The sequence below is a fragment of the Anolis sagrei genome, chromosome 2, assembly GCF_037176765.1.
Source record: "Anolis sagrei isolate rAnoSag1 chromosome 2, rAnoSag1.mat, whole genome shotgun sequence".
NCBI classification, from domain to species: domain Eukaryota; kingdom Metazoa; phylum Chordata; class Lepidosauria; order Squamata; family Dactyloidae; genus Anolis; species Anolis sagrei.
Window position 1 is genome coordinate 225,768,358 of NC_090022.1, and position 144,179 is coordinate 225,912,536.

The 144,179-nt window shown below is 39.4% G+C and overlaps 1 protein-coding gene across 2 annotated transcripts; it reads right to left on the reverse strand.

The window, feature by feature from the left end:
* Positions 1-4,909: 4,909 nt before the first annotated feature.
* LOC132767334 (guanine nucleotide-binding protein G(q) subunit alpha) lies at positions 4,910-118,069 on the reverse strand. Of its 2 annotated transcripts, XM_060762165.2 has the most exons (8): positions 117,462-118,069; positions 116,937-117,158; positions 74,139-74,323; positions 42,745-42,899; positions 27,291-27,419; positions 24,896-25,025; positions 8,908-9,061; positions 4,910-7,707 (listed from the first exon to the last, which is right to left on the reverse strand). In XM_060762165.2, the coding sequence occupies exons 2-8, from the start codon at positions 117,070-117,072 to the stop codon at positions 7,517-7,519; spliced, it is 1,080 nt and encodes a 359-aa protein (XP_060618148.1). In that variant the 5' UTR covers positions 117,073-117,158; positions 117,462-118,069; the 3' UTR covers positions 4,910-7,516. The 2 variants fall into 2 exon arrangements, with proteins under 2 accessions (XP_060618148.1, XP_067320539.1); XM_067464438.1 differs by having other exon boundaries at positions 116,937-118,069.
* Positions 118,070-144,179: the final 26,110 nt, after the last annotated feature.

A 144,179-nucleotide genomic window follows, 5' to 3' on the forward strand; every position in this document is an offset into this window, starting at 1 on the left:
CATTTTCCCCCCATGATAACTCTTTCTGGAGTGAATTTCCCTTCGTAGGGATAGACTTTTCTCACTTCCTCTTGTCACCCCAGTTCTTTACTAAGTCAGGTGTTTATAACTCAGGGACTGGCTGTATATACAGTAATAAGCTAGTAGTAATGGCTAAAATAAGCAAATAGTTTTGAAAACACAAACCTGTCACTGTTCAGTGCAAACCTTACAATCTATTAACTCCAATAAAGAAAATGTATTCCAATTTTACATTCAAATTGTCAACAGTTTCACTCCACCCTCTGTTAACACAACTAAGGTTGCAATCCTAGACACACTTTCCCGGTTGTAGTTTTCATCGAACTCAGTGGGATCAGCCTGAGTACATATGTATATGATCATCTTTTGAGCACAAAAATACCCCCAAGCCAGGAGGAATAGAGCCCTTCAGGTGTTTTAGACATATTCAGGAAGATTTTGCTCTTTACAGTTGAGTTTATCTAGTTAAGATAAAGCACTGAAAATTGATCATTGGAATAAAAGAATTTATTCCATTATTATAATAAAAAGGCATTTAAGGAGAACAATAAGCCATAAGTACTTCAAGATATGCAAATGTAAAGAAATGAGGATACTGGTGTACAAAATTTTGCCCAATTATGTTATAATTTTAACTAGCACGGTCATTGGGGGAAGTATTTATACAATAGTTCTAGTCAAAAACTATTAATCCCCAAACTATACACAATACATGCATTTGAAGAACATTAAGAACAAGTGCAATTTATAAAATACTGTTAAAAGTCCAGTTTCTCCTGTGAAATGAACACATCCAGTTAAGGTCAACTCCCAAAGTGATGATAAAATGAAATCATGGACAAAATTGCAACATAGCGTATCCTTTGGAGAGAAAATGTTCCTGTACAGCTACATCTTTCCTGCCTAGCACTTACAATATTTTGCAATCTGTGTTAAGATGTCCTTCTTTCTTTGGAGAAGTTCTTACAGACCATGGATGGTGTCTGTCACATTTCAAAAATTGCATTCAAAAGTCTTCAAAACAAACCCACAATATAAGTAGAATCGTTCACTTGCATGAATACGGGCACACTGAACATGGGACTACATGGTGACGTGGCCACTAGGTGACCCACATATAATACTAGTTAAAAAGGAACAATGACTTAGGAGACAGAAGAAAATACTGTTTTTTTGAATATATGACCTAGTAATTACCTTCAGTCATGCATTCATGACCTATATGCAGTGTTTGGGGTCATTGAATGAAGGAGGCAAAATTGAAAAAAAAATCCTCTGGTCCACACCAGTGGAGACAGCGCTCTGGATTTGGATCTATTCACTTTGGTGAAGATTGCAGAAAGCAATCTCTGAATCAACATAAGGCTACACGAAGAAAAGAAGGTATATATTTAATGCAGATTCAGAAGTACGAATGTCTGTTGAAAGGACCATTATTTACAAAAGCCAGTATATGAATGCCCATAATAGAGTAGCTAGCCATATGCAACACATTTCATTATGTCATTGTGATGATGGGATGAAATCTGAAAGATGCAAGTGGATTGCATGATTATATTTCAACTAAGGCAAGGCTTTGGTGGGTTATTTTGTCACCCCAAGCGCACACCATTATTTTTTGTGATAGTACTGTTCAAGTACCTGGCATGGAAAGGTACTTTTGGGAATAAAAGTTTCAAGAAGAGCAGCACATCATTATAATTTAATTGGGTATATTTTATTACTTTTCAGGTGTGTTAACAATTTGGATGTTCTGTCATTTCAGTCTTTTGTGAGAAATGCAAAACAAATGGGAAGGGTCAGTGAGTAAAGATCATTTGCATCTTACAACCAAAGGCTGGAAGACCCTAGCAATCTCTTACTATGCAGCCCTTCTTCCCACAATTTTAACTTGTTTTTTTCAAATCTTATAGTCATTTCTGAATTATTATTCTTGAGGTTTAAAAAGTCTGCTTGTTGTTTAAACCTTGAGATGGAACCCCTCCCCCTCAAATGATGAAATAACTAAGATAAATTTGTGCACATACTTTGACAAAACTCCAACTAGTTCTGAAAATTGACTCTGCTCATAAGTTTACCCTTCTGAACTGTACCAGTTAACTTCTAAGAAAGGCAAGTTTTAAAAATAATGAAAAAACACCGCAATTCATATAGGTCCTAACAAAAAAGTCCTCCAAAACCTCCAACACAACTCCCTTTGAATTAAATGAATTTGTAATATTCCCAGTAATGAGAACACTGACTCAGTACAACTTTTTAGAGAAACATACTCCTAAAAACACCAAGGAGACACAATTCTTTTTTGTTTGTTTGTCCATTTAGGATATTCACTGTTGGCAAAGATACAAGATCTTTTGGTTTTGTTATGTCTTCTCTTGCTCTGTTAAGAGGCACTCATGTCTTGACTCACTTCTGTAAGGCATAGCAGAAAATAACCATCTATCAAGCAAAAAATGAATCACAAAGTAAGGAGAAGAGTATTTTTTTTCTTTAAGAAAAAAAGGCTTGTGGTGCACTGATACATGGCAATGTTGTGCCGGCAATTCAAAGGATGCTTGTGTTGGCCCATCCAAGTAGCTCTATTCAAACACAAATCTTGATCCAATGGCCTACATTCCTCTCATGTGTCTACCTTTCCGAGAATACTCCAGTGGTATGGAACATTTCTGTAGTACATGTAGAAAACATAAATGAACTTTTGAGTCCTTGCTAATGAGTTTTAAACTCTTATAATATCCTCCTCAAAGCTATAGTAAATAAAGACTGCCTGTTCCTAATCATTTTTAGACCTTTGTTCTCTTTTCAAAGAGAAATAATATTCTTAAACTGAGGAGGAGAGTTAATAATCCATTTAAAGAGTCATTATCAAGCAACCTGAATTTAGTAGGTAGTAAAACCCAGGACTAAACCAAAGTCACCACAACTTTAATTCTAAGAGCCACAATATAGTACACATGGCTTCAAACGTATCTCAAGGCAGCTTAAGACAGCCATTCCAAATAGACGTAATCAGAATTTTGTAATGAGACTTTTTCATTGCATCCAATAAGCAAGCCTGTCTAGGAAGAATATCACGGAGTTGTAGAGTGGGTTTGTCACCTCCCGTACTATTTGGAGATTTAGGCTTAAATTCAAGTGTTAGTCCCAGCTAGAACAGCCACACTGAATCAGCTGAAGTTATGTACTGTATATGCTCATGTGTGGAAATTTTAGTCCAAATTGACCAAATAAACCTGGGTTACTTATTCATATCACAATGTAAGTACTTTACTCATTTATCCCCTTATTTGAGTAGAGTGGAGAATGCAAGAGCTTAGATCAGTGGTTCTCAACATGTAGGTCTCTCAGAAATCCCAGTCAGTTTACCAGCTGTTAGGATTTCTAGGAGTTGAAGGCCAAAACATCTGGGGACCCACAGGTTGAGAAGCACTGGCTTCAACCATTTCGGGAGAACCTAAAAGGAGCACTGACACTTGCTGCTGCTATGCCATTTCTGGTTATTTTGAAGGTCTGAGTGGGAAAGTGGCAGTGGCCAGGAACAACTAGCCTCTAAAGCAGCATCAGGACATTCTGGAATGACCCTCAACTTATCTGTATCATATCAAAATCCAAAGTTTTGGCCCCAAGGCGCAGCTTCAATTATTACATGAAGTCAACCTTCACACAATTATATACAGTGCTGTTTTACTATACAACAATGTATTTAATGATTCTACTGTAGATGGCACTAGCAGTTGGATTCAGGCAATATATTGCACTGAATTGGTCTGAGGAGAATTAGGATATAACTGGAAATAAAATACTATATCCTGTAGCAGAGGCCTTACCTGAGCTCAGCTGAACCAAATGGTCTCTCTTCAACTCTATTAGTCTATGGTTATAAGAAAATAGCAGTTGCATAAACAACAATATAAGTGTATATCAAAATCAGGACACCTTTCATAAAGTAAAATTTAAGTTCCCTTTCATCTTACATTGTCCATTTTAGCATAACTTCTGACAGTCTATGGCATACATTTTATGCTAGCAGTGCAACATAAAATATCTCAACACTCTTGTATCGGAGACAGTGTTGTAATATTTAAAGGAAGGAACATCCTGTCAAATATTACTGGGTTGGACCTGGCAAATTTAATTTTGGAGTATGTCACAGTTAAACAAAGTGCAATGTCTACACAATAAATGCCATTGCATAATGGAAACCTTGCATAATGTTGTGACCAATCTCAACAAGGACCCTCCAATAATGAACAACTTCTGAATCTTAACTTTCCATCATGTATACACATATTTATAAGTTATGTGACAGAATTAGTGGTGTGTTCATTTTATCATAAATTTAAATAAAACCCATGTAGTTAAAATTTGGCAAGAGAGAAATGGCAAAAGGTGGATCCATTTCCAATCCAAGGCATACTACCTCCCACTGTCTCCAATCACATTGTTTTATCTATGTGGCTTCCTACTGTAATTTAGGTCTGTGCACATACTGCATGTATTTATTTCGGTGACTTCAACTCACCTATCAAATTATGGCAACCCCATGCATTTTATAGGGTTTCCTCAGGCAACATACGCTCAAGAGATGGCTTAGCCAGTTCCTTCCTCTGAAATATAGCCTACAATACCTGGTATTGCTTGGCAACCTCTCAGCAAAGGACTAACCAGGAAAGACCTTCCTTATCTTCCAAGATCAGATAGAATCTGTTGCCTTAGGATATTCTGGTTGAGAAACATTCCTCCTTACCACACTTAAATAGGCATGGCTTAAAAAAATAAGATGTATGCCAGTTACATAGTTTCTGACAATCCAGAAATGTACTGAACTCATTCTCAAGATCAAGGACCACACAGAACACAAGTATTAAGGCAACAGCAGAGAATCATCTGGTGGTAAAAACATCATAATAGTTTATGAAAGAAACAGAGTGGGTACCCTAGCCCTTCTTTTCATCAGCCAAAATAATAAAAGCAACCCAGCAGTTTACAACAAAGCTGTGTCCTCCCTCTGAAGTTGAACTGAAAAGTCAGTTCAAGCTCAGAACGTTTATTTTCAGTCCACTTTTCATTAGGGTTTGTGCGTGTGTGTGTCTGTGTGTATGAAGGTGTATTTTCAGCCCATTACTAATTCAGGGTTGTTCCAATGATTTTACACAGCATGATACCAGTACTGCTCTCCATTATAATAACTGTTTTTGTAAATAAAACAAAATTAAACACCTAGTCAGAAAAAAGACCAAAAAATTACATTCTCTCTTGAAAAAGTAAATAAAATAACATTATTTAAAATGTGAATTATCTATAAGACATACATTACAATTACATAGATACATATTGATACAGCACATTCAATCTGCCAAAAAGTTAATGATTACAAAGCCAGTATGGATGCTGCCATATATATATATATAATATTTATATTTATATATATATATAGATGTATGTACAATGACTATAGCATTCATAATTGCACTATACCTACAACCATTTTAAAATTACAAGATGTCTCGTGATGAGCAAAGGAGAAAAAAAGCAGTCCAACTCTTCATTATTAATGGAGAATATTAAGAGTGAGGGGCACCTCAATAGTAGTTACTGAGGATGATCCATCCAGCTTTGCTGCTGTATCATCCATGCTCATGAAAACGGGAAACCCGTGTCAGGGCCACCCAAATTGATGCTCAGTAGGCTGTACCCACTATTAAACTTTGGTGACAAATTTAATAAGTCATTCTCATTATCCCACCTTTACCAAAAATTGCCATAGAGCAATGTTTTGAATTTAAGTGCTGGAACCGTGGAAATCAGAAAAAAAATTGCCCAATGTTGTGCCTGACCCTTCCGACCCACATATACAAGTCTGCAATTCAATGTCAATCGTATTTACAACAAAACCTGAAAAATTATCTCAACCCCAGATGCAAAAAAGAGATGCTCATCAAGGCCTGTGCAGTGTTTTTCGAGAAGTTTATTGTTAAAATGTTGTATATTTAACAGTGCAATCCTATGCATGTCTACTCAGAAGGAATTCTGACTGAGATCAATAGAACTTGCTCCCAGGTAAATGTGCATAGGACTGCAGCTTTCGCCTTCCAATATGGTTTGTTCAGCCATTTCATAAATAATATAAGCTCTCAAGAAATTGTCTCATTTAGAAATCTCCCAATCCATTGATTAGGGAATCACATTAGGTGTATGTTATTTCAATTTTTTTCAGTACAAGGTGCCTTAAGAAAGGTGAGCCATCCCACTGTGCAATCCTATGCCATCTTGAATCAATCGACTGTATGAATGTGTGTATATATAGCACCAAATAACATTTTCACTCACACGGCTGTTACTTTTGTTTTGGAGAAAGGTGGCACTGAAAATGAGGGAACTGAAATCTGCTTGCTGAAACATTTGGCAGTCATCGGAAACAAATTCTCAATCAATCCTCTTGGCATTTAAAATCGGTTATCTTGCACTTCAAAGTGAATGCTTTCATAAAAGAAAAGCCCCATTTGGCAACATGAAACTTTGCAGACAATAAAATAGGTCTGAAATTGCAGTGAGAAAACTAGCCAGTCTGATTAATAAAAATGATAATACTAATACTCATAATAATTCCAGGCTATTGTAGTGTCCATGACATTTGTTTGGCATCTGTGATTACGGGAACAAAAAAATGAAAATGAAAAAGAGAATACAAGAAGAGAGAAAAAAATGTAATGGCACATGGCAACTGAAAAAAACAAAACCTCAAAAGCTATTCTACTTATTGAATTGCCTTTATGTCTTAGTAGTTTGTTGCTGTGTTCTCGCAATCTGCGGAGCTTCCATGATACAATTAAAGGTAAAATCCATTTAACACTGCTACAATTAATATTCTCACTGAACAACACTCCCAGCCTTCAGTGCAAAGACAGTACCAAAAAGCAAATGTATTTTGACATCTCTGTCAAAATTTAAAAATAGAATTAGAGTATCAATATGTTTAATCCTTTTAAAAAAAGAGTAGTTACTGAAAAATCAGAACAATTGATGGCTTTAATTCTAAGTGACAATTTTTTTTTCTGACCATAATACTATAGATGAAACCAAGGAACATAATGTGGGGGAAAAGGCCATTGTACCTTAAAAAAACCCATAAAAGAGACAGAGACAACAAGAGGAACAACTCGGTTCCAATAACTGAGAAAAAACAAAACAAAACAAACCCAAGCCTACTGTTTGTGAGTGCACAACTGAGGATTTAAAACACATTAAGTCACAAGGTTTTGACTAAAAAAATGAGGAAATGTGCTGTGAATGTAGTTCAGCATTGTTTCTTTTTCCTCCTGTAAAGTTTAAATAAAATCATAATATTTACTATAAACTCTGTGAACATTAACAGAGTCCAGGCCAGCAATAAATTAGTATTATGTGGATCATTTTCACAGATAATACAGTCCCTCTTGAATATCTTCAATTGCCCAAATTGGGGTACAGGTGGGTGGAAACCTAAGAGGCACAGTTAGACCAAGTTGTACTCCTTCAGGTTTAACTGTAGGATAGTGTCCTTGACAGCAGCAAAGACAAAACGGATATTCTCCGTATCTGTGGCACACGTGAAGTGGGAGTAGATGATTTTTTCACTCTCTGGATTCAGGTCAACAAACATCTTCAAGATGAATTCCCTTGCTGCCTGGGCATCTCGCTGAGGTCCTGTTACACCACGGAAAACAAAACAAAACAAAACAATTTCACTATTTTGAACAGATGCGATCTAAAATTTAGAGTATATTGCTCTCCATGTAAGACATATGAAAATTAATGGTTTTTAATAATAAAAAAAACAGTAACTGTAGTAGTAGTACCAGCACAGCTCAGTTTCATAATCTATTAGATGTTCCTCATTGTTCAAATTCTATTCAAGAATCTAGGAATCAGTAAAATATTTTTAGATAATGTGGCATGATGTTCCAAGTAGTGCCGACATTTGTAACTGTGCTAATGTGATCCAATCAATTATTATTTTAATTGTTATTTCCTCTAATATTACTTTACACTGTTGTTGTATTGTACTACTACTTCTATTATTTTTAGAAGTAGTAATATGTTAAAGTTAAACTATTTTTGTTACGTTTTTGTAAAAAAAAAAAACCAAACAAACCCTCAAACATTTATAAACCAAAATGCCTTCTACCTTGTCAAATTGAACAAATGTTGTTACACTAAAAACAATCCCAGTTCTTATTTTTTCAAAACAACAACAACATTGTAATGTGTTATTAACCCTAAAAACAACATTACCTGAAAGCTCTAATCTCTTCTCATTTATACAACATGCATAAGCAAAGCTTCCAAACCAAGCCTACAATGTTCTTCAGACACACAAATTGTTATTGTGAGACTCCTCTATCCTCAACCTTATTCAGGTTAATGAAAAAAAATGCAATGGGAATGTTTCAGCTATCGTATACCCAGGACCAAAGATTGGAGACCTCGGTACACTCCTTCTATACCAGGAACATCGTCCATTTCCACCAAGTATGTAGCTACAGGAGGGACACGCATGGAGCAGTGAGGGAGGAAGGGGACACCCACCTAGCCAGTCAGATCAACCGAATCAACCCTGGTGATCAATGGGGTGACAGATGTCAGAGACAGATCACCCTCACATCCATTGGGAATGTTTCAGGGGGTGTTTCCCTTGTTATGAAACCACTATCTAATATTAAAGACAAATTCATAACAATACAAAAGTATCATTTCACTGGAATCCTTGTTGTATAAGATGCATGCAAATACTTGGGCTGATAGACCTGAAATGTGTGTGTGTGTGTGAGAGAGAGAGAGAGTGAGAGAGACAGAGACAAAGACAGAGAGAGAAGGACGAAAACTTAATGAAAGGATGTTTCTTACCATCATACTCAGGGAAATAATCAACTAGATGGGAATACATTATTTTTTCCTCTAGAAGATCTTTCTTATTTAAGAACAGAATGACTGAAGAATTCTGGAACCAGGGATATGTAATAATTGTCCTAAATAGTGCTTTGCTTTCCTCCATTCGATTCTGGAAGGGAAAAATGTATACAATTATTATAAATAATACATATATTACATAGCTGTAATAAATGTTTCAGAGATGTAATCTGTAAATAAAATGTGTTATTCACATGTATATTAGTTCTCTTATTTCTTAAGACTCAGTTCAGACAGTTAACTAGAAAGCAGCTGGGAACTGGCATGTTGATGCCAACTAAAGTTCCAAAATGGGCATGTTATGTAATTACATCAGCTGTATTTTTTTAAGTCGACTCTCCATATATTCTGAATGTTCTTGCAATGTTCTATCACCTGGTCCTCTATAAATCACCTGAGCTTTACCATATCATGAGAGGAATCCATGCCTCACAAGCTTATGGGTCCAGGCAGAGGCGGCCCTAGTTAATTTTCAACGGTAAGCAAACAGTATTTTGCCCCCCCCGCCCCAAATCAATCACTGATATATATTTTCTGTTCGTCGTGGGAGTTCTGTGTGCCATATTTGGTTCAATTCCATGATTGGTGGAGTTTAGAATGCTCTTTGATTGTAGGTGAACTATACATCCTAGTAACTACAACTCGCATATGTCAAGGTCTATTTTCCCCTAAGAGTGCCTCAAGAGCGCCCCTGGGCAAAATCAACTCTACCGCGAATGCTTACTTTGCGTAATGGGTTGAGCCGCCCCTGGGTCCAGGAGATCTCTTCATATTTTCATGGTGGCACAATAAAGACATGGCTTTTGTGAGTTATTACCAAAGAATTAATGAAATGACAATTTTTGTTCCTTATTTTATATTTGAAACTCCAACATGAGTAATGAGAGAAAATATTTATGCTGCGATTTCTGACAGAAAGCATGCTACAAAACATACACCATGTTTTTGGAAACGAACAGGGGTGCAAATGAACCCCTGTTCGTTTCCAAAAACACCACACGTTTTGTAGTATGCTTTCTGCCAGAAATCTCAGCATAAATATTTTTTGCATCTAATTTCTTATGAAATAGACCAATTATCAAACTTTACATAAACTGTAAATACTTGTGACTTGAGTGAGAAGTGGAAAAAGTTTACATACGAATAGAAGCATACATCGTATTGTCGAAGGCTTTTAACAACCCAGAAACATACATCAATCAGCTTCCAATTCATGATACTAGTGTATCTCCCTACCACTTTCAGAGTGTCAAGACACAATTTTCCCTTTGCAATATTGAGTTTGACCCTTTTTATTACTGGAAACATCATCAATCTAGTGATGCTAGAAAATAGCTAAAAGTACCACACCATCATTGTCATTGTCACCAGTGCTATTCTCAGAGGAGAGGTACATCTCCCACTGTTTATCCCATCTTGCCAGTTAAAGACATAAATAATGAACAGCCACTGGCAGACTCACAGGTGAATTTCTCTAGTGATAAAGGATTGAAACTGCCAGACAATAAAGGTCCAAAGAAGGGCCAGCATAGCGTAATGGTGTGAGTGTTGGACTATGGCTCTGGAGACCAGTGTTTGGTTTCCACTTGCCCATGGAAAAGCTCTGGGTGACCTTTGGTTAGCTACACAATCTCAGTCTGAGAATATTTATTTATTTTATTTATTAGATGCACTTATTGACCGCCATTCTCAGCCCTTACGGGCGACTCATGGCGGTGTACAGTACACATAAAAAGACAGTTACAGAGGCCAGTATCAACAACATATGACTATACAACAAATACAAACTACATAAAAATCCGCTTCGTCTCTTAGTAGAATCATAGCCAGTCTCATTTTCCTTATACCATTCCAGTTCTCATTACCGTAATGTTGTTGCTTAGCACTTAATTAAATGCCCTCTCGAACAGCCAGGTCTTAAGGCTTTTTCGAAAGGACATGAGGGAGGGCGCCTGTCTGATGTGTGCCGGGAGAGTGTTCCACAGCCGGGGGGCCACCACCGAGAAGGCCCTCTCCCTCGTCCCCGCCAGCCGTGCTGTGATGCAGGCGGGATCGAGAGAAGGGCCTCCCCAGACGATCTCAAGGTCCTCGTGGGCTCGTAGGCCAAGATGCGGTCAGAAAGGTATTTTGGGCCGGAACCGTTTAGGGCTTTGTAGGCCAAGACCAGCACCTTGAATTGGGTCCGGTAGCAAATCGGCAGCCAGTGGAGCTGGGACAACAAGGGCGTTGTGTGCTCCCTGCTACCCGCTCCAGTTAGTAACATGGCTGCCGCACGCTGGACCAGCTGAAGCTTCCGGGCCGTCTTCAAGGGCAGCCCCACGTAGAGAGCGTTGCAGTAATCCAGGCGGGATGTGACAAGAGCGTGTACCACCGTGGCCAAGTCAGACTTCCCGAGATACGGGCGCAGCTGGCGCACGAGCCTAAGCTGTGCAAATGCTCCCCTGGTCACCGCTGAAACCTGGGGATCCAGGCTCAACGATGAGTCCAGGGTCACACCCAGGCTGCGAACCTGCGCCTTCAAGGGGAGTGCGACCCCATCCAGCACAGGCTGTAACCCTATATCCCGTTCGGCCTTGCGACTGACCAGGAGTACCTCTGTCTTGTCTGGATTTAGTTTCAGTTTGTTCGCCCTCATCCAGACCGTTACAGCGGCCAGGCACCGCTTCAGGACCTCGACAGCCTCCTTAGTAGCAGGTGGGAAGGAGTGACAGAGTTGGACATCATCTGCGTACAGATGACACCGCACCCCGAAACTCCGGATGATCTCACCCAGCGGCTTCATGTAGATGTTAAACAGCATGGGGGACAGTATGGAACCCTGTGGCACCCCACAAGTCAAAGGTTGTGGTGCGGAACAGGAGTCCCCCAATGACACCTTCTGGGTGCGACCCTCCAGAAATGACCGGAGCCACCGCAAAGCAATGCCTCCAAGACCCATTTCCGCAAGACGCCCCAGAAGGATACCGTGGTCGACGGTATCGAAGGCCGCTGAGAGGTCCAGGAGCACCAACAGGGACACACTCCCCCTGTCTAGCTCCCGGCGCAGATCATCCACTAAGGCGACCAAGACCGTCTCGGTACCATGCCCCGGTCTGAAACCAGACTGTGCCGGATCCAGATAATCCGTGTCTCTCAAGAATACCTGGAGTTGTGAGGCCACCACGCTTTCCATGACTTTGCCCAAAAAGGGGAGATTGGAAACAGGCCGAAAGTTGTCCAATTTAGTGGGGTCCAGTGATGGCTTCTTCAACAGCGGCTTTATAATAGCCTGTTTTAGGCTCGCTGGAATCTTGCCTTCCCGAAGGGAGGCATTCACCACCACTGTTACCCACTCGGCCAATCCCCCTCTGGCCTCTCTCAGAAGCCAGGATGGGCAGGGGTCTAGGATGGACGTGGTGGGCCTCATTCCTCCAAGTATCTTGTCCACATCCTCGGGTTTCACAAACTGAAAAGAATCCAACAAAATAGGACAAGCAGGTGCTCTCGTTACATCCACAGAGTCTGCATCTAACGCGGCGTCCAGCCCAGAACGGATCAAGGCGACTTTGTCTGCGAAGAACCGAGCAAATGCTTCACAGCACGCGACCGAATTGTCAGGGCTCCCACCTGCAGAGGCGGGAGTTAAAAGACCTCTGACAATCCGAAACAGCTCCGCCAGACGGTTCTTTGCAGACGCAATAGTGGCCGCAAAGAAAGTTTTCTTTGCGGTCTTTATTGCCGCGGCATATGCCCTAAGAAAGGACACAAACCGTGCTCGGTTTGACTCGCTCGGTTCCGAACGCCACACGCTCTCTAGTTCCCTCTTCCTTCGCTTCATAGCTGCCAGCTCCTCAGTAAACCAAGGGGCTGGTTTAGCTCGGCTACTTGAGAGGGGACGTTCTGGAGCAATCATGTCAATAGCCCTGGTCATCTCCCCATTCCAGAGAGCCACCAAGGCTTCGACATGGTCACCTACCGAGGTGGCGGGAAAATCCCCAAGAGCCGTCAGGAAGCCATTCGGATCCATCAGTCTCCTGGGGCGGACCATCTTAATGGGTCCTCCACCTTTGCAGAGGTTAGGGGGCGCAGTGAGCCTAAATCTGATCAGGAAGTGGTCGGTCCATGGCAACGGAGAGATGGACAACTCCTCCACACCGCCACCCTGTTCCCATCCCTGACAGAAAACCAAATCCAATGTGTGTCCAGCACAGTGGGTGGGGCCAGATATTTGTTGGGACAGCCCCATGGTTGCCATGGCAGACATGAAGTCCTGAGCCGCGCCTGTGAGGGTCGTCTCGGCATGGACGTTGAAGTCTCCCAGCACAAGAAGCCATTGAGACTTCAATGCCAGGCTCGAGACCACCCCCGCTAGCTCAGGTAGGGAGACTGTAGTGCAGCGAGGTGGACGGTACACTACTAGAATCCCTATACTGTCCCGGTCACCCACCCTCAGGTAGACGCTTTCGAAATTTGCGGTCTGCGGGATGGGGCACCTGGTCAGATGGATGGAGTCCCTATAGACCACTGCGACCCCGCCTCCCTGCCCTCCGGATCTAGGTTGGTGCTGCACGGAGAAACCCGGAGGACAAAGCTGGGTCAGATTTACTCCTCCAGCTTCATCCAACCAGGTCTCCGTGATGCACGCCAGATCTGCCCGTTCGTCCAGGATTAAGTCCTGGATCCAGGTCGTTTTTCCGTTGACAGATCTGGCGTTCAACAGCACCACCTTCAGACCGGAGGGTCCGCTCACCTGGTTACACCAATTTACCTTAGGAGACCGATTTGGAATTTTGATTATAGATAAGTGGTCCGAATTTGGCCGAATTTGAGGTCTCCTTTTCCCGCATCTCCTCCTTCCAACCACGACCTCTATGGGGGCCCCTCGGCTAGTGGAACACCTCCCCTCCTCCATGCCGCTATTTCTGGCTAGGGTCTTAATCACACTTTCACCAGCTGTTTGGGATGTTGGCGTTTTATCTTGCCAGTTGTGCTGGCCTTCTTCATCCCCCCTCCTCCCCGCATTGTTTCCCACAGGTTCCCGCCCACTACCTCCCCTGCCCCTTCCACCAGATAATAGTGACAGAGACAGTAAGCATAGGAGGGTGGGGGACCACATGGATGGAAATGGACACTTCGGTAGATGAAGGGTACCGGAGGCGAGCGTTAGCCGCAGAATAGGATGGTCCTTGAATACTAGAGTCTTAAAGTGCAAAGTGCAAGGTAAATTCCGCGGCTACCGAGTAATTCTTAAGGTGCAAGGTTTTTAAAGTGCAACAAGATATTAAAGTGCAACAGCCTCAACAGAAAATATTTGGCCCTCTATACTACTAAAGTGCGGCAGGAGGAGTTGGGAGGGGTAAAGTGCCACAGTTGGTAAAGTGCAAACAGTTGGCTACGGAACAGGCGCCACTAAGCGCTATATTATGGTCTTATTATCTTGTGATAAGTTTGCCTAAGGGTAACCATAAGAATACCTTGTGATAAGTTTGCCTAAGGGTAACCATAAGTCAGAAACAACCTGAAGATGCACAACAACAACAGCAGTTGTCCACAGAATACACAAATAGTAAAACAAAAAGAAAGAAAGTAGGTAGGCCTGGCTCACCAGCTATCTATTGCGTGTCCATAAACACATTAACCTGTACTATGATGTTTCATATGCCTGCATAATTATACATGGGGTTGAGGACAGGGAAAATTCTCTATGCCACACAATATTTTAACTTCCCACTGTTTTAATATACTGGCTCAGACAAAGAATGTGAAGATGAACCAGCCTTGCTATGTTACAACCTCCACTGAGAGTCCAAATAGGCAGGCAACTGTGTTGCTCTCAAACAATATCTAGTAGTTTTAATCTCTACCAAGAAGGGCTGTTTTGTGAGACACGCCCAAATACTTTGGATAGCAACAAGTATTGCTCAAACAATACAACATTGCTGGGAAAACACACCATTCTTCTAGCTAATGCAGGGGTTACGGTCAAATTCAAGAGGGAAAAGAAGTGTTCAAGCAGTTGGTGGTGGCAGCAGGTGATGAAAGAGTTTCTGTAATCAGAAAACTTAGCACGATATCATTTGGCATGCACTTTTGTGCCTGTTGATATACCTGTGTACACACATGCACACAAAACTTTTGAAGGCACCATCTGATCTCTTCAAACAATAAAACATGATTGAGAAACCCTCATTTACTAAAACCTTTTGCATCCAAAGATGGCAAACATGTCCAATGATCATACCGTAAGCCAGGTCAGCTCACTCATCCATTCCAGTCAAATTCCACAAAAGATCAACAGCTCTACAACACACAATGTACAATGTATCTGTGGTCAGCCCAGAGTCCTAAAATACCATTTAATTCCCATCCCTTCACTCCCATAGTGAGGCACAGTCCAGTGACAGATTCTGTGAAAAAGACAGGGTTCTTGCAGGTCAGCATGGCCAATTGTCCAAGAGATGTTGGATGTGAATGTAGAAGGTTTAAAAAATCCCAAAATAGTTTAGATATTTTCTATTTCTTGCATAATAATCACATCCCTTGCTCATGTGCAGGTGCACAGGTGGGTCAAGGAGTGAGATGTAGGAAGCATCCCTCAGCTGCCACCAGCTGAGACAAGCCAACTAGCTCTGTCCAGCAGGCACATGTGAATAACACTGCTATTCATTTTGAGCTGGTCTAGATGTCTGCTGACCGAACCTCAACTTTACTGAAAAATGAGAGATTTTGTTCACTAACCAAATCGAGATTTGAGTTTAACTAGACAGTAATTTTTTTAACACTGCTATACTGTATAAGTATTTACAATAAGAAATAGAAAGTACAGTAACAAATGAATAAACCTCCTACAAAACTTTTTAAAATAACTGCATTACATTGTGTTCAATAATTACATTGCCCATTCGCACTTCATGGTTCTCAGAATCACATATTTTGGAACTTGTCCACAAAGTACAAGTCACGCCATTTGCCTGCCCTAATAATTATACAGACAAAGGATGTATTCAACAGACTCAAAAGTGTCTATTCCATGGGGTGTTCCCCCTTCATAAAATTTCTTCTGAAATGCTATGATTTTTGTCTTGATAAATAACAGCAATTCATGGGGAACGTGAGGACCAAGAACTTTTAGTTTTAAAAGAGTTATGGGAGGGGGGAGAGAAAGAAGAAAAGAAGTATCACTAAGATTGCTACAAACTAAAACTGGTTTCTCAGGAGCATGGAGAGAAAAGAAATTTGAACAATTTTGATTGGCATTAGCATACTACTTCTCTGCTTCACCTTAGCATAAATCATACATACATCCACATCAGTAATATTACAAGAATGAATATCCTACTTAAAGTATATTATACTGGAATGTAATATGAAATAAATTTTCTGTTTTCATATTTGACAGACAATTACTGAGAGATGGATCTCTCAGTAATTGTAGTTCACACATGCTATTGTTCCCAAGCCCAGCTTGTGTCCAATAGGTACATGGAGCTACAGGAAGATGAACAGTTGGGCTGTATTCACATTACAGTAGGCACCTTAATGTTTTGCATGTGAACCAGTCCACATTAACACGGACTTCCTATGGAACACTGCAGTGACAACAATGGCTCGGAAACAAATTCTAGTCATCAAAACCAGAGAAATCATCTCTGCACTATACATATAAAACCACCAGTCTACATAGGTGGGTGCTAAGCCACATGTAATCATAGTAGGGAATGTGGGAAGTATGTGTGTCTGTGTACCTAACTGTGTATGTAATTGTGAAAGGCACACATACCCTTCTTTTCATATTACCTGCTATAGTCTCATTTAGTTTAGTGCTCCCTGTCTAAACTGGTGGTTCTCTGTGCATGCTGTATAGATACTCTGAGATTGCTGGTGGCAGTGCAGTGGTTGCTGTGGTGGTCCCAATGTGCCCTTGGCCAAAGGACTCTGGGGACACTCCAGAGTTGTGTTGAAACAGCTTCAGAACACTTTAACACAGATTAATCTGATAAACGTAGGTGTGGCCTAAGTCTGTAGGTTGCTAGCAAAGGTAGATTTACAGTCTAGATCAGGCCTGCACAACTTGCAGCCCTCCAGCTGTTTTGGCCTCCAACTCCCAGAATATTGGCCATTGAGGGACTTCTGGGAGTTTGAAGCTAAATTAGCTGGAAAGCTGCAGATTGTGCAGACTTGGTCTAGACTGTCTATGGAAAGACATACGCTGAGACAAGGGTGACTGCTTTCCACTTCAACTGCCTTCAACTTGTGTTCAGACTTTCAGTGGCTCACTGCCTGAGTCCTCTAGTACAAGTTTTGGAAAACTTAATCAACACTTAAGAGTGCTACAGTAGCTGCTTTGTGTTAAAAAAGAAAAAAAAGGCAAGGTAGATATCCCTGTAATTTGTAAGATGCCTTCAAGTGTTCTGCAGAAGATTCACACTTAATTTTTTTATTTTAAAATTTGCACAGTTTAGTGATATTGTTTGTTTGACATTCAAAATGAAAATAGTTCAGGTTCTAATTGTACTTTTCATTTTAAAAAGTGTTGTTTGTAAGAATTCCAAGAATTCCCTTACTTTTTTACAAGACCAGCACATGTGGTAAAATTCTGTACAATATTCAAATAGTTTTTGTTTACTTTGCAAAGCTTATCCAACTTGACTGCCTTTTAAAAATATATGTACATTGTTAGTTTTCAATACTAAACTTCCTACATCATACACATTTTCTCAACTCCATCATTTTAATACACCTATATTGTTACTTCTGCTTCATACAGTTCTTTCCATGTTACTTCTGCTTCTGTCAGCAAATTTTCTGTTAAAGAAGTAATGTTTGGGAATGCATCTACTTTTTTTTAAACTCAGGGATATTCATACAGTGAAAGTAGCAGCATCACTTCAGTTATTTCCAGGTCAGAAAACAGAGCATATTACTATCCAATAAAAGGAATCCATAGATAATATGTTGCTCTTAAGCTTACTTTTTCATTCTGGCCATTAGACAGACATTATTCTAGTAGTTCTGTAAAAACAATTGCCTTTGGGGATGGGTCAACATAACATTTTCTTGGAGCTCTTTGCTTTTGAAATTGTCCATTATCATAGCTTGTTAGGACTCGCAGAAGCATGGAACAGAATGCTAAACAATGCTTGAAGACTGTGAAAAAATGACTCTGATGGAAAAGGTTACAATTTTAGACAGAAAAGTCAGTGGCTGTGGTTTAGGTGGAAGCAGGACTGCACACAATTACTGGGATTTTTTTTTCAATTTAGAGAAATTGAATGTGCAGACTAGATGTAGATGCTGTTACTAGAGCCACAAGTAACACATGTTGACTTATATCATTTGATTTGCAGACAAGGGCTGTCCAGAAGTAAGGATCTCCAGATGTCATCAATGCTTTGGTACATCTTCAGGAATAGTTATTCAAGTGCTATCAAATTCTAAGGCCACCATTGAAAATAATTTGCCAACAATTGCAATGGCAGAATAGCACTCCTCACTTTGTGATATAAACTGGTGGAGAAGATTTGTGCAACCTTTCACCTGGGAGCTGGCACTATGTTTGATCTAGGAAAAATAGCCGTACCCCAAAAAACAGCACATCAGTTAAGACTATCAGATGTTTATGTGTGCGTGCATGAAATCTCATGTGAAAATCAAAGGCATGTTTGGAGGTAAAAAAAATTGGAATTTTGATATGATGCATGGATAAATTGGTGGCCATTCACAGAGAAGGGAAAGTGCTAATGCCACCTCAGGAGACAACTATCCCTCACCACCAAAGTGGTCATTTTGCTGCACAGGTATTCAAAAAGGCCAGAAGCTGTAGTATAATGGAGGAGTCGAGGGGCTTAGTAATTCTTTTAGGTTCTCCCATGATACGCTACCTTTTGCCATTCTAGTCAGAGATAGTTCTTTTTTTTTAAAAGAAAAATAGGATTTAATATACTTATAGTACTTACACTGACCCATGGAAAAGATGACCCAAGTTTTTTCTACACTTATACATGAGTATATACAATGATAATAAAATGAAAATTACAGGCTTAGTCTTACTTACCTAAACGCTTTGGACAAGAAGTGTCTTAGATTTCCTTTTATATTTGGAATATTTGATTATACATAATGAGATATCATGGGTAACCATGTACCCCAGCATTTCCCAGATCTCTCTCCAGCGTTACATCTTATTCATTCACTACTTGTGTTGTGTGTGAGATGTGAGGCCAGAGAGAAACTGATAATTTATTATTTATTTATTTACCTTATTTATATCCTGCCTTTCTCTATTCCAAAGGATAGAGCGGCTTACATATCGCACCTCTGTGGTGCCTTAAAACATACAATGTTGACTTAAAATAAACAGAATTAAAATTAATACATAACAATATAATTAAAATACATTCCAATGTAATCAAGCAATCAGAGTCAGAGTCTAGACCATTCCATAGTCAAATTGCGCATTTTCCACATTTACATCTGTGAAATGGTGAGAATTCAGGCATTATCCCTGGTGCAAATCCATGCCTCCTACCATTTTACAGATATTTGCATCTCAGTCTTGTGTTTCAACCAGTACCTTAAAGGCAAGGTGGCTCACAACGTTTTTTGTTTGTTTGTTTTTCATTTTAGAGTATTTTGGATTTCTGGACAAGACATACTAACCTATACTATAATGACTAGATAAACATTGTAATGTTACTTCTACCACTAGTTATTAAGACATCAAGCATGTTTCTGCAGGCAACCAAGGAAATCGCAACAAAAACAATATATTGTATTATTTCTAAGATGTAAGAGGCAAAATGTTTCCTATAAGCAATCAAAGAAAGCCAGCACTGCTCTAATATCATTCTAGAGAAAGGAGGAGTTACTAATAGTTTTCTCATCACAATGGAAGCATGTGGTTTGTCTACACTGGTGGAATTGTATTGAATCACGATGACGTCACCATGCTTGTATATTGCTTGCTTGTTTTTTTCTGATATGAAAGTCATGTTTTCAACAGATACTTGGAACTAATGAAACGATTCCACGAATAAAGGCTTTCAGTGTATTTCTTCCTATGCCAGCTACCAGAAACAGAGGCATTACAGGCTTCAGCCTAAAGGCTGCTAGACAATTTTTTTAAAAATGGGGAAGGCAAGGTTGTTGCTGAACTTGTTCCTAATCTAGGCAGAAGAGACTGCATCTGTTGCCTATGATGGCAGGAAGCTCTGTACAATAAAGAGGATTGCTGAACCAAATTCACATTGAATTGTCCAAGAAAATCCCAAATGTCAAGAAATCTCTACTCTCTTTTCCTCTGTGTAAAGAAGAAAGGGAAATATTGAGGAAAATATAACACAGGCACAGTTTTGGTTGAATAAAAAAATTTCCCAATATGAGAATGTTTTGGGATTTGCTACAAGAACAATAAGAAGAAAAGGGCTGGGGGTTTCTGCAGTTGATTCTGTGAAAGCATAAAATATTTAATCCTTAAAATGTAGCAGCCCAATAACACCTAAAACAGCAATGGGCAAAGCGCAGTCCAGGGCTATTTTTGTGACCCCGCACACCAAAGTTAAACAAGTGACCCCCATGTCACTGCCTGCCATTTAAAAGGCATTTCTTGGACCTATAATGGCCTAGAGGCCCCTAAAGTGTGGCAAAAACGACCCCCACATCCCCTTGAACACATGTGCTATTTAAAAAATTATGGGGAAATTTCCCCAGCCTCCAACAGTTACCCACTGACATGAACAAAGTTTATTAAACTGTGGGTCCCAACCCCAGCTCAATCTTGGGGATCGCAAAAATTTGGTAACAAGTCAGTTAGCAACCATGTGCAGTGTTTACAGTGGACTCTACAGAAAACACTTCAGTTGTACTTCATAAAAGGGAAAACCAGCCTGTTTAGCAAGCCTTTCAGATGCTGATCAATGCATGTTTGATTTTTATACCTATGTTTTATGCCTATATATTTGGAGCCACATACAAATTTCTCAGGTGAAAAGGGGTCAATTTTTTTTCAGGCAGATTTATTTTGTGTCAAAAGGCTTTAGTCCAGTCTAGACATAAAGGGTCTACCCAGTGTTCTGAAGCTATTTTGACATAGGCTTCAGTACCTTGGATGACGCCTGTAAAGTCTGGAATTTATTTCGTGTCAAAAGCATAGCATGGATAAATTAGTATAAAATTGTTAAATACAGGGAACACAAGTGGCTAAATAATTTTAGACCAAAAACAGGCAACAGCGACCGCACTGTCTGTAGCTTTAAACAATTCTTCCTCTGTGCATGAGGCAGGGAACTGTGGGAGAGCATACAGATGCTGAGTTGTATGTTCTGCTTCACAGTTGCACAAAGTAGAGGATTATTCTAGGTAGCATTTAGCCATGTTGTATTTTGATCTGCCAACTCCACTTCTGAGTCCGTTCAGGGACTTCCAAGTTGCCCATTCTGGGTTTTCTCCTGGAGGAAGTCCCTAGTGGGGGGAGGGGGGGGGGAGAAGATGACGACGACATCCAGTTGGCATTCCTGGTTCAGCTACCCAGAGGGATACTCTTGCTGTTGGAACATTAAGAGGAGTGGTGGTTCTCATAAAACTTTTCCTTGATTTGATTCTACTGGGAGAAGGCTGATAGCTATGCAGTGGATGGTTTCCACAGTGTTCAACCTTATTTCTCTCACAGTTGACAGCAACTTCCCATCGCACATCAGGGGGGACAATGCCAGCTAGCTTATGGAGTCTATCAACAAGTGTAGGTTTGAGACACCCTGTGATTATTCTGCATTGCTTTACAACATTTTTTTCAGGCAGAAAAGGGTTCTAGATACTTTGATCTAGAAGATATTAAGTGCATCTCTACTCAAAGATCTAGATTGCTATTTATTTTCTCAGGTTTTAAATACCATTTTATTAATATTCTATTAGAACAGTAACATCTGGTAGTTTTTTTATATTTAGTTTTCCTTCCCAAGAGTGTAACTTAATCCAGTGGGCTCTCATCCAATTTGCATTGAACTACTGTAAAGGATGAAATTTTTGCCTATAGTTCTGAGTAAAACTGTCAAGGAACATAAGCACATGAACACAGAAAATAGGGGAAAAGAAGTGGAATGAGGTGGAAGCAGCTGCTGTTCCACTGATCTCTGCAGTCATGATTACTAACATTAATAGGATTAATTTATTTAGTCACATTAAACTATGAGTCTGAAAAGAGACAAACTCGCTAATTTCTATCCAGACAAAGGATTATAGTACCATCTAGTGTTCAATAATATAAACTAAATATACACTCTGATTTGTTATCTATTCCCAGATGAATGGCAGAAACATTGATGTACTTTAATGATGTGGTAGTATAACATGAGAAGCAAAATATATACTAAATATGCTTGTCACCTCATGTTATGCTGACCTATCAAGAAAAACCATCAATGTTTCTCCTAACTACATTGAAGACTGGGAATCAGAACTAGGCAGGCTTGGTAGAGCGATTTGAATGTTATAAATATTTTTATCACAATGCTTCTATTGATGTTTTATGATTTACCAACAAATAGTCACATTCATATTTGGAGTATACTAACAAAACTATATTCTTTGCAACCTGAATCAATGCAAATATGTGGGAAGTCATATCAAGTTGCCGTATCTACAACAGCCTTTAGCTGTTAGTATTTTTCTTTACTATGTTCACATCTGAAATTTTTCAAGTCACATTTTTTCAATTTCTGTGCTCATCCACCAAAATACCATACACTTATACACAAAAATCTGAAGCATATAGCTTTTCTTATGTTGTTTCTCATGATGCCTTTGCTGACCTATCTCTCTTAAAGTGATAGACTTTATGTACTATATGAAAATGATTCAGGTTGTCTTAAATAAGGTAAAGATAGTCCCCTGACATTAAGTCCAGTCATGTCTGACTCTGGGGTGTGGTGCTCATCTCCATTTCTAAGCCGAAGAGCCAGTGTTGTCCGTAGACACCTCCAAGGTCATGTGGCCAGAATGACTGCATGGAGCGCCGTTATCTTCCCGCTGGAGCGGTACCTATTGATCTACTCACATTTGCATGTTTTTGAACTGCTAGGTTGGCAGAAGCTAGGGCTGACAGCGGAAGCTCACGCTGCTCCCCGGAATCGAACCTGCGACCCCTCGATCAACAAGCTCAGCAGCTCAGTGCTTTAACCCACTGCGCCACCGGGGGCTCCTTAAATAGTTAATACCAAAGTCTTAGGGAAAATATCCCACTAAAGGATGTTATTTAGTATATGTTTTCCAAAGAAATATCTCAGTGTGAACCAACTAGCAATTTACTATTGCATCTTAGATGGAATGTGTCTGACATTCTGCCTATGAAAAATCATTCAGTTGCTCAAAAGATGACTATGACCCAGTAAAAGATTTATCTCTTATAATTTTTGAAACAGTCACTTTCTTTGTGTATCTACGTTACATGGTCTGTCACATTAATATCAGTGGCCAATACACCAAAGTAAGTCAACAGAAAAGAATAAAATACTCCGATAGAATATTTATTATACGGACAGGAAGACTTGAGGTGCATTAAAAAGTAAATGGTGCTAGGAACACTGCAGGGTAAAGTCCTGACGCAATTTTACTTTTGATCCAGAAGGTACAGTGGGTAAGTATAACCTCAGCCAAGCCACAATGCTGCCTATGGGTTCCCATTATTAGAAATGCTGGATTCACAGCTGTAATCTTAGTTTTGGGCAACAAATGCTTTATTATTTACTGTATTTGTACCCCGCCCTTTTCACCCCGAAGGGGACTCAGAGGGGTCTTACAATAGGCAACAATTTGATGCCTTATCAAGCAACAAATAATAAAGTAAGCATATACATTAAAAATATAAAATTAAAAACAATATAAGCATTAAAACCAGTTATTAAAACCACACAATCAAGCTCCTTAGCTTGATTGGGCTAGAGCTTGGGAAATTTGGGTTGAAATTCTCATCCAGCCATGAAGCTGAATGAGTGGTCTCAGCCTAAATTACAACACTATCTGTAGACTTTTTGTGAGGAAAATAATATAATCTACTTTGAGCTCTGTGGAAGAAAGACACAATACAAATCAAATAATTTTATTTCTCTTTTTAAAAAATTCAACTAGAAAATCATATTTTTCTATAGACAAAAGCCATGGGTCTCCCATATTTTAGACCAACACTCAAACACTGCACCACACCGACTCAAACATCTATCCTACCTAAAGTAGATACTGGGATTAGATTTAGGACCTTACAAAAACCCCTACTGTTGAATGATGCCTTCCTCCCAGATAATATAAAAGATAAAGGCCTATAAAAATTCTCACATCAGCTTCCTATTGATATAGGAGGCAGCATAAACTGAAATAAATCAATTATGCTGTCATTAACATCAGGAAAACAATTACTCACACTTCAACGAACTTCCAAACCGGAGTCAGAAAGAAATTTTTGCGGACACATACACACAGAGAGATTGGCAAGGCAATTTCCTTGTTGTTTTAAACAAAGCTCGGATTTCCTCTTCCCATAATATTTATTCAGTCAAATACTGAAGAAGGAACAAAGTAGTGTATTGTTCAATCAAATCTCTTAATTAAGAGATTAGAAGATCAAACAGATGCACAACAGGATTATACTATACCACAAGCTTGTGTAAGTGATACTAAGGGATGAAGTTTGATGCTTAAGTTTGTTTTCAGATTTCCTTCTGTTGAGAGACTTTTTAAAACTCAAAATGTTATTTTTTGCTAATGTGAAAGAAGTGTATGCAAAGGACCCAAGCATGAAAAAAATCAATTTAATTTTGTTTTGAAATCCCAGTATTTTTGCATTAGACATTCCCAAACCTGATGGCTGTTTAATACCTATTAAATCATATCATGTAATGGGAGCAGAACTTGTTTACATATATGCATGCTTAAGAGTACATTTCTAATCTTTACTTACCTCATTGTCTGACTCCACAAGTACTTGATCGTATTCACTAAGGGCTACTAGAAACATAATGGAGGTGACATTTTCAAAGCAGTGTATCCATTTTCTTCGTTCTGATCGCTGTCCCCCCACATCCACCATTCTGCAATAGCAGCAAAATGATTACAGGTCAAAAAACAAACATGTATTAAATAGTGCTTATATACTGAATACTACATCATATTTCTATCATAGTGCATTCCTGACATTAATGTGATCCAATCACCTATTCTTTCATATTTAAATAGGCAACACGTATAAATCCTACTATCCATTCTGTTTTATGAGCAAGTGAAAAAGAGGGACCAGATTAACTAGGCAGGCAGTCTATCAATTAAAAATGTAATAGCCATTTTAGGCTAGCAGTCAGAAGACTGCACTGGGATTTGGAATGGCATGGAATTCATTCTTTCTCTGCTTGATCTACCTCTCAGGGTTATAGAAAAATAAAGAGAGGTGTCATATGTCTTTCCTTAAACTCAGTGGGGAAAGGTCAGGATATACATATGTATATAAAAAATAAATAATGTTCTTAATTAGAAATTCAGAAATAGTATATTGATTGTGTGGTGCTGCCTTATGGCTTTAAGAACTGGTAGGCAAAAAAGGTGTGGTGTGGGCATCTCTTCTACCATGAATAATGCTTATGGAAAATATCTGAACTATTAGGTATATTTCACACCAGAAATTGACAACTGTTTTGGATGCTTTTCATATCTTCTATAAAATGAAATCTGGGAGATAAAGATGTTAATATACAAAAGACAGAAAATCAGTGTGTCATGGCACCCACATATTTAATTTGTGGCTGTATTTGCAAATGACACTTAAAAAGCACAGGCCTGAGTAAGCTATAGAAACTCACACTTTCCTCTGAATCAGCTATAAGAGGTATCAGTTTCTTTTGATTAACCATAATTGAAGGGACTTCTGAAGCCTAAACTCTGGTTAATTTTAATTTCAGTTGAATAAAAAAGTCAGTGTCATTTATTAGTTTGAGGTTAATCTTAACTCTTAACTAGAGTTAAGATTAACAACAGTCTGTCTGGTGTGGACATTACACCAAGTTATGGTCAGTCTAAAACATAAGATCATGCTTCTGGACACACTGTAGTTGCAGTAGAGCAGCGTTTCTCAAACTGTGCTCCTCTAGGTGTTTTGGACTTCAGCTTCCAGAAATCCAAGGAACTGTGGAAGCTTAGGCCCAAAACATCTAGTGGAGTACAGATTGAGAAACTCTGTACTAGATGAATAATGAGACCAAGGCCCCATCTACAGTGCCATATAATCTAGTTTCAGAACTTAGATTAACAGCATTGAACTTGATTATATGACACTGCAGACTCAATCTGGATTATCTGAGTCTATGATGACCATTATAATGTAGTTTATAGAACCACATGAGCTGGAGCATGGTTTAATGTTACCTGTGAACACTGCAACAGTGATGAATTAATATGTTATGTCAAGCATACCATTAAAATAGTTATTAACTAACATGCCTGATTTTACCCATTCTATTTAAAAACACTCTAAATGAGCAAGAAATAAATATTGAGATAGAGTTAGTGGAAGATCATTATGAACAAATGTCACAGTTCCCGAACTTGAATTCATAAAACAAACCCTGAGTATGTCTACAGTAGGTTATTAGAATGACTGCTGCATTCAATGAAATGTCAATTTTAATGAGAAATATTAGAGTACCACATATAAATGAGGAAGAAATATGCCCATGGCTCGCACAGGGCCATATCCGTTACTTTTAATTCAAGTAAAAAGGGCTTGTAGAAGATCCTATAAACACATTATAGCTAATTATAACTGAAGTTAAAAAGATTCAATGATGAAATCTTCTTGACATGATAAACAGTCTGTTCCTTTTCAAACTGATTATGATAATTTTTGAAATATGTTAAACAGGCTAAGTTAATGACAGCATAATAAGGCAGTAAAATGCATAAAATACATTGATTTCTATTCAACAAAAAGTTATCTGTAGATAGTTTTTAGCTCCTGGTTAGTGAATGCAATCCATTGAATGAATTCAAAATTACATATGAGAAGAAGTGACTTTACATTTTAAAAAAGGTGTTTGTAGTTTAGTTCTGCATAAATGCAAATCACTCTCCTCTCCATTCTATAACTTTGAATAACATGCAGCCAGTTCATCGAGTTCAAAGTAGGTAATTATGTTGATGTGAAAACACTTTACTTAAATTTACAACTTTTCTCTTTAAAAAGAAAAAGAAAACAAAAAGAAGGGAGAAAATATCAAATACAAATTTACATTAATTGCCTCAGGTTAATAGCAAGAAACTAGACTTGTTTCCCTTATGATCAAAATTAGAAAAAATCTTTTGTCTACCTGAAAATGACACTTTGTAAGTCAAATGGATATTCAATGATTCCTGTAGTCGGAACTCGAACTCTAAGCACATCTTGTTGGGTTGGCAGGTAGCCAGAACCAGCTATGCGGTCCAAGTCATTAAGGTAACTATAAGCAGGAAATAAACAACAAGAATGAATGATATCATAATCCCATTGAAGACATGAATAATGGAAGAACAAAATTCAGGTGGTACAGGATAAAAAAGTATCAAACTGTCTGTCATAACAGTGAATTGAATCTGCAAGAACTATTGTAAATATAGCAATTTTGACATAAAGATCAACAAAACCTTTACAACATTTTTAGTTTTAATTATTTGTGATTAAAAATAACCATGATTCCTACAAATGTCAAAGTCTCATAGAAGACAACAAAGCTGACATTAATTTGTTACACTGAATGCCAACTCTTACTATGGTCATGGTAAGTTATTTGAATAGACTATATTTAATGTGCAACAAGCAATTGTGGGTACATTAAATACATTGTAAGCTGCAGTTCTGCATCTAGTATATGATTTAAGAGATAATGAAATACTGAAAGGGAACTGTTGCTTACCTGTAACTGTGTTTCTTCGAGAGGTCATCCATGAATTCACACAACTGGGTTATACTGCACCTCCGCAGCACCCTTATGGAATTTCCAAAAGCTTTAGTAGTTTGGATTTTGGCTGAAACCCCACCCCATCTCTCCTGGGGCATAAACACAAGTAAGGGGTACCAAGCAACTGAATGCTGTGTCCTTAGATCAGTGGTTCCCAACCTTTGGTCCTCCAGTTGTTTTGGATTTCAATTCCCAGAAATCCCAGCCATCTTACCATCTTAGGAATTGTGGGAGCTTAAATCCAAAACACCTGGAGGACCAAAGGTTGGGAACCACTGCCTTAGATGACTGAGCATAAAATCTACAATTGGGATACAAAGGTTAAAAGAGGTTTGCCCAAATGGCAACTGAACATATACAATCCAAAGGAACGCCTTTAAGAAAGATAGTAGAAGCTGCAACTGCCCTGGTGGAATGGGGACATACGGCTGACCCTTTTGACAAGGTTGTAACAGAGTTCGATAGTGGAGGCTATCCGCTTTGACAGTCTCTGAGATGATACAATTGCCATGAGACTGAGGGCAGCATACCAGAGAAAGTCTATTAGGTTGTCTAAAGCAATGTTTCTCAAACTGTGCTCCTCCAGGTGTTTTGGACTTCAGCTCCCAGAAATCCCAGCCAGCTTACCAGCTGTTAAGAATTGTGGGAGCTGAAGTCCAAAACATCTTGAGAAGCACAGTTTGAGAAACTCTGGTCTAAAGGTTTTGGTGTGATATTGGTAGCAAAGCAGGACCCTGCGAATGTCTCAGGAGTGTAATCTGTGATCGAGAAAATTATCAGGTTTCTGGGGCAATACCAGAAGAACAATGTCTTGGGGTTTAAATGGAATGATAAAACCACATTAGGCAAAAACGTTATGTCTCTGTCCGAGTGGAAGATCAGGTAAGGGATACACCAAAGGGCAGAAAGTTCTGAAGCTCTTCTCTCCGATGTGAAAGAAGAGCTCCAGGAAAATGGCCTTCTGTGGATTTAAATGGTGGCCTTGATTGTTGTGACAGAAGAAATCCCAGGCTCCAACCTGGGGTTGGTGGTGCTGTGTGTGTGTGTGAAGCTTTTTAAAATCTTGTAGAAAAGTTTTGACCCAGGGATGAGCAAAACAAAATTGACTCCTTTATTGTGCTTGGAATAGTTGGTAATGGCACGATGTGAATGCTGCCTCTAGTGTTGCAGTGATAGGGTCCAGGGCCTTACCTTCTAAAAGTTTGATGTGTAGAGGTGGCAAGGGAGATGGCTGTGTCATTGACGGAGATATACTAGCCCTGGAAACAGAGAGGAGGCAACAGACAGTGGAGGGGGGAAGATTCATCATTAGAAGATAACGGAGGTGGTTGAGGGGTATCCTCCTTTTCACTTCCTCCCTTTTCTTTAATTCTGCCTCATACCCCTTTCCTGGGTTAGGGGGAACGAGTAAAGGGGAGTATCCGATGCTCATCAATGATGATGATGGCAGTATCTCCAACATGGATGGTGTTGAGGATGGAGTTCATAGCACTGAAGGAGGAAACTGAGAGGGTCAGTTTCAACTTTGACAAGATGGCTTTTAACTTTGCCTTCAACACTGATGAAGGAACTCTCAAAGTGGAAGGCTGTACCGAAGGCTCCAATGCTGACTGGTATAGAAGGGAGCACAGTTTTGTCTCCCTGTTCTTTCTTATCTGAGATGCAAAAGTCTGCGGCAATGGGAGCAAGAAACTACTATGTTGACATTTAGAATATCCACCTGAGTCTGGCATCTTGTTATTGCACTGATTGCACCGCTTAAACCTTATGGTTGACTTGTTGAAGAGAGACATCAGCATGATTGTAGAGAACTGCGAAAAACATGCAGTGGAGGTGAAAGCTATTTGATCCGAAGAGCTACTAATTGCAGCGGCGGACAAAAAGGAACTGAGGAGCCTGCTGGTGAGTGAGCACTTTTACGCTCAGGAGTGAGGGGTCAAAGTTACCACCAAAATTCAAACTGGTAAAGCTTTTGGAAATTCTGTTAAGGCACTGCGCAGGTACAGGATAACCCAATTGTGTGATTCATGGAGACTACTAAGAAGAAGCACCATTCTCTAAGATTCTCAACATTCCCTGTTACAAACTGATCAAGCCTTTCATGTAATGTAAGTAGCATTAATATTCCCTCATACAAATGTAGATAGCTGTAAATTCTAATTTTAAGATATATTTTGATGATATATAATTTATTAGAAGAACCACACATAGCTTCTACTGTAAAGTAGCTATTCCATGTAACGAAGTTTCTCATGTATCGAAAAAATATGCATTCCTTCCCATCAGGAGGATTGACAAAAATATTTTAACTTTCAAAAGGGATCATAATATCCACAGGAAAACTTTTAGTGGGGTGAGGAGGTGATCTGGGCAAGTGGTTAGTGCATGACATTTATTTCAGAATTATCGTCCTTAAGAGTGTAATTGTTATTATTCACTGTCAAGCTGGCTTCAAATTATGGCCCTATGAATGAGAGATCTTAAAGAGACCCTATGATTAATAGCCTTACTAAGATCTTACAAACTCAGAGTTGTGACTCCTTGATTGAGTCTATCCACCTTTAATGCAGCATAATACTATCACATAAATATCACAAAGGTATAGCTGAGCTGGCACTAGACCGGATGAAGCTATCATGAATCCAAATCTTTTCAGCCTACAGATGTGAAAAACATTAATCTTTAATGTTTTGCTGCTGACCTAAGATTTGGGTAATTCCATATTGCTTGAATCAGTTCTGCTTGAATCTGTCCTTTCCCCCACCTACTATATACTTTATTTTATGTAAATCATTTCTTCCTTCAAAGATGACAGTGCACCAACATGTAATATAAAACAGTAAAAATGAAGAAAAATAAACAAATACAAATACAATAAAACATAAACATTAATTGAAAATGCTTTCCATGTGGATGCACTAGTCAAATACACTGGATTAAATGGCAGTGTAGTTAGGGCATAGGAAAACCCTTCATGGTGTTGCAGTGAGTTGACAGGTAACTTGAAAGTGCACACATACATATGAGTATGTAGAACTGCAGTCATTCTGTTTTTCAGCTACATTCATATTATACAGTTGCTAAAGTGGTGGTATGTCAACCACAGTTTTATAGCATATGTACACATTAACAGAGGTCAGTTGTGGAATTCACTACAACAAGTGATAGCTGCTAACTTGGACAGGGTCAGAATGGACTAGAAAAATGTGGGCACCTGCTATGGAGACCATGCAGTCATTTCCAAATTTCTATTCACTTATTTTTTTTTTACCAAAAATAAAAAACTTCTATTTCTGACTATGATTATGATAAATATCTATTTCTGTTTTTTAAATTTTTATTTTAAGAAAAACCCAGAACACCGGGAACTGGAAGATGACTGTCAGAGATCTCTATCTTCCTAAACTTTACACTGTTGGTATGGTATAAACAAAGTATCCTACATACTCATGGATAAGTCTGGAAATCTTAGTCAAAAAATCAACCCAAAAAACCCTGGTTCAACTTATCCATGGATCAATATGACTACTATAGCTTAACTCTTCTTTTAAAGGGTGGTGGTGGTGGTGGTGAGGGCTCCCCTTCTTTGAGTAAAGGGGTGATAGGCAAGAGCGTAGTCTGTCCTAAAAGAAACCTAAAGAGGCCTCTCTACCATCTCCATTGCCGTGATGCCATTTCTGGCCTTTTTGAATGGATGGGTGGAGAAATAGTGGTGGTGATGGTCAGGGGCACCTTCATGGAATGATCCATGGATCCTATAAAATCCACAATTCAGGCCCCAAAACCTGCCCTCGTCTTATACACAAAGCTGACTAAATATGAGTATATATGGTACTTAAATATTGAGTATGCTGAAGCAGAAAGAGGATGCCAGACTCGGTCTTGCTGTTCAAGAGTGCACAATTTTTGCCTTGCTTATGGTTCCCAGTGTTAAAATACAGGATTTTGAGGATGTCCCTTAGAGGGGCTGATGATGTTGCCATTGCTTGAAAACACTGTACAAGGCCAATCAGCCAGCCACTCAACTATAGTAGATTAATTGTGGATTTCAAAATCAAGCACTCCTTCTGACAAACATTTAAACAGATTGACTAAAGAGCGTGAACAGGTCTAGAAGCTTTACATATGTATGACTATAGCAGTATAAGATGTAGCTCACAAATGCTACTACTTGAGAGAGTTTGGGATGACAAATATGTGCACCTTGGTATTATAAGTTTAGTCCGTAAAGAAATCAATTTGGATAGGAAACATCTGAAATGGTTAGCCCAAGTAAATAGCATGCATACCTCTAATTATGTTTTTTCGTCCACACTGCCAATATGAGAACTCCCTGGAGAACAAGCCCTCCCCTTTGGAAACCCTATGAGCTATGTAGCCCTGTCTGCAGGTTCACATTCCTTTTCTATGTTCTACAGCACCTTGTCTGGACTGATCAGAAATGTTCATACAAGATCAAAGACTAGTTAGCAAAGGCCTAAGAAGGGGGTCACGCACCAAGGAGGAGAAATAATGAATGCTGACTTGTTTTTGGGTTAGCTTCAAGTTTCATTTTGACAGCAATGCATGCAAAAATCAGGCATGACATATTTCTCCTATCTTTGAATTCCCCATGAAAAGTTAGACATGGAAACCAGCACATAATCTGGCATCCTGAAAAAATATCATCTTTCATACTAGCTTTCACTCTTGCCAAAGGGAAAAAGAAAAAAGAAAAGCACACTGATTGTGGAAGCTGGCAACACAGAAAAGAAAATTTCCCTCGGTTGAATCGGGATCCATCTCCAATACAGCTTCTTATTGCATCCTTCTCCAAAGCTAGACAAATGAATCTTTGTTTTAGGATTTAAAAGAGCTCTGTTTTTGATAAGATTTTTTTCTTTATGAAAGAGGATCAAAGGATCCAGTGGCACTGAGCATTTGCAGTGAGCCTCTTCTCTCGGGAAGCTATTTGGAAGCCAGCAACAGCTCTTCCAGACCAATAGCTTATCTCCACTACACATTACCTGACTTTTACCTGACCCATTTATCTTATAATGTGTGAAAGTGTGTGTGTGAGAGAGAATGAAGAAACAAAGCACTCAATCATGCACTTACTTTGTTCTTTCTTTCAATAACTGAGCTAGATTGGAAAGATGTACATTGGAGCAGGAAAACATTGGTGAAAAGTTCATTTGCAAGCTATTGGAGCTTAGCTCTTCTCCACAATCTAAGGAAGTGTCTACACTGTAGAATTAATGAAGTTTGACACCACTTTAACTTTTGTCATGTCAGGAGCAACTTGAGAAACTGCAAGTCGCTTCTGGTGTGAGACAATTGGCCATCTGAAAGGATGTTGCTCAGGGGACGCCCGGATGGTTTGATGTTTTACCACCCTTGTGGGAGGATTCTCTCATGTTCCTGCATGGAGAGCTGGAACTGACAGAGGGAGCTCATCCGCGCTCTCCCTGCTTGGGAATTTATATTTTGACCCCATTTGACATGAAATACTGACAGACCAGTATAATATTTTGAATAATATCATATCTTTTCCTTTTTTTCACCTGCTCCCTGTTAACTACACAGCCCTTCTAAAACTATTCTAAATCATTTGGGTGCCTTAGGCCACAATCTTACATTTGTCTATTATTATTATTATTATTAACTTTATTTGTACCCCGCTAGCATCTCCCGAGGGACTCGATGCGGCTTACATAGGCCGAAGCCTCAGAACACAATACAGTAAAAACATAACACAACAATAAACAAAGCAAATCAAAATAGTTAAGCAGAATAACAACAACAGTGACAATACATCAGGACACTTTAAAACTGGGTCAGCCAGAGCAGTGGGGTACAGGGTTAAAAGTGCTGAAATGGCAGGAGGCACATAGGATTAAAATAGTGCGGTGTGCAGCAATATTAATTGTACTAAAGTGCTTTTAGGACTTGGGATGGGGAATTCCTAATCTGAGAAGGCACATCGGAACAGCCAAGTTTTTAGGTTCTTTCTGAAAGCTGCTAAAGTAGGGGCCTGTCGAAGCTCTTTTGGAAGGGCGTTCCAAAGTCTATACAGGAATGCATCCTGTCGACTTTATTTCAATGCTGGAGACAGATATCTCCATCATTTACTTATGAGTTTTGCATTCAGAAACATGTAAATGAATATAATTACTACACATCTGTAACAGGATCTGAAAAATTTGGTTTGAAGAAGATCCACAACTGCTTAAATCCTAATCCTGAGTTTTGAGGTGAGTAAAGATTGCAGGCTCAAAAGACAACTAAGGAATGCATGAGACCAGACCTTTCCAAACTATGTGTCATGTCAGTGTGCCGGCTGCATTTTGTGTGTCAAACGTAATAAGAAACCTCTGAATCTATGTGAAATAAGCAATAAATCATATAATTAAAAATATAAATGAAATGTTTTCATTAGATATGTTTCGTCCTCATATATTTCGTTATTACAATTTATATGTATGTCCGCATCTCTTACAAGGGCTTGATTAACCTTCAGTTTGCTAGGAAAACTGAATTACTGTGTTGCAAAATGATACATGTCTAAACAGTGTGTCACCAGCATGAAATGTTTGCATTAGATAAATATCTAATAAATCAATTATAATTACTTAACTGATAAGGTTCTTGCAGTCGGAAATATTGCCTAAGTACTGCCAAAACTCAATTCAGTCATTACAATCAACATTTTTTGCACATCATTTTCTATAATTTCTTTTTATCTTTCTCTGTTACTTTCCCAGTAATTAGTTTTCTTAAACCTACCTATAACTTCTCTAATCCCGTTGATTCTTTCTTTTCATGAAAGTTCACACAAGTGTTAGTAAAATATACTACATATCATCCCTCTGTACTCATTTGACTATTAATAGACTATTTTTGAACTACCAGGGTCCACCTACATTTTAGTATTAATGCACTTACAGCATTTTAATAGTCATGGCTCAATGCTATGGCATCATGGGAGTTGAAATTTTACAAGCCTTCTCTGCCAAAGAGTGCTGGTGCTTCATCAAGCTTTACAACACTGAGCCATGGCAGCTTAAAGTGTTGTCAAACTGCACTAATTCTACAGTGTGGATTTTTTTCCTTGTCAGGAGCAACTTAAGAAACTGCAAATCGCTTCTGGTGTGAGAGAATTGGCTGTCTGCAAGGATGTTGCCCAGGGGACGCCTGGATGTTTTGATGTTTGATCCTTGTGGGAGGCTTCTCTCATGTTCCCACATGGTGAGTTGGAGCTGACAGAGGGAGCTCATCTGCGCTCTCCCTGGATTCAAACCTATGATCTGTCAGTTTTCAGTCCTGCCGGCACAAGAGTTTAACCCGTTGCACCACGGGGGGGGGGGGGGGGGGGGTCCTTACAGTGTAGATGCACTCTTGGAGATACTATATAGGCACCGAGAGATGCTTCTGACAAAGGGATCCTGACATAAAATGCAAATTTCCCCTCTATACTGTGAATTGCATGCTCTGAAATTGCTATTTCTTTCCTTAAGCAAATGCAGAGGGGTCCACTGTACTATTCTCTGAATTTGGATCACCATGAAATTGTTATCTAAATAGCAACTGCGACTGATAGCCTCATCTTCCAAGCTAGTATTGCACATTATACAAACCTTCTGGAGCTGCGTCACAAAACAGTGAACGCATTATGGCCAACGGCTTGTTCCACACATATTACCTTGGTAATGCACCTCAGGCCTGTATCACTATGGCAACCCAACAGAATTGCCTCAGCAGCCACTCGAAATCATTTTTACAGAATGAACTACAGCTATAATTAACATTTAAAACGTGAACTGTACTACAAATGCATTAAAATGTGCAATATTTTGCTTTTTTTAAAAAAATGGAGGCCTTCTTTAAAAAACCCCTGTTCAAATGAACACATGAAGCAGAAGATCAGATCTGCAAGATATTCTATCTAAATATAAAAAGTCTATGACTAAAATATCCTTTGAGTCAGTGTCCATGAGATTGAGAGAACCTATATGTATGTGTGCTCTGCACATCTTGTAAAAGTGCCTAGAATCTTCCTGCCTAGTGCGATCTAATGAGAATTTCCAGGAAAAACATTAGAGAGCATTACTGCAATTATAAATAATGCAAACACTCAGAACATTAGCTCTGAACCGCAACAGTCAATAAAATTTCTGCCCCTGGACTTGCAGCTCATGACTTTAGACTGAAGTGTCTTTTAACGCTGCATCCAAATACGATTATTAGCATACAGCAAGCAGCTAACTGAAGCAATAATCTTATTATTTATCTCACAGAGTGTGCAATGCTTATTAGCTGGCATGTTTAACAACTTCCTGAGTTGCACTAACTGAGAAAAGAAAGTGATTACCTAAAGTTTGGACTTTCAGATTGCATTCTATGGGTGCTTACCTGGGGCCTCATCAGTAATTTAAAAAATACCTGAACTGGCTACCCTCCACAACTTAAAATATTCAGTAACAGGATGATACAAGGGAATAGTGGGGCCCATTCTGGAACGCCATCTCGGATCATAACGTAAAAGGGACTCTGAATTGTTTTGACTTGTGTCCCCTGTAAATGGCGCATATGCCCTGGACAGTACATCAAGTGGTTTGCATTTTCTACTTAAGGACCAGTGTGTAATAGACCCTAATCTGTCACAGAAACAGCTCTGCTAGATGACTCCTTGTAGGAGCATTGCCACAGAATAGGCCTTCAAATACATTCTGACCATGTTTTGTCTGATTCGCCCTGAGTTTTCCACTAATACTGCTCTATTCTACAAGTGTACCTATACTATTGAATTAATGCTATATGACACCACTTTATTTATGTGGCTCAATACTATTGATTCATTGGGGTTGTAGTTTTACAAGATTTCAGCCTCCTCTAACAAAGAGTGCTGGTGCCTCACCAAACTACAATTCCCAAGATTCCACAGGACTGAACCACTACTAACCACAGCAGCTCCAACACCAACTCTGAGGCTAAACTGATTAGATCAAGAAGGAAGAATGCTGAGCAGTGGGGTGGGAGGTACACCAAGATCATTAATATTCTGTTCTGGATACCCCAAACATTATGACACCGGATCAGAGGGAGAGAATCACAATAGATCATTACAACTTCATTTTCCTGCCCCCGGGGTCCAGGTCTTGCCTGCTGTTGAACAGAAAAACCTGGTGGGCAAAGACGAGTGAAGGTAACAACTCCCTGTGTCATTCAGCTGTACTTGTTATCAAAGAATCATAGAACTAGAAAGGACCACAAAGGCCATTCAATCCTTTCTATGCAAGAGACAGGGTCCAATGAGAGATTATTTCCCGTGAAAGCAATGGGTAAGAACTAGATTTCAACTCTGTGTGTGGACAAATGGCACCAACACTGAATTTCTTTGCTGGCCTAGTTGCAGTGATGTTGAGCAGAAAAAAGGCACAGAAAGGAAGAAAAAAATGGAAACATTTGGAGGAAGGCTATTGGCTTCCAGCCACTGATTTCATCAGAGCCAAGGTATTAGAGCAGGCATGGACAAATGTTTTTGCCTTGGGGCTGCATTGTGGGCCTGACTAAGAGAGCCAGGCCAGGAGGGAGGGCAGACAGGCACACGCTGGGTGGGATGGGCCCGAAAGGGACACGGCCTGTGAGAGGGTGGGGCTGGGAGGGGGCGGGGCAGGGCAGGGCCTGGGTCATCCTGAGGCTGTCCTCCTGGCATAAGGATGGGACTACTCACCCCATCCTTTTGCCAGGAAGAAAATGAGACATGCAGCAACTGCCCTGATTCTTTATCCCAATCCTTCTTCCCCAATCTTCAGGCTGTCCTCTCAGCATTATGCCAGGAGGAAGGGAAGACAGGCAAATGCCGAGAGCGCTCTGGAGGGCTCTCAGCTGCTACATGCCTTCCTTGGGCCATCCTTTCAGCATTTATGCTAGTATTGTCCTTACATCAGGAGGAGGACGAGACGTGGTGGCTGAGAGTGCTCCAGAGGGCTCTCAGCTGCTGTGTGCCTTCCTCATCTGTCCTTTCTGCATAAGGATATGGTGGGCCACCATGTCCTTATGCCGCGAGGACAGGGAAAATTAGAAGGGTCTGAGATAAGCACCCGGGGGGGGGGGGGGCACATCTGGCCCCCAGGCCTTAGTTTGCCCATGCCTGTATTAGAGGAAGGATGGTTTGGATCATGTCCTGTAATATCCCCCCCACAGTTCTTTGGCTTCATCAACCTACCAGAAGTCACTGTTTGAGAAATAAGTGGGTCAGAGACAGCAGACTTCTCCTCTCACCAAACTGGACTAGAATCCATTTCATCAGTTGCATCTGATAAGAGTAGACTTTAATCCAGGGGTCCCCAAACTTTTTGAACAGAGGGCCGGGTCACAGTCGCTCAAACTGTTGGAGGGCCGGATTATAATTTGAAAAAAAAAATGAATGAATTCCTATCCACACCACACATATCTTATTTGTAGTGCAAAAAACACTTGAAATAATAAAAGAAATAAAATGAAGAACTATTTAAACAAATATAAACTTAGCAGTTTAGAATAAATATAAACCTAGCAGTTTGAAAACATGCAAATGTGAGTAGATCAATAGATACTGCTCTGGTAGGAAGGTAACGGCGCTCCATGCAGTCATGCCGGACACACGACCTTGGAGGTGTCTATGGGCAACACTGGCTCTTCGGCTTAGAAATGGAGATGAGCAGCAGAGTTTCAGAGTCGGACATGACTGGATTTAAGGCCCCCCCCTCTCCTGCCTCCGGGATGCGGCGAGGCGGCATCCCGAAGGGAGGAGAGGCTGGGCCCACGGAGGCAGTGAGCCAAGCAAGCCCAAGCCGCTTGGCCTGCTGCCTCCCCCCCCCCCCCTTCCTCTGGGATGCATCCAGAATGCATCCCGAAGAGAGGGGAGGCTGGGCCCACGGAGGCAGCGAGCCAAGCCGGCCCAAGCCGCTTGGCCCGCTTCCTCCCCCCTCCCCCTCCTCCGGGATGCATCCAGAATGCATCCCGAAGGGAGGGGAGGCTGGGCCCACGGACCTAACAATATGTACCGGTATGTGTGACAACCATTCTTGTAGTGAGACTGCACAAACAGAAATACTCAAACAGCCCATTATGGGTTTGCTCAGAAGTTATGCTCAGTATAGGGATGCATATAATAGTTGTGATTTGCTACCAGTTACTATGTTTATGTTTTCATTATAAAACCACATCTAAAAATCTGAATTCATCAATGTCTGCTTGGATATAAACCTCAAGAAGCCACTACCACATAAATCTAGAACATAAATCTAATTTATATCTTTTCTATGTCTCCTTGGTATGCCAATATTTGGCCATTTCAATGTCTACAGAAAATTTGATTATGTCAATGAATAGCTTGCGTATTACTAGGACAATCTTTTTTTTTTTTTACACTCAGCAATCAGGCAGATCAAACAGTCTGACAAAATTACACAGTTTTACCCGTATTAGTCACAACAGTGATGCACACTGAAGTTATATAATTACAGGCTAAAACAGGCACATCATTTGACTACAACACATTGCTTAGAGAATCTAATTGGGGTGTGGGAGGACATTCTCCTTTTCCGGTCATTTTCAACCCTGCAAGTTCCATGTATGCCATTTCTCCCATACTGACATGAGGATTTTCTGATGCACTGCTTTGGCAGTACAGCCCAAAAGATCTAAACAAACCTTGGAGAAGAAATTAATAAACTGTCTGTCAGGCTATTATTTTACCAGTTCTATTTTTTAAAAAATACCATTAAAAAGAACACTGTGCTACAGTGCTATCCTCAGAAGTAAATGCTCCTGGAGGCCTCTGCAACTGGTTTTTGTACTATTATTCAGGTCTCTTAGGGCTAGGAAGTGGGGGAAGCTGTCAGGACTGGAGGATTGATACTTTCTCCTCTTGTGCTATTTACAGTGGTAAGATGGGCGACTTTTGGGAAGTCACATTCTCTCAGTATCAGGGGAAGACAAGGGCAACCTTTCATTGAACAAATTATACCAAGAAAACCTTATGATTAGTTCATTTTTAGGGTTGCCATAGGTTATAAATGATTTGAAGACACACCAAAGCAGTACCCCTTCCAGGTACAGTGGGGCTGTTGTATCCGTAAGCTCAGAATCCACAGATTCATCAATTCAAGGCAGCAGCAGAAAGCCCTGGCTGTCAGGCACACATTCTTCTGACTGTCCTGATTCTGGGGAACACACCAGCAGCCCCTTTTTGCCTTGCGGCCAAAGAAACAGAAGCACCATGGCAATTGCCTCAAAGGGATAAGTAGATAACTCGTACACTCCCCGGTGGCAGGGGAGCCCAAAGAATGCATGCCTGGAGAGCTTGTTACTCCACTGCTACTCTATTAATAGGGGCTCCAGCATCTGTGTTTTTTTTTGGGGGGGGGGGTTGTTATCTGTGCAGGTCTTAGAACCAATCTCCCACAGATAATGAGGGAACCATTGCAATTTCACCCCTTCAGGACATTTATTTAAACCTACCAAGGATGTAACCAGTTCTGTTTTTTTTTTCCTTCTTTAATGTTCCAACTATCAAACCAAGTTTCTATATAATAATCACAGAACTAATTAAAAGACTAAAATTTCTGGCTTCCTTGGACTTTTCCTTCTTTGTATGCTCCATTGCTTCAATATTTTGCAAGTAGTTTCAGAGGTTTATTTGTTATTGTTTTTCTTATTGTTTTTAACCCCCTTTTTTGATTCATGATCTCTACATTCCTATGGACTTAGCTGCCTGCTATGTATATAGAATGTACTTGGGTGGTCTTGTTTCATGTATAATGTATAACCTGAGTTTGCTATCAGAGGAATGATTACTCCTGGGCAAGGAATTGTTTTAGTTCACATGTCTGAAGTATATTCCTTGCATTAAGGCAACAAACAATGGAGGAAAAAATCTGCATCCCTTCTACCCATTACATTTACTTAAGAGATCTCAATTTCAGGAGAATTTGTTGCTGTATGCCTTCATTTCCCACTTAGGCAGACCATGAAGGGAATTTATCATGGGGGTTTGTTGGCAAGATTTGCTTAGAAGAGGTTTGCCTTTGCCTTCTTCTAAGGCTGTGAGAGACTGATCTGCCCAAGGTCAGTCAGTGGGCTTTCATGGCTGAGTGAGATATGGTCTCCAGAGTTGTAGTTCTATGCTCAAACCACTGCACCATGCTGCGAAGGGTTATGGTGACCCTATAGAACTATTTCCTGCTGTTTAATAGCTATACACAACTCTGGTTTGAAATGGCAACCCTACAGTGGTAAATAGCACAAGAATTCAAGGAGGTGCCATAAACCGACAGGTGAATTAAGGTGCCTTGCTAAATGTTTCAAATATTTATATCCAGATACCTTGCCTCCAATACAAAGATAGATATCTATATATAGAAGAGAACTTTGTTTTACTTTCACCTCTGTCTGCAGTAGGTTCTATTGAGAAACAGATTGTTTATTGTGAGACTTAAATTTTCAAACAGTTATAATGAATAGACCCCAAACAGTGATTTCTGTTACATTTTACTGTTCCCACAATTTAAGTTCTCCAGCATGTGAAAAGAGTTTCAAAGAAAAGTATTGGCTCCTTGTAGAATCATTCTCAACTCAGATAGCTAAACAAACTCAAGTGTCAACCAGGATGTGTGAAGAATCTACAACGGAAGTAACCCTGCTTACTTCAGCTTCCAGGGATTGTGCTTTATACTGTATATTTACAATCAAGAGCCCCATTTTAAAAACCCATTTTCTTTAAAAAAAACAACTTTATTTTTGAAAATATTATAAATACACTGCATGCAACACATAGAATACAATCATAAAAATTAGTCATTTTCCAAAGAGTAAGTTTCCAAAAGACACTTTTCAAAAAGACAATTAGAACAAACCATAGCAAGAATGAAGTGAACTTAAAAGGTATGGAAAACAACCCAACTGTCTCTAGTTTTTAACTTGTCTGTCATCCGCAAACACGTGTGCTCATTTCTCAACCCAAATTGCCACACCTTATGAATAAATGTACACATGAGGAAACCCAACATACCAAAGCCAGTTCCAAATACCTAAGATTGCAAACTGCATTATGAAATAAGCTATGCGATTGTTTAATTCCTTTTTATTTTTAGATTCTTATACATCAATTTTGACATCTTTAATCAGTTGAGCTTAACCTTTTCTTGGCTACACTTAAACAGATTGAGAAGACGTTCTCAAGATCATTCATGATTATTTATTTATTTATATTCCACCTTTCTCCCCATGGGGATTTAGGATGGCTAACATCTATCCACACTAAATAGTTAAAAAAGAACAATATAAAAGCTTAAAAACAATTAAGCAATAACAGTACAGTAAAAACATTATTAAAAAACAGTGAATACATTAAAATGGCCTTTAATACTAATATTCACCCCCCAATCCCACCCACCCTCCCCAGAGCCTCCCTTACTCTTCCACAAAAGCCTGTAGGCAGAGGAAGGTCTTGACTTGCTTGCAGAAGGCCAATAGGGCTGAGGCCATTCTGGTTTCTCTTGGGAGGGAGTTCCACAGCCTGGGAGCAGTCACTGAAAAGGACCTCTCATCCCACCAAGTGTGCTTGAATGGGTGGTGGGCTGAGAGAAGGCCCTTCCCAGTAGATCATAGATGTTTCCCAGGTTAATAGAAAGAGATGCAGTCTTTCAGATAACCTGGACCGGAGCCATATAGGGCTTTCTAGGTCAAAATCAGCACTTTGAAATGTGCTCGGAAACATGTTGGCAGCTAGGAAATACTTCATAGGTTACATATTTTGGGAAGTTCTAGAAAAGCGATTTCACATTTTCACTTTTATACTTACTATTTAGTGGAATCTGACAACTGATATTCCCGTCGTCTGTCATAGCATTCTTGTATTCCAGGGTCATTCCATAAACTCTTGATTGCATCTACGTAAGGGTTCTCAAAGGAATTGACTTTTTCTATATCAACATCTCGAACTAAATGTGCATTACCCTACAAATAAAAAAATCCACAAATATCTAATTAGGTGCACATTCATCATCAGCACACACACACAGAGATAGAAGCAGCATAAATATCTTCACTTTAAAATTAGCTGTGTGAGGATGTTAGCGGATGTCCTTCTAGAGATATACACTAATGCCTTTCTTCCATAATTTATTGACATCAATATGAAAACTGGCAAATTTCCTGAGGTTTAGAGGAAGAAAATATTTTAAGAAAAGCACAGTGGGAGGTGTGGCATCAGTCAGAAGAATGTTGGGACAAGAAAACCAAAAATTAAAGTGGAACAGAAAAAATAGAAGGGACTGGTGGTTGAGGGTCAGTAGAAATAGAGGCCATCTATACTGCAGAATTATAGCCGTTTGGCACCACTTTAACTGCTATGGATTCATCCTATGGAATCCTGGGATTTGTAGTTTGTTGTGGCATCAGAGCCCTCTGACAGAAGGGTAAAATCCCACAAAACTTAAAATCCCAGAATTCCATAGCATTGTGCTATAGTAGTTAATGTGGTGGTGTCGAAGTGTTTTGATTCTGCAGTATGAATACAACCATAGAGAGATGAGTATCTATGACGTATGGGCACTTAGGCTACATGAATGCTTAGCAACTGAAGCTACAGTGATAGAACCTATCAAGCTTCTTTTCAACATCCAATTCATTATTCGCTTAGCACTATACCAACATTTGAAGGTATAAGAAACTTATGAGAACATATCAAAAGGTGCAAATAAATACAAAGGCACCTAAAAATGACTTATGTTGAATAGACTTTCACACTGAGACCAAAATCAAGAGGGAACTGTATTCAATTCTAATAACTAGTATTGCTACAACTAAATTTCCTTAACTATAGGGATTTTAGCTCAGCTGCTTCAGAAAACAATAAGCTAGGCCCATTCACACAACGGAATTAATGTTCTCTCTCTCCCTACATCCACTTCCTAAAAGTGAGTGGGGAGATTGGAAATTACCTATATTTATAAAGAAGTATCTTCTGCTTGTGGCTACTATTGCAGCCACTGACATGCAAGTGTTGCCCCCCATTTCCTAAAGTAATTCTGAAAAATGTAATAGAAGATACATACCAAACTTATTCTTCGGAGTTTGGTGTTATTTTTTTGGGTGTGTTGCTGAATTACCAACACCACTTTTCCAAATAGGTTGCCTAAATAAAGCTAGTGTCTGCTAATGCCTGATCTGTAGCAAGAATGAGTGAATATCTGCCAGGGCCTCAGGGTTAATATGTCATCTTTAGGTGGACCACATTTTAAAATCCTTGTTTATGTTTTATCATATGAGCTGACTGGTTAAGTCCCCCCCCCCCCCCCATAAATGTGTGTCTTATTTGTCATGTTCAGAGTCTCATTTTTATACCAACACAAACACAGGAGGCCATCTGTTCATGCAGTTTCTCTATTACATTTTGCAATTTCTTTCCTCCTATAATCATTTGGCCTCGCACTTTTTTTGTTTCTGTGACCCTCAAGTCCTTTGCTCATGATTTTATGTACTAGATTGCCTTGAGTGCAAAATATCACTTAACTTGTTCAGGTATAAAGATTGTGTGGGTGTATATAACATATAGCCACTCTTTAAAATATATATGAACAGGGCACAGGAAATGACTGGTTCCTTTTCTAGGTATCATTAGAAGCACTCAAATACAACTTTTTATATTAAGAGGCCACTCTGAAACTGCCAACATCAGCTATATGAACTATAATGTTCTTCAGTTGCTCATGCAGAAAATCATTTGAGTTTAGTACATTTAGTACAGCATTTCTCAACCTGGGGATCAGGACCCCTGAGGGGGTTGTGAGGGGGTGCCAGAGGTGTCGCCAAAGACCATCACAAAACACAGTATTTTCTGTTGGTCATGGGGGTCTCTGTGTGGGAAGTTTGGCCTTATTCTATCATTGGTGGGGTTCAGAATGCTCTTTGATTGTAGGTGAACTATAAATCCCAGCAGCTACAACTTCCAAATGTCAAGCTCTATTTTCTCCAAACTCCATCAATGTTGACATTTGGGCATATTGAGTATTTGTGCCAAGTTTGGTTGAGATCCATCATTGTTTGAGTTCACAGTGCTCTCTGGATGTAGGTGAACTACAACTCCAAAACTCAAGGTCAATGCCCATCAAACCCTTCCAGTATTTCCTGTTGGTCATGAGAGTTCTGTATGCCAAGTTTGGTTCAATTCTATCATTGGTGGAGTTCAGAATCCTTTTTGATTGTAGGTGAACTATAAATCCCAGCAACTACAACTCCCAAATGACAAAATCAAATCTCACAAAATCTCATCAGTATTCAAATTTGGATGCTTCGGGTATTTGTGCCAAATTTGGTCCAGGGAATGAAAATACATCCTACATATCAGATATTTACATTATGATGCACAACAGTAGCAAAATTACAGTTATGAGGTAGCAACAAAAATAATATTATGGTTGGGGGTCACCACAACTTGAGGAACTGGATTAAGGGGTCGTGGCATTCGGAAGGGTGAGAACCACTATGTTTTGTCATAGGGCTAGACTTAGATGTAGACTAGTGAGCAGTATGAATATACAGTCAGCTTAATTCAAATACCAAGTGAAACTTAATTTCATAATCTGGAAATCACCTTTCCTTGTTTGCTTAGCTATCAGAGAGCAAACCAAACAATCTCAAATTTTAATTTTTAGTTTCTGTTTGGAGTAACCACGGTAACAGCACAGTGGTTCAAGCGGAAGCAGTTATCTTTTCTTTAAGCAAGCAAACTGTATTCCTGCAAAATCTTTTTGCTGTTAAAGTTAACATCATTCGGTTTACCAGTTCTCTAAAAAGCCAACTCACTATCCTCTAGAAACAAATGCAAGATCTATGTTTCATGGTTTAAATCTTTTTAAAAAAAATTTGGCTAGTTGAATAAAATCACTAACTTTGAAGCCACCTAGGCTCCATCATAATGCCACCCCCTAGCCTCCATTAATTCTCTATGGAACTGACTTTCCCAGCAACATCAGTTTCAGTTGTCACAAGTCAAGGAATATAAATCGAGATTTGCCTGTATGATCATAGTGACTTCACTCATGGCAAAAATATTGGGGGTCAAGTAGAGCAATTTTAAAAAATCAGAAAACAAGGAGGAAGCATCTCAGCGCTTTTTCAGTACACATAAACACTTATAGTAAGACCTAGTTTTTATTATTGTAGCTGAAATATATAGCAACCTGCGCAGCTGTGAAAAAAGGCAGACAAAACCTTCCAGTTAAAACAGAATAGACACAAATGCAGCAATAATGCTATAAAGAACAAAGAAAAGGCTGGGTTTTTAAAAATTTATAGGACAACGTCAGCCTCATGTTAGCACTGTGTGAGAAATAAGGTTGAACACCGTGAAAGCTATCCACTGCACGGTTATCAGCCTCCTCCCAGTAGACTCAAATGAAGGAAAAGTTTCATGAGAACCACCACTCCTCTTAATGATACCACCCCAGCAATAGCAAAAGTATCCCTCTGGGCAGCTAAACGAGGAAATCCCAACTGGAAGTCCTCCCACAGGGTCTTCCTCCAGGGGCAAACCAAGAATGGGCAACGTGAAGGTCTCTGAACAGACTCAGAAGTGGAGTTGGCAGATCAAATGACAACCTGGCTAAATGGCACTGCCTAAAAGAATCCTCCACCCTGTAAGACCATGGAGTAGATGAAACAACACAGCATCTGTATGCTTGCTCACAGTGCCCTGCCCCATGAACAGAGGAAGAACTGTTTAAGGCTACAATGTGGTTGCTGTTGCCCGTTTTTGATCTAAAATTATTTAGCTTGTGTTACCTCTATTTTATCAGTTTTATACAAATTTATTTATGCAATGCTTTTGACACAAAATAAATAGATTCCAGGTACTGAAGCCTATCTATGTCTAGACTGGACTAAAACCTGGCATGGAAGCCACAGAGAAAGAAATGGTTTCCAATACACTAGACCAGGGATCCTCAGACTTTGTAAACAGAGGACTAGGTCTCAGTCCCTCAAACTGTTGGAGGGCCAGATTATAATTTGAAAAAAAAATGACTGGATTCCTATGCACACTGCACATATCTTATTTGTAGTGCAAAAAAACACAAAAAAACACAATACAATAATTAAAATGAAGAACAATTTTAACAAATATAAACTTATTAGCATTTCAATGGGAAGTGTGGACCTGCTTTTGGCTGATGTGATAAGATTGTTGTTGTTGTGTGCTTTCAAGTCATTTCAGACTTAGGTTGACCCTGAGCGAGGGCTGGATAAATGACCTTGGAGGGCCGTATCTTGCCCCTGGGCCTTAATTTGAGGACCCCTGCACTAGTCTATTAACTGGAACTCAAGCAATGGGAGCTCTCAAGCACCCAGCAAACAAATGTAACCAAAATGGCATACTGCAATCAAAAAACTTATCTCAATTATCAAGTCAACACAGGGTTTATGGTACTTTGTCACAAGTACATCTGGTGGGATGAGAGACAGGGCCTTCTCAGCGGTGGCCCCCTGGCTATGGAATGCCCTCCCTAGGGAGATTAGATCTTCTCCCTCCCCCAAATTGGGAAACAAGTCGTCCAGGAATACCTGGCCACTCTAAATGAGTTCAAGTCCCCAGGGCCAGATCAACTACACCCAAGAGTACTGAAGGAACTAGCGGAAGTCATTTCGGAACCATTGGCAATCATCTTTGAGAGTTCTTGGAGAACGGGAGAAGTTCCAGCAGATTGGAGGAGGGCCAATGTGGTCCCAATCTTCAAGAAGGGAAAAAAGGATGACCCAAACAACTACCGTCCGGTCAGCCTCACGTCGATACCAGGCAAGATTCTGGAAAAGATAGTTAAGGAAGTGGTCTGCAAACACTTAGAAACAAATGCGGTCATCGCTAATAGTCAACATGGATTTATCAAAAACAAGTCATGCCACACTAATCTGATCTCTTTTTTCGATAGAGCTACAAGCTGGGTAGATGCGGGGAATGCCGTGGATGTAGCGTACCTGGATTTCAGTAAGGCCTTCGACAAGGTCCCCCATGACCTTCTGGCAAGGAAACTAGTCCAATGTGGGCTAGGCAAAACTACGGTGAGGTGGATCTGTAATTGGTTAAATGGACGAACCCAGAGGGTGCTCACCAATGCTTCCTCTTCATCTTGGAAAGAAGTGACGAGCGGAGTGACGCAGGGTTCCATCCTGGGCCCGGTCCTGTTCAACATCTTTATTAATGACTTAGATGAAGGGTTAGAAGGCATGATCATCAAGTTTGCAGACGATACCAAACTGAGAGGGATAGCCAATACTCCAGAGGACAGGAGCAGGATTCAAAACGATCTTGACAGATTAGAGAGATGGGTCAAAACTAACAAAATGAAATTCAACAGTGACAAATGCAAGATACTCCACTTTGGCAGAAAAATTGAAATGCAAAGATACAGAATGGGGGACAATGCCTGGCTCGAGAGAAGTACGTGTGAAAAAGATCTTGGAGTCCTCGTGGACAACAAGTTAAACATGAGCCAACAATGTGATGTGGCGGCAAAAAAAGCCAATGGGATTTTGGCCTGCATCAATAGGAGCATAGTGTCTAGATCTAAGGAAGTAATGCTACCCCTCTATTCTGCTTTGGTTAGACCACACCTGGAATATGGTGTCCAATTCTGGGCACCACAATTCAAGAGAGATATAGACAAGCTGGAATGTGTCCAGAGGATGGTGACTAAAATGATCAAGAGTCTGGAGAACAAGCCCTACGAGGAGCGGCTTAGGGAACTGGGCATGTTTAGCCTGAAGAAGAGAAGGATGAGAGGAGATATGATAGCCATGTATAAATATGTGAGAGGAAGCCACAGGGAGGAGGGAACAAGCTTGTTTTCTGCTTCCCTGGAGACTAGGACGCGGAACAATGGCTTCAAACTACAAGAGAGGAAATTCCATCTGAACATTAGGAAGAACTTCCTGACTGTGAGAGCCGTTCAGCAGTGGAACTCTCTGCCCCGGAGTGTGGTGGAGGCTCCTTCTTTGGAAGCTTTTAAGCAGAGGCTGGATGGCCATCTGTCAGGGGTGATTTGAATGCAATTATTCCTGTTTCTTGGCAGGAGGTTGGACTGGATGGCCCATGAGGTCTCTTCCAAGATTCTATGATTCTTAATGTTTTGGAGGCAAGTTAAAACATGGCTATTTGAGCAAGCGTTTACAAATGCAGAGTAATTGATATAGGAAATCTAACGACTTGACGATGGAACTGGACAATGCTTGATAATAAGGAGATGCTAATGATGTTGTTTTTATTGCCTTTGTTGTGTTTTATACTGTTTTAATGTTTTAATCTGTATTATGATATTATGTATACCGTTTTGTTGGAAACCGCCTTGAGTCGCCGATAAGCTGAGAAAGGCGGTATACAAATACAGTAAATAAATATAATATGGGGTATTGTATTAGTTAGGCCTATTTTAATAGTAACTCTCAAGCCACCAGAAACTACATTTATCTGGCATCTACCAATCCCCATGCAGTTAATTGGGAGTCTACTGTATATTCAAATTTACCTTTAGATAAATGACCGTAGATCATGTTTTCAAAGCACATTGTGAAAACCTAGAACCTTTATTTTCATTCCTGGTGCCAGACCATTAATTAACTTAATGGTTTGACTCATTTTACATGTGGTCATTTTGCATAGCATTATCTGCAAAGGAAATAGGACTTTTATGTAGACAGCGATGTTTTTATGGAAATCACCCATGTGCAAATTTTATGCAGAATAACTTCCCACTCGCAGCACTTTATGTGCAGAAAACACATAATTTTTTTCCTGCACAAATTCACACATATGAATTTTGCACAGATTTACTCCTGACCTATAAAGATCCTCACTAGTCCAGGATCCTTCTCACCAAGATTTCTCAAAACTTCAAAACATACCTGTAGACTTTTTGAGGGAATATCTGAAATATTCACTGTACCCTAAAGGGTAGGCAGCAAAATTGCTGGAGTATCTATCACTCCCAGCCCATCTCTCCTATCTCCCCCCCCCCCCCCCCCCCCCCGGTTTCCAAACTCTAAGCAATTTTATGAGCAAAAACATTTGCTGCTGCTGTTTACATGTTTCAGTTTTAATCCTCATAGACACATCTTAAACACCGCTAGGAATATAAATCCATAAATTTAAGACTTCGAGGAGAATTCTTAGTTCTTGCATGGCTTCAGTAACATAATATGTACCACACAATATAATTATTGCCACAAATACCACAAAATGGGTTCAGATATTTAAAGTTACATATTCTGGCTACAACTCTTGTACTTAAAATTAAGCATTTGCCAATTTTTCTCACCTTTAAATGAAGTTGTCAGCTAAACAAGTGGAAATGTTAATTTAATTATTACTGAAAGTAATCAGTCTGTACACACAGACACACATATTTTCCATCACTATTTTTCATCACAAATCCAGACCAAATCCCTGAACAATAAATATTTGGGGACTGGATGTGATCTAAGGAACAAAACCAGGATATGACACTATTAAATGTGAAGGTTGCGGCCAGAGGGTTGATATAGTTCATAAACCATTTGCCATAGGTGGTTTCCAAAAAACCCAGTATTGGTTACCCATCCCAAACAGCAGCTATTTTCATTTTAAGTGTTAGAAGACTCCTTAAACTGTGAACAATGGATTTTAACCAGACTTAGATAAACACGAAAAAAATGCAGAGGTGCAACATAGACCAAGACAATCTATTATGTGGGAGCAAGCCAAGACAAACAAAATCCAACAGGGCTTGTGCTGAGTAACAACCGCAGAAAGCCTGCTCTGTGATGGATGGACAAAATACAAATCCAACTTTCAACTCCCACCAGACCAAAAAGTCTTTCTAATTCTTTGGCAGTCTTACTTAAGTAGAACTTGAATTAAGTACTCACAAGTCAATTGCTATCATAAGCTTACAAAGCACCCACATAGTTAATGATTGGAGGTCAATTAACATTATCCTCCCATTCGGGTAATAAATAAATTAGGTCATACTGTACCAACATAAGCTTTCACTTTTTTTCTCAAAACAGCTTCTAAAGGTAAAGTACGGCAATCAGTTCTAACAGTTATTACTAAGCACCATCATGCCAATGGTCCCATCAAAGTATAATGAGTCTATAGTTTCCTTGCAAGTTAAGAAGCAACATCTTAAACAAGTACAGAGTGCCTCTTTTAATGATCCTAAGGTTGATCGGGGTCTTTTAAAAGCAGGGCTCCTACAATGAGTTACTTTCCATCATTATCTGTTAGCTGAAAATCTTCAGGTCATACTAAAAATTACATATTAATTATTTATACACCATTTTATCTCCCCAAAGGGGATTCAAAGCAGCTCAATTTATGACAGGTGTGGATGGACATATTTTTAACATGTATTGAAGTATAGCAATATATTTTGCTTTAGAATGATCCAGAACCACTTTCTTGTGTAAAATATATGGTATCTATGAAGTGAGAATCAGCAGAGTTAGAGTCAGCCAACTACAGATCATGGGAAAGAAAAGGATGTATCACCTTAGCCCCCCTTCCACACAACTGGATAAAAACCACATTGAACTGGATTATATGGCAGTCTGGACTCAGATAATCCAGTTCAAAGCAGATATTGTGGATTATCTGCCTTGATATTCTTGGTTATATGGCTGTGTGGAAGGGCCCTTGGAGACAATTGAATGGTTCAGTTAGGTCAGTCAGAGCCAGGGATAGAAACAGAAAGAGATATAGAGCCAGTTAAGAAGAAAGGAATGGAGGAGATCTAATAATAGGGTTTGATAAGAGCTGAGAATGTAGGCAGTGTCATTTTGTTTGAAACTGAGGTTTTATTATGCATTGTGTGCACTGAGAAAGGCTATCATATGTGGATAGTTCAATCCCATACACTTCTAGTCAGAAGCAACCCTTTTACATTCATTAGGACTTAATCCCAGATAAGTGGGTAGAACATGCCATCTAGGGAATTATTCATTGGTAAAAGGCCACATAGTCCTAACTATTACCATTGTTGAACAGACACATCTGAATATCTTTGCCTGGCAGGTGGACAATCCAGGTATAAGAACACCCCACCCCAAGAGCTTCATTGGTTATGGCTGTTGCAATCCTTTCTCACAACATGGGGACGGGAGGACCAGGCACATGAACTGGTAGAGCATTTCCTGATAAATAATTACTGAACTTACACATTCATAAATAACTTCCAGAAACTACACCTACCACATGAATCTGTATTAAAGGGCTCCAGACATACTCATATTCAACTTAAGAGTGTCCCTGGAGCACTTTAACTGTGCATGGGGCCCACTGCTGCCACTGTGCCAACACGCACCAGCCTTGCTGGAAACATTGCATTGCACAAAGGTTTTCCTCCACACTTCCTGGAAGTTTCACTCCCTTCCTTCCTCATTAGTGATCTAACTGCTATAGTGGTGCATTCAGCAGCCTATATGTTGTCGACAGTCTGGATACTGCCCATTCTTAGCCAACGAGATTCAGTAACTAAATATTTAATATTCAGTTCAATATTTTCCCTGTTTATGTCTCTCCTTGCTCCTCCGGCTACTTTTTCAAAATAATAGGATAAATCCCACACTCAAGTCTTATACAGCCCAGAAATAAGTCCAATCACAGGACTAGCACCAAAGAACTGGAAGCTTACTCTTCCTACACTGGTTTCCGAATTCTTTGAAACCTGATATGCAGTTATGCAACAAGTAAAGATGCTCCACTGATATTCCAAGATAATACTGCAGCCATGTGTGACACTCAATGTGCTATGCTGCTGTCTAATAAGTTACTGGCTATGGGCAAATGGACTTTCTGGGGTGAGTGATTAGCACTTCTGCATGTCTCCTATTTTCAAGATCATTCAATGCAGGTAAGTGTATTTCCTTGGTGATAGAAAGTAGTGGAAGAAGATTCCTTTTCCACAAATACAGTTGGCCCTTCACATTTGTGAGCTTAACTTTTCTGGACTGGATTATTTGCATATGTTAAGCTAGCCACAGAATTTATTTATTTATTTATTTATTTACTTCGCTTATATACCGCAATTCTCAGCCCAAGGGCGACTCAGAATTGTGCTGGAAGACCTAGTGATTCACAGAATGATGTTTTCTCATTTTTTATTACATTTCCTCCACTTCTGTGCAGGTCCAAATGACAATCCCTTTGAAATGGGAAGTCCTACTATAGTATGATTTATGTTTAGATGATCCCCGGATCCGACTTCGAGGGAAAGGGAGGTGCTTAGTCCTGTGAACACATGTTGATTTATATTGCCAACACATCTAAACAAAAACAAATTTAGTTCTAAGAAAATTACTTCACAATTATTGTGACTGTAAATCTTATTCAAAAACTTTAAGACAAATATATAGTTTCAATTTCAATACAATACAATACAGAGGTTGATATATTTATATTTTTACAATGCTAGGTAAGTGCAGCTATTTTGAGACTAAATGGTGCTTAGGACACTATAAACCAAGCTCACTCTCTGCCAATCTGTAGGAATGCTAAAATAATAAAATGTTACAGTTCTCCAGACATGAATCTCGGACTCCTGAAAGTAATCCCCCTTCCCTGGTATGTTACAGGAATTAATTTATATGATAGCTCAGCTTCTGCAAGTGCACTGCTTCCTGCAATTATCCTTGGTGATTAATTTCACCACAAAATTAGGTTACTGCTTATGTAATACTATTAATAGATGCATTCCGATATCTTAAAACTGTTGAGACATACAAAGAATGGAACGTATATCACCATTTATTTTTAAATGGAAATAGTCTTGCTGTAAGAATACACTGTTTACTGTAAGCTTTTCTATATGATCTTAAGAGTATTATATTCAAAAATACCCTGTGAGTAAGGTCAATCAGCTGTAGTGAGGCTTCAACTAGGTTAAGGAAACTAAAAAGAATAAAGCTTCCTGCTGGGCCAGGGAAAGAGATTTAAAGAGATTGGCAGTCTTGTGGAAGCCAGGGTGTGTTACTGTGTTCTAGTGGACAGAGGCTGGGCTACAGAGAACTACATTCATCTCATTAGTAGCTGGTAGCTTTGTTCAGTCACCACCTGTAAAAAGGAGGCAAGATGGCTTTGCGGAATGGCAACAACCAAATTATGTCCTGTAATAGCCTAACAAAAACACAATAGGCAATATGCAACACCAGACTTCCATTTGTAAAGGAATGGAGATAGCAGAAACATAAAAGTTATTCAACTCCTTCCTTGCTGTGAAAACCCACACACTCCTGCAACTTATTATGAAAACCTGAATTACAGGTGGCACGGCAAACTTGGGGAGGGGGGGGGGGGGAGGAGAAAACTCCTTGGTGCAGTTGTCAGAATTTTTTCTAATTCTTTAGCAGCCACTCTCATCAGTGTTGTTGCACTAGGTACACTAGTTACACAGGAAAGGCCAGGAAGGTCACATGTTCCCCAGTCACTGGCTCTTCTGGTATCAGTTTGAAGGATGGAGGTCAGGTGAAAAAATTTACTAGGGGTCTTGCATCTTAACTAGATGTAAGGAGAGAAAACACTGCAGAAACAAGACCACAAGATCTTAACTCACACACTGCTCACTTTTTTATTTCTACCACCAACTTCATATGTCAACAAAATTTAAGAGAAATTGATACATTTTGCATAACTGTAGAAAGAAAGTGGGAGAGCATAATAATAATTTTGCTTGGGACCCAAAAACACAGATGTTTTGAGTAATTATGTTATCTCAGATGTAAAATAACTGTCCTATGTCTGCTTGATCAGAGGTTCTCAATCTTTGACCTTCCAGAAATGGTTCTCCGAATCCCTGATAACTAGTCAAGCTGATCTGTGTTTCTGGGAGTTGAAGTCCAAGGATTTTATCACACCAGACTCTTTGTCTCGCAGCAATCACACTGTTGAAGTGAATGGGAACATACTGGTGACAAACCAGTTTGAAAAGAATCACTATCACACCTGTCTGCTGTCACATTATTGTATCCTCATCCTTTGTTTCTCCTCTCATCTCCCAATCTTCTTCTTTTCCTTTTTTTTTTTTTTTGCCTCTAATCCCCTCTTTCACTAGGCTTTGCCAAATGGGTCTTTCCACACACACACACACATACACACACTATTTTATTAAGCACTGGACAGGCAGACACTGGTATCGTTCCCTCTCTTTTATCTCTTTGAAGAATCTTTACATGGTATTCCTGACTTAATCAATATGAGCCACAAAGGAAAAGTGCACTATAATCCCAAACAAATTCTCAGTTGGACTAAGAATAGCTAATTCACATTTTTTCCAAATTGATAACAAACCCAGAGGCTGTCTGTCTGTCTCTCTATCTATCCACAACTGTTTTCAATCCTAATTCTTCAAAGTCACCACATACCCTGAAATCAACAGACTGCAAATTTAGTGAGTCAAGCAATGTAGCTTTTAGGACATGTCTTTCTTCAGCTAAATGTATAACAAGCATGCACATCTGTGCCTTCAAATTGCCTACCAATTTATGGTAATCCCATGAATTTCATAAGGCTTCCTTAGTCAAGCAATACTCATGAGGTGGTTTTGCCAACTTCTTCGTTTGAAATATAACCTACAGCACCTGGTATTATATATCCAAATAAAAAGTGAAAAGGATATCATTTTAATGAATAATTCTACTCAACTGGAGTTTTATTTAAACGTGATGCAGCTACCATTCCTTCTAAACCAAATGTTTCCCTTCTGAGAAATGTAAATTGGATAGTCAGGCACTTTCAGTTCTCTAACAAGGAATGTTCAGCCAGTAAATGTTTCAGTGGAAGCCAAAAGAAGTTCTACTTTCTCGTTGGTCACTTCTTTTTTTTTTTTTACACTGTACTTTCATTTAAGTGAAACTGAGCTTATGTTATGGGTATCACACCCTGCATTGTGTAGAATTTCATTATACAAATTGCTGTTTTATTGCTATTATTGGTTTCTTTATTAATGTATAGATATATCCCAACAAGCAATTATCCCCCCTCCCTGCCAAAAGAAGATGATTCCACATAAGTAATATCATTCAACTGTAAAGGAGCATCAGATTCATATAACACAGTGGTTCTAGAGTTTTCTCATGCAAGAGCTTACATAATAATAGTAATAATAATAATAATAATAATAATAATAAATAATGATAAAGGTTCTTTTGTATTGTGTCCCCAGGGGGACTCAGGGCGGACTCAAACATACAATGGCAAACATTCAATGCCTCCATAAAGAAAACAAGTACCAACATTATAACCTCAGAAAAGCCCCACATATTAAAACAATATTATGAACTAACATCAATAAATTAAACCAAACATAATCAAACAAGAAATATACAATGATGCAAAATCTGAACATAAAACATTCACATTAATTCACAAAAGCAAACTATCATTCACAAAATTGTGTAGGTTGGTTTTGTGGCTTAAATCCTGGTCACTTCTCCAATGCTATATGGACAAACATATGAAGAACATAGCTTATTCCACAATAGCACTGAGGAATGAAGAAAAAAATGAATATTCAGCCTCCACAGAAATATCAGATTTAATATTTTTTTTACAAGACAAGCCCTTAAGGTTAAAAAGACTGGATTGAAATCGTGTCTCAAACCACAAATCTCAGAAATTAAATAACTGAGGAGGGTCACATGGCCACAAAGGAGGATTTCCATGTGCTGAATAGCTGCACGTCTCTCTCTGCAACTAGCACATTGCATTTATTTAATCTGTAAGCTTTATGAGATCCCAGAATCCATCTTTCCTTGATGCAGAAAGTTTACATTTTTCTCATACTGCATTCATCACATCATAGATGTGTCATGTGTTATAACAACCATCCCAATTAGTCCAAACTTTAAGTGGAAGCAATTCGACTTATAAACATTTTCATAAGTGTTCGCCCAAGGAGGTCAACTGGTGAATTAGGAATGAATTTAATAAAAACATGTGGCTACTACATAACAAAATAGAACCCTGAATGTAAAACTTAAAAACGCCACGTGCCTTTATTAGCTTACTAAGTAGAAAAGTATAGAATCCACTGTCAAAACTAGTATTCTTTCAATTCTGCCCTTTTAAACAATGCTTTTTACACTATTTTCTCTACAACTGGTTCCACAATAAGTAGGAACTGCCACTTAATCTGTGTTTATTGTCAATGTTGGCAACTGGAACTTAAAATAAGGAAAAAAACTAAAAAAAATGACTACAGTTTTAAAAATCATAGTCTCCATATGTGTGTTTGATGAAATGAAGCAGCTTTCCTGGTCATGAAGTTACTCTGAAAAGGTCAGAAATTTGACCACAGTACACTTAAAATTCAGATAAAGTAAATATTTCTTAAAACCCGGCTTTGTCCCTGTGTGGGTGTAAGAGAGATTTGGAAATCCATGGAAAACAGTAGATGAGTTGTTTCGCTTCCCCCTGCTTGTTTCTCCTAACAAGGATAGCCATTTTTTAAAAGTTCTGATACTTTGACAGAACATTTCATAGGCAAAGACTTGTAGGTATATATGCTAAATGCTTACTGTAGAAATTATTTCTTTGTAATATCACTGAACTGACTTGCACGAAATACCGAGCTAAAGCCCAATTTAATCCATGACCCACTGAATCAAAGGGAAGGCAGCATCTCAGTGCTTATATAAATTTGATTGAGTCAGTACAGCTACTCTAGTTAGAATTAACAATTCGATCTAGTTCACTGCTTTTATATTTGTGTTGATTAGAATTTCTCCCATCCATCACCTAAGCTCTCTTATCAGTGGAGACAGGGAAAGAAATCGTTAACTGTAAATCCCATCAAGTTGAAAGCTGATACTTTTAATACATCTTAACACTTCTTAACATCGAACCTGCATTCATTTACCACAGGGCTCTCCATAGTTGTTGAACAATTAGACTCATTTTGAACTCTTCATTTATGAACTATGCTTTCTTCACTTACCACCTAATTTTTAAAAAATGTAATGTAGAGAATTTGCACCCCTTTTGTACAATTTTTGTAACACCTTAGTCATCCTAATATAAATAAAATTGTTGCTTTTACTTACTAGCCAAAAAGATAATTTGTGTTTTTTCAATATGTTCAATCCATATATTTCATGTTGGAGCATGTAAGAAATCAGTTAGTGTGTGTGTGTCAACTACAAAATAAGATACATGAAGCTGATGGTCGGGCTATGCCCGGGAAGCTGGCTGAGCCTGTGACTTTTGGATACTGTTACATTTTTCTGGCTCCTAGCTATGCAGGTGCTTGCAAAGAAGCAGAGAGAGACTGCTTGGAGTGTGCTCTTGCTTTATGAGCTGGTAGAAGTTTTCCCACATGGACAAAGAAAGACCATTTTATATCTCTCATAAAAGGACATCTTGTGGGTCGCTGCAACTGATCACATGATTGTAAATATGTTGTTATGAATTATGAAGAGTAAACTATTTGTTCTTTATTGATCATCTGTGTGACATATTTTCCTTCTCTGGCAAGACAGTGTGTGGACTGATCAAACATGAATTATGCATGGTTATCATTTTGTCACATTTCGCATCCATAAAAAAAAGAATGGCAACTCCAAAACTTTTTTTAAAAAAATTAAGGCATTTTAATATGAATCTCTCAGGACAAATTAGCTAGTGGTAAACTAGTGGATCTCTGTGAGCCTACTACAATTTATTGTTAAACCTTTTTTTCAAATAAGGTTATGAAGTGCAACTGGCACAATTGACTTTGACTAGCAGTACTTTGCTGGTATTCTTCAAACTCCAAAGCCTCAAAACCAAAACGAAACAAATAAGAACTTGACGTGAACTTGAAGTGAACTGAATCCGAACAAGACAGAGCCAGGTCTCTGGGTGAAATGCATTTATATTCATGAAAACTAGGATGCGGAATTCTATCTGCTCCAAGCACTACTTGGTATCTTGTCACTTTGCATTATAGTTTATTGCATTCTGATTTGCTTTGTTTACAATACTCATGTGCTGCTTGACATAATAAAACTTCAAAATAGTTTATATCCAATGTGGATGTGATTCAACATATTTTGCTTTTGGTGACTACATAAAATTATTCTTGAAACCACCAGTGTTATATGCAGAAAACCTGGGGAATGGAAAGAACAGAATTTTGGAATTTTGCTGCTTTGTACAAAATCCCAAAAACACACAATCAGAGAAACTATTCTTCTTTCTTTTAAAGGAGGTGGGAAAGACATGTGCTTTCCCTCCCTCCTTTTGAGTTTGACTATGTGCCAACCATGTCATGCTGTTACGCATACAAAAACCCGGCATGAGGTTCCTCTGTTGAGGAAAGGAGGGTGTGTTCTTTTTTTCTCTTTGTATTGGATTTTGCCTGAGGCAGCACCTGCAGGACACTGAAAATGTTTTTCCTCTCTCTCAAATGCCCACTTTACAGAAAGAGAGAAGACCCAAACAGGCCTCTCTTTTCCTCCACAAGAAAGGAAGAATGGTGTTGCTGTTTACTGGAAATCTGTTACTTGCTTTGGGAAGTGAAAAGTATAAAATGGCCAAAGCCCTTCACCTGCAAGCACCATATGTTTAACTCGCCCGTTTCTCCTAGCACCAAGATGTGTTATTCTTTTACACGTGAATCTTATTTTCTACAGACCCTTAGCATCAATGCAGTGATTCCTCTGAACAGTGAGGGATGTGTACTGGGGTCAGCTGAAAAATGTGTGAGAGAAGGAAAAAAGACAGGATGATGGTAAAGTGAGATGCAGAGAAAATGGGGGGAATGCACAGCAGAATGTTCAGTGACAGAGAAGAGCATATGTCTATGCTCTGAAGAACTCTGGAGGGGAAGACACAAAAGGATGAGGAAAGAGGATATTGAACCTGGATAAAGACAACAAAAATAACTCGACCAAAAGAAGATGATGTTCAAAGGTGTGAGATGAGAGAGAAAAACAGAGACTGAGTAGCTAAAGGGGTTGTGGGAGGTCACAGGTTACCCTGGCAGAATATACAGGTTGGGTATCTTATCCAAAATCCTTGAGACTTTTGGTGATTTTATTATTTGTGGATTTGACTGATATATTATCTCTAGGAACTTCAGTGTAAGTGGAAAATCTCTAACAAAAACAAAATGCACCACCCACTCTTTTTCAAACTGAGATAATAATTCTCTAGGAATCTGCAGGAGTAACTCTATAGTCAACTTCCATTGGAAAGACCAAGAAATTCCCAAGGAGAACATCTTTTAGAGTCAACTTTTGATGGAGGTTTGGCTATAAGATTCAACCTGGAAGGCCTTTTGCCATCAGTTAGAAAGAACACAGTTGGATGCTCACTGGATACCTTTTGCCCTCTGTGGTCCACTAAATGGCCATGACTTGGGACCCCCGGGGGGGGGGAGGGAGGATGTTCTTCATGTGGGAAATGTGGCTTTCCATCTGATGGAGTTTTACATTCCACCCAAGAATACAAGATGTAATTACATCTTCCATTAGCTTTTCTCACTCTGACTAAGATTAGGAGGAAAAAACTTGCAAGAGAAGAGTTGTTATCTTTTTTAAAAAAAAATAAAGAGAAAATAGGGCAGTTTTCAAAAATAAAATAAAAGAAATCTATTTCCCAAATATTGTTTTCTTTATGAAGCATTACATCATACACTGGCTGTTCTTTAAATCTTTCACTAGATATCATCTCCTCCCCGTTGAATGGGAAAGAAGCCAGTAGAGCATTTTTGGTAACAAAGATCAATTTAAAGAAAGAAAGGAAATACCTTTAGTTTTGCAACTGACATCCAAATGACACCACCTCAATATAGTATTAAATGCTAATGTTCAAGTTGTCAAATAAGAAGGTGTGATGGATGTATAACAAGAGAAATGAGACAAGTCTCCATTCAGATGTTCTTATTTGGATACCAACACAATCTGTTGTTCAAACAATATGAAAATGAAATATAGGGTGGAGGTGCACAAAGCCTAGCCTGAACCAGATTGTGTGGGATAATGAGAAAATAGACATATTAACTGACTGTTGAGCTACTTAAATCCTCTGTGGGAAGCTAACTGTGCTAGTTTTGCAGACCCTGCCCTACTACAAACATATCGGAACCTGACGTACTTGTAGATAGAATTCAGTCAACTCATATAAAATGTCCAAACATTTGATATTTAGAGGAACTGCATTACTGTGAACATTGGTGTTGCAATTCTGGAGGAATAGTACAAGTCTTGTAACTGAAAGATGCCCATATTTCGAGTCCAACGCACCACTGAATCTAATACACACCTCCATTTTCAGAATCCTGAAACCAAAATAAAAGTCTTTGCTGATGAATGTAATGTGCAGTGGCAAAATGTGCATTAGGTTCTTGTGGGTTTTTTCGGGCTATAGAGCCATGTTCTAGAGGCATTTCTCCTGACGTTTCGCCTGCATCTATGGCAAGCATCCTCAGAGGTGTGAGGTGATGTGCATTCTTTGTAATTTGGCCAAAAAAGGCGTGAATTACAGTTGCTGCCTGCTTAGAATTCCTTCTTTAAAAACAAAAGTGTTAGAGCAATTGAAAAGAAAACTTTGGGGTGTATCAATGCTGTAGAATGCATGCACTTTAACTGTCTTGGTTCAATGTTATGGAGTCATGGGGGCTGTACTTCGACAAGGTCTTGAGTCTTCTCTGCCAAAGAGTACGGATGCCTCACCAAACTACAAATCCCAGGCTGGAATAGCATTGAGCCCTGGCCATTAAATTATTATTATTATTATTATTATTATTATTAAACTTTATACCCCAGAACCATCTCTCATCAGGCAGCTAATATGAGGCAAGTCCAACAAATACAATAAACAAAATAAAATACATACAGCAGATAATAACTCAAATACAATACAAACAATAAAGAAAAATAACACAGTGGGATAAGACACCGGGTATGAAGTAATGTGAAAAGTTAAAAACAAGGAATTAAACAAAGTGGGCTGAGCCAGATGAGAGTATAAGAACAGGGGAGATTGAGTGGGATAGGAAGATGGACTAGTTGATCTATTCTAGTGGGAGATATGGATGGGACGAGCTATGGGGTTTAATTTTCCCACAAGGGGATGAGGTAAAGTGCCTCAAGAGGACAAATTTATACTGGTATGGGGAATTGTTATTCATTCATCAAAACCAAGGCAGAACAGCCCAGTTTTCAAGCTTTTCCTAAAGGCTAATAAGGGGAAGCTGCTCCAGAAGCAGCTTCCCCATTTGCTTTGGCTTAGCATTGTGATCACCGTATGATACGAATCTAACGTGCATTCTAATTTTGGCAAGGCAATTTAGCCAAAAAAGGTGAACATTAGATTTGAGTAAATAGGGTATATCCATGCCTATATGGGTTACAACAAATTCAATTAGCTGTAATAAAATGTTTCAGTGATTATTTGCACTACATTAAAAGCCAGTGATGTTAGGAAGAAAGGGGTCTTGTCTTGGTTTTCTGTTTTTAAGTTCCTCCAAGCGTGTTGGATAACTTTTCAGTTTAAAACACTGTCTTTTTGTTTGTTTATAAAGAACAGAGCTCATCTAGATTCTAAAAGACATTACATAAAAACAGAACAAAAGCATAGGGAGGGGTAGCGGAAAGAAGACATTGACTCCTATCCAGCTGCGCATGCCCAGTGCATCACCATTAAAATATCAGAAAATGTAACCCTTGGTTGTTTGGTGAGAAAGGAGATTGGAGGGGGCATCTAGGGCATACTGGAATGGTCAAAGGGCCAATTTGCTTCCCTTCTTACCCACCACAGGCTGCACTGGCACCACTGCCAGCAGTAACAGAAGGAGCCCAATCTTGCTCGCATTCTTCTCCCAATTGCGGACCTGCCTGGTGAAATACTGACACTAGCATTAGCATCTGAGGACCTACTGCTTCCTGACTCTTTAGGTCTTTCATAGGTAGGCCAAGTGGAAGTTGCATGGGTTCACAAAATTGTATTTTCCCTGGCAATCTGGGCAGCAAGCCCAAGAAAATAAGGGAACTAAGTGAGCTCTGCCCACTGATTTCTTTTGTTGCTGGGAGTAGTCGATGGGCCTTGACTGTTACAGTGGGCATAGTTTCTGGGCAATGGGGGAGGGGGATTCTGGGGAGGAGGACAGAGAAAGGAATGCAACCTGTGGGTTACAATTGCCATTATAAAAGTAGACTATTTAATTTTTCATTCAGCTAAGGGTGCATATGGCAAAGCCTCCTTCTGCATACAAGCAACCTCTAGCTTCTTTGGCAGGAAACTGTTATATATCCTTCCACTAAAGCAAGAGTGGAAAACAGGCAACATTTTGGGTGTTGTTGGACTGCAGTGCTCAGCATTCTTCCCCATTGTTCATGTTGACTTGCTGTGATTTGCAATTCGATATCATTTGACCAACTGTGTGATCTTACCTCACCACTAAAGAAATATAAACCAGTATTATGTCCCTCATCTATTTCTCATTAGTCCACCACCAGAGAAATAAGTACATTGTTTACAATGCCTAAAATATTTGCAAGATTTCAAAAGCACTAGAAAATAAATAGCCTAAATCTAGACTGCTCAGCTTCAGAATCTGCATAGAAATGTATTCGTTTGGACACCAGTATCAGTGAAATATTCAAAATTCAAGCTTTGCACAGAGGTCATCATCTTATGATAGTATCTGCCCAAGATTGCAGACACATCAGCTATAAACTGCAATAACTGTTACAGAGAGTGAAAGACACATTCATTTCTCAATGTGAGGGACAAAACAAAAGTATGGCTTGAATTAACTGCTAACATTAAGATATGAAAAGTAATGATACTGACATTCACAGTCTTTCACGGGAGCAAGAACTGACTTTGAAAAACTGACACAAATAGTTTTTCTTTTATGTCTTATTCTGCCTCCAAGTGCAACTTCCTTGTAGACATGGAGTTTTTCTTTGATACAATTTATATAGGATGAGCAATATCTATCCCTTTCTGACTCAGGTGTCAATAGTTTCATGCTCACTACTCACCACACCTTCCTTGTCAAAGTTCTTTGTGTCTTAGGCCCATTCCACCTCAACCCAGCTTATGACTAAGACTGTAGCCCAAAACTAGAGCAAGTGTATGACTGCACACACATGGATGGCCATGTCCTTCCTCAACACACATTCTGAGTAAGCTTACATATCAACAAACTACTGTTCCGGTATGAACCTTAATGGAACTAACCAAAATGCTGAATGGCTTGTAAGAATAGAGGTTATAAATTTGGATGGTTGCTTTAAAATTCACACTAAAACCCCAAATTATAAACAAGAGTCTGTAGGTTTGTTCTTAAGTTGAATCTGTCTGTAAGTTTGAACATGTATGTTATTTAAGTGTGACTTCAGACACACACCCACATGCTTTGAATAGCGCAGGGAAGGGTTAACATCTCTGTGGAGTTTGTTTTGCTGTATGTGCCCCTGTTCAAAAGATTTCACCTCCGTTTTTCTGTCCCTGTGACACAAGCTTCAATTGAGACAGTCCCCCTCCCCCATGCTAACTCTTTCAGGAGTGAATTTCCCTTCCGAGGGGCAGATTTCTCTCACTTCCTGTTATCACAAACCCGTCTGTAACTATGAGTCATTTGTAAGTCGAATGTTTGTAACTTAGGGGCTGCCTGTATATTCATTGCCCCAATCAACCCACTGAATAAGAACCAGAGGCATACAGTATTTCCACACCAAACTGTTCTGCAGCCTCCTGTCCTTCATTTTACAGCTATATAAATTACTCTTTCAGGGAATGTGTCCTGCTTTCCAAACTCCAAGTTCTTTCTTGCAAACTTGGCAAATGTCTGTTACATGTGGAATCTAAATTTATACCCCACTGCCATATATTTATATTACATTTGACACTAAATGCCAGTGAGTTCTCCTAACTTGGCTGTCCTGTTTGACCTGAAAGCTAGCACAAGCTTGTCAGAAAAACTCATGAAGCTCAAGTTCTGTCAAACACACAAACATCATCATTTGTAGAGATTCTTCTACCTTTTCTAGCAATAACTACTCACATGGAGAAACAAAAAGCTATCCCAATGTCATGCGCTGTTCGGAGTTCTATTTTGCACAATGATATAGAATTATATTCCTCAAATCAGTCTTCATAAAGTATTATATGGCCTCTTTTACTACATCTCTAAATCAGTACACAAAAATGCTAGCCAGGACATTGACAGCAGTTCAGAGCCTTCTTGTTCAAGGATGTACATTCTATTTGAGGACAGCTGCTCCTTAGGTTTCTTTTGTGTCTCACAAGTTCATATATTTAATTTTAATATACAAGAGGTAATGTTGTGACATCATCCTCTGAGGATGTTATGTGCATTCCAGTCTTCTCTGGCTTATGTCAAACCCATCATAGAAATCTTGGCAAGTTTTCTTCTGTGCAATTTTGCCATTGCTTTCCTCTAAGGTTGAAAGTACATGACTTGGCCGAAGTTACCCAATGGATTTCCATGGCTGAGTGGGGATTTGAACCCTGATCCTTTTGAGTCCTAATCCAACACTCAAACCACCTTCACACATACATCCCAATGTATAAAATAGCTATTATTAACATCATTTTCATGTTTTGAAATGAACCTGTCTAGATAAACAGATAAGGTTAATCTAGATTTTTTGTTTTGCTTTAAGTCCATGAAGCATCTCTATGGCTTTAAGTCAATACTGAAGTTGAGGATCATAGAAAGTAAATACACATTTCTTTCCTACACCACCACCATCATTACTTTTATAGGTTTCAAAATGTCAGCATGCTACTGAATTTGCTGAGAGACTGATTTGCTCTCCTTTGACCATAATTAACTAATTTACTAAATACCTTTTAGTACATGGAAACAAAAATGTGCTGCTGATAAACAATTTAGTGTAGAACAGATGAAGACAAGATTTACACAGCTCCCAAAGGCTTTACAAGACCAACCAGTTGAAAGGAAGCGGTTCATTACATAACGAATCTAAATTCAGTACATTTGTTACTGAGTAATCATTATATCATATAAAATATATATTTAATTATTCAAAAAGCTGGTTTCAACCCCAACTTCAAAGAGGTTTCACTAGATAGGACCAATTTGTACTATTATGCACAGCACTCTATGAATTAAAACATATGACTTACATCAGGGTTTTTTCTGAATTTGGCATTTTCTTTACATCTGGGTAGTATAATTGGTGCATTATGTGACAAAACGCCTAGGCAAATATGAATGATAGACTCATGCTGAACTGGACAATATAAAAAAAAATTACAAGGCCCAAGATCCAATAATTACTCCCAAACAGAACACAACTTACACAGGGATTGATGTCTGATGTTCTCATTTACTGAATGAGTATACATTTTAGACAAAAACTGGCTACTCACTATTTCCTTTAACATTCCCATAATCTCTTCTCTCTCTTTTTTTTAAAAAAATAGCAAGTATTTACATCTGTGGTTGTATGCATTAAAATATATTTTTCACTAACCATAGCTTTCTAAACTGCTGGTAAAATAGGAAACAGTTACCAAAAACACAAGCCAAAATGTGTGTGCCTGTTTTAAAGGAATTGTAACTATGCACTCATTAGATGGATAAATTCACCAAGGATCTTCAAGCTGGTTGAACATGTTCTCTGTTCCTGCTGCTAAGACAACAAAGCAAGACATTTCGACATTAGAATACCAATGCAAAGAATGTTTCTGTAAAGGGAGTTACATGACTGCTTGACAAATACTAATCAAACTTTCTTCTATTATGTCAGGTGACAGAAACTGCACTAAAACAATAACGACAACAATAATAATGTTTATTCATACTCTGCCTTTTCTCTCTGCAAGGAGACTCTAAGCGGCACTCACTATTGATTAGACAAGATACATTTCATGTGACTACAGATCCTGTATCTTATGTTGTCTGGAGCAGGCTAATGAAAATAAAGGAACTACAGAAATGCCATTGTTTGGACTTTATCTGCTGTTAAATGGGCAAGCCACTACACATTTTGCTGAATCACACAGTATCAACAGTGTGCAAGTAAGTAAGACAGGAAGCTCTACAGGAAGACAGCAAAAGAGGATGTGTCTCTAAATTTGGCTGCACACAGAGAAGGAACAAACCAAGCTACGCATATCCTATATATTTATTTCTGGGAAGGGAGTGGAGAAAAACAAGTGTAGTAAAGCTAAGCTGTTTGCTTCCCAAATCCTTAAAATTATTTACTTATAAATCCCATAACAAGGAGAAGGGGAAATGCACTTTTAAGGAAACTGCTTTGAAAGAATGTACATCACAGCCACCTGATTCCATTTTATACTATGTTATGGAGAAATTAGTTATAACATGGCAGAGTTTCACACAGAAACAGAATGAAGCTGTTTCTACGTATGTTCATCAGTTGTCAATTATATCTTTCTATCTGAATGAACACCTTTTAAAAGGATCAATTTCAGCCTCATATTTGGTATTCCTCATCTTGTGAGTATATATATATACACTGAAATATTGTACCTACATCAGCTACTATCAGTGTGATTTTGCTGGCAACAAGACCACAAGAAGGATTTCACAAATCATCTTCCCAATAATTACTTTCCACTGATGAGTCTTGAAAATAACAGGAGAGTTTCCGATTGTTAAGAATGGTTTAGTTATCTTACAATCTTGATTTGTTATTCATAACAATAATAAAATCATAAAGTAAGTGTGCATATGTCTCTGTGTCCATCACAGCTCTGTGAAATCAAGACTTCTGGATTACTTCACTCAGGATTATGTGTGAATTTCCGTCTTCTTTTAAAATGGATTATAATTAATTCATTTTAAAAATCCCTGCACACTACAACGTTATGAGACATTAGGCTTCTAGGTAGCAAGCACCAGACCTTTCTGCAGTAAAGGGGCTCAGAAAGAATTAAAGGGTCTTCTCAAAAAGCACATTTTCTCAAATGACAGTTCATATCAAATGTGGGGCACTTTCTGCACACATTCAGAGACAACTAGTCATGCAGTCCCTTTTGAAAGCAGAAGCATGTTCCTTTCTCAGTAAATCAGGAGAGACACTGTTAAATTCTTTCACTGTTACTATTGTGCAGTTCCACCACAAGCACCACTTTGATTAGGGGATTTTTTTTCGGTATCAAGTACTTTCCCTGGAATTATCCTAATCCAATTCGCAGTATGGTTCCTCCCAAATGGCAGATGGGAAACAGCAAATGTAAGCTTGCAGCAAAAAGCTCCATCTAGCTGTGAGTCCTACAAAACTGTTGGTCATCTGTTAGCCGTTAAGGCGTTGTACTTGTTCCAGAGGCCTTTGAAGGGACCTATCCCACTCACAATACTTTCCAGAGTTTTGTGCCCTGGGGTTCTCAGAAACTTCCTTGGGGGAACACAATTCCCTCAAGCTGCACTTTATCCACCACTGACTTTTGTCTAAACTACTTCTGCATAGGGCTAGAAAGGTGGGGCCCATGGCTGATTCCAGTTACAAAGGCAGCTGTTGCATATGCCTTGAGACCACAAGAATTATGGCTAGAGAAACATTTAGCCATCTGGATTTCTTTCTATCTTTTAGGACTACAGTGTTCCCTCACTTATCGCGGGGTTACATTCCAGGACCACCTGCGATAAGTGAAAAACCGTGATGTAGGGATGCTACATACTGTATATGAAATCAGAAATGCCTTGCCCGACTTACTGGGCAAGGGCCGTTGCGGCGGTGGGCCATGCTCCTTGCAGGGGGCTTCTTCTTCCCAGAAAATGAGGAATAGAAAATACAGCAACTAAATATATTAAAACTCAAATATTGTTTGCTTCTTCTTTCCAGAGGTCCTATGAATAGTTCTGAAATTGCAGTCACCATTGCAAAGGTAACCAAGGGCAGCCTATTCTGAATGCCTACAATCACTTCTTTCTCCTCCCATTTCGCTCTAGATCACATGTGTGAAAATCAAGGTCTGCAGTCCAAATCCAACCCACCATGTCATTTTATGTGACCTTCCAGATGCTGTACTACAACTCCTGTATTACTTATCATTAGACATCATGACTAGAGCTGATGGGAGTTGTGATACAGTAACATCTGGAAGATTGCAGTTTGTTTCATTTAGTCAGGATAGTGGGAACTGAATTTAGATACAAGGCTTGTGGATATGATGCCTAACTTTAAAATGTCTTTTAACCTTTTAACCTTTTAACCTTTCCCCAACCTTAGAGCCACAAGTGTTGTTGGGTTGCAATATCCCTAGTCCACATGGTAGATAATCGGAATTGAAGGGAGTTGTCATTCAATAACATCTGGGGACTCAAACTAGGTTAAAACTATATGAAAAAAATATATAGTTGGCCCTCTTTACCCAAAGATTTTTCCATCCATGGATTCAACAGTCCTTTAAAGGCAACCATAATGCTGATGTGGCCCTTGATGAAAATGAGTTTGACATCCCTGTTCTAGACCATGTGAATCTAGTGAACATCCTTTCTCAGATCTATCTCAAAGCAATGTTTATAACATCTTTCCTGCTTAAGAGATATATATGGAGATTGCAAAAGCCTGAACATTTTTCTTCTGTGAGCTGAAATTTGGCCTTAAACTTGTATTTACTTTTTAAACATGTTCAGTTCCATACCATCACTATCAAAATCTCTGGAAGCTAATCTGATTAACTAGAATTGGTATTCAAATGAAAGAGCGTATTGTAGATTGTAATTACTGCCGAACCAGTCTTCTATTTACATTCAGGTTACAGAACACCTTGATATTTAAATCACAACTAGTCAGTAGAAATATTAATTTAATGATGTTTAAATAATTAGATCTCAATTAGTTAAATATTTCATTCCAATCATGTGTAAGGAAGAATTTGTATTTGTGTTCAAATACAGAATCATTTTTCCCCTTGTGGAATAAGAGGAAAGAAACATGCATGCACATTTGCTCGACAATGTGCAGTCACATGGTAAAGTCTGGCATAAGCAGACATGAGGTCATGAATATTTCTGGCATTTTAACATCTACTGTCGCTACAACTGACTCACCTCTTCCTTCCTCATAGCGCTCTCCACTTCTACTTTAAAAAGGTGAGATATCATGCAGAAAATTTCCTTCAGATGTAGAAATGCAGCTTTTTCTTAAGTCAAAGGCCTTATTTAAGAAGCAGCACAAGAAAATAGTGAAATCAACTGTTTCAGCACAACTGGGTGAAGTTTGAGAGACTGCAAAATGAACCCTGCAGGTGTGAAAAGCTGTTAAAAGACCTAATTTAATATTCCACAGACTCCTGTTCAAGTGATCCTTGAAGGAATCTTGCATAATTTCTGCTACCATATTTCTCCAAGTACAAGTGCCTATGCTGAGCCAGGAACTAACTGCAGAAAAAAAGTAAAATGAAAATATTCCTATATTTCACATTTATGAAATCTGATGGGTATTTGAAAGGTAATTTTCTATAGGTAGAGGAGACAGGAAATCACATCTATTTCCAAACTATGACCCTTATCTCTAGACAAAATATACAAGGGTTGAATGAAAAGTAATGCCTCCACCTTTGTAACTCCTCAACAGATGGCAGTACTAGTATGTAGCAGGTACTGGCTTGTTCAGTAGACTCTCCTCTACAGTTCCATTTTGGCTGGAAGCCTTAGCATTGAACAGTTGTGTTGTTAAAGTGCGAAGTATGGAACCCTGCGCAGACAGTTGGTCAATGCGACTTAGCAACATGTAGTCATTGAATTCTTGACAGCAGAAGGTGTCACCCCAAAGGAGATTTATCAGAGAATGCAAGCTGTTTATGGTGATTGTGTTGATGTGAGTACTGTGCATTATTGGGTGAACAAGTTTAAAGATGTTGAGGTAGGAACATCTGACTTGCGTGACAAACAAAGAGTTGGATGTCCTGTGACAGCAACCACTGAGTTTCACAAGCAAAAGGTTGACAGCATGATTCAGGATGATCGTCGTATCACTCAAGAGAGAAATTTCAAGCATAATTGGCATTTCATAAGAACGTATAGGTCACATTATTGCTTTGCTTGACTATCAGAAGATCTGTGCACAATGGGTACACAGGATGCTGACGCCTGAAATGAAAGCGCACAGACTTGCAACTTCAGGGACTGGATCTCATCACCATGCAACATCTTCCATACAGTCCATCTCACTTCCATCTGTTCCCGATAACGAAAGAAGATCTGTGAGGGCATCTTTATGCTTCTGATGAAGATGTTGAGAGAACTGTGAGATGCTGGTTGTGGAAACAGAGTGTCGACTTCTTCCGTGACGGCTTCAGAAAACTTGTTCATTGTTAGCAGAAATGTATCCAATTGTCTGGTGATTACGTGGAAAGTGAATAGTGGTAGTTAAAAAGCACATTCTAAGGATTATTTCTGCGTTTGATTTATTAAAATATTCCCATCCAAACCCAAGTAACAAAGGTGGAGGCATTACTTTTCATTCAACTGTCGTACACTAGTTTGAAATGGCGTTCCAGGTGTTTCAAAATGATGAACCCAATTTCAAAGCAGTATATTTTACAATGGCAACATGTTCTAATTACACCAAAACTTACAGTTTAATGATCTATTAAGTTTTACTATTTTGAGCCAGAAAGAATTCTAAAAAATAACTTCGCAAATGGGAGAATATCTCATTAGGCCTTATGCTGCAGGGTCACCCTTTGCAAATGACTGAGGCTAGTAGATGTTTGTGCATGAGGAGAAGCATATAGCACTAATGCTTTGAAACCATTTCAAGTGGACAGTTCATATTTGCAGAGACAGCTCAATTTCAAATCAGGTCCACCCTTTTGAAACACCCTGTATATTCAGGGAAAGAAGTATCTGTGAAACCTAAAACCTTTATCCAGGGATCTAGAACATATTTTGATTTGTAAAAGCATGAGAACATATCCATGGATATCCATGTTAGCCATACAGTAAAATAAAACAAAATGCAAAACCTACAAAAAAGCAATGCCTTCATCGGTCAACCAAAATGTACAAAACACGCCATGCAAGCTTTTGAAGATCTTTCATCAAGCAAAATATGTTTTTTTTACCCTATCTTCCCCTTTTCACATATCTACTTCACACATCCTCAGATAGGGAAAGGCTATGAGTATAAAGCAGGAATGGGCAAACTTCAGCCCTCTAAGTGTTTTTGACTTCAAGTCCTAGAAATCCCAGCCAGCTTACTGGCTATTAGGAATTTTGCAAGTTGAAGTCCAAATCAACTGGAGGGTCAAAGTTTGCCCATGCATTTAAACCAGCTTATGGTTACACTGGAGCAGTCTTTCTGTGAATCAAGGTCTCGGGGTTAGTGCTGTAAACATACTACTCATATAAGAAAAATGACACTCATGGAGAAACCAATTCATTGCCACCTTGTGAATGACTAAGGCCAGAGACAGTTTGTATGCTGGGCAAGGTATTTTATCAGTGATGCCTTGAAAAACTATATGCCACCCTTTCAAGGAGTAAGAGTTTCATCCATGGACAGGTTGGTGGTTGCGATAGAGTGATTTCAAATCAGATCCATCTACTTGAAACACCCTATATTTCAGTTTAAATGTATTATTATTATTATTATTATTATTATTATTATTATTAAACTGATTAAACTGGTGTGGCAGCCATATGTATACCAGTGCAGTCACTCCCTGCAATGCCTTCAACGTACACTGCAGCAGCCATACTACAAAATACTTTTATCACACAATGCTTCAAATTTCCCTTTTCACATCAATACGCTTTTTCACATAAATGGCACAGCACAAAGCAACAGATGCCAGATGAAATGTTCAAGTGAGCTCCATATGAAAGGCTCTAAAACTCCCTACTGAGGACGTCTAGACTGGCCTGTAGTCTCTTTGCCATTAAAGAGAGACTTTTTTCCTTTTATAGGCTTATGAAAGAGGCCCTTAGCTGGATGAATTTCTTCTTTTACCGATATGGATTTAAGTTGTGTTTTAATTGTTATACTTTTTGTTTCATGTTTTAATTGTATTTTCATTCATTTGTATGTGAAATCGTATTGTCTTGCAAGCCACCTTGAGTCTCATTTTCCTGTAAAGGCTTTCACGGGGAAATATAGTAAATGTAATCCGTTGGTTAATCCATTCTTCCCCTTAACTGACAATACCAAACTACCTTAATTCCAAACTGAACTATAGATATACCACGCCCACACAGCTGGGAACCTATGCTCTGGTTTTTATCCAAATACAAATGGGAACACCAATTCAGTAGTATATGATATTTTAGGTATCTGTTACAATTGTTTCCAGCTGATAAGTATCTCCTAAGGGTTTTTTTTCAACTCAGCTTCAGCAGCCAACTCAGTTTCAGCAATTCCTTGACCAAACAACATACCAAGAGGATCATACAATGAATGCTTTGAATAAGTGAAAAAGGTGGAAATCCTTAAAAGGACATCAGAGTACCAAAAGGTGTACAATCATATACAAAAAATAGGTAACAATTACATCTATTAATTGCCCCAAAATACCATTTTTGAAATGTGCAATTTTTGTGAGTCACACAATAGACGCTTGAATTTAAATTATAGGTCATCAAAATAATGGAATATGAGGGTAACTTAGATGGCTCTAATGAGATATTTTCCTGCTTCATTTTCTACTGAAACTAGACATTCCAAAGATCTGAATGCACACTTGTTTTCCAGAAGACAGTTTTAAAGATGGGGATACTGAAAAACCCCCAGATGCATTACAGATGTGCATCTAAGGTATTAAGTCTGTCTCTGTAATACCAGATTAGATTGCACATGGGCGCTTAATGGGTGAATGTGCTTTCATGCAAGAAGATCCTTTCACAGAGAAAATAGCAAGTCTGATAGAAATTAGGCTTGGAGGAAGGACTGTTCAGTCATCTTTGCTCACACTTCTACCAGCAGTTCAGTCTAGACACGTTTGCTAACTATAGCAGCTTAAGAAGACCAGTTTCACCACAATGATATTTAAACTGCATTGAATGTCTGCTATAGGAACTTTTCCATCACATTCTGAACCAGATGGAAGAATATTAAGAACAACTATAGGCAGAGTTCTTATCCCCACACCCCACCCTGCCCAGTCCATAAAAAATAAAAGTTGGGTTAAGCAGATTAATGGATTCAATGCCAACTCAGGCAACTGCTAGTACTATAGCTGGAAATAGTTCATCTGCATATTTAAAACATAGTGCTTACCTTATTATGTTCATAGTTGTATGGGATTCTGAGTGTATCCATGGCTCTGATCATTGACTGCATTGCTGTGAATATATTCTGATACACAAGCTTAGTGAAACCTCTTTTGTCTTCATCAGAGTATCCTGAACCATGAATGATTCTCATCTGTTTGATAAATGTGCTTTTGCCACTTTCTCCTGTACCTATAAAACAAACAAAGAGATATCATTAGCCTACCATATTTACAGAAAATAAACAACTTGCACAGGGTTTCCTATCTAGTTTAAGAACATTTTTCCAGTTGCAATAGGTTGATATAGTAATTTGCAGTCACTATTGGCATTACCAAACCTCTTTCACATCAATGCTACTTAAAGTTTTATAACAAGGCAAATACATCTATATTCTAGAATGTAGGTAAGTTCTTATACTAAATATTCAAACAATCAGTTATATCTTTATAGTTACATTACAGCCATATGTGAAGTAATAACAAAATCCACTAACTTCAGACTATCAAACAGTCTAGAAAATGTTTTTTTTTAAATTAGCCAAGTTTCAAATTTACTAATTTAAAATTCTCAAACTACTCAGAAAAATGGTATTTGTGACAAGTTACTTCATCTTCATAACAAAGAAAAACATGTACAGTAGAACCTATCCCACGTTATATCGGGGAAGAGCTGCAAAGTTCTGATTTTATATGTTGATGAACAAACTAAGGAATCCGATAGGATGAAACACTTGCACACTTGGCATGTAGACTTTCAAACTGCATCCAATAATTTCAAAATAAATAATTCAAACAATCAATTAAAACAGAAAAGCAAGAAGTATAGCATGTAAAATAGAGCTAAATACAACAGAATGTGCATAGATAAATGAAGAAGTCTTAGCCAGGCACTTAAAATTTGCCAGCTTTAACAATGAATGGAATGATTATTCCAAGACTTTGGAGATTGAGAAAAGGAAGGGCCTTTGCAAGTGTCAGGAAGTCCAGCAAAGAGAACCCTCCAGAAGCACATTTTTCGTTTCACTAAGTCTTTGAACAGACTTTAGGATGACTCTATCTCCTGAGCACACATTTACCCTTTTTACAAAACTGGAGGGACGATAGAGGGGTCAGCTGAGGATAACTGCTGTCTATGTTCTGACAGCCAGAGTACACCATAACAACATCATCCTTCAACACTTCCGGAGAATACATGGGAAATTGGAGAGGATGCCTGCATCATCTTGTACCAACTATGCGAACAGTGCAAGCAACCCTCCCTACTTGACTGTCCTTTCCTCCATGACTGCAGTGGCCAGGCAAAAGGTGGAGGGCAGCCAAGATAAGTCATATTAGGCTACAACCTATCAAGGATTGCTCTGACATAGCTGGCAGGAGTGATTCTTGCTGAAGGGCAAGCAAGGATGGTGTTGTTTTGAATCAGGTATCTGAATAGTTCCCAATATCCCAGAATTAAATTAACTTCGGCTTCAGTCATTCTTTTCTTGTCTAAGAACTCAGACATCTCTACACTTTTTGTCTTCTTTCCAGACTTTCACTACTCTTCACACTTTTTTCTATTTAATTAACAAAAAGTGAAATAAAATGTTCATTTTGCCCTTTAATATCCATTAGACCTGTGCATTTCAGCTGAACCTTGATCTATTACTGCTGGCTGGATTTTGGGAGACCCCCAGATTTTTTTTCACATACCTCCCAAAAATGGACGAGTAGCCGAATAGACGTTTTCAGTTCACAGCCAAAAACCGGCCAAATCTGGCCCATTGGTAGCAATGGGGGAAGGCTCCCTCGGCTCCCCTTCCCATCATTTTTAGGGCTATGAGGATGAAAATGACCATATTTGAGGACACATCAACCACTGTTAGCCCACCAAGTTTCATAACGTTTGGGTCACCCCCTGATTTTTAGAATTTTTTTCTTTTTAGAAATAAAATCTCCTTTTAAAAATTCCCCGGAAGGTATCCCCCACTGCTTGCCCCAGGAATAGCAGCAGGAGCAGCAGCAGCAGGGAACCATCCCTTCCTGTCAAATATGTACTTGCAATCACACAGTGCAGTGCCCCACTACACCACCTTATTCTTTACTAATAAAAAAAATCATCAGAAAGCAACTTCTTCCAAAGCTTTTGCATTTCTTGGTCTCACAAAACATGCTGAAAGAGGCCAGCGCCAACAGCAAGCAAGCATTGTCCCCTTATTCGAAAAACACCCCTGTATGATACACGGGGGGGGGGGGGGGGGGTTCAAAATGTACTGTGGGAATTTAGCCATGTTTGGGGGAAAAACATGTTTTGGAGTATATTATTTGAAGTCTTAGCGGTTCAGAGAAGGTAATCAGCTTCACCGATTCAGAAAGGCAAGGCGGCAGTGGCATTCCCAAAAAAGGGCAATAGAGGGGAGAAGTATGCCTTCAGGTCAGGGGCAGAGTGGTTGGTTGGCCACCCTAGCCCACAAAGAACTAATCAGTCCCCCAAAGAAGGAAAAGGTAGGAGGGCAAAGGAGACCCTCCAGGATGGTTATGGGCAGAGTTTTTGACTGGCCACCCCACCCTTTCTAAGTCTAGCAGCAGACTAAACAAGGAAAAAGGAGCAGCTGGCCTGCGTGGGGCAGGCGGTGCAGTTTTGACAAGAATACTCCCACCACGAGGAAGGTGAGCATACAAAATAATCTTTGGATAGCAAGGGTGTCGGGGTGGTGGTGGAAATGCTTGGGGCGGCAAGGAGGACAATAAGGCTTTTAGGTACACTTTGAGAACCTCTCTTCTGCTCCATTGATGACACAGCTTGCATTAGACATGTCATGGCGTTCTTCTATTCTAATTGGCCCAAAAGACAGGGCTCACAAAGAAACCCCGTACGAGCACAAGGAAGCCTCTTTGTGCACCGTGTGATGCCAAATAGGAGAGGGGAAGCTGTGAATGGCTGCCGTGTGGCCCGTTTCAACTAAAAAAAACATGGTTGCTGAGCTCTACTGTTATGGCCAGCTAAACAAGCAGGATTGGCCAAAGGGAACTGACCAAACCAAGCCTAAAATCCATCCTTACGTATTTACAAATATACACTTGAAATCAGTAAAATGGACAATGTTTATTTATTGGCTGGATTACATAGGAGCACCACCTGAGATCAGGTTCAAGCATCTGCATAAATTTTATTTATTTATTTATTTACAGTATTTATATTCTGCCCTTCTCACTCCGCAGGGGACTCAGGGCGGATTACAATGTACACATATATGGCAAACATTCAATGCCAAAAACACACGATATAGACAGACAGTTAGAGGCTATTTAACTTTTCTGGCCACCAGGGGAGCTGTTGCTTTCATCGTCCATCTAAAAACCCTTTTCTTCTCTTACTTTTAAGAATTTGGAATTTGCCACAAATTGGCACAATCACTCAATGGGACTGAAGGTTCCACATTTTAATTAAAACCAACTTGCTGACTTTTTATAAAACCTTTGGGTGCACAAACTTCGGGATCCCCTTAGAATGCAAGCCAAGTTTCTAGTGTCAGGGTCTTGGAGTCAAAATGGATGGAAAAACATATAACTCACTATTATTGATTTATGTACTTATTTTATTGAATTCAGATTCCAGTTTTTAGATTTGGTTCATCAATATCATCTCTCACACAATCAATATTTCATGTCTCAAGAAGCTTACTAAGTGTCAACAATCCCTTTCTTGTATTACCTAAGACCTTACCATCTACATTTTAGAAAGTATATATTAACTCTATCACTGCATAACAAGCCTGAAGCAGGCATACAATATAGTGGTTCTGATAGCTATAACTTATAGCTATAACTAACTCTAATATGAAAGTGAAGCAAACATTTACTGTTGCTGAGGGAGAGAGAGAGACAGAGAGATTAAACACTGAAAGGGGACGGGGGACGGGGACAGAAAACATTTCTTTCCTATCATCAGCATATACTAGGATTTGACAGCTTTATTAATTATATTGATGGCAAGGCTAAAACTGCTCTCTCTCCTAACAGGGAACGAGAAACTATAATGGAGTTTCTGTACCACTAACACATTCTGATTTTCACATACGCACAAATCCATTAATTCTATTCAAAGAAGAGATGAGTGAAAGATTCAGACTTCACCTAGTTACAGATGAACACAGGATGCAACTAGATCATATCCCAAAGAACAAAAGGGGGGGTATAGTATGAAAATGGCACAAAGACTTGTATCATTCAATTCTGGTTTCAGAAAATAACAAATTGATCCTCATATATCTCCTCTAATGAAATGTTCTAATTCAGAGCTCCAGCAATCCTGAAATACACCCCCTTCTACTGCTTTTCAGCCATTGAAAGAAATGAAAGAAATTTGAGAAGGTAGTAGGAGGAAGCTCCTCCTGTTACAGTAACGTTGAACAAATGTAATGTTCTCCCTGGATGGACCAGAGCTCCCAGCATACTTTGCCACCGGCAATGCTATAAAGGACTGATGGCAGCTGTGGTCCAACAATATTTGGAGAGTTACATTTTGCTCACTGTTGCGCTAGAGTAATCTGTTTTGAAGCTGTATATCTTCCAAATCAAAGGACTGTAGGGATCTTGAATCATTGCTCTGGAGAGAACAAAATGAAAGAGGCTCTTTTTTCAGTTCCTTTTTCCTGTTATGTTCCAACATAGTAAATAAATGTTTAAAAGCTTATGGAAACCACATCCGAAGTTGTTCAGTGATAAGGAAAGCTGTTTTTTCTTTCTTCCCTGTGGCTTCATTCCTACTTCTTTAAGTGTTCACCAAATAAGTTGTGGTCAAAGTAGGGCAGAGGGGTTCACCATACTGAAATAAAGAAGATGACTGATTACTCCCGTCTACATATTATGTCCTAATTTCTATGAAACACAAAGTAAGTTTATCAGATTCACGCAGTCTGTCAAAAAGATTCCTATCTCTGGAATGGAAATAAAAAATCTCACTGAAAACAAGAGGGAGATCCAGAATTATAGCATAGCAATTACTGGGCACTAAAAAAAAAACAAAACCCAGATACTGTCAGCCCTTCTCATCTACTAGAATTAAGGGCTTCTTTAACCTAAGATAACAATTGTCTAGGAATCTTTAGGTTCTACAGCATGCTTCTATGGTCAACATCTGCTGGAAGTTGCCTACAAAATTATATGAGAGGACCTATAGAGAAGAAGAAGAAGAAGAAGAAGAAGAAGAAGAAGAAGAAGAAGAAGAAGGCCTACTTTATTTTTCTACCCTGCCTCCATCTCCCTGAAGGGACTCGGGGTGGCTTATATGGGGCCAAGCCCAAGGCAACATACAATTAAAAACGGAACAATATAATATTAAAACAACATAAGAACAGCATCATCATAAACAATAATACAAAGCATCATAAGCAACAACAGAGATAAGTGTTTTCTCTAAGAACATCTAGGCCCTCCAGGCAATTATATGGCCAACTCTTGGTGGAGTCACTCTGGAAGACCTAGAGATTCCTAGGGAGAACATATCAATCAAATCCACTCATAATGAAATCTACAAAAGTGAAATCCGCAGATGTGGAGGGCTGACTACAGAGTGTTTTCAATGCAGACAATGAATTAAGCTATTCGACTTTGATGACTCTACGCTGTCAACCTCAATATTGTCATCAATGACAAGATGTTTGTTGGTTTTCCCCCCAAAAAACTTCTTGTTTCACATTTAGAAATGTCTGTACTTCTGCATATTTTGGAAGTCCTCTTCCACAAAGAAACCACACTAAAATGTAAAATGGTCTGTTTGGCTGCCATTGTTAGAGAAGTAATTACTGATCTGAAAGCTAGTCCAAAAGATTCTTGGTATGTATCCAATAAAGTCATTCTGCTTCTTTTTCTTTTGTTTCAAAAACAGTACAGAGGAACTGGGAAAAGGGTAGTTTTCAAAAAGAGTCGTTTAAAAAAATCATACTGGTTACAAAGAGTCATTTTGGTATTTTTCTAAACTTGTTTTCTAACTTTATCACTCTAGAAAGCATCAAATCACATCTTCTACAGCAGTGGTTCTCAACCTGTGAGTTTCCAGGTGTTTTTGCCTACAACTCCCAGAAATCCCAGCTAGTTTATCAGCTGTAAGGCTTTCTGGAAGTTGAAGGCCAAAACATCTGTGAACCCACAGGTTGAGAATCACGGATCTACAATTACATACAGCAAAACAATCTACAACAGAGCTTGCGATGGGGTACAACACTGCTGAAATACATATACCAAAATACATAGTACAAAGATTTAAACATAGTACTGATACAATGAGCATTTAAAAGTCACAGTTCAAAACTGACTGGGTAGACCGGCCGGAAGAGACAGATCTTTACTTGTGTCTTAAAATGTTGACAGTTTGTTTAGCTGTCTAGTCTCTCCAAGTATTCAAGATATGTCTTGAATACATAAATGAAAACATTTTTACTTTTCTAGATCCCCCTCCAAAACAAATTCAGGGATGACATATTTTCACCTATTTCCCCTTTTCTTTATTATTTTTTAACATATTGGGGGGAACCAATAGGAAAGCCTATCTGCTCTCATCTTTCTGTTCATACAGGACAGCAAATGATTCTGGAGGAAGCTGCTGTTTATCTTACTTGAGGCTGGCAGGTTACAGAAAGGAAGGCTAGAGCAGTATCCCATTCTTTCCCTACTAATGCTTTACTAATGCAACCCACATCAAAATCTGTTTCTTAAGGCTCCCCATGCCACTGCTGCTAAAAAAAACTTCCAACTAAACAGAGGAAGTGGAGGGAAAGGGAGTCTGAGAGAGCATAAAAACATTTTGCAAAAAGGAGCTTCACTATCAGATGCGTTGTATGCCTGTATATATTTACTAGCTGTACCCTGCCACGCGTTGCTGTGGCCTATAGTAAGAATTTTCAAAATAGAGGTAGATATCTGGACTATTATGAAAGAGAGGCACCTACCTATTGCTTCCCCCCTTTTTCTTCCCCTTTCTCTCCTTTCTTCCTTCTCTACCTCTTTCTTTCACTCCTTCTTTCGCTCTTTGGTTTCATCCTTCCTTCTCTCTTTGCTTCCTTCCCTCCCACTTTCTCTACTTCTTCCTTTGTCTCCTTTCTTCCCTTCCTGTTTCCTTCATCCTTTCACTTTTTATTTCCTTTTTTCATTCCTTCCTTCTTTATCTCTTGCCTGCCTTTCCTTCCCTTTTTCTTTCCTTACTACTTTCTCTTCTTCCTTCCTTCTCTCCTTCCTTCCCTCTTTCCTTTCCCCCCCTCCTTCTCTCTTTCCTTCATTCCACTTTTCCCTCCTTCATTCCTTCCCTTTCCCCCTCCTTCATTTCTTCTCTCCTTCCTTCCTGTCTGTTCTCCCCCAATACCATGGTAGAGTCCCTTCTAAGTCTATTCTATGAGTCAGGCCCGTAGCCAGGATTTCGTTTCGGGGGGAGCTGAATTTTTTTCAGGGGGGGTTTCGGGGGGGGCTGAGTTTCGGGGGGGGGCTGAGTGAAAGAGGGTCTACCCTAGCAAACCTTTTGTATCATTACCCCAATACCCCCATGCATATGGGATATATTGAGTATGGTGATCAGATCATGTTATGAATAAACATAACAGTTTAAGTAATGCACCAGTAAGGCCTTTTCGCGAACCACCATGAGAATTTCGGGGGGGGGGGGGGGCTGAAGCCCCCCGAGCCCCCCCCCCGGCTACATGCCTGCTATGAGTCTATTTAATAAAGTAATATATAGTAGTAACATTATATTACATAGTTGTATATATAACAATAATATATATATAATATAATATATATTATATAGCAATATATATAATAGTAATATATAAAGTATTATAATTCTTTCTCTCTCTCTGTGTGTGTGTGTATACACACACACACACATATCACACCAACATCCAACATCCATCCGTGTGTGTGTGCATGCGTGTGTCTACACTGCCATGTAATCCAGCCCTAAGTAGATAATCTGGATTTTACATGGCAGTGTGAAAGGTTTGACTTTGGGTGCATCTACACTGTAGATTTAATAAAGGAGGATGAAGCTGATGAGGGGAGGAGAAAAAGGAAGGAAAGAAAGGGAGGAAGGGAAGAGAATGAAGGGAAGGAGAAGGAAGGGAAGTAGAGAAAGGGAGGGGGTTGGACCGGATGGCCTTTAGGGCTCCCTTCCAACTGGTTGGCCATCTGTTGTGAGGGCTTTGATGGTCTCTTCCTTTACTGCCAAATGAGGTTGAGCTGGATGATCTTTGGGGCTCGTTTCCAAGCCATGTCAGTTTTGTGTGTCCCTATTACCCCCATAATGGCACCTTCCCTTGTGCTGTGGAAGTGTGTGTGTGGGAGACAGAGATTCAGAGTGTGTGCACATAGTGTGGCCCACCTCCCTCTTTTTTTCCTTCCCCCCTCTCTCTCCTCCCCCTCCTCCTCAGCCTCTGCCCATTGATCCCTTGCCTTAGTGTTAGCTAGGGGCTGAGAGACATGCAGGGAGCAGCAACCATTGCCGCTGCTGCTGCTTCAGAACCCTCATTCTGTGTCCTCAGCATGAGGGGGGAAGGGGAGGTGTGTTGTCTTCTTCCTTTTTTGAATTTAAAGGTGTTTTTATGGGGGGGGGGGGTTCACTGATGGTCACTCCTTGGATTGTGAGGAGTTTTGTTGCCAAATTTGGGGTCATTTGGCCCTGTAGTTTTTTTTGTTTTTAAGGTACTCATTATGCACAGAGCATGTTTATATATATAGATAGACAACACACACTCCTAAACCAGTTTTTATGTATTTTGAAGTGAGAAACAACTTCAAAATAGAAACCTAACATGATTGTTGATAGTTTAGAACTGTGAATAGAAACCTGAAATGTATATTCAGAAACAGGTTCCATAGAATTCAATGGAATCTGTTACTAGATAGGTACATTTAGGAATACAAATCTGTCTTTTAAAAAAGATGGTATGTCCTGGCTCTATGCTGTAGAATTAATGTACTATGATACCATTTAACTGTCATGGTCTAATGCTATGGAATATCAGACAAATATTTTGGTGAGCACCAACATTATTTGGCTGAGAAAACTAAGACTTTGCAAAACTGTAGCTCCCATGATTCCATAGCATTGATTCATGACAGTTAAAGTGGTGACAAACAACAATTATTTTACGGTGTAGAAGACACACCCATGGGTTAATACAATATGCTTCAATATCAACATAAGGATGAGGAGTTCTGTTCACTTTTAAAAAAATTAGGAAAACAGAGAAGACACAAAGTGGAGAATATCAATCAGTTTTCTGGGAGGCACTTCAGTTAATCAAATTCTTTGTTTGTTTGCCAATCTGGTGCACAACTGTGAGAAGCCCCCGGTGATTTATCCAATGCTCTCCTTGTAAGCTCTGCACACTTGGATACTGCTCTTACAAGATACATTGTCTAATGTCACTTTTCAAGCCCTCATTAATGATCTAACAGGGACAAGAACATGGGGAGGCAACTGTGCAATTAAACCAAATACATTTAACCATTTATGAAACTAACAATATCAAACATACAGAGACAAAAAGCTTTAGTTGCTGCTATGATTTTAGTACAATTTAGTACTCCAACAGATGGAATTGTCACAACTGGCCATTTAATTTTTCTACTGTCTTATCATCCCAAATCAAAACACCAGCCATTGAAATTAATGGTTGCAATTCTATACACAAATTCCACTGAATTCAACGATATTTACTTCTGAGTAAACGCACACAATCAGAAAAAGCCTGCTGAATGTATGTGCTGCTCTTTTTTAAACCTGCAGAGTTGATTTAATAATAACCCCTATAAATTCACTGCAGCATATCCATCACATTAGGCATATTTCTAAACATTTCCTACATTAAACATCAAATGCTTAGAATGCCCCTCTCTAATACAACTGCAGGATTCCTTCAAGATTTCTTGTGCAGTATTCTTGGGCCAAAGTTCAACAACAGGTGTGTTGGTTCAAAGATTTCTAACCAAATTTAAATCCAATATAGATGAATGATCACAAAGATAATGATGTTACTCATTAATTGGATCCCTTCAAGATTCTTATTATGACTGCAGAGTACAAACTGCACATTACAAATGCAGCTTTGGATAAGACTGTAATGTACCTTCTCCTGATAAGTGTATAGCAGAAGACTTATGTTGCACAGTTAGCACTGACTCTTTGTACACTTTGCACTGGTTTTGTATTTCCAAGTGCCTTTTTAAAATGTATGAAAAAGTGTTTTAAAATAATATTCATCATCAACACATCTATTACAAGTATTGCACAGCATAAGCATATTATCCTAAAATACACAAGCATACAACACAACATAGATACAACTTCCAGAGCTTTGTCAATAAAATTAATGAAGCCAAATAATATGTTGGAATAATTAATGTTTTCATTTAAATGATAGTGAAGTTGGTGCTAGGCAAACGGTTTTTTAGATAAAACCTGTCATATTTTGTGTGCCATAAGAAAGAAAACCTTCTCTTGCCATAATGATGGAAGACATCTGGAAAAACAGCCCTATGAAGAGTGTCTGAGGGAGCTGAGCATGTTTAATATGGGGAAGAGAAGGTCATGTTGAAATATTTGAAAGAATGTCCTAATGAGAATGAAGCAAGCTTAAATTCTGCTGTTCTAAAGACCACAGAGCAATAGATTCAAACTACAGGAAAAGAGTTTCCACCTAAATATTAAAAAAACTTACTGACAATGAAGTTGAATGGAATATATTGCCTCGGAGTGCTGTGGGGTCTCCTTCTCTAGAGATTTTTAAATGCAGGCTGGATAGTCATCTGTTGGGATTGCTTTGAATGTTGTAGTCTAGCATTATAGGAGTTTGGGAGTGGTTGGCCCTTGTGGTCTCTTCCCAACTCTATGATTCTAGGTACATGGAGAAAATCTTGGCAGATGACCACTGACTGGACAGAAGACCAACTATGACTTGTCCAAATATGTCAGAATATTTTGGAAATTCAGAGAAGAATACATAAAAAGTAGTGCAAAGTATGAAGGGTACCTTAGCACTGCTTTATCAGCATATGCAGAGGCAACATCTACATTTATCTTTCCTAAGAAAGGGTGGCAAAAGCCTTACACTAATGAAACTGAAAGGACACGGTAAAGTTTGCCTTAGTCACAAGAATGAGAAAAACCCATTCAATTGCAAATAAAAAGCCAACACTGTATTACATAACACTGTTGTTATTTGAGGGGCGAGGTCATATAAAATGGAATTAGATTTACATATGCTACACATGTACAACATTCTCCCTCAATTTCAGACAATATTGAAACTGTCATTTAATATCGCAAATATAATATCTAAAAGAATTGGTTGTTTTCCTGTAACTGTGGTTCTTTCTGTGGCATCTGTGATCTCACACATATAAGTGCACATCTGACACTTTCTGGAACTTGAATTACTTTAACATTAGCCCACACATCCCATCACAGAGGCATGGTTTCTGCCTGACTTCTATGTCCACTGTAGTGGTTACTACCTATGTAAATAGGTAGTATGTTTGCTGGGTTGTGAATGTACATAAGACTATGTGAAGACTCAAAGTTACACGTAAACAACCTGTTCTAATTCTTTGTGGTCTAACTTTCATATATTTAAAAAATCCACAACTTATTCAAACAGACAAGAGGGTTGCCATGCCAAAACAATTGAAAAAATGTATCTTCTATAGTCAAGATCCACAATAGATTGAAAAATCTGGCTTGCCATGGCAAAGGAAAGTTAATGGTAGTAATCATGTTACCACTTTACACACTTCAAATAGTGGAATATCATTAGAAAATTCTCTTGAGTCTCATAATAGCAACTGAACCAGTGCTCAACCAGGAAATAAGCATATCTTTCTTAGGAACCCCCAGCACAAAAAAAAGCCATTAACAAAGCAATCCAGTAAATGGAAAAGCCTAATATTCTGCAGACATCTAGAAAGTTCAGTGCCCACACCACATCTTTTGTGGTTCTTTCACAAATATTAATAATGAGAGATCATAGTAAATATAGATGTACAACACTACTTCTAATATCAATTCCAAGTATGGACAAAGAGCATCCTTATCTGAATGAGAATGCAAAGAAGGCTGGTCTGAGCAAAGAGCACTAGTTCTTCCTGCAATTATGACAGCTACAAAGAATGCAGTCTTCCACAACAGTAGTTGCATATCTATCACAAGATGCTAGTGGCTCTAACAGTTTCTTCATTATCATTGTGAGGACAAAAGAAAGTCTTCAGGCAGAAACTTGTGTCACTGAGGAATTATGCCAGTTTTTAAAATCTTTTAAGACACTTTATCATGATATTCTTCAAGTGTCCTAAAGTGAGATTTTGTTGCAATATAAATACACATGTCAACAAATGTCCTTTATCACTCAAGGAAAAAAAATAGTAGGTCAAGAATGGGAAAAAAATTATGTGGGACAACATAATATGTGTAGAGATGTTCAAGAACCATTTCCACTTATGATATTCTGGCCAGTTTGCACCTCTTTAATCCAGAACAGGATGGTATAAGTAGTGAAATTGTCATATCATCTGGGACATATCTGGATTTCTCATCCTTCCATTGGATTGTGTGAGAGACTGGCATTGTGTTGTCTGATAATACCTGAACCACTTTCCCTGCAATAATGGCCTCAAATGCTCATGCCTTCATTACTCTCAGCATTTCAGAGAAAATAATGTGCATCAATTTTCCTGTTTGTTTCTATAATTGTCTTTGAATCAATTGCTGGTATTGTGATGGCATTCACAGCACAATACGAGCAACTGATTCAAAGACAATGTTTTGTAGTATCAGGTACTTTCTGATACTTGCTTGAAGCATATTAACATTTAAGTAAACAAGCATCTTGCTATGAGAGTCACTGTTGATTGACCAGCTAGATAATATGAAGATGTTTTACTATACAAAGACATATACTAGGATTCATTCAACTTAGATGGTAAGAATGACTAAATACTAGACTTGTTCGCAGTAGTCCTAATCCAGTTTCCCCTCACTGAAGGAGAGATCTTCTATTGTCTTGCACCTTGAAACCTGCTGTTTTCAACTAGGCATGCCTTCTAAGGACTATTTCACTTGAAATAGGCCTGGTGTTGCATGCAACGATATGACAAGCTGTATTTATCAGTTGTCTTGTTAAATGATGTGTTTCCACTTTGAATTCATAAGTCACCTTTCTGTCATCTGCACATAATGATCCATGAATACTTCAATCTTTCCCCCAAGAATTGCTGCTATGGTTCTATGTCCACTTGGTTGATAGCAATTCTGAGGAAAAGGACTACTGCAGCATACGGCTTACTTGACATTGTGTCCAATTATCTGCCTTCTGTGTCCACAGAAATAGAAAGAAGCAGAATGCTGATCAATTATTTCCTTTGAGTGACCTCAACAATGACAAATTTGCTTGGTAATGCTTTCCTTGCAAACTTAGCACAAAGTTTCAATTTTATACAAAGTGAACAGTACCAAGGATGGGCTTTTTTGCAAATAACTGGTGACATTATTACTAACGCCCATTCCACAATTCTGTCAGTACCAGTACTTTTTATTTCTGCGGCCATTTTAAACAAGATAGTTCTGTTTCATCTGCTGCTTTTCTTATTGATGGTGCTTGTGTTGTTTTAATTATATTCATACACAAATCTGATATACATAAGGATTGCGGGTAGTTCCAAAACGTTGCAATGTGTTTTACAAAAAAAAAAAAAGGCACATACTAAGAAGGAGGATAGTTTTTTTTTTTACACTATGGCATTGTATGTACATGGGTGGAGATCACAGAGGAAAGAGAATTCCATTAGTACAGAGGCTATTAAGAAAATCAAGTTATTGAGAGAAATAGGTTGTTCTGAGCCAGCAGTGTGTTTTTTTTTCTGCCTTCCCTTATGACTTATGCATGATCCTGGAAAAAAGGGCAACTGCTTGTGTTGTGCACTAACAGGATTCTAGGCACAGTACTTTGAACAAATTGAAGATATAAACATTCATATTTTGATGAGGTGGAGCATGGCAATGTGAATATTTCCACACCAGATCCTTCTTAAATGCATTTTAATAAAACCCTACACTTTTAAGATTTACATTGCTGCCTTCTGAGCACAGCTAGAGCACATATTATTCTTTACCTATCACCATCCCGCCACAAGACAAACTGTACAAAGTATACCCAGTTCTAGCATAAACCCCAGAGGATGTATTAAATAAAAATTGGCAAGATAGTTTCTCTAATAAGGATCTAGAACTATTTTAAAAGGCAACACATTTTTCTAAAGAATCATCTGTTGGCCATTACTTGTAACTCATGTAGATCGTATTCCATTTTGATAGATAGATATACATAGGTAGATAGACAGATAAAGTTTCCTTTCAACAATACCTCAAACGCCCTATCCTTTCCCCTCCAAAGAATCAGAAGTCACATTCTAAAGTAACCTCACTTGTTGTGCAATACTTTTTTAACCTCAACCTCACTACAAGGCTCAATGGTGAAGGCACTGCCAGTCATTACTGGATAAAAAGGTAATAAAACAAAGACAAACCTCCTCTGAAGATATCTTGGCAAAAAAACTCCATGAGAGGTTCACCTGAGACCTACCATAAGCAGGAAATGACTTGAAGATGCACAATGAACAAGATTGCCTTTTACATATCACTGTGGATACTAACACTTAACCAGAACCAAATATGATGAAGTATGCCAACTTCAATCTCATATGATCTATTTATTTCCTTTTTAAAGCTAGGATCCTTGAGACTACTACTGTGTTTGGGCTTGTAAAATAAGAGTGCATGCTCATTTGTTTTCACTGTACAGTCACAACAAATGGCCTAATCAGTCAGTACAACTAGGTCATAATTAATAACACAAGAATTAATTTCTTGGAAATGATTAAGAGTATGGCTTGTTCTGGTACAGTGATTCTCAATCTGTGGATCTCCAGGTGTTTTGGCCTACAACTCCCAGAAATCTCAGCCAGTTGACCAGCTGTTAGGATTTCTGGGAGTTGTAGTGAGATTGAGGTTAAAAACAACTGTTCTAATAAGTGCTTTCTCTGATTGTTGTTGTCATGTACCTTCAAGTCATTTCTAATTTATGGCTATGCTAAAGTAAACCTATCAGATGGTTTTCTTGATTTTCAAGATTGAGAGCAGGGTTTGTCTCTGCCTTCCTCTGAGGCTGATAGGATGTGACTTACCCACAGTAATCTAATGGATTTCCATGGCTGAGAGGTGATTTGCACCATGATATCCAGTGTCTTAATCCAATACACAACTACATCACATTTGCTTTTTTAAAACCAGACCAAAATGTATTTAGTCCAGTATACTGTATGTATGTGTGTGTGTGTGGGGGGGGGGGGGGGGGATGTGACGAGACAGGAGAAGTTTCCAGTAACCAAGAACTCTAGAAAGCAATGGGAGTGTAACCCAGTGGTAGACTACTTTACCCCAGGCACAGGGAAATTTTGGCCCTCCAGGTGTTTTGGACTTCAACTCCCTCAATTCCTTACAGAAGTTTCCCGATGCCTGCCTCTTTGGGAAGTTGGCTGCCTGAGATGGCCTGGAAGAGTCAGTCCATCAAGAAAGATGGAGGAAAGGCAATGTCACAATCAAAATCCAGAGAAGAGTGAACCTAATGTGAAGATGTTTAAGTTTTAAGGTTCTTGAGTGGTCCCAGTACATCTCGTCTGGACTATTGCAATGCACTCTATGTGGGGCTACCTTTAAAGAGTGCTCGGAGGCTTCAACTGGTCCAGAAATCTGCAGCCAAGTTACTAACTGGAGCACCATATAGGGAGTGAACAATTCCCATGCTACTGCAGCTCCACTGGCTCCAAGTCTGCTACTGAGTGAAATTTAAAATGGTTCAGGTACAGACTACTGACCAACAACAACAACAACATTTTATTATGGTCCAAACACCCAAACACCAAAGTATGCAGGTAATGGGATTAAGAACATCCAGTTGATTGAACACATAAATGGATAAAATTTACAACAATAAAAACTGCTTTAAAAACATGTTGGCTGACTACCCGCCTCTCCTCATATGAACCTGCCCAGACACTATGTTCATCAAGTGAGACCCTCCTCTCAGTCCCACCCCTACCCCAAACATGGCTGGTGGAGATGAGAGAGGGCCTTTTCTGCAGTCCCCCCCCCCCACCCTTGGAATTCTCTCCCAAAGGAGTTTAAAATGGCCCCCATGCTCTCATCTTTCAGAAAAGGATTAAAAATGTATGTATGCTCCCAGGTTTATGGAGACACCTCAATATCTGGCTGCCACACAATGAATGTCTTATGGACGGTTATGGTTTTAAACTGCTGATTGGGTTTTTAATCTCCTTTAAATCACTGTTGTCATGTATGTTTCATTGGTTTGTTTTCATGTTTAGTTATGTTAAATTGTTGTTTGAAATATCTGCATTTAATTTATTATGTCTTCGTATTTTCACTGTGTATTGTATGGCATCGAATGGCTGCCATTTATGTTGTAAGCTGACCCGAGTCCCCAAGGGGAGATAGGACAGGGTATAAATAAAGTTGACTAAACTTGACAGTATCACTACAGGCAAAGTTGGTGAGTTCACAGGAAGAGGACCTACTCAGTGGATACTTCCCTGCTCTGGATTTCCCTTCCACAGAAAGCCAGGTTGGTCTCCTTCAGCCCAAAGGCAAGCAAAAGACCTTTTCTTTGTTTAGATAAGCCACTAGCTGTTGAATTAAGGCAGGAGAAAGATATTTTAACGATGTGCCTTGTACTTTCTTCTTCACTGTTGTTTTAAACAGCTTTTAATTTTTTTAAAAAAAATGGATTTCAATCTGACTTTTTAATTTTTTGCCCTGTTGTTTGAGATATTTTATTTTAATCAATACTGTACGCTGCCTTTGTTTCCTATTGGGAAAATGGTGGGATATAAACTAAATACATACCTAACTAATACATACAGCCACCCACCAAATGAATAGGAAATAAAATTCAAACTATGGAAAACACAAATAATTTTAGAAACTCAGGGTGCATCAAAACTACATAGTCAAACTACATTAATTCCACCCTCAATTTCATGTCAACAATGAATGAATGGAAAACTCAGCAACATGGAAAACAGGAAAAGGATGTCTTCTTATCCTCTTAAGAGTTAATATAGTTCCCAAATTTTACATAAAACTACCTCAGGAAAAGCCCTAAGCAGATAAAATGTCATTTTTCTCCTTCTTTTGAGCAAGTTCATCTTTGTATCTTGGTAATGGAAACATACAAAACATCAAAAGGTGTCAGCAATCACCATCACAGATTCCGTCATATCCTCCAGTAGACTTTCATTCCCCAAAGTACACTTTTTTCACAATATGGATCATTTAGCTTGTGTCAGTTTTATGAAATCTCTGGGGAACCACCTTCACAGATTTGCAGTTTTAGATGAAACAGAAATGAACCAAAATAAAAAGTGAGGGACTCTTTGAAAGGAAGTGCCTTTTCAAAATGGCTTCAAATCATGAACTCTTTCCACTTTAAAGGGGAGAAGTGATACTATTGAAAGGCCATTTAAGTTATACCCATCTTGCACTGGCCAATCACCAGAAAGCTACATTACCCGCAAATCCAGGTAACACTGAAAACGCCTCTCTAATATTTTGTGTTGGTAGGGACCAAATACAATTTACATGGTCTTCTGTTGTCCTGAAAACTATCTACATAATAAAACACAACATAATATGACCCCCATATCCATGGGACCCAGATCTCCTTTTTTATTTATCCATGTCTGACAAAATGTGTTCCCTCTAGACATTTTCTTGGTCTTTCAGCATGACTCTATTGTGTGCTTGGGTCAGAAGTCCTTCATTTCAACAGGGCTTGCTAATATCCATGTTTTTGCTTATTCACATGGAGTTTGAAGGCATATCTCCTGCAGATACAGGCTTTACACCATAACTGCATTTTAGCCTTAGTAGTTATATTTTTATTCTTCCTTTCAAAGAATTCAGAGAAGTATACTGAAAATTCCTTTTGGTTTTATTCTCATAACAATTATGTGATAGAGATTAGGGGATTGAGCACAGGATCACCCAAGAAGTTTTATGCTTGAATGGATATCTGGTCTAGGTTCAATCTTCTATCCACAGTATCTTTTCAATAATGTGGCTTCCGTATATGTTCATTATAGAGAACTGCAATAATTTACACTGCCATCAGTCAGATCTGGCTGACTCTCTTTTTAAACCTCCCAAAATCTGTCATGTCACTTATTCACAGTCCTACATAGACTAGACAGTGTAAATCAATGAATCAGCTGATCAAACTGGCACTCTTTGTTTGGGACTAGAAACTGGATTTAATACAACATATACAATGGACATAGACTATATACACTGTTTTTCTATACTAAATTAAAAAAAACTGTCATTAAAAATATAACCTTAGGCATCTGGGGTTCTTTTGGGGGAGGTGGGGGAATTTTGGACATCATTATTTCATACATTATATCCTTGACCTCAAGTCTCAGAACTTTCATCAGAAGGGAAGCCTCAGGCCTTTTCATCATCTCTTCAATTTTGATGATACAGTGTTATGACCTTATTTAACAAAAGAAATCAGCATTTTATTGTTTGAGTAATTTGGCTTCATCTGTCATGTAATAAAACATTTTTATTAAAATGGATCTAAAAAACTGAAGAATATAGAGATATTTCAAGTCCTAGTTGGTATTTCAGAATATATCTTTCAGGCAACATAATCTTATATAAGGAAATTACAGTCCCCTGCTTCAAGTTCTGTAACAGTAACTTGTGAGAAAACGGTTATGCATATACAGAATTCTTGTGCATTCACTATTTAGTAAAAGGCTTTTAATATATAATAGACAGGGACCAAAAATGCATTGGAAAAATGTTGTCTCAGCAAAGGTATCCATGTTCAAAACCAGAGCACATATCAAATAACTGACATCCGTAATCTTATGGGGTCCCAGGAAGTCCAATGAGACACACATTTCTCTGGCTGAGAGAACTATCTCAAATATTTCCTATAGTAATACTGTGAATAGTTAGATCTATAGCTTCTCCAGTAAAAGTTCCAAGACTACCATCATTGTCTTATCCTTCTCCTGAAGAGAACCATCCATACGGGAGCATCTGGGTCTGTGAGACTTTTTCCAAGTTCACCCTTGATTTTTTGCAACATGGTGTTATGAGTACTAGTAGTATGGAACAGAACACATACAGTCAGTACCTACATCATTGATGAGTGTGGAACAGAAAACAATATTTTCAGGCTACTTCAGTGCACCTGTCTGGTAAAACTGTGACAAATTTTAAAAGACTGCATATTATGAGCCTCACTTAAGTACAATTGATGTTCATCATGACCTCTACACAAGGCTTTCTGCTAACACACAATCCATTTTTAAGGGAACCCAAGTGGTTAAAGGACACTGTATAGAACTTGATCTATAGAAGTAGGTTTTAAAACAGATAGAAGAAAGCACTTTAAAGAACATTTCAATAAGCTTAGCTCAAATAAAAAGGTTCTCCTGGACCTTCTGCCAGACGTACCCAGTAGATTTTAAGTTGAAAATTTTAATCTGCATTTCATCAGTGGATTTTAACTCGTATTTTAACTCTGTGTATCTTGTGGTATGCCTTGAAATAGTGTTTTATCTGTTGTTTTAATGATGTTGTATTCCGCCTTGAGCAACAGGGAGAGCTGCGTAAAAAAATCATCATCATCATCGTGGCAGACAATGTAGAACTGAGGATACAAATCTCACAAAAGTACAACAGGGAGGGGCAGATGTACCACCAAAACCCAAGAGATGCACTGTGCAGGGGCAAATTCATATGTGTGGTTCACAGAGATGACAACAATTGTTTTACTGCAGTAAAACAATGTTTTACTGCAGTTCATTTTTGGCAATATTCGATGTATTTAGCATCTGGTTCCTATGCACAGAAATCGAGCAAACACTGATTTCTTGTACCACAATACCATTAAACAAATGTAAAGTAATACCGTAGTTGTCATCTGTAGATGGTAAGTATGCTTTTAAGCTTTCAGAAGGAAATGGCTCATTGTATGCTCCTGTAGACAAGTGTAACCGTAGTAAAACTCTTGTTAAAACTAGATAGGATATTTTGTCCTTCTATACACATTCACCTTTCTCTGTTAGTCTGACTACCTACTCTCACATTTTCCTTCATGTTTAAACGCAAGCAGTATTAGAGCAATTTACTATTTATCAATAGTAGATAAGGTCAGTGTAAAGGTAGGAAGGGAACAAAGTCCTACAATATATATATATATATATATATAGTGTATTATCTGACTTGATATTCTGGGTTATATGGCTATGTGGAAGGGCTCCTAGAGACTACATTGTAGTCAGTCAGTTCAGAAGGTTAAATATTGTTAGGTGGAACTGCCAAGAGATTTCTCAATTTGCTAATCATAATCTACCCTCAATATGTAATCAAGATTTTTTTTTAAAGGAAGCATTTCAATGGATGCTCGTTTTGATACACTGACAACAGCAAACGGGGAAGTATAATCAAGAGACCATTATTATATTTTTTCTTTCTTATTCAAATTTTGATTGTAAGCACAGGAAGAAGGAAAGGAAAGAAACCGCTGCTTTCCTATGTATTGCCAAACATTTAGAATCAAGTGCTGATTTGATTGGCTCTTGTTTGCATAATTATTGTGGGGTATAATTCTGAATATAGCCTTCCAGCAGTAAAACATTGCAAATTAATCGCTTTAGCCCTTCCTTTCTCCTGATCATAGACTTGTAGTTCAGTAGTACTTGAAACCCTAGACTGTTTGTCTGGCTCTCATTCCAGACACATACATATGTGCCTCAGGAACGTAGGCAGAAAAGAACACAATGAGAAGCAACATTACTGAGTTGGCTGGTTTACCATCAAGTCCCAAAGTGCATGTGCTCTCTTTCACCATCTTATGATCAGTGAAACTATGACCAGTTTGAAAGCAAGAAGAATTCAGACATTTATGTTATTTCAAAACACAATGAGCCAAAATTAAAGCATAAAATCATTTGCTCCATTGAAACAATACTTTTGCTAACACACATCTTTCTTTACCATTAGGAAAACACCACAGTCAAAAGATAATGTTCTTAATGGTTATTTCCAGCCAGAGTAAATCCAGTGAATTAATTGTTAAGTGAATATGTGGGGTAAACCCCACTGATTCAGTGAGTGACTCTAGTAGGGACTAGAATCATAGAAGAGAATCATAGACTAATAGAGTTGGAAGAGACCAATAGAAAAGCGCAATAAGTTACCCCTGACAGAAAGCCACCCAGTCTCTGTTTAAAAGCCTCCAAGGAAGGAGCTTCTATCATACTTCAAGGCAGAGAGTTCCACTGCTGAGCAGCTCATAAGGTCGGGAAATTCTTCCTAATATTTAGGCGGAATCTCCTTTCCTGTAAGGTGAACCCATTGCTCAGAGTCCTAGTTTCCAGGGCAGCAGAAAACAAGTCTGCTCCCTCTTTCTTATGACATTCTTTCACATATTTATGCATGGACTAATCAGACTACTATATTTCATGCTGCTAGAGTAATTCACAAGTTCTAATTTCTAATGCAGATATGTGTGGACCAGATAATTAGTCCAGAACAAAGTAACAATGATGACAAATTAGTTCTGATTTACTTTTTGGTTTTCCAGAGAAATGGCATCTATATACACAAACTCTCATAGGAGCCATGTGGAAAGAATGAAAAGCTGAGGGTAAATATATATCTAAACACAGATGTCCAGCAAGAGCACATTTGTCTCGGTAAAATGAATGTTCCTATCCACAAATGGAGAAATTAGCTCAAAGGTGGGTACTAGCTTTCCACTATAACAGTGACCAGTTTGTTCAGTAGTTTGTTTCATGTAGGGAAGTGGTGGGAAGCTAAGCAAACCCACAAGCACAGACAAGAATATCTACGATTCAATTGACTTTCTGTGGATATCAGAATGAGAGGTGGTGAAGCATAAATCTCACAAAAAGAGTCCTCTGGGACAAAACCAAAGAAAGTTTCACTTGATATAGCATGCCACTTCCCATTGTCGGAAATCAAATATATATGGTGAGTCTGTAAATAGGACACAGGTCTCACATTGTTCTCCAAAGGCCAATCTGCACAGGCTCTATATCACTGGTATGGCAGTGATATAGAGCCATGAAAATTAGTAAGCATACATTTCATTAATTTTTGTTATCCTAAAGCCAACAATAACAAAAGAAATCAATTAGTTTTTGCACGTTCTGTGGTATACTGTATATAGCATACTGTACATCTCCCATCCTATAGGTTTATGTTATTTTATGTTGTTGTGTGCTTTCAAGTCACTTCTGAATTTTGGTGACCATAAAACAAACATATCATGGTTATTTTTCGGTCAAGATTTGTTCAGTGGGGGCTTGCCTTTTTCTGAAATTGAAAGAGTGTAGCTTGACTTGCTCAAGGTTACCCAATGGATTTCCACAGCCAAGCGGAGATTTGAACCTTGGTCACCAGAGTTGTAGTCCAATGCTTAAACCACTGCACCACTCTAATTCTCATCACACTAACACATCTCAATAACTGAAATACTGTAAGTGATGCATAGTAAAATAAGTACCCTGGATTTAATTATTTTAAGTTAAAAATAGATACATTTCTAAATAAATATGTTCATATTTTTTACTTTAAACAGTGGTATATACTTTTATTATACATTTGTTTTTTACAGTTAGATCATGCTCTTCTTCCACTGAAATAAAGAGGCATACATGGCTTATCTCAAACTTATATCTTTGTAACAACCTTGTCAGGTAGATCAGACTGAGAGACAGTGGCTAGTCCAGCTTGGCCTAATGAGCTTCATGACTAAGTGAAAAATAAAAGTTTCCAATACTTTAGTCCAATGCTCTAACAATTATATCACACCATGATTAAACACATATTTTAAAAGTACAGTGCATCTAGGCATACACAAGTATTAGTCTTCAGTTATACTGAACTCCCAAGGGATTCATAAGAAACCAATTTACGGCTGTAGGTTCTTGTGGGTTTTTTCGGGCTATAGGGCCATGTTCTAGAGGCATTTCTCCTGACGTTTCGCCTGCATCTATGGCAAGCATCCTCAGAGGTAGTGAGGTCTGTTGGAATTAGGACAATGGGTTTATATATCTGTGGAATGGCTGGGGTGGGGCAAAGAGCTCTTCTCTGCTGGAGCTAGGTGTGAATGTTTCAACTGACCACCTTCATTAGCATTTGAAGGCCTGGCTGAGCCTGGGAAAATCTTTTGTTGAGAGGTGTTAAGATGTGCCTGATTGTTTTCTCTCTGCTGTTTTGCTGTTGTAATTTTAGAGTTTTTTAATACTGGTAGCCAGATTTTGTTAATTTTCATGGTCTCTTCCTTTCTGTTGAAATTGTCCACATGCTTGTGGATTTCAATGGCTTCTCTGTGTAGTCTGACATGGTGGTTGTTGGTGTGGTCCAGCATTTCTGTGTTCTCAAATAATATGCTGTGTCCAGGCTGGTTCATCAGGTGCTCTGCTATGGCTGACTTCTCTGGTTGAAATAGTCTGCAGTGCCTTTCATGTTCCTTGATTCGTGTCTGGGCGCTGCGTTTGTTGGTTCCTATGTAGACTTGTCCACAGCTGCTTGGTACACGATAGACTCCTGCAGAGGTGAGAGGATCCCTCTTGTCCTTTGCTGAACGTAGCATTTGTTGGATTTTCTTGGTGGGTTTGTAGATTGTCTGTATGTTGTGTTTTTTCATCAGCTTCCCTATGCGGTCAGTGGTTCCCTTAATGTATGGCAGAAACACTTTTCCTCTGGGTGGATCTTCATCTTTACTCTCGTGGCTTGTTCTTGGTCTTGCAACTCTTCTGATGTCTGAGGTGGAGTATCCATTGGCCTGGAGAGCCCAGTTGAGGTGGTTCAGTTCATCTTGGAGGAGGTGGGGTTTGCAGATTCTTTTTGCACGGTCTGCCAAGGCTTTAATGGTGCTTCTTTTTTAGGGCTGTGTTGTAACTCTGCTAATGTAATTTGTAAATTTACAAATTTCTGACACTTCACTTAATGTTTATTTTATAATAACTACATTAATTTAAACAAAAGAGCATAGCTTTCTTGCTTTAAGTGTTACTCCTAATCCGTTCTAACTTTTCCTTTTCTACTCAGCATCACATTTTGGCATTTGTTAGTTGAGTGCTTCTCTTCACACTCAAGCAAAATCTAGTTATGGGTGGCCTATTAAAAATAAGACAAAACCAAGTTAACCATTCCAAAGATTTTCCACAGATATTTGTTCAATATTAATACAACATTTTGTTTGCTTTGTAATTAGAAAGTTTAGTGCTTTTTATTAATGACTGTTAAGTCAACTTCAACTTATGGCATCCCTTTGAATGAGAAAACTACATCATCTTATCAACAGTGTTGCTCAGGTCTTGCAAATTCTAATTATTGTCTCACTGTAGTAAATATTCTCTGAAGAAAAATGACACCACTAGCTGTGGAAAGGCAATGTCCATTCCTTATGTAAGAGCAGCTCTTTTGGGTCCATCAACACAAGCATCCTGTTTCCAGAAACAGCAGGCCAGATGCTTCCGCAAACTTGGCTAACTCAATGCTCAATTACTTATGAACAAATTAAAAAGCACCAGACTCTTGTGGGACATACTTCTTACTTCCCCTCATTGTCAAAAGTGTCTGTTTACTGCTTCCTGTCCTTTATCCAGCTCCTCTTATCCTCTGACTAGTATGTTTACTTTTGAGCTTTTAGTGAGGGACCTTGTGGGGGTGGGGTGGGGTGGGGGTGGAAGTCCAAGTACAGGTTGAAAGTATTCCTTATCTAGAATTCTAAAATCCAAAACACTCCCAAATCCAAAATTATCCATGTGAGCACCTTTGCTTCCTTGTGGTTAAATGGTTAAATGTATACAAACTTTGTTTCACACCCAAAATTATTAAAAATTCTGTGTATAAAATTACCTTCAGGCTATATGTGTAAGATATGTATGAAACATAACTGAATTTTCTTAGAATTGGGGTCTCATCACCAAGATATCTCATCATGTATATGCAATTATTCCAAACATTTCAAATACGGAATACTCAACCTGAATATGAACTCGTATAGATCTACCTTTGTGATACTCAATGGGGCATTCTGGTGGATCATGTCAGATTGCAATATCACTAGTTCTCTCAGTCTGGTCTCATCAGACACAGTTGGCTCTCCAATTTCTCAAGGGTTAGGTGCACAGGACCTAATTTTTTAACCCCCCCCCCTCTCTCTAGGAATCTCTAGGTCCCCCAACAAGCTGGAAGATAACCACAGAGTCAGCTAGAAGGTCTAGAGATGTCCTGAGAAAACATATTTATCAAATATGTGAATAATCAAATTCACAAAAGTTAAATCTACAAACGTGGAGGGCCTATGGGGTTCAAAATATCTGTCAAGCAATAACTATGAAAACAAATAACAAATTAAAAGACAAATGAAAAACCCACTAAGGACATCTGAATAAAATAAAACTATTTGGTTAATTAATTAATGCTCCAGCTTTCCCCTTTTGCAAAGTTCAAAAGTAATAATAACCCTGAAAACTAATTTCATTGAAACAATCCCTTTAAACCAGTGGTTCTCAACCTGGGGTCCCAAAATGTTTTTGGCCTACAACTCCCAGAAATCCCAGCCAGTTTACCAGCTGTTAGGATTTCTGGGAGTTGAAGGCCAAAAACATCTGGGGACCCCAGGTTGAGAACCACTGCTTTTAACCATAAATCATCCTAACACAGTGAAAAGTATATTCCATGCAGGGAGTGGGACAGTTTGGTTGGAAAGTAGCAGTGTTAAGTGTTAAGGTTCTCTACTGAAAATAGACCCACAGCTTGGATTTCTTTAGCTGCCACGTAGCTACCTTGGCTGTCCACACAAGGAGTCAACACTGCTATTATAGATACAAAAAGCAACAGTAACGTTTGCACCACAGCATTACCAAGATCCTACCTAACTATTAATTTTGGAAACACTATATACCTGTATTTTACAGAGATCAACTGCAGATCTACTTTAGATTTAGAGACATGGTAAGAAAGCCGTAACAATTTCCCCCAAGAATTCAAGTTAATGTTACTAGTCACTACATCTGTCCATTAATTATATTGGAAGTTACACTGGAAGCATATTAGATAACAGATGAGTAATATACATATTACTGGAAATTCTTCCAGAGCAATCTCCAGTGAAAGGAAAAAAAAGTTGTTAAAAATCAACCCATCAACAGGGCTTGTTTAGAAAGCTTTTACAGCTGATTGTTCTTTAAGCTATTAACATACCCTAACATGAGCTAAATATTTACATGCTGTTGGTACTCTGTTAGTACCATAATGGTCTGTCACACTAGGAATTTCACTTTCTCATTGGAAAACATACACTAGCCAAAGAAAGAAGTAAGTGCATATTTCAAGAAGTTAATTTGAAATATCTTTTGGAGACATTTTCCAAGATAATCCATGATGCAATGTGGTAAGGTACTACCATAAGGATGAAGAAGGCATAGCAACACCAGGGCTTTTTGTGGCCCCCATGGCAAATCTTCTCGCTGAGGTCCATGGACATGTTTGTCATATTTCTGGCCCACTTCTGGGCCATTTTCAGATAAACGATTTCCAGTTACTTCCTGTTGCTCCTGGACTTAAAATGACAGCAGGAATATCTCCCATTCCTCCTAGAAGGTGTTTGTCAGCATTTGAGAACCAAAATATTTTACAGTAGGTGGGATCTCCAAGATCTCCTGGGATGAGGTCTACTGTGGCCTTCTAGCCTCCCTCAGTTTTCTTCCACTTCAGTAGTGTACGGAAGAAATCATTAGAGCTTTATGACACATAATTTCGTATACCTAGTGAAATTACAAATTTCACTACGTTAAAGCAATATCAAATGCTGCAACTGTAGTTGGAAACACACAAACTTTTCCTTTATAATACAATTGTTACTGTTCATTAAAACTGGACAGTAACAAATGTATTATAAAGGTAAAGGGTTTGTCCATTAAAACTGGACAACACGTCCTCTCCCACAGCACCCTTGAAGCTCTGGAATGTGTTGCAGGAGGCAACTAGCAGATATATTTTCTTGTAAATAATTAGGGTGCTCCCAAATAGGGCTCATAACCCCGAGCCATGTCAGATTTTTACCTGGGGGATCCAAACAATGCCTCAGGTAAAAGTGAAAGAATTCAAGACAAAATCCTCTCTGCAGGTCTCCTGGAACATATCAATGGCATGCCAGGAAGCGGTGGAGGGGGGTGCAGGGGTGATCCCACCCCTTGCCTCCTGGCACATCATTGGTACATTCCAGGAGGCCTGCAGAGAGGCCTAATGGCAACACACTAAGTCAGGGGTCTTCAAACTAAGGCCCGGGGGCCGGATACGGCCCTCCAAGGTCATTTACCTGGCCCTCGCTTGGGGTCAACCTAAGTCTGAAATGACTTCAAAGCACACAACAATCCTATCTCATCACCCAAAAGCAGGCCCACACTTCCCATTGAAATACTAATAATTTTATATTCGTTAACATTGTTCTTCATTTTAATTATTGTATTGTTTTAAGTGGTTTTTTGCACTACAAATAAGATATTTACAGTGAGCATAGGAATTCATTCCTGTTTTTTTCAAATTATAATCCGGCCCTCCAACAGTTTGAGGGACTGTGACCTGGCCCTCTGTTTAAAAAGTTTGAGAACCCCTGCACTAAGTTTTCCTTCATTTTTAAGGCTTTGGGGAGGGAGGGGTTGGCCTGATGGGGACAGGCAATGGGCAAAGGAGTGGGTTTCTTAAACCTGCTTCGAAGGGGGATTAAGTATATTCTGGAAGGGCCCTTAGGAAGCTGTGCATATCTTATCTAGGCATCCTTCTGGGTGCTGAACTGGGTTTTATTGCCCCTGGTTCCAGTAAAACATCCATGATTTACAGTTGTTTTGAATGCTGCATAAAGCAATTGGGACAGGTTGGCTATTCGAAAGAACTCCACTCCACACACACAAAATATTTTAAATCAGTGAGCTGAACACATTACTTACTTCGATGATTTAAAAGAACAATCTAACATTTCATATATACACATCCTGAGGTTTTGGACTATAACTCCAGAAACTGCTTGACACAACTGTTTCTCTTAAGAAATTTCAAAAGACAGCAGTGTTAAACTGCACACATTTTTCAAAAAATTATTTTTCAAAAATTTAGCAGGTGACTGTAGAGGCCGATCCTTTATTTGCATGTTCATTTGAAGAAAGGACATTGATTTTCAGGTGGAAGGTTGTTCCAACAAGGGTTGGCTTGAGATGCCTTCCTTTTGAACAGTTTTGCCTTTTTTACCCTCCATTCATGCCTCTTTGAATTCCACAGCATTGTTGGTAACAGCTGACCTCCAGTTAAAATGCTTGAGGGCCAGGGCTTCCAGTTCTCTGTGTCTATGCCACAGTTTTTAAGGTTAGCTATAAGGCCATCTTCACATCTCTTTTCCTGTCCACCAATATTTCATTCTCCATTCTTGAGTTGAGAGCAGAGTAACTGCTTTGGGAGACGGTGACTGGGCATTTGGACAACGTAGCCAATCCAACCGAAGTTCATGGCGAAGGATCATCACTTCATTGTTGATGGTCTTTGCTTCTTCCAGAATGCTGACATTTGTCTATCCATCTTCCCAAGAGATTCACCGCTTTGAGTCGCCTGAGGGCTGAGAAAAGTGGTATATAAATAGAGTAAATAAATAATTTTTTGGATGCAACAATGATAGAATCGTTCCAGAAGTTGTGTGTCACATCTGTAGACAGTTTGCAAGGATTCTTGCAAGGATTTTCCCAGCGAAGGTTAGAAGGAAGATACCTTGATTGTTTCCACAGTCTGTTCTTTCCCCCTTTTTGAAAAGGATGAGGATGGTGGCAGTTCTGCAAGCCCATCCCTGGTTTACTGTTGAGGGATTTGTGAAAGAACCTCTTCGGCCACATCGGAGCTGCAGGAGGTTATGGCAGGTCCTCTTTCCAATGTTGTGCAATTGATTTTTATCTTTCAGAATTTTGGTTCCATTTGATGAATGTAGAAGGTATATGCTGTAATTTGTTGGGTCATAGAAGTTGTGCCCCAGTCATGGGACACCTTTTAACCCAGACACCACGCAGGGACAAGAGAATCCACTAAGTAAAGTTTATTTCAAAAAATATAAAATATAAGAAAAAGCATAATACAAAGAACAATAAAATATCCAAAAGACATATCCAAAAACTCTGAAGTTGAGGAATGTAGGTGAAAATCAGTTTCATGAATCAAACTACAGGAATGCACAAACTTCAAAATACACTTTGAGGCAATACAGTGAAACAAGGCAAAATCAATGAACTTGATCAAAATTATATCCAGAACAAAACAGAATAAACCAGACCAAAAACCATGAAGACATGAACAGCAATGAAAATCCAGAAACTTGAAACTTAACCCAGAAAACCTGAACATGACCCAAAATCCAGAAACCTGAACACTTGAAGGAAGAGCATAGAACTTGTATAGCTCTATTATGTCACCTGTTAAGTCACCACACCATGGTAATGGGACAAGGGGGAATCAATGCAAATTAGGCAAAATAAATTGAAAATCGAAGAGGCAAGAATGCAAAGCTTAAAGATGGACAAAAGCTTTAAATCCATAGTTATTAAGTTATTAATGGGCAAACTGGCATGCAACTTAAAGGATTACATTGAAGTTTATGCAAAACTTTCCTCCGGTGTCTCCATTCTTTCTGGATTTTATTGTGAGCACTCAAACAAAAAGATAACATCTCTCCCTTATGTGGGACCTCTAAATTGTGCAAAATTTAATAGCCCATAAAATTAATTTTCTGTTGCAGATATAAGAGACTGCATTAGATTTCTTATTAGAATGAAATAATTCAAAGTTATCTTAATAATGCCAAGAACTTAATACTCAATTTTCACAACTGCTGGATGGATAACATTTATCTCAACTCATCAACTCAACTTCAGTTACCTATTGATGTTTGGTTCATAAATTAAGTTCACTGGTAAAAATCCCTTTTCACTTCAAATTGGTCTACAAATGAAAATACAATTACGCTAAATGAATCTAGTATTTAGTATAGAGTTAGTTGTTTTCAGTGTAATATTTTCATATTAACAATATATAATATATATATTCCTGTATTAGTCGACCTCATGTGTAAATTGAGGGCAGGTTTAGGGGACAAAAATACAGATTTTGATATGACCGTTGATAAATTTCATGAAAAGGGGAAAGCACCAGAGCTGCCCCAGAGAAAGGGATGGTTCCTTTTATATATATAAGAGTTAATGTACAGCATTTACACTGTCCCGGTTTTTGGGGGTCAATTTTTGACCAGTTTTAAGACTTCTATGAAGTATTATCATTATAGTTGTCTAATTATATTTAATAGTTAGTATATACTTTAGATTTAAAAAGCCACTTCTTTGAAAACTAGTATTCTGTGCCTATTTCCTTACCCCTCCCCATAGCCCTAAGTCTGAGAGTCATAATTAAAGCAAAACAAGGCATTATGGCATCCTTCCAAGTTTCTGTGCTCAAATTCATTTTGGCCTTATAAGTCGGCAATCATACCAAGGAAATCTTTTGTTTGACTTCCTGGCTGGCACGAAGTTACCCAGAAATATGGGTTGGAATAGCTCAAGTAATTCTATTTCACCACCCTCCCATCAGAATTTTTTTTAAAAAAAAACCTGCCGTTGAGATTACAACAATCTAACAAATTTATATACTCCATCATATGGCAGAAGACAGAACAGAGAGGAAAGAAAAGAAAGAAACAACTGTCTTGAACTCATACATATTTCTTACACAGTATGCCAGGTACTGTTTTCCCTTTCCTGTTTTATAAAATGTGCGCACACTTTATGCAGCTTCACATTACAAAAGCTTGCTCAACGCTGAGCTATTGGCAAACAGCTCAGAAATTCTGCAGGGCATGAGAATGAGCCGTCTCGGCCACTGAAATGAACAGCCATAGCCTACTAATGCGCCCTACAAAGGACTCTGTGGCTGAACTTAATGTGAAATCTAACATTGTTGAGTGCCTACAAAAGTGTGTGCCATTACACAAGGCAACTTAAAACAGTTCCCCAAGGACAGAATTACCATGAAAGCAGCACTCAATGAAATGGCATGTTGCAACTAATTCAGCAGGAATCATATGTGAAAAAATCCGAGCAAGGATCACACATTTTAGAAACCGTTCCTGCTAACACAGAGACTCCATCGAAAATGTTCAATAAATTCCCATATACATACATACATCTGTGCATGTTTTCAGGCACAAGTTGAAAAAGAGGTTATTGACTCAAAGACATCGGCAAGATAATAGGCAACTATAGGTAACCATGAAATAACAATGGAAACAGCACTCCATGAAATGGCATATTGCAACTACAGTATGAAGAATAGCAAGTGCATTCAGAATGCATTTGCTTCTAAGCTACAGAACTTTAGAAGCTGATCTTAAGATTTTAGTTTAATGCATATAGAATTTACTAATATATTTTTTTCATGGTGAAATCGCCTTAATGTAACAGCTGAATTCCTCCTAGTTTGTTACATAATTGCAAATGCTATACTTGTGATAAGAATACTAAGTGGAAAGACATGAAACAAATAGTAAATATTCAGCCAAAGCCCAAACCATATATCAAATTTAAGACTTTTTTTTACTACAAAATGCCATCCTATACAAAATAAATCTGAGTACCGTTCTTACAAAAATTGAATATTCCCAGTGGAAAATGTTAGGTGATGTTTGTTCATTGCCATGGTATCCTAGTATATAGTCTCATGCAGCTTTTATGTCTGTGCCTTTTTAAACAACTGTTTGTCTGAATGGAACAAGGATTTCTCTCCAACCCCCACTTCTCTCTCCAGTTCCGATTCCTCAAGCCTAATATAGTCAACATTCAATCTGCATTCATAGCTGTACAGGCCTGGAGGCAGACTTCAATGCTCTGCCCAGAATGAAGTTCACATCCTGGGGATCTGTTTTTAAGGGACAGTAATATTTCTGCTTTCTCATTTCTACTTCAGGAACAAATTTCTGTATACTAACCCTGTGACAGAAACATGATGCAGACATAATTTTAGGGCACTTACTAAGGTTGGCATTACTAATTACTTCCTAAGGCCTGAAGTTCAAAGTTCACAAATCTACAAAAAAAAAAAAACCCTCAACAAGCAAAACTACTACAGACACTTATATTCAAATGTCTAATCCCACATGCACATACATTTACACAATATTTCCCAGGACGTCTTCCAATTAATGTAATTTTAAAATGTGAACACCTAGAGTAAGGGGTTAATTTGAACTCTTGCCCATTTGGCTTGCACTTGGCACCACAATAACTTTCCCATTGATGCTTCTAACATGAAGCAATCCTGTTTTCTCATTACCTTTTGTTATTTAGACTTCACTGTACTAGTTGCATTGCTGCTTTAATTGATTTGGATTGCTTATATCCACACCTATCCATGCACAAACACAAAAAATCCCATCACATTTAATAATATGGTAGACAGACATGTCTCACCAAATGATCACTGTCTCACTAAGGGAAAGCAGTCATATGTCACATATGCAATTGCTAGGTCTCAGGACCTAGTGCGTCTTCTCCAATCCTTAAGGTAAGGAGAGGTATCTCAGAATAAGAGTAGTGTCTTCAAAAGTGTTCATGCATACATATAACTTCTTCATTTGCTAGACTATTTTTTAAATTTAAATGGTATGCTTTGTTCAGTGGTGACTGATATTTAATGTACCATGCTTAATGACATCACTAGGGTCCATCTCCAAGATGCATGGTTCTAAGGAGTTCATCCTTGGTCTTAGGATTTTGCTCCTGAAATCTCACATCCCGTTGACATTCCTGACCTGGCAACTCTATTCACACCTTGAACAAAGGAAAGGATTCCCTCAAAACTGAACAATCTAGACATCTTGAATTGCATTCCCACCCTGGAAGGAAGTACCCATAGTCTACCCTCATCTCACAGTTCTCAATGGAGAAGACAGAAAGGAAGGGTTACTCCAGCAAAGTGGAGAGTTACAGTAAGGCTCCCAAAAGGAGAGGCCTTGATGGAGTCTTGTCAATGTCAATTGATCAGAAGTGGGCAAAATGTACCCCAAGGCTCCAGGTATTTAAAAAAACTGACAAAAGATACGTTACTTTTCTTTTTTACCCACAAATGTCTTCTGGGGGGTCGGTTTTGCTTTGTTTTTTAAATCCCATGGGTCATTTATGCCCAAGGGATGCCCCTTTTAACAAAAAAAAAAATTCCATTCATGTCCTGTACTCCATAGCTCCAAGGAGGATGTTTGAGAGCAATTTTTTTTAAAAAAAATGCAGTGGCACATAGTGTGAGGTGGAGGCTAATGCAGCTCCTGGGCCTTCTGTAGTTGTCCAGACAAATGTCAGCATGCTGGAAGTAGCAAAGACCACCAGCACTGAAGTGATGCTCCTACACTATCAACTCTGCTGGACTGGCCACGTTGTCCGAATGCCCGATCACCATCTCCCAAAGCAATTACTGTACTCCCAACTCAAAAATGGGAAATGTAATGTTGGTGGACAGGAAAAGAGATTTAAAGATGGGCTTAAAGTCCACCTTAAAAACAGTGGCATAGACACCAAGCCCTGGGAAGCCCTGGCCCTTGAGCACTCTAACTGGAAGTCAGCTGTGACCAGCAGTGCTGCAGAATTCAAAGAGGCACAAATAGAAGGGAAAAGGGAGAAATGTGTCAAGAGGAAGGTGTGTCAACCCTACCCTGACCAGGACCACCTTCTACCTTGAAACCAATGTCCTCTCTGTGAGAGAACATGCAGATCAAGAATAGGGCTCTACAGCCACCTTCGGACCCACCGCCAAGACACTATACTTGGAGGACCTTCATCCTCGAGCTACGAGGGATTGCCTAAGTAAGTAAATAAGTATACTTGTGTTGCAGTGGTCCCAGTAAAAGAACAATGTTTTCCCAGACACCCCACCCAAGCTGATTACAAATGTACAAGCCATGATTCCATGACATAGCTGGATTGATGACCATTAAAAGCCCTTATGGAGGGTGGAGTTGCCCTCTTTACTTGCTGATGCCATCGTTAGAACCCTTACATAAAGTGAAAACAAATAAACCCAAACCCAAAAACAAAACAAAACAAAAAAACCTTGTTAGTGAAGATGGCAGTAAAATTCAAATATCTGTTTAAGCTTAAAATGGAGGAAAGGACACCTAAGAAAGAAAAGAAAATTGCTATACCAAGAGAAATTCAAAAAGCAAGGCTTGGTTTTGCTATTTTCTGTAATATTTTATTATGCTATTGTATATAATGGGACTTGACTAGCCATGGATTTAGTATCCAAATGAACCATGCTCCAGAAGATACCAAGGTCCCACTGTACTTTACTAAAAGTGAGACCATAACTAAAAGGTATGCTAGTTGTTGTAAGGGATGAGAAACAGGTAGAAGCCTTCTGTGCAATTGAAGAAGCCTTTTGGGGGCCACATTTTAACAAATGGGGAATCACAATTGAAGGCGGTAGAAAGGATGAAGTGAAATAACTACAATGGAATTAGGGCAGGGAGGGAGGGAGCAAATATGTCTGAGTTCAACACCCTTTTCTTCCCCTCCTTGCTCTCTGTTCTTCTGCCACCAGAAAGAAAGGTATGAATTGAAAAGTACATTGGAGGTAGTTTCAGGAGTTCAAGCAATCAAGAGCAAACACAATTTCTTCGGAAGTTTTTTTATGAGTCTCTGGCAATTACTGGTAATACATGAGGGCAGCTACATTATGACAAACCACATCATTACTGGTAATAGTAAATCATGCAACATTTGGAGAGCAGCCATTAATTTAGTTAAAAAATGAAACAAAAAGCTCTAGATACAAACTAACATCTCACTTCCTTTACTCAATCTCCAGTTTTAGTCTAGCTGCTAACCAATGGCTACAACATGTTAGTACATTTATTGGCTTTCATCAGTACCATCTAGTGCTGGGGTTCTCAAACCAATGCCTGTGGGCCGGATGCGGCCCTCCAAGGTCATTTATTCGCCCCGTGGTCTAAACTTTAGACTTAGGGTCACTCTAAGCCTGAAACAACTTCAAGTCACATAACAACAATGACAACCTGAATTTACTTGACTATCTGATCAGCCAAAAGCAGTTTATGTTGGTAAGTTTATGTTGGTAAAATTTGTTCATCATTTTAAATACTGCATTGTTCTTCCATGTTTTTGCAGTACAAATAATATATCTGCATTGTGCATAGGAATTTGTCCATGTTTTGCTCAAAATATAGTCTGCCCCCCCCCCCCCAATAGTCTGAGGGACAGTGAACTGGTCCTCTGCTTAAAAGGTTTGAGGACCCCTGATCTAGTGAGTTAAAGAGGAACAGATTACAATACTGGAACAATTCCAGAAGCAGGGTACTCTTTGTGTACATATAAGAGGTATTGTAGGAATACAGACAGAGAAAATAAATAAAGATAAATAAAGATTTCTAACCAGGAAATAAATGAAAAAGTATAATAGATGGCAGCACAAAAATCTTCATGTCTGAATCCATGTTCGATTCTACAGCTTGATGAGATAATTACCCTGATGCCATGCTTTCAGCTTACTCAAGTAACACACACACAATGTTATCACTGTGACTCAGGAATAAGAAGCTGTACCTTTCTCCTTTCGTCCTGACCTATGAATTCCCAACCTTTGATCTCCTGGTTTTGGGGTACTTCAACTCCCACAATCCCCAGCCACCCTAGCCAACTGTCATTCTGGGAGCTTTCTTAGTACTACATTTAGAAGACTACGCTATTTCCTCCCTAATAATCTCGAACAAGGGTTTGTGCACTCGTTAATAGAGAAGAAATGGAGATTAGATGAGACATCTTAAATTGCCCAATAGAGAAAAAGTAGAACATAAATCAGACCCTGGGGGAGAAATGTGTCCCTTATAATTATTTTCATGAAAGCAATTTGAGTACAATATCTGCAAAAACATGTGTCAGATTAATGGAAACCATACTTTTATTTGTACGTTGATAATGAGATGAAAGGACAAAAAGTTCAATTGCATGAAAACCAACTGAAACTTTCATTGACTCTAGTATTTAACTTGCTTTAGGTGGCAATGTTATAAAAATGCAGATTTATTTGTGGGAATCCTCTCCCGTCTTTTTTTTTATGTGTCACATCCCAAATATATGCGACTTGATTTTGTTTCAGGAGATTTAAGAACAGACTGACTGGATCAGACCAAATCTTTTCCTAAACCTCTTGCTTCCTGTAATTGCAAACCAAGTAACCCTAGAAAGCCTACAAGCAATGCTTGAACTCTAGAGCCCTGTTATATAGAGAATTTTGCCTCTGGACAGTGAGGCTTCATAAAGCTCTCCGGGCATTAATGAAGCTATCCTCCACTAGTTCATCTAATCCTCTTTTTAAACCACCTACACTAATGATCGTGACTATCCCTTGTGGCATTGAATTCAGTCAGTTAATTATGTGTACCATGAAGACATGCTTTATTTTGTCCATCTTCAATCTGCCAATCAATGTCACTGGTAGACTCAAGAGTTCTGGCATTATAAATAATGGGGAGAATGCTCTCCTTTCTCCACAACCTGTATAGATTTTCCAAAAGCTTGACCATTAGTTCTCTTTTTCCAAAACCATTTCACTTTCCTTGTTGACTAGAGATGGTTCTACAGGTCATTAATAATTCTGGTTGCCATTTTTAAAAAACACATCTTCCAATTTTGTGCAATTCACCTAAAATGTGAAAGGTGAGAACTAAACTCCAAAAGTGGCTATATTGGATTTCAACATGAAAATAAGATCCAAAACATGTTTATTCACAAGACAGGCCAGTCTGCCAAAAGATCCCCTTCCAACAAATTTGACCAACTCTTCCAGGTATCCCTTTCCTTGTTAACAAAAGGCAATGATTCCTTGACACAAACATAGCAATTCCTTAAACATCTATTTAAGAGTTTAACGTAAGCCATTCTGAGTCCCCTTCGGGGTGAGAAGAGTGGCATATAAAAGTTGCAAATAAATAAATAAAGGATCTTACTCTGAATAAACTGGTCAAAATGGCAGCTAGAAAGGCAAACACCTGTGGGAGAGAAAAAGGGATTTCCCTGCCAGGCTCCTCCGTCTTCTACATGAAATAACTTGATGTGTTTAGAAACACACCAAATTAAGAAACAAATTAGTGTAGAAAACATTAAAGTATTTAGCCTCAGTCAGGGCAAACATTTTCAGAAATCAATGAAGACCACAACAGGAGCAGCAAAAACTGATCATGACAACTCGGAAAATGAAACTAAACAAGACAGAAAATTGTATAGCAAAATTAGTATTTGATTTTACTTTAGATTTCCTCCCCCATTTTCCCCTTGGCTATTTTTCTGAAAATGGATGCTTTCTAAGTCTTCCTGACACTGTGGAGGAGATGATGATCAGAATGCACAAATACCTTACTTTGTTTTACTATGATATTAATGATTTCTTCTCTTTTCAAATTTAGTATTTTGCCTACCCCTTTAAAATGGTCAAAATGATACATTTTTCAGTTTTCAGAAGCAATGTTTTATTTATATCAAAACCAAAAACAAAATATTTGAAAGTCAATTAGAAATTGCGTAATCATATATAAAACCATTATTTTATGACCAACTCAAATTATGCAGTACACATTTTATATTCTTAAAGTAAATGAGTGATTACTTTTTTTTTCATTTTTCCCCGGGTGAAAGTGTTTATTTCCCCTATGATTTAAAATTTTCTAGAAAATGTGCATATATTGCAGGTGTGTGTGTGTGTATGTGTGCCTTAAAACAAATTCAGCTTAGGTTTCAAGATCAGACAGGAGTTATATAGAGACCCACCATGCTTCAGCTACAGCTACTCAATTCTCCGAAGGTTTTCCAGATAAGTCCTTCATTTTAAATTATCTTTCCATGTTCCACAAAAAGCATAACAGGTTGTTGGGATCTCTCCAATAAACAAAATAAGATTTGCAATGCACTTCTACTACTATAAAAGAAAATTACCACCCACAGGTTGATGATGAAATACAGTAAATTAATGGCATCCACTGAACAATATGTTCAGAGTATTTACCTGGAGCAGAAGTATACCTTCTTAATTTTTATAGAATCCATTCCCATGTAAACATGTTCAGGGTGCATCTTCCAATCATAAAACTATCCATTTAGATGTAAGTCTTGCTGCTTTCTGAGCAGCAAATTAATTTGTATCAATATCTTATCTAAGTTAATATCAAATGCACAAAGAAATCCATTGAATATTCAAACGGGATTCCAGTGAGGTTGCTTTAAGTTTCTATTTCACAATACCACATTTACTTCCTACTAATTGGTGATGGCAGATAAACAAATTGTAGATAAACAGATTTCAGCTATATTTGTTTAACTACCAGTTTGCTGACAATGGTCTTAATCTACCAAGCCTTCTGGGTAAATACTTCAGAAAAAGCTTGTTTAGAGCCCAGAAGACACATATTGAAAGGAATATCGGGTGTCCAGCAGGAGTGTTTTGTGGACGGTGAAGTGTGTATTTGTTAAAACATGAGAAGGAAAGTAGAATAGTGGAATCTTGCCTGAGAATCTGGGAGCCTAATTCCACTGCAAGGCTCTTAATTTTTTAAAAAATATAGCAAACCATATTAAAGGAACACTATTACAAACATAATAGACTGATCTAGAACAAAAAAACACATCCCACACCCAAACATTTATATAGCCAATCATGTTTATTTTTTTACCTGTCTATAATAAAAAAAATCAGATCTTGTATTGTTACACTTGTAATATATGTGTTTCTGCTTAAGTAAACCACATATTTGAAACCCAAGTTTTTAAATCCATGCTTCTCCAATTTCAGATCACTCATTCTGGGTATGTCTGCAGTCTCAATAAAATGGGAAATGGAGAACAAATGCAGCAAACGGTAAACTGTAATGCAGGGTCGCTGCTATATTTGATTTCCATGACAAATGTGGTACAATGCACTGAGATTCCACTTTAACACCTTTACAACAACGAAGCAAGCACAGATATTTATTATTTAACCTGTCCCTCACTGAATAATCCAAATGCACATTGTCCAAAAAGCAAAGATCATTTTCTCTGTAAGATGACGATCTCTTATCCACAGCTCGACCATAAACCAGAAATTACATAAGAAAAAAAACAACTGACAAGCAAAAGCAACCATTGCTATACAGCCACGGAAATGGAAGTCTATAGTTAATTGTGAGTCCATTTTAGCTTAAAACAAACTGTGCCCTGGATTGTACAAAGCAGAGAAAGGCTTCAATAAATCAAGGAACCATTCACGCCTTCCACACATGAAAGCCAGTTTTATAACGCCACGCCTTCCCAACAAATACTGCTGCAGACATTTTTTTTCAGGCCGCTACGCTTAGTCACAATATATCCTTCCGACTTCAGTTATGTACCACACATACCATGCAAACCACTGCCTTGTCGAAACAGAATTAGTCACAGCAAAATTATATTTCCTTAAGGACAACAAAGGCAAAATGAGAGTTCTCTTTATTTGAAGATGCGTCCTGAAAGAGAATAGCCCCACTGCAGAAAACAGCCTCTATTTTCACAGCATAATAAATATCCTTATTACAGACATGCCAGGTTAAGTGTTTGCCTTTAACTAGAGATAATATTTCTTATCATGTGGAAAACTGAAAAAGGCAGCCATTCTTAGGTATATTTAGGCATGGATCGACATGGATCCAAGTGCTCCCCTGACTATTTTAAATGGAACCTTTGGAGGCTAAAAAGAAGGAAGGGATTGGGGAGAAAGAAAGGAAGAATGCAGCATCTTTTAAGAACTGGTTTTTTTATTTTAGCATGAGCTTTTGTGGACACAAGCCTACTTCTTGGTGGGATTTTAATGTCTTGGATATAAAACATACAATTGTGAGAATGGAAAAGAACAGGCTGGATGCAAATAATGTCCTTTACTCCATTTTTCCCCCAAAAGACTGTATAGGGATACAGATTTTTCAGATCTTTACAGTGGTCAGTCAGTGTTGATGTGTGAAAGCAATAAATCTGCTTCCTTGGCTTCCAGTGCCTTATCCAATGCCTGAGCACATTCCTTTTGTCAAATGTGCAGCAGCAATGGCTCTTGCATTAATATTTGTAGCCTGCCATGAATCCATGTCGTTAGCCACACGTTTGTAAATGGGTTGGAAATGTGTAATTACAGTTCAAGCCAGCTCTCTCCCTTTGTTATTTCCTTGTTCAAGGACTGCCACCTGTAAATACCTTCTTCTCCAGTGAGATTGAAATGATCTGCAACATGTGTTGGGGGAAACTATAAAGGAGAAGGAGGCAGCCTCTTTGAGGTATGAGCCCACCCCCAAGAACAAGGCACACCTTCACTCCTGTCACCATCCATCCCTGGGGGCAACTTCACCTCCACCTCCTCTCTTCAATTTAGGCCAACCTTGGGAAACAGGAGTTCCCAGCGGTGAACTAGGTTAAACCCTTGTGCCAGCAGGACTACTGACCGACAGATCAGAGGCTCGAATCTGTGGAGAGTGGGTTGAGCTCCCTCTGTCAGTTCCAGCTTCCCATGTGGAGACACAAGAAAAGCCTCCCACAAGGATGGTAAAACATCAAACATCTGGGCATCCCCTGAGCAACATCGCTGCAGACAGCCAGTTTTCTCATACCAGAAGCAACTTGCAGTTTCTCAAGTTGCTGCTGACACAAAATAACAAAAAAAAAAACCCTTGAGAAATGTGTGTCTGTAATGGAGGGGAGAAGAGGGGTGCACATTTCCCTCCTTCTCCACCATACACTAGTGTCTGAATGGCTCTCTAATTCTTCTCCCTCACTTACCAGCTCACTCTCTCTTTCACCCACCCGCTTCCTTTTCTCTCCATTTTTGGCAACTAGCCACTCTGTGTGTCTCTCTCTCTTACACACACACACATGGAGAGCCACCCACTACACTCTGAAGGAGCCATTCGCCTCTACCTACATCTGTTTTGCTTTCAAACAGAAAAAGAGAGGCAACAAACCCAAGGTGAAGGGGGGGGGAAGGGAGTCAAGCACTCATTGGGAACGAGAGGGTGGGAGTTGCAAAGGGAAAGAAAGATGAAGGAGGGGGGAAGGTGGGAGGGGAGAGGGAGGAAAAGGAAGGAAAGAAGGGGGTGGGAGGTGAGAAGGAAAGGAGGAGGAAGGGAAAGGAGGAAGGAAACAAGGGGGAGAGATGGAAAGAAAAGGAGGAGAGAGGCAGGAAGGAAAGGGGGAAGAAGGGAAGGAAGGAAAGAAGGGGGAGGTGGGAAGGAAAGATGGAGGAAAAGGGGAGAGGCGGGAAGGAAAGGGGGAGAACAGAAAGGAAGGAAAGAAGGGGGAGGTGGGAAGGAAAGAAGGAAGCAGGGAAAGGGGAGAGAGGTGGGAAGGAAAGGGGGTAAGGGAAGGAAGGAAAGAAGGGGGGAGGTAGGAAGGAGGGAAAGGGGAGAGAGATGGGAAGGGAAGGAAGGAAAGAAGGGGAGGGAGGTGGGAAGGAAAGGAGGTGGAAGGGAAGGAAGGAAAGGAAGAAGCAAGGAAAGGGGAGGGATGTAGAAAGGAAGGAGAAGGGGAGTGAGGTAGGAAGGAAGGAAAGAAAGGGGGAGGGAGATGGGAAGGATAGGGGGAGGAATAGAAGGAAAGAAGAGGGAGCAAGGTGGCAAGGAAAGGGGAATGAAGGGAAGGAAAGAAAGGGGAGGGAGTGGGAAGGAAAGGAGGAGGAAGGGAAGGAAGAAGGAGGGAAAGGGGAGGGAGGTGGGAAGGAAATGAGGAGGAAGGGAAGAAAGGAAAGGAAGAAGCAAGGAAAGGGGAGGGATGTAGGAAGGAAGGAGAGGGGGAGTGAGGTAGGAAGGAAGGAAAGGGGGAGGGAAATGGGAAGGATAGGGGGAGAAATAGAAGGAAAGAAGAGAGAGCAAGGTGGCAAGGAAAGGGGGATGAAGGGAAGGAAAGGAGAGGGAGTGGGAAGGAAAGGAGGAGGAAGAGAAGGGAACGAAATGAAGAAGAAAGGGGAGGGAGGGAGAGAGGAAAGGGGGAAGAAGGAAGGAAAGAAGAGAGGGAGATGGAAAGGAAAGGAGGAGGAAGGGATGGAAGAAAAGAAGGAAGGAGGGAAGGAAAGGGGAGGGAAGTGGGAGGGAGGTGGGAAGGAAAGGGGTGGAAGGTGGGAAGGAAAGGAGGAGGAAGGGAAGGGGGGAGGTGAGAAGGAAAGGAAAGGAGGGATGGAAGGGAGGATGGAGGGAAAGGGGAGGGTGCGCGACTCGGCGTGGCTTCTCCTTTCTCCCCCCCCCCCTCCTTCGCACACACCTTCCTCCCCCCCCCCCCCCAAGCTGCGGCTGCTGGGCTGTGAATCATCATCGCCACAAGGTTCGCCACTGCGCCGAACCAGGAGCCCAAGCCCACAAGGCTCATGCCCTCAAAGACACATACAAACGCACACACACCACCACCAGGCGACGGTCTTTGCCCCAAGAGCAATCCAAAAGGGAAGCGGCGCCCGTTTCCTGGCTGAGGGGCGGGGAGGCAATCTGGGGCAAAAGGGGGGCGAGGAAAGGGGATACAGAGGAAGGAGGGGGGGTGGGGATGATGCGTGGGGTCTGTCTGGAGGCGCGACTCACCCAGGAGCAGCAGCTTGAGCTCCCTCCGGGCGTCCCTCTTGTCGCGGCGCAGCTGCCTCTCGATCTCGTCGTTGATCCGCCGCGCTTCCTTGGCTTCCTCGCTCAGGCAGCACGCCATGATGGACTCCAGGGTCATGCTTCCCCAGTGGCTCAGGCGCGGGGGCCCCGTCCCCCAAAGGAACACAACCAGGGGAGCCAAACAAGAGAAGGAGGGCCCCTCCTCTGGAGAAGAGAAGGAGGAGGAGGAGAGAGCAAACGCCCTTTGGCTTCCGAGCTCGGCGAGGCAGCGACCCCCTCTGCCGACGCCCTCCTCCCTTTTCCTCTTCCTCCCAATGCCCGGAGACAGCGAGCCAGCCCCGAGGGAGGGGAAGGGGAGAGGAGAGGAGAGGAGGAAGGGAAGGGAAGGGGGAAAGAGCGAGTCCTGGCGCACCCGCGGAGGGAGACGCGCACGGCGCACCCACCGCGCGGGCAAGTCCTGCCTGCCTGCCTGCCTGCCTTCCCTTTCCGCGAAGCCCCCTCGCCCACCTTGGCCCGGCCCTGTGCCTCCGGGCGAGCCTCCGCCTCCTTCCCAGCCTCAGCCCTGCGCCAAACAACAGGGAGGCATCCACTGGGAGGAGGAGGAGCCCAGGCAGGCGCCCCTCGGACCCCGCCCTCTTTCGCCCCGGCCTCCGAGAATCCCCTTCGCAGGGCCAGCGGACGCCCAGGCTGCCCCTCCTGCCTTCCTTCCCTTCCTCCTTGCTTCTTTCCTTCCTTCCTTTCCCCGCCTCAGGAGGCGGACTGTTCGCGCCCTGCCTCCACGCAATCTCTATCCTATCTGTAGGAAATTACAAGCTTCCTAGAAAAGAAGGACGCCTTCCCCGCCTTGGATACAATCACAAGCTTCAGTGGGGTTTGGGGGGCTTTGCCTTCCGAGGCAGGGAAGCGCTTGCTTTTCTCTCTCTTTCTCCCTCTCTCTGCCTCCCCTGCGGAGGGGGGCAAGGCAAGGAGGGCCAGGCTGTGGGTCTTCTGGCGAGAGCGGAGGCCGGAGCCTATCTGTAGCCTTGCCTCGCTCGGCTTCCCGGGCGTGGTGGAGGCAGAAATATGGCGGAGCTTTTCCTGGCTGGCTGGCTGGCCTCCCTCTTTCCGCGCCCCCTCTTCCTCCTCCTCCGCTTCCTTCCCCCGAAGTCAAAGCCTCCCGACCCTTGCTTCCCTCCCTCCCTCCCCACCTTCCTTCTTGCACTCGCAGCCCCCCCCCCCCCCCCCAGACAGGAAAGCAGCCACGATTTGTTTCCCTCCCTTTTGGAAACAAAATAATCCTTCAGGGCAGGGTTTTTTTCCTCCTCTTTTTTTTTTTTTTTTGCGCGTGGTTGTTTCATTGCCGCCTCTCTCCCTCCCACCCGTTTCTCTCAGAATTAAGCAAATCACACCTTATGGAAGGTCTTTCTTATTTTTAGAAGGGGGGGGGGAGAGTCAACACAATGTTCAAGGGGCACGGAAATAAAACGGAAAAACAGAGCCGAGGTCTAATGGTACATTCTTGGTCTAGTTTCTGTATGTTAGTAAGAGGCTTCCTGGATTTTAGGCCACTGCGTTGGAGAATTGGATGAGATGTTCCATCTAGATTGGGTTGAATCACATAAAAAGAGGTCTTCCAAATAAAAGCAATCCCTGAGTTACAAACATCCGACTTACAAAAGGAAGGGCCCTTTTTTGTGTCAGGAGCAACTTGAGAAACTGCTTCTGGTGTGAGAGAATTGGCTGTCTGCAAGGACGTTAACCAGGGGCGCCCAGATGTTTCATCATCCTTGTGGGAGGCTTCTCATGTCCCTGCACGAGAAGCTGGAACTGACAGACAGGAGCTCACGCCACTCCCCAGATTCTAACTGCAGGCCTTTTGGTCAGCAGTCCTGCCAGCACAAGGGCTTAACCCATTGTGCCATCCGGGGACTTGGGAGGCTGGTTTGTGTCAGGAGCGACTTGAGAATCTGTAAGTCACTTCTGTTGTGAGAGTATTGGCCATTGGCAAGGACGTTGCCCAGGAGACACCCAGATGTTTTGATATTTTACCATCCTTGTGGGAGGCTTCTCTCATGTCCCTGCATGGGGAGCTGGAGCGGACAGAGGGAGCTCATCGGCGCTCTTCCCGTATTCAAACCTACAACCTGTCGGTCTTCAGTGCTGCCTGCACAAGGGTTTAACATATTGCACCACCAAGAGCTCAGGGGTTGGTGGGTGAGACAACAGGAAGTGAGAGAACGCTATCCTCCCAATGGGAAATTCTCTCCTGGAAGAGTCATGGGAAAAGGTTGTCTCAGGGGGGTGCCTGACTTGACAGCAATACATGTGAAAAAGATCTTGGAGTCCTCGTGGACAGGAAAATTAACATGAGCCAAGAATGTCGTGCGGGAGCTTAAAAACCCATGGGATTTTGGCTGGCATAAATAGAAGTATCATGTCTAGATCCAGGGAAGTCATGTTACCCCTCTATTCTGCTTTGGTCAGACTACACCTGAAATCACACTGTGTCCAATTCTGGGCACCGCAGTTGAAGGGAGATGTTGACAGCTGGAATGTGTCCAAAGGAGGGAGATTACAATCACCAAGAGTCTGGAGAACAAGCCTTATGAGGAGTGGCATAAAGAGTTGGGCATGTTTAGTCTGCAGAAGAGAAGGCTGGGAGGAGACATGATGTCCATGTATAAATATGTGAGGGGAAGTCATAGAGAGGAGGGAGCAAGCTTGCTTTCTGTTGCCTTGGAGACTAGGACACAGAACAACTGCTTCAAACTACAGGAAAGGAGATTCCACCTGAGCATTAGGAAGAACTTCCTGACTGTGAGAGCCGTTCAGCAGTGGAACTCTCTGCCCCAGACTGTGGCAGAGGCTCCTTCTTTGGAGGCTTTTAAATAGAGACTGGATGGCCATTTATCGAGGGTGTTTTGAATGCATTTTTCCTTCTTCTTGGCAAGGGGGTGGACTGGATGGCCCACGAGGTCTCTTCCAACTCTATGATTCTATGAACTGCACAGCGAAAACCCATTTTCTTCAATGTTTCAGAACTGGAAACCTTCAAGCTGGGCAAAGGCTAGAGAAGGATGTATAAAGATTGTTTAGGCAGAATGTAAGAAGAGGGTTGCTGCCAACCTGCCCTTTTACCTTTAACAGCAGCAGGACCTGCAAAAAGTCAGAAGTTTTCACAACATAGAAAATAAACATCACCTGCCTATGTCAATGTATCATGTGCTGTGAAAAACACCAGGGAGAGGTCAAGGAATAGCCAGCTCGTTCCATACTCGGAGACATCCTGCTTCTCACACTGTCTTGCTTGACAAATAGTTCTGGAGACCTTGAAAGCTTGCACAGACTTTGTGCCCATTGCTTTGGTCAAAGCAGTACTGGTTTGTAATACAGATTTGGGACCTACATAACTGTCAATACTTTTTCTATGTTGTATATAGGTTCTTGCTGTGACAGATCTAACACAAACCTATCTTCTTTAAGGGATCCTATGTATTGTGTAAATCCTGTTGTTTTCAGTGGCATGTAGTGTGGAATCTACATTCCCCTAGAATAACTGGACTACAGCTCCCATCATTCTTCTCAATTGGCCTTGTTTCTGGGTCTAATGGAAATGAGTTGCCATGGAGTGGCCCAAATGGGGTTCCAGTGCAAAAATAAAAATAGAATCATTCCTGGTGTTACAAAAAAAGGCATCACAAACCAGACATGGAAACGTTATCTTCCAATTTTCTTTTCTTCCTTTAAGGCAGTAGTTCCCAATCTTTTTTTGACCAGGGACCACTCTCCAACATTAGTACCAAAAGGGTTACAAATCAGTTTTTGGTCAACTTTAGATCTGGTTTGGTTATTTGGGGTGCTGAGTCAGAAAAGTGCATTGGATAGACCACATCAGCTGTAGTTTTTTTATACAGAACATATGCCATCCAATAGTCGCTATCTGCTCGCCCACAAAAAAAAAAAAAATTAATAAGCCTCAGCACTATAAGAGGGTCTTGCGAGACAGGTCGCTCTCGTTGCAATATTGTAGTAATGGTGAGGCCACGGACCACATTTTAGTTGTTGTGGACCACTGGTTAGGAACCACTACTTTAAGCCATCCGTAATATTGCACTTGTTTAATCCATATGGAATTTACTTTTGGTAAGCGTTCCTCTAAATATAAAAAGAATTACTGTTAGGGATTCTTCAGTTTCAAGGAGCAAGCCAACATTTTAATCGGTATTTGTGCTTCGATAGTAGTTTTTTTTTTTTGCAGACATTAATGAGGGCTGAAGTTCATTTCGTCCTGCAAAATGTTCATTTACTACTTTCAGTTGCAAGCTGTGGTTAAGATACAAAGAGACAATCCCTATCTTTGTCTAGTTCATTAGAAATCACAAGCATGTTTGGTTTAGTTTTTAAAAATAAAATTGTATCTACAAATTACCCTTCTAGGATGATACCAAGAAGTAATTTTCCTATGCATTGAATGGCTTTCCTGAACTTTTATATGATGCTTCCTCTCTTCTTCTCAAAGTTCAGTTTTTGAAATGTTGACATGATTTTACATCCTTGGTTTTGGAACTGCATCACCCACATTCCTCCCTTCCCTTCCTACCCCCACTTTTCTAGCCTTCCTTTATGTCATTTGATTCATTGTCTATTTCAGATTAAAGCATCTTGTGACTTTTTTGCCTGTATAATTGTTAGGTGCTATGTACACTGCTGGTACTGATAGAATATGAACAATATTATGAAGATAGGCAATAAAGCATTATGCTTTTTCAGTGGATTCACATGATTGTGTTTTCACACAAAGATGACAACTATGGCAATAGCTTGTTGTTAAGAAACAGCCTCACCATTTATGTCAAGACTGACTCTTTAGGGTCAGCTTGGGACTTCATGGCCTCCATGACAACCATGGAGATATCTCCAATAATAACTAGCCAGATACGTGAGACAAGGCACACTCTGAGGTTGTTTTTTCCACTTCCCTGAAGTGCTATAAGACATTCCCTTTGGGTTAGCATTCACTGCTTTACCTGTAAGAGTGTGGAATGAATAGGACACTTCTAATGAAGAATATTCATATTGCAGAATAATTGTATCTTACATTTCACATTTATGACCTGGTTTAAAGAATTGCATCTATAACAGTTCCCTGAACATAACTGTGTTCCCCTTTGTGGATCTTAGATCGTTACACATTCGAACAAAACATAGGCAATATTGTAAATGCAGAGATTTAGGTTCTGATTTAGCACAACTTAAGGGCATTCTCCTTTCAGATATACATATGTGCTGTTTTGCTTGAGGGTATCTGGTTGTAGAATACATACTTTTGCGCCCTCCAGGGCTGATTCAACCAATCCTTCATGAAGAGATAGTACAGGTTGCATATCTTTTATCTGAAATGCTTCAGACCAAAATATTCTGTGTAGGCAGTCCCCAAGTTTCGAATAAGATATGTAAGTCAGAACAGGCACATTTTTCAAGTGCCTTGGATAGCATAGGGAAGGGTTAACACTCCTATGGTCTTTGTTTTATCGTCTGTGCCTCCTGTATAGAAGATTTTACCTCATTTTCTAGCCTTCCTTTATGTCATTTGATTCATTGTCTATTTCAGATTTTGAAAAATTTGCCTTGTTGTGGAAACAAGGTTTGGTGAGAAAGTTTCCCCCATGATAAATCTTTCAGGAGTGAATTTCCCTTCCCAGGAGCAGATTTTTCTCACTTCCTGTTGTCTCAGCCTCATCCTTAACTATGGGTCATTTGTAAGTTGGATGTTTGTAACTTGAGGACTGTCTGTATTTTGATTTTTAATTGTTTTTATTTTGGAATATAGTACTGCTATAATAGCCTTTTAGGATAGCTTCCATTGTTTTCTACTTGTGTAAAAGACACAAGGCTGGAGAGAGTCTGAGGATCTGTGAAATGGCAAGAACCAGATGCAGTGATCAGCATAAATCTTGCCTCCTACCATTTCAGAGATCATCCTGCCATTTCACAGATCCACCTTTTTCCACCTGCCACCTCCTTCCACTTTCAAAGCAGTAGTAGCACTCCTTATTCATCTCAAAGACAAATAAACAGAAGTGTTGCAGCCATTTTCTCAAAGGTGAGAACAGGTGACTGGCAGCAAAAAGGCCCTGAGAGAAAAACAAACAGGAGTACCACAGCTGTTGCCTCAAAGGCAGAATTGGGCATTTGGCTTCCAAAAGTTTTTTGGATTTCCATATAAGGGAGGTTCAATCTACATTTCAAATGGAGAAGAATGGGATCTGGGATTCTTCAGTTTCAGTGAGTAAAGCAAGCCATAAATAAAACTTTACTATGACCTACATTGACCACTGACAGACAAGAGACTCTTCTCTTTTTCCAAGGGCCAGTATAGATGGCAGGCTGCATAGTTCCACATTTTCTCCTTTAAGGAGATTTATTTATTTATTTATTTTTGCATGTCAAGAGTGACTTGAGAAACTGCAAGGAGATAAGCATACAGAATCGGACTTTGGAGACGTTTTTCAGATTTTTTCTCTCATCAATCATAAATTGACAACATAATTCAAGTTATGTATTAGGTTATCCACATATGTGATAATAATCTTATCTGTGAGACAGCCAATGGAGTTTGGGCTATATATTTTTGCTTTGCATTTTATTGCCTGCATAGGTGTGGTTGATAAGTTCATTTGTGACTTCATTTACTTTTAACCATTTAAGCATTTAGCTCTATGCAAATAGAGCAAATAACTGAAGAGTACAATGCACTGTTATTTTTTTAAAGATATCTAAAATGCCATTCTTTCATGAGTGCATTTCTGCAAAAGTGATTTCCAATCTGATATGTCTCACCATCACTTTTGTGGCATCAGATCTAAACTGCCTTTGATTATTTTATCTCTTTCCATAACAATTTTTAGCATGAAAACATTCATTTTTGTATGTGTCAAGAAATACCAATTTCACTTTTACTGGAGAAGTATAGTGCCATATGTGTGTAACTTGATATCTTGACAAAAGGATTAGTAATAGTATAAGACAAATAATAAACAAGAGACAAATATTTCAAAGACCTTCTTAAAAGCATAGCTGATCCACAGCCATTGTCCATCCTACAGAATGAGAAAACATGCCTTAGTTGTCACCCTAAAAAGGGAGAAATGACAAGTGTTTGCTTTTGGATTTTGCTTCAAGTAACAAAATGAGCTGGCATTGGTTTTTCTGAATCTGGTATGACATGGTCAGCTCATTTGGAAAGAGAACTATTTTGTAATCATGTTTAGATTTCTAAATATTATAATTTCTACATGGGGTTTCTCACATATATCTAATACGAAACATGATCTACATTCATTAAAGCCACAATAACAACAACCCTGCAACAACCACACAATATAGGAGTGGCTGATCAAATACATTTAAAATAGTCTTCAGTAAAACCTCCCCAACTTGGCAAAAATAAAGCCCTCCCAAAATTGTAAACTATTATAAATTGGGAGAAGGCAAGGAGAAAATCAGAGGGGAAGCCACAAACACAGACCCCTTCCAAACAGCTGTATAGAATCTACATTGAACTGGATTATATGGCAATATGGACTCAGATAATCCAGTTCAAATCAGATATTGTGGATTATCTGCCTTGATATTCTGAGTTATATGGCTGTGTGGAAGGGTCCACAAGCAAGAAAGCAATTCCAGCTCTCATCCTGCTTATATCAGGACCCTTCCACACTGCCCCTATATTCCAGGATCTGATACCAGATTATATGTTTATCCCAGGTTATCTGGCAATGGGGACTCATATATTCCAGTTTAAAGCAGATAATCTGGGATCAGATCCAGGGATAAGGGGCAGTGTGGAATGTCTCTCAGTTTATGCTGTTTTCTCCTCTCCCTCCCTTTGTCCAAATCATCATGACATACAAAATAAAAACAATAGTATACAAATAACAGTATTATTTAAAAATGAATAATTAGAAATCTTTAGCAAAAACAAGCCTGGTAGATAAATAACTCGGGAAAGGGCGACAAAGTACTAATACTAAGGGCCTTATCACACAAGGGGGAAGGGAGTGGGAGGTAGTGTTGCAGTTGCATTCTGTAGCATTTTGTCTTGAAAGACAGAGAATTTACTCATTCCCATCAAACAAGATGCACCTCTGCCCACTTAAACCATATTCTTCATTCCTCATCACACAGGTGGTTGATAGCTCCTTCCATTCCATAATCTGTGGAGTGCCCATGTCACAGGTGTTTTTATTTTAAAAATTGTGCACTTGCAGAATTGTAAAGGTTCAAAATGGCACTATTACAACCATTAAAATATAATTATTTTCTAGTTCTTTTCTGTGTCTGAAGAGTAATAGTGGCAGAAGGAACATTAAGGGATACAAAAAGACCACCCACATGCACACCCACACTGAAACATCACAAAACAAACTGAAAATGGGCAAATGCACCATTTCCCATCCCACTGAAAAATAACGGTTCCTAAGCATTAAGTGTAGGGAGATAAGTGGAACCGATTTCAGCCCATCTTTCAAATCTACCAATTTCTACACACGGCAAAGACAGAATCCCAGGGTCAACCCACGAATTGGGTTATGCGTCATTTGATGGGATCTGTGGGATTTCTTCATGGAGCATGTAGAAACAGAGGGCACCTTCCATGTGATGAGGTCATAAGACGTTATGAGAAAATGAGATCTATAAACAGACAGCGCATGAAGGCTCCAGTTTAGAAGAAGGAGCATATGGTGAATGTAACAAGTACAGGGATTGCTTAAAAGAGTCCAAAATTTGTTTGTTCTCGACAGCCTGAAAGTCTCCACCTAAGAGCAGGCTACTGCATTTCTTTTCCAGTGCCATATAATCCCACCAATTTAGTGCTGCAATGGAAGGCACAGAGGAAGTCTCTCTGGAGCCAGATCGTTTTTAAGTTACCAAGTTTCAATTCTTCACTCATAGCTGGTTTCTCTGTGAACTAAATTTGGGGGTCAATAGGACAAATACCAGCAGCTGATAAAAATAATAATAACACAAACTCACAAACCTTGAGTTGAGTGCATTGTAAAGCTGCTATATTCTGCAAAGGTTGGCATGCAAGATAAAATAGGTTGTATGCACAATAAGCTAGCTAGATTGCAGTACCACTATGAAATAAATCAGAAACAGCAGTCAATACCAGATGAAGTATCTCTGAGTCAGCAGCATAATATAACTGGAAAGGGCATATCTCAGTAGCAAAGCTCTAGACTGTTTCACTGGCAATTCTGTAATAAAGGTGACAAAGGATCCAAACCCTGATTTATAATGTTGCTATTAATCCATAGTTTATATACCCTTCATTCTAGTATATGTGTCCAGAATAGTAAGGCAACATATATGTTCCTTGCACATGTTGGATTATTGCAGGAAATAATACATCCTAAACTAGACATCATTCTAAAATACAAATTTCCACAGATTTTTACAAAATTGCAATCTCTGCTGCCAATCTAGAATATATTTGTCATGATATTCAATCTGTTTTGCTGTAGCGATAAAAATGTTACTGCTGCAGAAATATTACCATATTGTCCGTTCCTCTGTTACATAATACACTCTATGTACAATTATACTGCCAATTAGAATATTGTGGGGGGGGGGGGGGGGTTGTGGTTACAATGTTACAATACTAATGCTATCTGATGTGTCAAAAATTATTCATAAAAATAATCCATGGAATAGCAATCATATCAGGGGTTTTACCATGGATCTGAAATTATAGTTGCCAGTATTTGGAGCAGGACAGGATCTTGAAAAACGAAATAATTGTTTTTCAAATGATCATTTATTGTGTCAGGAGTGCATAGTTTATCTGAAGGAACTGAGTTACATTTCCAGAACCGGCCATTTCCATTGTATTTAACTAGGTTACTGGTTTTCTCCCTCCACAGCTAGCATATCACTTTCAAGTTTAACCTGCACCATTTTTGTGTGAATGTTATGGCCACATTTCGGCGAGAGTCATTATAGGTAATGTGGCAATGTTTCCCTTCCACATGTCATTTCTATTTTCAGGCTGTTAAAAAAACATCTAGTTTTATGGTAAGATGCAACATAGAATTGAAAACATAAAGGGAAAATCCTTGTGGAAACTAACAGTAGTCTTTTGTCTGTCCCAAACAGTACAGCACTGGAGAAATAGGTTTTTTTTTTTTTGGGGGAGGGGGGATTAAAAATAGTCATACATACAAATGCAATAGATTTTTTTCTTACAATTATGCCCATCTTCTGTCCAGTACAATGTAATACAATATATAAAATAATATATAGAATATAGTAGTAGGGTGTGTGTGTGCATGTCTTCAAATTGCTTGTCAATTTATGGTGACCCCATTAATTTTCATAGGGTTTTCTTAGGCAAGGAAGTGGTTCTGCCACTTCCTTCCTCTGAAATATAGTCTGTTGCACTATTGAGGCCTGTGAAGCCACTGAGGATGAGAACAAGGATTTTCTGGTGGAGCCTGGTGTTTCTGTGGGGGAAATGAAAGTGGTTTTTTTTTTTTTTGAGATGAGGGGGATGTTTTGGGTAGATCTGTTGTAGGGGAAACAGGCAATGATTCTCATGATAATTGGCTAGGGATTGATTATGAAAGGAATGTGGAGGAGACAGGAGGGTTACAGATAACCCAGCATCTACAAATCAGAAGAGACAGTGCAAAACAGAGACTAATCCCAGAGACTGAAACATAAACAAAGGGAACACAGGTGTAAGACAGAGTGATGTCATGGGCAAGAGGGAGTATTCCTAAGGAATTGAAGTCAATGTTTGGTGGGGAGATCAATGTTGGATTTTCATGTATCAAGTTACCTGTCTTGGGAGTTAGGAGTTCTGTTCTTGGTCTGTATCTTGTTTTCCTGTTTAAGTTCCATTTTTCCTGCTTGGATTATAAATCTTGTTTCAAACCTTTGGATTATGGTCATGTTCATGCTTTTGGATATAATTCTATTTTAAGTACAACAACCCTTGGATTAGAGTTTCTTGCTTTTGCCTTAAGTGATTTGTGAGTTCCTATTCAGAGTTGGTTCTTGCTTTTTGTTAAGCTTCATGAAATCTAGCTCATGGATGTACGAGGGTTGAATTAAAAGTAATGCCTCCACCTTCGTTACTTGTGTTTGGATGGGAATATTTTAATAAATCAAATGCAGAAATCATCCTTAGAATGTGCTCTTTAACTACCACTATTCACTTTCCCACATACTCACCAGACAATTGGATACATTTCAGCCAACGATGAACAAGTTTTCTGAAGCCGTCATAGAAGAAGTCAACACTTTGTTTCATAGAATCATAGAATCATAGAATCATAGAATCAAAGAGTTGGAAGAGACCTCATGGGCCATCCAGTCCAACCCCCTGCCAAGAAGCAGGAATATTGCATTCAAATCACCCCTGACAGATGGCCATCCAGCCTCTGTTTAAAAGCTTCCAAAGAAGGAGCCTCCACCACACTCCGGGGCAGAGAGTTCCACTGCTGAACGGCTCTCACAGTCAGGAAGTTCTTCCTAATGTTCAGATGGAATCTCCTTTCTTGTAGTTTGAAGCCATTGTTCCGTGTCCTAGTCTCCAAGGAAGCAGAAAACAAGCTAGCTCCCTCCTCCCTGTGGCTTCCTCTCACATATTTATACATGGCTATCATATCTCCTCTCAGCCTTCTCTTCTTCAGGCTAAACATGCCCAGTTCCCTAAGCCGCTCCTCATAGGGCTTGTTCTCCAGACCCTTGATCATTTTAGTCGCCCTCCTCTGGACACTTTCCAGCTTGTCAATATCTCTCTTGAATTGTGGTGCCCAGAATTGGACACAATATTCCAGATGTGGTCTAACCAAAGCAGAATAGAGGGGTAGCATTACTTCCTTAGATCTAGACACTATGTTTCTGCTATCAGTGTTTCACAGTTCTCTCAATGTCTTCATCAGAAGCATAATGTTGTCCCTGCAGATCTTCTTTCACTATTGGAAACAGATGGAAGTCAGATGGTGCTAAATCTGGACTGTATGGAGGATGTCGTACGGTGGTGAGATCCAGTCTCTGAAATTTCAAGTCTGTGCGCTTTCATTTCAGGCGTACCCTTTTATATTTTGTGTATTACCTGTATGAACATGTACAACTGTATATACCTAAACTCGTGCACAGATCTTCTGATAGTCAAGCAAAGCAATAATGTGACCCACACGTTCTTGTGAAATGCCAATTATGCTTGAAATTTCTCTCTGAGTGATACGACGATTGTCCTGAATCAATCTGTCAACCTTTTGCTTGTGAAACTCGGTGGTTGCTATCACAGGATGTCCAACTCTTTGTTTGTCACGCAAGTCAGATGTTCCCACCTCAACATCTTCAAACTTTCTTGACCAATGACGCACAGTACTCACAGCAACACAATCACCATAAACAGCTTGCATTCCCTGATGAATCTCCTTTGGGGTGACACTTTCTGCTGTCAAGAATTCAATGACTGCACGTTGCTTAAGTTACATTGACCAACTGTCTGCACAGGGTAGCATTCTTTGCACTTTAACAACACAACTGTTCAATACTAAGGCTTCCTGCCAAAATGGACCGATTGAGGAGAGTCTACTGAACAAGCCAGTACCTGCCGCATACCACTACTGCCATCTGTTGAGGAGTTATGAAAGTGAATGCATTACTTTTCATTCAACCCTCGTATTTTAAAACTTTTTTTATATTAGACACTCATTTCTTAATAAACTTATTTCTTAATAAACTTATTTACTTATACCCTCCTGACTTTTCGGAAGAGAGTAAAAACCTGGCTCTTCGAGCAAGCATTCGGAACCCCAGAATAAATAGTCAAGCCTGAGATGGAGAATGACCCAGGAATGGCCAAGACGATGAAACGAATGAGGATTGGAATGAGATGATATAGCTCTTTTTAAATTGTTATTGCACTGTCTTTTTTTTTGTCTAAATGCACTTAATTGTTTTTGCTTTTTGAATGTATGTATTGATGGCATCGAATTGTGCCGATATGTAGACCGCCCTGAGTCGCCTGCTGGCTGATATGGGCAGGATATAAAAAATGTAAATAAATAAATAAATAAATAAATCTGTGTGGTGTTTGGGTGAAAGGGGGATCAAGTAGGCGACTGGGCTGCAACAAGCACTACAGCATTGGCTGTCTCCTATCCAAATATGAATGAAGGCTGCCCTGCTTATTTCCAAGATCAGACAGGAATGGATGCTTTTAGGATGCTCAGGGTCCTTCCACAGCCATATAATCTAGAATATCAAGGCAGATAATCACCAATATCTGCTTTGAACTGGGTTATCTGAGTCCACACTGCCATATCACCCAGTTCAATGTGGATTTCATACAGCTGTGTGGAAGGGGCCTTGGAGACTACAGCTCTCAAAATAATCATTCAGTTTAAGATACAGTTTTTTTAAAAAAAAAATTAAATAGTGTGTCTCTTTTCCTGATCCTTTCTAATAGCCTTCAGTGGCCATTCTTGAGAAAAAGATGAGGTAAAAGTAACGTTTCTTTGAGGAAGGAATATCCAAACACTTACAATGTAGGTTTTGGCTAAAAACAGAGAATTCTCCAGTGTGTTTATAAAATAAGAATTGAGTACATTATTTCACAAATTACAGGATCAGAATTATATGTGCTGAAGAAGAAACATGTAAGTAACCAAATAACCTAAGCAACTCCTAAGCTTTCAAGAGAACCGCTGCTCCTGCTTCCCCCAAGTCTTTCTCCTTCTCTTTCTCTCTCCCGGAAATGGCCCTGGCTCCTCCCTCCTCTTCCATTTCTCCTGTCTCCATGGTAACTGGCCACCTCCAGCCATCCTATTCTCTCCCACCTGGCCACTCCTGGATCAGGTTCATTGCATTCCTCTTGGGTAGTCCTCTCATTTCTTGGTTATTCGATTTGTAGTTTCTCTTTCTCTCAGAACTGGGACTCAAAGCAGCTCATAACAAAATTGTGATGTATACAGGGGGGGAAAACAGAGAAAACAGAACAGATAAAATGCATGCAAAATGTTATGTTAAAACACAATTAAGAGAATATTTTTTTAAAAAAATTCTGTGTTCGCATCTACGCTGAGGGATTAATGCAGCTTGATATCATTTTAACAGCCACAGCTCAATGGTGCTGAATCATAGGAGTTGTAGTTCGGTGAGGCAACAGCACTCTTTGGCAGAGAAGGCTGAAGACCTTGTAAAATACAAATCTCATAATCCCATAGCATTGAGTCATGGCAGTTAAATAAATCCACAGTGTAGATCAGCCATGGGCAAACTTTAGCCCTCCAGGTGTTTTGGACTTCAACTCCCACAATTCCTAACAGCCTCAGGCTGGAATTGGGGAGTTGAAATCCAAAACACCTCGTGGGCCGAAGTTTGCCTATGCCTGGTGTAGTTGCACTTTGTGTGTGTGCCTTTAATTCACTTGTCAATATATGGCAACCCCATGTATTTCATTGGGTTATCTTAGGCAAGGAATACTCAAGCCCCTTCTACACTGCCATATAAAATCCAGAGTATCTGCTTTGAACTGGATTATATGAGTCCACGCTGCCAGAAAATCCAGTTAAAAGCAGGTAATCTAGATTTTATATGATAATGTAGAAGGGGCCTTAGGGGCCTTCCACACAGCCATATAACTCACAATATCTGCTTTGAACTGGGTTATCAGAGTCCACACTGCCATATAATCTGATTCAATGTGAATTTATAGAGCTGTGTGGAAGGAGCCCTAGATGTGGTTCTGCCAGTTCCTGTCTCTGAAATAAAACGTACAGCATCTGGAATTTGTTGGTGGCTTCCTATTAAAGGCCTAGCTAGGATGGATCCTGTATAGCTTCCAGGATCAAAAGAGACTTTGTTGAATTGAAACTTAAAAACACATACATAAAAACAAAATCTGATCTTGTTTAAAAGCCTATTCTTCATTATCTAATCAGTTTCACAACAAATTATGCAGTGGATATGTAAATATTACCTACTTTGAAATTTTTAGCTTTGGCTGAGATACAGAATGACCCCTGGTTCCACAGGAGATATGTTCCTAAAGCTAACAATAGAAACAAAAACAAAAAAACCCTGTGGATAATAGTGAACCCTACTGAAATGAATGGCTTCCACTGGAAGTTATCGTAGAGTCCTCATGGAGAATCTAGAAAAAATCCCATAGAGGTATCCAGAACCTCCAACGTGACACTATAGTAACCTCTGGCGGATGTATAGCACAGAATCACTGGGAAAATCTGGAAAAGAGGAGCTATTTTGCCAGATATGGGTAAGTGTGCAGAGTGGGGGGAGGGGGGGGGCATGCTATGTTTTCCCTTTGCAAAGCAACCAGTCACCAAATTTTCAGAAGAATCAGGTTATGGGATAGTTTAATGGTGCTCATTTTTATTCTCAGGACATATATGCCACAAGTTTTATTGACCTTTGCCATTCAAGTTTGTTTCACTCTTCTTTTTTTTTTACTGTAGCTCCTGTAACTAGAGTATTGTAGGAGGAGAACAGAATGAGAGGCACTTTCCAAAATGAATCTGGTTCTTGGCTATGGGAATATAATGCCTTTGGTCATTCAGCTTTGCTTTCTTTTACTTTTTATAGTTGTGTTGGCTTTCCTGCCTGGAGAAGGTGGGAAAAGAGACTACAGTTGGACCTTCATATCCACAGATCCATGTATTCCACCATTTACATCTTTAAAATGTTTTTAAAATATACCAAGAAAGCAAATTTTGGATTTAAAAAATCTGTCATTTTATATATAAGGGGCACCATTTTACGATGCCAATGTATTAATGGGACTTGAGCACCCACACTATTTGGTATCCAGGACTCATTGTAACATGGATACTGAGGACTCATTGTAACATGCTATGAGGCCATTCTAAAAGCTTCAAACCAATAACCAATCTGTAACTCTTCCAAAAGCTGTTTTTGTTGTAATATCAAATTACCAAAGAAACAGTTTTTCTGTTACGGTTTGTTTTTGGCACATAATGTTTGGTTTTAAGACTGCTATCCTGATCCACTTACTATGAAGTATGTTGTATTGTATTGTTCCATTATACCAGTGGTTCTCAACCTGTAGGTCTCCAGATGATTTGGCCTTCAACTTCCAGAAATCCTAACAGATGGTCAACTAGCTGTGATTTCTGGGAGTTGCAGGCCAAAACACCTGGGGACCCACAGGATGAGATCCACTGCCTTATATGAAACCCATATATGACACACTTCTGTGTTATAAAGAGATAATACGTTATATAGTACTTCAACCATTGAGAAACAAACCAACTAACTGCCTCTGAATAGACTGCCTTCGGGACTTGCTTTTCCCCTAATCTTTTCAGTGCTTTCTCAGTAGAGCCACAGAATTCTCTCAGGTGCTTTCTTTTGTTCCTGCTCAGCCGAGCTAATGATACTTGTCATCCTTAGGAAGCATCTTTTATGTATAATCTGTCTACTGTTCCATATTAAAAATGATTATACTTTATCAGGAAGGCAGCATAGCTGTGTTATTGTCTCCTTATCATGTACAAATTTGAACTTCAGTACAAAGTCACAGATTGCCTGCATTTTATATTTTCTTGGCCTCACAGCTTTCCATTTCCAGATTCCTGACCCATGTGAGAAGTTTGAATAAGTTACTTTTTGGACTATAATTCCTATAATTCCTATAATTCCCCATTCACAATAAGTAGTAACTTTTCTAAGCTCAACATTTGTGTCTGAATACTATACTTTATCTTAGCCAAAAGGCCAAAAATGATAGGAATACTTAATACTAACAATTTATGGTTCTTCATGTACACCAACATCTTTCTTTGCCCAGTATGTTATTTAGTTGGTCAGTTTTCTCTCTATTGGGAGACTTTAGGCTATATTTAATATCTGAAAGACATTTACAATGCTAAATAATTTCAATTAATTTAGTCCTAATATAAAATTACAACATGACCCTGTGTCTGCAGGGATATATTCCAACAGCCATCTGTCCCTGTGGTGACCTGAAACCACAGACAATGGTGAGCCCCATCTTTTGACTTTAATTGGGCTGGAAGCATACTATAGAATCACACTGGAGGACCTAGAGGGGCCCACAAATTCTTCTTGAAGGGAGCATGTTTTTGGAGTGCTAGGAACTAAAACTATAAGATATCAAATCTGTGGATAAGGGTAGCATGCTCTACTCACCAAAAAAAAAAGTACTGCATACAATTCCACAACCTTTCCAAAATTTAATTTTATAATTAAATGATGCATTTTATTACATTGGCTCACATTTACTAAATGGAAACATACAGTCTTCTGATGTTTTTCCTGTGTCTTCAAGTAATTTCTGACCTATGGCAGTTGCAAGGTGACCTATCATGGGGTTTTCAGTGCTGAACAGGGATTCAAACCCTGGTCTCCAGACAGGCTTTACTCTGACATTATTTTATTTTAAGTTAGGCTGACTCTTTTAAGGACAGTAACACTCCAAAAGGCCAGAGATTTGATGATGGCATCCAAGTGACATTTGTTCACCACAATTGGATACTAGTTTATGGTTTTAGGACAAAGTAAACATAGACCCCATGTACACTGCCGGATAAAGATAAAAGTTTCCCCTTTTAGTTGAGTCTGACTCTGGGGGTGGTGGTGGTGCTTTTCTCAATTGAAGAGCTGGCAATGTCTGTAGACACTCCTAGGTCATGTGGCCAGCACGACTGCACAGAGCGCTGTTACCTTCCCACCGAAGAGGTATCTATTAATCTACTCACATTTGTATGTTTCCGAACTGCTAGGTTGGCAGAAGCTGGGACTAAAAGCGGGAGATCACCCTATCCTGCAGATTTGAACCACTGACCTTCCGGTCAGCAAATTCTGCAGCTTAGCAGTTTAACCTGCTGTGCCATCGCGGCCCCCACACTGCCATATAAAATCCAGATTATCTTATTTGAACTGGATTATATTAGTCTGCACTGCCATACAATCCAGTTTAAAGTAGATAATCTGGGTTTTTTTATCACAGTTTAGAAGGGGCCATAGTTAGAGCCATTTATACAATTCAAAGTGCTGGTTCTGACCTACAAAACCCTATACGGCTCTGGACCAGCATACCTGTCCGAACGCATCTCCTTCTACGTCCCGCCTTGGAGTTTAAGATCTTCTGGGGAGGCCCTGCTCTCAGCCCCACTTCTATCACAAGTGAGATTGGTGCGGATGAGGAGCAGGGCCTTCTCCGTGGTGGCCCCTTGCCTGTGGAATTCACTTCCCGGGGAAATTAGGTCATCGACATCCCTCCTCTCTTTTAGAAGGAAACTAAAAACATGGATATGGGACCAGGCCTTTGGGTAATCTGGCAGATAGACAAAGGGCAATGACAACTAGAATTGATAGGATTTGACAATGCGGAATGAACTTACGGATTCTGAGCTGGCAAACGTTGAAGATTAGATTGGTTTTTATTGATTGTGATGTATAATTTGATTGTTTTAATTGTTTTATAATTGCTGTTGATACATGTTTTATCTTATTGTCTGTTGTTGGCATCGAATTGTGCCTTTTGTAAGCCGCCCTGAGTCCCCCCTCGGGGGTTGAGAAGGGCGGGGTAGAAATGTGCGAAATAAGTAAATAAATAAATTATATTGGCTCTGATTTTGTGTACATTTAGTTGGAATTGAGTTTTACTGAATAAGAGCACTAAGAACTAGAATGCTGATTTTTAATATGTGGTTAATTAGATGTATCATCAGAAAACTTTGCCAAATTCACAGTTGTAATCTTAGAGAAATTTCGAACTCCCAAAGTAATATGAATACTTTTTGGATGCAGGATATTTTTAGCACAATAGATGCTGATGAGCTTAGATATGCATGATGATGCAGGTTTATAGGCATTCTTTTTCATTGCTCTTGTTGTAACATTTTCATTCATGACTCTTATCATGAATTATGTATGATTTAATCAAATCAGGGTGAGGTGAGTTAATCTTTAAGTGGGTTAATGTGTGGTGTGAATGTAGTTTTATGCACAGGAGATCCATCTGAGGGTTACATGCCCGAGCGAGATAATTTTTAGCTAAATTTCATCCTTGAGGTGATGTGCTTCTATTATTCTGAATAAATATTGTTCCTTAACTCATTTGATTCCTGCACATTTATGACACTGAAGAGAGCAAGTGCACAGAGATGGCACAAAACATTATAGACCAAACAAGGTGCTAATATGTGGTTAAGCGCTTTAGTAAATAAGGATGGGCTTCTGAATACTGAGATATTTCAGGAGCACACAATGGTGTCTTAGTTTTTCTATGAACAGTAATTTTTTGCACCTAAACATGTAGGAACATTTTCTTCCCCACCTCACCTGCTACTTCCATTTTAGATTCAGCAAATAGCTTAGGCAGGCTCCAAAAACATAGACAGAAATCAAAATAATAGTTACCCCTAAAATTAAGGACAGTTAGGAGCATGGACTAAGGGAGATGTCCTCACATGACCTGGCTAAAACCAATAAATGCAACACTGGGAGCCTCAGGGATAAAGCATGGATCATATAAGTGGGATAGTGTTGGCCTTGCATCATTTTCATCTTGTCTTCCCTGCTGGGAATATAAGGGAGATACAGCCTGCTTCTTGTGCCAGAGTTGCAAGCACATCTGCTGGGAACACAACAGAGAGCATCTGTGAAAAGACAGATCAAGATCTGCAAGAGCAGAAACAGGAGTTGTGGTCTGAGATAGATTTGTGGTTAGGATCTTACTTCCAACAAAGAAAGATCTAAAGGCCTGAAGCAACAATCATGGTTAAAAATGGATTGATGGTTAGGTTCCGGAGAAAGCAGATTAGGACAATGAGTCTGTTAAGCAATGTATCTGAAATATTGTTTGTCCTATCTTAGTGGTGACAGATATGAGGATCTTATAGTGTCTTGAGCAAAAAAGAAGGTGAGACCTTCCAGATGTTGGACTGCTTCTCCATGATCTCTTGCTAATACTTATGCCAACTGGGCCTGGTGTTGTTGCAATTCGAATACATCTAGAAAGCCACATTTCCCAACATTGGCCTAATAGTAGTAATAGTAACTGTAACAATAACTTCTTCCGCAGCTGAACACAGGGGCGGCTCAACCCATTACGCAAAGTAAGCATTTGCAGTATACTTGATTTTGCCCAGGGGTGCTCTTGGGGGAAAATAGACCTTGACATATGCAAGTTGTAGTTACTGGGATGTATAGTTCACCTAAAATCAAAGAGCATTCTGAACTCCACCAATGATGGAATTGAACCAAATATGGCACACAGAACTCCCATGATGAACAGAAAATATATATCAGTGATTGGTTGGGGGGGGGGGGGGGCAAAATACTGTTTGCTTACCATTGAAAATTACCTAGGGCTGCCTCTGGCTGAACATCAGTATAAAAGTAGTACTGAAGCCCAGAAGGCAAGCTTGACCTACACACTTTGTCCTGAGTAATCTGGATGATTGTAATGTAGGATGTAAGGGGCCAGAGGCAAGCTGTAGGAGGTCCAGATTGGAGACAAAATAGAATTATCTGAAACTATTCAGGATCAGTTGAAATGAACTTGAGAGAGAGAAAAAGAGATGAATTTCAAATCTGTGCTCTGCCATTCATTTCAAGCTCACATAACTTGATATGACACAAAACCACAAACTACAGCTTTCCTATGAATATCTCAGTGGACTCAATACTGTAGATTAGAAGCTGAACATGATGATATTGGATGAGAAATGCCTTTCCAACGCCAGCAGAACAGTGCATGCTGGAAAGCATTGCCCTTTCCATGTAATTGGAACTGACAAGATAACGACTGTTTTAGTCACCAGTTGAAATTGAATGTGGTCGATGATGACTGGAGAACAAATTGGACTGTGTTGTTAAAAGTCGGTTTTCTTTTCACTTAAGTGCAATAAGTTTAATTTGTTTAATTCTTATAAACATATGGAGTCTCAGCTCTCTACATGTTCCCAAACCACTGGAATCTCTATGCAATTATGTACATGCATTTATGTGTATGATGAGGATTCAGGTAGACTCATTTTTGTGCAACAACAGTTGTAGTTTATTATTATTATTATTATTATTATTATTATGGTAGCATTCTTCCCTTTTCTTCAACTTAGCATTTCTTCCTTTTTCCTCACCTTATCTCACTTGCTGCAAACTGAGTTCGAAGTGCAAAAATAGTTTGCACTGAATTGATTCAGCAGAGAGAAGAGATAGTGGTGGCAGAATCTTTCCTTTTCCAGAAGGATCAAGCAAAAGTAAACTGCTGCAAACTCTTATGACTTGTGCCTTCTTCCTCGTTAACAATGTTTGCTATCTTCACCACATTTTGGTGTCACTTGGCCACATATGTTCCCATTTTCATCTGTCTAATGTTGGAATTTATGTTGTCATTATGTGTGTGTCATGATAGCTTCATTTTGAGTGTTGGTTTTGTGCCGTCGCGCTTGGGGGCTATTAGTCTTAATGAAGGAGGGATGGACGTGGCACTTTTCCCCTAAGGGATTGCTTCTTGCCCTCCTTTAGGAAACTGGAACTCCCAAAAACCCCAAATGCTGTAAATAGCTCAAAATAAGTTTTATTGATAACAAAGTCATTTCTTTAAAGCAATGAGCTGGAAAACTTCAGAGGGGTGAAGGAAAACATACTTTACAGTCTCAATAAGTTCTGGGTCCAAGAGGTTTGAAGCTGAGAAGCCTCACCAGGTTTCCTCTTTCCTCAATGGCTGTGAATGCCGGAGCAAAACACAACCCCAGTTCAGATGGCCTATGTTTGAAGATTCAGGATCTTCCTCTGTTGTCAAAAGAACTGGTATGAAGGCGCTGGGGTCTCCTCAGTGTTATCCAGGATGATCTGGACATAAAGCATGAGTCCCCAGGGTAAAAAACCTCAGAACTGGTGCTAAGAGGTAACTTAAATCAGGGTCCTTAAGAATGAAGTCTTTTACTCACGTCCATGTGGTATGATATCTGAAGGCAGAATGAAGAGAAAGGAAGTTCTCCCCTCTTGCAGGAAGAGGTGGAGCCAAACAGTACTGATTGACAGCTACAAGCAACCAATCCATACAACTGTACATAAACATGGTAAAAAGGGGCAGGACTAAGCATAATACTACAGTTTAAATCTTACAACTAACAGTTCTATACATAGGTGGCGCCACTCGCGCCGTCACAGGTTTTTTTTTTTTCAGTTCCGGTTTGCTGTTTTGTCACACATGTTGACTTAGCTATATTTTCTGTCTCTCTCCCCCTCCTTCCATTTTTCCCTTTTTTAAGGGCCATAATCTTCAAAATACCATGGTGCCAAATTGTAGTTTAAGGGAAGCTATTAATAGTTGTTATGGTATGTATGTGTGTGTATGTTTGAGGGAGAGAGCAAGGGCGAGAGGACACACATGGTACTTTTCTTTCTCTCACTTCCCCTCCCCTCCACACACACATAAACTCACATGGCCATGACATCAGTTCATAGCCTCTCAAGGTCTGTGTAGGTAAACACTTACTCATGGGTAAATTCCTTAATTATTTATTTCTACCACCTTGATTTTGCGCTAGCTCTCCGTACCTTGTTAATAATTAATATATGTTTTTGTTAACTGGCTGTGTATGAGTTTTAGAATATGTTATGGATGTATGATGAGATATACATAATACATTAATAAATAATCCTAATATTTGGTGCTAAGAACAAAAGCATGGAGGCAGTGGTCTGGGAACATTGATGTACTATGGTTTGTGTTGCTGTTTCAATATAATTGCAACCTATAAAGCTATAAAAAGCAGGAGCTAGACAGAAGAATTACTCTCATCTGTCCTCCCAGAAGCCTCTTCATGGCTGTTTGTAATCTGCAGAGAACACTGGCTTTGCCATCTCCCAGTACTGCAACAAATCAAGCTGACCTAGCTGACTTCTCATTAAATTCCCTTGCCCTCTCTCTGCCCCAGACCAAAGAACATCAATATCTTGAGCCCAGAGATAACAACATTGTGCCATCTGCTGGTGGAGGCTTGCTTGTTATGTTTTCCTTTTCCACACTTCTATAAAATTTAAAAAATGAAGAGTGAAAGCCCATATTCTTTCTCAGTTTGCCTTCTTAAAATACATGTGGGGAAGTGGAAGGGAAGTGGCAGAACACGTGTGCAATATGTGAAAAATAATCCCCCAAAGCTGTCACTGAACAGATAAATCTATATTACAAATACACAAAACTTCACTATCTCTAGAATATAGCTTTTCTGGCAATGATAGAGTACTGAATTCCCTGAACACTTTATGTTTAGCCTCCTTTAGCAACTACATAGATCAAACCTTGTCGCATGACACACTGCAGCCTATTAATGTTCATGAGCTTTTTCTTTATTGGTTTTTCTATGCCTGGCCAGTTAATCTTGTAGTTCCTTCTTTTGATGGGTGCTCATTGATGGACCACAGGATAATTAGGGCCAATAGGACAATGGTGATGTCATTCCAGCACTGAGTCAAAATGTTGCTTTTTTATTTCAGCATATTTAATTTTATTCATTTGATCATTGCCCTCCTCTGAGGTTGAAAGAGCATGATTTGCCCAAGATCACCCAACTGGTTTCTTCGGCAGAACAGGAATTCAAATCCTTGTCTCTGAAGTCGAACACTTAAAGCACTATACCGCAGTGGCTTTCTACTGGCTTAACCCTTACCTGGCGGATTCTCCGCACATACACCATAGCTTCGTTTTTCTAAAAATCCAATACAACAAATAAGAATTCATCAAATATCACAAAAACAGACACTACCAAGTTAGTCAGAATGCTTAGACTCTAATATTATGAAACCTTCTAGTCACTATGTCAGTAAAATCTTAAAATGATCTGGCCAGGAGCAAGAATCAATAAAAAGGGAAGAAAATTTCAGAAAGATGTTCAAAATAAATTGTGTGAAATTTTTTTTCTTAGCAGATCTGCAAAATCTTATATTGATTAGGAATGGGCTTCAAAATGGGAAGCAGCATCGGGTGGATGAAGGCTTCACCTTGATATGGATTCTATCCCCCATAATGACACTTCCCTTCGGTCTCCAAATTCTAGTCTTGAAGAGAGTGAGACATTGGAAATTAATAATTCCCCAAACTCTTATATATGTGGTGTCTGTATTCCCTTAGTTTTTTGCCAGCTCCTTTTCTTTGGATGCCTAAACCGTATCTCTAAATGCACAGCTGAGGCTTTATGTTAGTGCATTGCTAGATATCTGGGCACTGAGGGAAAATTTCAAGGAGGACAGAATTCCTTCATCTATCCCACTCCCTTAGCTATACCCCTGAGCATTGTCAACATCATATAAAAATGAGGAACATATTTCCAAGTAGTAATCATCATGCAATACATTATCCATTTTGCAGTAATCTCAAAATTGCTCAATCCACCCACCACTCATCCCTCCAATCAGAACCACAAACATGTTAGTTGCTTTCCAACTCTCATGAAAGTAGGTGGGATTGGACAGAATGACTTTGATTTTTAAAAACTAGGGAATTTGCACTCTCATGTCCTACCTGGAATTATCTTTTAAAACTGGAGAGTCAGGTCCAGGCCCTGAAAACAAATAACCCTCATGGACAAGGGCATTGAGCTGATAAAGCATATGCTTTACCAATGGTTTATCATAAGTTTTGATGATGCTGATGCCCAACACATACAGTAGGCAAAGCCACTGCTGTGTCAACAGAGGGATAGCCTTCCATTGAGTGATACTTTAGGTTGTTGTGTGCCTTCCAGTCATTTCTAAATGTTATTACTAGTCCAATATATAGGTGCCATATATATATATATGAAGACTAGTACTGTATTAGAATTTGGATTGGTGTGAATTAAGCTGCTATTTGAGATCATTTTAAAATGGAGCAATTTTATGTTATGAGTGTTGGTAATGGTTGTCGTTATAATTTTATATGTTATTGTTTTATACTTATTCCAAAAATCTTTTTGGAAAGCTCCATTGTAAACTTCTTAAATGAAGAGAGAACATTGCGACATTTATGATTTGACTAGAGCTGGTATTCAATATCACAGATGTGTATTTGTGCTGTAGAGTTGCATACCTATAATTACATAGGTTAGCAGGTTATATACCTGCTAACCGGTATATAAGTGCACCTTAAGAGCCAGCTGCCAAATTGAGTGAAAGTGATCAATTCACTTGATGTTCAGGAAGATAAGGGTGATCAGGAATCCATTTCTCCCACCTGTGAGTTAGGCTGCAACTGTCAGAAAGGACCATTGTTGCAAGTCCTTATTGCAGCCTCAAACCCTAAGGGGTTGAAAATACTGTCCTCCCAGCTTTACCCAGTCCTATGGCTGGCTCTTAAAGTGGGTTTATGGCTGAGTTAGACTAGAGGATATTACCTAGGGTTTACTTATCCTTAACAAAGAAGCTGATCTAGGATTCTGGTGTTGCTTTTAAGATTATGTTTGCTTCTTTTGTGAACCATGTCAGGAGCTCTTGCAGGATAAAAAGATTATATATAAACTACAAATATAGGTGGAAATATATTCAGGTGTTTGGAAAGGATAAGATATTTCCCATATCAGTTACATAGACAATTCCTAAAATGCAATAATAATAATAATGGGTTGTCTCAATAGATAAGCTGCATTGTCTTGTCCTTTCTAAAGCTCTCTGTAACTTCTCTGATAGCTTATTTATAGCTGAGATGGGGTTTACTTTGCATTTCAGTTCCATCTTTATAAGTATGCTAGAAAATATATCTCTGCTTATCTTTATGACCCCGTGATGGCTTCAAGTCCTTGAAAGCAGGCCACCTGAAACATGGAATGCACACTTAGGAGATCTCAAGGGCTTGCACATCAAATTTGGGCGGGGGGGGGGGGGGGAGGGTGTTCAAATATATTTAATCAATGGAATTAACTTAAATGTGGGGCTGAAACCACAAATGTATCAGGAGAACATGAATCACATGAAAATGGCTTAGAACTGTGTTCTATTGGTTCAGAACATTCTACTTAATTCCCTATTATCAAACTCATCAGATTCTGGGAATGAAAGCTGTTGACTTCAGTGGTAAGGGAATGGTGTTTTGTTTTTAGGTTAAACCAAAAAATGAACTATCAAAAAAAAAACACAACAACTATGGATCCTGAATGCTCTGTCAGAATAGATTCAGCACATTGGGTAATTCTTTAAAAATGTGGAAGTAAAGCACATAATTTGTTTACCATCCTATAGATATGGAAACCATGAACCATCTGTGAATTTTAGCAGTTTCATGAAAACAGGTAAATTATTTGGGTATTATGGACTGTTCTGGGGGAGAGTTTTAGTATCATATGAATCTCCTTTGCGTATTTTCACTGTGTCACAATATGATTGTTAGACAACTCTATGATAAGGTAAAAGTAGGTTAAGGAAAAAGAGGAAGCCAGTGCTATCCAGGATCTCTTAGTATGAAGGGTATGTCCATCTAGCAAAAGCTCAATGTTCTCTCTCAGGCCTCTGGGTAAAAAGCTATAAAGAGCAGCTTCAACAGCTCCTAGAACATTTCCAAATACTTTTGGAAGTGGTGCCTTTGTTCCTTTGCCATTTAGCATTCTGTGCCAGCTGGCTTTTGGAAGAACACTAGGGAGAAATAGCAAACAAATTTCTCTTTAGAAGCAGACTTAAAAAGGCAAGGTACTGTGAAAGAGCACAGAGAAAAAACCCGGCTATAAAGTTGTGCCTTGAAGGCACAGCTTAGAAGAAGGAGCAAATGGAGGAGACCCCAAGGGTCTCATGAAGCATTTGAGGAACTCTTACTTCCACTAGCTGTTTTTGAAGGGCACTTAAATCGTTTTCACTATGGGCTTTATTTCTGGGAAATGATCAGTCTAAAATCTTTCTCCTGTCACCCATTAAGAACATAACTGTGTCTCAGCAAAAATAAGCTTTGAGTGAAGGATATGATGGACATGTTGTACTGCAAAGTAGTAAAGAGGGTGGATAAGATGTTTTCTAACTACAGCATTGTTGTATTTTTGGTACAGGCAATGAAAATACCCATGTACATGCTTCATTCACATACAGGTTCCATCAACATGGGAACAGGCCACGGAAAAGCTCCCTCATGAGTGTGGCTGAATCAGAAGAGTGGCAGTAATTAGTTATTGGCTTCAGGCATAGAGAATGGGAGTGGAAAAGACATGTGGATTTCATGTTCCATAAAGCCATGTAATATTGTTTATTGGC

What these genes read in the sequence shown, in the direction of transcription:
- LOC132767334 (XM_060762165.2), bottom strand. Translation starts at nt 117,072, where the DNA reads ATGACCCTGGAGTCCATCATGGCGTGCTGCCTGAGCGAGGAAGCCAAG. An exon ending in TTGTCAGATTCCACTAAATA is followed by an intron (nt 27,420 to 42,744) that starts GTAAGTATAAAA and finishes TCCTGCTTATAG; the next exon opens with TTACCTTAATGACTTGGACC. An exon ending in TTACAAAGTGTCATTTTCAG is followed by an intron (nt 25,026 to 27,290) that starts GTAGACAAAAGA and finishes CTGCTATTGCAG; the next exon opens with AATGGTGGATGTGGGGGGAC.